This window comes from Desmodus rotundus, chromosome 4, assembly GCF_022682495.2.
Source record: "Desmodus rotundus isolate HL8 chromosome 4, HLdesRot8A.1, whole genome shotgun sequence".
Lineage (NCBI taxonomy): Eukaryota > Metazoa > Chordata > Mammalia > Chiroptera > Phyllostomidae > Desmodus > Desmodus rotundus.
The window spans coordinates 129,582-264,550 of NC_071390.1; the positions used below are offsets into that span (position 1 = coordinate 129,582).

Here is a 134,969-nt window from a genome sequence, read left to right on the forward strand (position 1 = left end):
CATTGCACTGGAATCAACCACTTTTCCTGAGGACCTGCACTAAGGTGTCATTTCCCCAAATCTCCACGAGATGGCAGCAGAGATGCACACTTGGAACATTTTTAACCTAATCATATTTAAAACCATAAAGCACATTTCAATAAACTTTAACAGCTTGAAACGGTATAAGGTACGTTTCTTGCTCTCATTGCAGTTAATCTAGAAACTAGTAACAAAAGGTAACTAGAAAGTTCTTATATGCAGAAGTCATTAAATATGCTTCTAACTAATCCCCAAATACATCACATCTAGAAAATACTCTGAACTGAATGATGATGAAAACGCTACCACAACCGACCGCAAGCTGCACAGGCTGAGAGAAAACCTGAGGGTTCACAAGGCTCGCACCCACCGGAAGGACCTGCCGCGGTAGATCCCGAGAAAGCTCCATAGAATAAAGGCGATGCTCCCTTACCAACACCACCTGAAGGGGCAGAGACTTATGACGAGAACAGTTTTTACTGCTTGGAGTAGGACTCTAAATCAACTGTATTGTTCTGCATTGTCCCACCCAGGCCGCTCAAGGTCACTGGGGGCAGGGACCTGCTCTGACAGCGGTGGAACTCAAGATCTGCCCTGGTCCACCCTGACCCAGCCCCTCTCTGATGAGAGCTGTGGAACTTCCCAGTACCTACTAGAAGGCAGTGCCAGGCTACCCCTGCTTATGAGCACATCTAGACTGCAGGGTTGATGTCAACAAGTTGTCCTCTGCCTTTTCAACTATGAGAAAAGGGACAGAAAAGCTTTCCCGTTGGGGCAGCTCATGCCAGGTGGCATCCCAGTGCCCGCTGAGGGGCCTCGAGCAGGGGCACCTTGTACCTGCAGGACGCTGGCCATGACGCGGTGTGCATCGTGAATGAGGACGAGGTTGCCCCTGCCCTGGGGTCTCCTTGAAGTCCACCCTGGAAACAGGCAGGGCCCGGCCAGGAAGGTCAGGTCGAGCCCCCAGCTGGAAGGGAGGACGATGTAGCTGCCCCCATCTGCCACGCCCACTCCCTAGGGCACAAGAAATTGGGTTCTCTGCCTTTCTCTAGGAAGTCCACCAAAAATCAGGAATCTGTTCACGTTTCAGTCCCCCCACCTCTGGCTGAACTAACAGCAGTTGCATCTAAAACGTGTCTGCCTTCAATCCTCTCTGAGACCTTTAAGATGTTCAGTATTGCCATTCCCATTCTGGTTTCCAGAAGTAGTTACTACTACGTTGTATTTACTTAGGTCCAGCCTGGTCATTCAGGCTGCACAGGGGCTCAGTGGTGGCTCAGGTGTGAGCTCAGCCGTGGGCTCAGGTGGGGGGCTCAGGTGTGGACTCTGGTGCAGGCTGTGCAGTGAGTCCCAGGCGTGCCCATGACCCTGTACGTCAGCAACATCACCGAGCTTACAAATGATGTTGGCACACTCCCCAGGGAAGGCAGCCTAGGAGGAGGGCAGGGGCCAGGTCTAGCCAGGGGCCTCTGAGCCTCGTCCCCATCCTGTGCAGTTACTCGCCCCCAAGATTTGGGGGCAGAGAGGGTGGAACCTCCTTTTCTCTGACCCGGATCCCCAGCCCCTCTCTCCTGGAGGACCAAACGCCTCTGCAAGAGAAACAAAAAAGGACTCGAGGTGCAAGTGCCACCAGGCAGCAGCCCCAGTGGCCACACGGGACACTTGTATTGATGTCCCTCAGAGACCCTAGGGGACAGGTTCAGGTGCAATTCTGCAGACAGGAACCCGGGGTCATGAGCACTGGGCCGTCCAAGGCCACAGTGACAGCACCACGTCACAGCCCAGGGGGCCAGGCCCAGGAAGGCCATGTGCCTCATCTGTGGTCCCCGCTCTTCAGAGAAGGGGGAGGGCTCCATGGCCAGGGTCTCTGGTCGACCAGAGGTCTCATCTAGAAAGTTCTTCTTTCTACAGGGACGTGAGCTCCCAGGGACCACAAGACCCGTGAGCGAACAAAGGTGGAGCTGCAGGGGGTGGGGCGGGAGCTGATGGCCCCCCGAGTGGGGCAGCCAGGTCATCTGTGTTCGCCAGCCCCATGGACCTCTGAGCAGAAGCCACGTGTGATGACCCAATGAAAGAACTCGGTGACGAGTGCCTGCACCGAAACCCGGGGTGAGGGGTCTGCCAGCAGCCGCACTCTGACCTGGTGCCTTGTGTGGGCGACAGGCAAGGATACTGCAGCTGGAGGCCAGGCTGTACGACGGGGACAGGCCGGGCTGATAGGCACAGCGGGGAGCACCACCCCACCCTGCCCCACCCCACCGCAGGTGTCCCACAGTTTAAGGCTCACAGGAGGCACCCCCTCCCAGGCCTGGGTCCCCAAACACAGTGGGCTGGCTCTGGAGGGAAGGATGTTCCCTGCTGTTCCCACAGTCGCTTCCCTGTCACCAAAGCCAGGTGGTGACTCCTGGGGGGACTGTGTGCAGGGACAGCTGCTGTCCCCAAGGAGGGCGGGGCACCTCAGGGAGGTTCGGGGTTGGGGGAAGGAGCCCTACTCTGTGCGCAGTTCCCCCCTCCCTGCAGGCTGGGAGCTTGCAGTCCCCCATGGCACTTCCAAAGGGAAGAAGCGGACGGCTCTGCCAGCCATTGTGCAGCTGGCATCTGTGTGTCTGAAGAGCCTGCCTGTGCCTCCTGACCTTCGGGAGAGACCCCCCACACCGCCGACGCCATTCCCAGGAGCCAGTGAGGGACCCTGAGGGACCCCCCCCCCCCCCCCCCCCGCCCACCACCGCCCACTACCGAAGCCCCTCATAGCAACGTTCCCGCCAGCTCCCAGGTGCCGAGAGCTGGGCACAGCCGGTGGCGAAGGGCAGCGTCTCTGCAAAGCCAGGGGCTCCGTCTCCCAGGTGCGAGGGGCAGGCCAGCCCTGGGCTGCGGCCGACACCCTCCTGTGGACGCCCCGTGTGCGCGGCGGGTGCTGGGGAAACGCTGCGCTCGGCCCTATGTCGGGTCTGCAGGTCTGGTGTGGCGCTGCGTTTCCCTGTGTCTCCATCTCCCCAGGAACAAGCCCCCCGACCCCCAGCCCCTGGTCAGACCGCACCTCCCCCTCCCCCACGACCCTAACCGTCTGGGCGCTGTCTCTATAGAACGCGGGGACCTCGTCCCAGGGGGGCAGGAAGACGCTGAGGTGGGGGCCCCAGGAGGCGTCCGCACGGGCGGACAGAGCACGGGACGGCGGGTCGCATGGGGTCCCAGCGGTCAGAGCGCTGGCGGCTGGAGCGGAGGGGCCGGTCTGCCGCTCTCCGCAGCCACGCGACCCTGGCCGCTGGCTCACTTTGGGGGCCGGAGCGGGAAAAGCCTGCTCGGAACGTCGCAGGCTAATTTCTCTGGCGCCGGTGGGTGGTCCTGGTCCGTGGGCAGGACTTGGCTCAGGAGTGGGAAGAGTTAAGGAGTCCACGGAGGGGCCGAACGTGTTCCCCCGAACCCCCTCCTCAGCGCTGGTTTTCAGGTGACACGAGGAACAGACGCTCAGTGTAAAAACTTCACGAAGCGCCAAACGATGAGAAAAGGGCCGCGGGCCACCTTGCCGCCTCCGGGGAGCGCAAGCGGCGCACCGTCGTTGGAGACCACCGCGCAGACGACCCCCACCAACGCGCCGAAGTCAAGGCGGGGGCGCGCGCGCTTTTTTCAAACCCAGCCTCGGGGGGTTCTCGGCATCAGCCCCCGAGAGGAGGCGTCCCTGCCCCGTCGGCGCCGCAGCCTCGCAGAGGGAGCCGAGCACCGGGGACCCGCCCAGCCGCCCTCCCCGCTTCGGGACGCGCGCCCGCGGGGACGGGGCTGCCGGGGCGGAGGCGGGTCTTCGCTCCCAGCACCGAACCACACGGGAGGCAGCGGCCGGAGTCACCGGGGCGCGCCCCGAGTCGCGCCGCAGGACGCCACCCCCAGAAGGTCCCCAACGTGGCTGAGAAGCGACTGAACAGTAAGCTCTGTGCGAGGGGATGTTAACTTTGTTTATAACTTTTTCCACTCAGACTTCAGATGAGAAGACCCCGGGGAGGAGCAGCCGGTGGTCGCCCGTCCACCGCACACCTGCCTTCAGGTGTCTTCTCGCTGGGCCCCCGCGGGCTCTCCACGCCCCTTACCTGCTGTTTCTCGCCGCGGAGGGGCGGGGGCTGCGCGGGGGCTGCGCCAGGAGCCGCTGGTCTCGGCTTCGTTTCCACTCGGTTTCAGTGAACCCGCTTCTCTCGGGAGGTTCCCGCCGAGACCCGGCCCGCGCGCCCCTCTCACCCGGGTCTTCGTTCCTTCAACTCGCCGGCAGCGCCCACGCGGCACGGACACCGACGTGCGCGGACCTCAGCGCCTCGTGGGAAACCGCGCGTGTGGAAGGGTCTGGAAGAGCCTGGCGGGAAGGCAGAGGGGCCCACGAGCGGTTCTTCTGCGACCCTCTGACCTCACCGTCTTCCGGGCCCCCGGGCCGGCGCACCTGCTCCCGCGGCGCGTGGGGAACATGCTCCGGGTCCCGGTTCCGCGCCGCTGGAGCCGGTTCCGGAACCTTCCTGTGCGTCCGGGCCGAGATTTCTCCCTCCCCGGGAACCGCCAGCGCGCTCCTCCCGTCCCGAGACCAGCAGGGGCGGACCCTGCGCGGGCCCGCGCCCCGAAGGGCAGAGCTCCCGCACCGCACAGCGCGGGGCTCAGGCCGCGGCAGACAGTGGGCACCGCCTTCATTCGGAGAACCCGGGGCCTCGCGCTCCGGACAGTGGCCCTGGGTCCTCCGGTCGCCTGGGGCCGGACCCGGCGGGCGCACTCGCCCGACCCGGAGAGGTGCGGACGGCTGCCCAAGGGCGCCCAACACGGCGTTACAGGGGCAAGTTCTCCGCCAAGGGGCGGTGGGAGCGGCCCCTTCGTCACAGCCCGCTTCGGCCCCAGGTCTGTGCCCTGAGACCGCGGGTGTCCGACCGCACGGCCCGTTCAGTGCCAGGGAGCTGAGTGGACGTGAACTTCCGTCCGCCTCGCTTCACCACGTTCTACCGAACGGCGCCGAGGGCTCCGGCCAGGCCAGGACCTCGCCGACCACCCCGGCTCCAGCAGTGACGCTCACATCTGCGCCCCAGCTCCACGGCCCAGGGACCCGCCGGCAGGCGCCCAGCTGTGGCCGCTGCGTCCGCCCGGTGATGTGGAGCGTGTGGTTTGGGGCTGGGGTTCAGCTGTGGCTCCTGCGGGGTCTCCCAGCGTCTCCAGGCTCCGCTGCTCGTCGGTTCGGGTTCCGCTTTGTTTAGACCCTCCGTTGAGTTGGCAAAGGCGCGGGAGGGCACACGGCTTTGCCCACAGCGGGGCCTCTCCAGAGAGTTACCTGGAGACAAGGCTCTGACCGCAGCAGCCAGGGACCCTGTGCCCGCCAGGTTCCGCAGACAGCATTTCCAGCGCTGCCCGCACGGCCCGGATGGGCGCGCGGAAAGTCCAGGGGGAACGAGCCGGGAGAGCGCCGCACGGGCCCCTTACGGCACAGCTCCCCCCGGACCCCGTCACCGTTCGCGACTCAGGGGAGCCCGCTGACAAGCACCCGGGGAACCTGGAGACTCGGAGCCCCAGAGCGGCCTGAGAATAGGAGTCGCTCGCTCCTACTCGCAAAGCCCCGGCTGCTGGAGTCACTGCGTCTGAGGAAACACTTAGAACGTGCTGCCGCCAGCGCCCACAAATGGAGGCGGCAGCCCAGCCCGTCCGCTGGAGGCGCACAGTCCTGCCTTCGGGAGGCCGCGCAGAACCCCCGCGGCAGCCACACCCTCCGCGCCGTCTGTCACAATCCTGGTGACACAGGCACCCTCCACTGATGCCAGCATCGCAGGAACACAGGCGTCCACCTGCCTCATCCTCACTCTGTGTCACTGGCCCTGTCCTCCCGCAAAGCGGAGCCGGACTCAGAGGCTTGGAGACGCTCGGTGAGGAGGGCGGGGAGGACCCAGCCCCCAGGCTCCTCGCGGGGCTCAGCTCAGAGCCCCGTCCTCGCTCGCGTCACGGACACGGGACAAGTGTGGAGGGGACCCTGAAACCCCAGCTCCGGGGGCTGAACTGCTGCAGAATCTCTTCTTTCTCCAGGGAGGAAGGAGGAGGAAACAGGGCCCTGCGGACGGGCTCCGGCCGCGCGGCCTGGAGGGAAGCGGGCGTTTGTTCTCTTCTGTAAGCAGCTGCAGTCCCGGGGGTCCACGGTCACTGAGGGGAGCCCAGCGGAGGAGGGCGGGGGGGACGGAGGACCCCGCGTCACCTGGGCCCGGCCTGGACCGGGAGGCAGCCCCGAGGGGAGGGGTGAACCCGAGGAAACAGACCCCGCTCGGGAAGACAAGGCTGCGCTGCGGTTTCTCAGCCACATAGATGTCAGAGAGACGCTGGCTGCCGGGCGGCCGGCCGTGGACGGTGGTCCCAGAGCAGCGTGGCTCTTAGGACTTGACCCTTAGTCCTAACACGGGCCCTGGGACTTTTTCATAACCTTGTCCCCATCGTGGGGGGTGTGGGTTTGGGAAAGGCATGTTAGCCTGGAAGCGACAACTCCAGTTTTGACCCTTTGCAAGGGTGCTCTTGGTGGACGTCGTGACAGCCTTTCTTTGTAAAGGCTCGAGGTGGGTCCAAGCCCCTTCGTTGCGAGGAGGAAGGCCGGCGGCTGGAGCGGGGTAGGTGAGGGGAGCCGGGTCAGGCAGGGTAAAAGCTTCGGGGAAGTCGCCCTGTGCCTGCTGAGTGCAGGCCCTGCACGGAGGCACGTGCACCCAGTGCTCGCTCCCGCTGCGGTCCCTGTTCCCGCCCGCAGAGCAGCGAAACTGAGAGCTGGCGCCCGGGGCGGGGCTCTGCACGCGCAGCGCTGGACCCTGCTGCTGGGGCGACTCGGAACAGACTGTACGCAGGGGACAGGCTGGGAAGCACCCGGGCCGCAGGCCTCGCCGCTCCCGAGAAACGGGCATCCGCGCGGCAGTGAGCGGCCAGGCTGGGTGGGCGGAGGCCCGTTCGAGGCCTCGCCTCCACCTGCACGACCCCAGGTGCCCACCTGCAGGGCAGGACCCTCTCGTGCCCGGCAGGCTGCCCGTTCCTGCGCCCCCTGCCGTCCCTGCAGACCCTGACACGGCTCACCCCTCGGGCCCCCCGGGGCCCTGCCCATCCACAGGGAGGCGCGGCCAGCCTCGGGACCAGCGGGGCCGAATGAGGGTCTCGCCCCAGCCTCGTGCTCACCTCTGCACCCACCCAAAAGGAGCAGCCGAGACCGCTCCTGTGGGGCCAGCGTGCCTGGCTCCAGACCGCCCGCACAGAGTCGGCGGTGCCGCCCTACAGCTGTGGCGTGTGTGGTGAGAGGAGCCGCAGACAAAGGCCAAAGCTCCGCGCGGGGCGGGAGCACGTGCTGCAGCCCAGGAGCACGTGCTGCAGCGCCAGCGACGCGCCGCGGCACACCCCCTGGGGATGCCTCTACACATGCGCAGATCAGACTCCTGCTATTCGCGGGTTGCCGGCCGGAAGTCTGCCAGCGGCTTCAAGGACGCTCACTGGCGCGGGTCCGGCTCCAGAACGTGCTGCGGGAAGGCGACTTGAGCACACTGCGCAGGCGTGCTTCACACGCCCCGCCCCCGCGCGCGCTTCATCCCACCCCAGTGGAGGCATCGAGCGCCTGGCGACTTCGAGCTGAGAGGAGATGGCGGCGAGGCCGGGGCCTTCCAGGGCGGAGCCCCAGGGAACCGCGGGCCGGGCTGGGCAGGAAGCAGGTACGGCTGGGCGGCGCGGGCCTCCGTGGGGAGCGCGGGCGGAGCGCAGGCGGCCTCCACCTCGGAATGCGGCGGTCGGGCGGACGGTTTGCGGGGAAAGCTGCGCTCAGCGCGGTGCGGGCAGCACTGGAGGAGTCTGACCGGTGACCGCAAGGAGGGGGATTGGATCCTGAGAGGCTCGCGGAAGCGAGGGGGCTTGTTTGATCTCGTGTGATGTTCTCCGGGGCCTGGTAGTCACGGCTCGGGCCCGTAACGGCCCCGGAGGGTCGGAGGTCACTCAGGTCTGGCCTCCGCGGCGGGCGAGTGTCCCTGCGGGCCTGGCGGTGCCCAAGTGTCCCGTCTGCCCTGGGTCTCCACAGACGGAGCACCTGCTAAATCGCAGGCAGGCGCTGTCGGTTCTGTTTTCGCAACTTTCAAGTGCATTTGAAACTGTTTCAAAATAAGTCCCAAGTAGGGGGACTCGCCCCGCACTGGCTGGCTTGCGAGGCGTTCGCTGACCCACTCCCCGGGGCTGCGCTGCGGCCCCGCGTGTGCTTCCCGCGACAGGCACTGGGCGTGGAGACCGGGCCGCCAGGCTGCCGGCCGCGTGTGCGCCCCGGGGAACTGATGAGCGTTTAGAACTGGGGCCGCGCGGGACGGGCGCGGTGCGCGGCCGTCTCAAGTCGCCTGGTGACGGGGGCCGTGCGGCTTTTCGGCCACCCGCCGGCCACCTGTGTAGTTGGGGTTGCCCGCGCCGCGCCCCTGTAGAAGGGATGGTTTAGCTTCTCCATGTGGAGTAGTCGGTTGGTGGGTTGATGTTTTAAAACTTTTTAAAAGATTGTACTTACTTCGAGTGAGCGGGAGCGCGGGCGGAAGAGGGAGACCAGCGGCGCTGTGGGCGCCTCGCGCGCGCCCCCTGCCGGGGAGCCTGCGGCTCACAGGCTCTCGGTGCGGGGAGCCGCACGCGCAGGCGCAGCCGCTTCGCGGGAAACTGCTCGGGGACCGGGTCGAGGACCAGTGCGATCGACTGATCGCCCCGCGACCCCGCCGTTCGGCCTCAGCGGGGATCGGCTTTGCTCTCAGTCCTCACCGCGCCACTCGTTCGTTCAGAGCGTTCCCGGCGTAGTCCCCAGATACTTCCGCGTGCCCCTCTGCAGGTTACCCGCAGGGCCGGCACTCCCCGGAAAACTGAGCCCAGTGCCGTTCGCTACAGAACTCCTTCGTTTCGCCGGGTGTCCGGTCGATTTTCACGTTTCCCTGATGGTGTCCATAGATTCAAAACTGCATTTGTTTGAATCAGGATCGATCTGTGGTCCATTTCCTGAGATTGGTTAACATGTCTCTTTGATGGGGCTCCCTGTTCCCCAAAATGTACTTGTTAGAGAAGCGGGGCTGCTTTTGCGGCGGAGCTTCCCCGTCTGAATGCTGGAGAGGCTTGGTAAGCACGTGTCATTCTTGGTCCGGAGCCCTACACGAGCACGGGCCGTCACGTGTCTCACACAGTCTGGTCACCTTTATCGTGACGGCAACGCCCTTAGTGACAGATCGACTTCATTAGGGGGAGCAGAGGAAGTGCCTATATTGATTACAAGCAAGTCAGTGTGAAATGCTTTACTGGGAAGCTTCAGAACAATGATCGATTGTCTATAGAGAAGCTATTTGTATTTACATGGCCTTAAATGAGACATCTTACTAAATTGTCTTACTATTCTTTGTAGGTTTTTTAAAATAAGATTCTCCAGCACTTTCCAGTTGATTGTGCTGTCTGCCAGTTACCGTGAGTTCTGATTCCTTGCTTCCAGGTTTTCATACCCCTCCCTTCCTTCCTTCACTGTTACATCAGGAGTTTGTTGACCAGACTTTGAACAGTACCAGCGGTGAGGGTGCACTCTGTCCTGCACCCCGAGTTTCCTGAAGGGGATGTCTGTGCGTCGTTCCACCCTTTAGGAAGAGCCGACCGTGAAGACTCAGTTTCCCTCTCGTGCAGTGTCCACCTCAGGACAAGGAGCAGGGGCACCACTCTGGCTGGAGACCTGCCATCCGCCCACCTCTGCCCAAGGTTATCAGACTCCCTCAAGCCTCTCTCTCCTGCAGGATTCTGAGGTGTCCCGTTTTATCTCCACAGTGCCGGCCAAGTCCTCACAGAAAATTGAAGACTTGATGGAAATGGTGAAGAAGTTGCAGAAAGGTCCTGTGTCTCCTTTATAACTCAGGCTCAGACAGAAATGGATTCAGTTCCACACCCCACAGTTCACAGCCTTGGGAAATTAACTCATTCACTCTTACTTTTAAAATTTAATTCCTTTAAATAAAAATACGGACCCATGATCCAAAATTAAAATATAAGCAGATAGGAAGCAAAACATTTTCTCAAAATGCAGTTGCAACCCCCTTGCTGACCACCCATTTGCTTCCCACTGCATTCGGTTAAACTCAGGTTTCCACCTCCGCGCCCCCAGCCTCACCCCTGCTACTCTCTGCTCCACCTCCCCACCCCCCGGTACCTCCCAGCCAGGTTGCCATCTCAGGGCGGACCTCTGCACTGACTGCCTCCCATTCCCACCCATGGAGTGCAGAGCCTGTCTTCTCCCTTGATTCGGGGCCCTGGAGCCTTTCCTGTATCTGAAGAAGCATGTCCCACTCCTTCCGTCTTTAATCCCTCCCCCTGTATTTCTCCTGGCTGCGGTTACCACAGCCTGAGTCTGTGTCTCGGTGTATCTGCTCCTTGTCTCCCCTACCTGCAGTGAGAGCCCCTGTGGGGTCCCCACCCGCCCCTGCCTGCCCTGCAGTCTTCACTCAGCCTTCTTTCCTCCTGCAGCCGGAAGCCTAGAGCCCCGCGTTGAGGTCCTGATTAACCGGATCAATGAGGTTCAGCAAGGTGAGCTCAGGGACCTTGGTTTGTGAGCCAGGCGCAGCCATGTGAGTTGCAGGACCCCTTGCCCAGAAATTACTGTTTCACATCAGTACCAGCGGGACCCCAGTGCAGTTGTTACAGTGCTGCGCCCAGTGACCGGGGCCTGCTGCCGGCAGAGCCCCACAGGAAGGCCTCTGGAAACCTTGTTTTCCTGCTTTGTAACATCCGGGCCCCTCTAGGTTTGCTTGAAGACAAATGTGAAATGTTACTCTTTGCAAGGAATGGTGCTGCTGGAGGCCGCACTTTCACAATGTCTGTCCTTCTGCTCTTTGGGACAGCAAAAAAGAAAGCTAGCGAGGAGCTGGGAGAGGCCCGGACTGTCTGGGAGGCCCTGCAGAAGGAGCTGGACTCACGTAAGTGCTCCGGGGCTCGCTCCGAGGTCCTCAGTGTCATGCCTCCCTGAACCCAGTATTCCAGACACTCAGCGTCTTTGCTGTGGCCATGGGCCCCTGTCCCCTCTCCAACCTCAGGTCCTACCATACTTCCACCTCAGGGCCTTTGCTGGGCTCTTTCCTCCAGAGAGTATAGGTCCCTGTTGCTTTACATCATCATTCAGCTCTCAGGTCACATGTTCTGTGGTCAGGAGAACCCACCCCAATCATCCCAACTACAGACAGCACCCTGTACCACCTGATTACATGCCCCCACTGCTGCAGCCTTACTCATGTGATGTGTTTACTTTGGCTCTCCGCTCTCTGTAAACACCTGTATTTTTCAGGGTCCTCACAGCCACCCATTACCAACATCGGGGCCCTTTGGCGCTCACCAGGAGTGTGGAGGGAGTTTGCCTTGAGGGGTCCACATTGGTGTTTTGGGGTAGGGCTGTACCAAACCGCCCGTGTGACCGTGGGCAAGCCCAGTCCCTGAGGGTGCATTGGGTGGTCCCTGAGGCCTGACCATGTGGCTGTGTTTTCCAGTGAGTGGAGAGAAAGTGCGCCTGAAAGAGACCTTGAGCAAAAAGCAAGGTAATTGTGGCTACACCATCCCCAGGCTTCTACCTTTGCTTCCCTTGGGAAGCTAACTGCCTGCAGAGCCACCCGCTGAAGCCTTTTGAGACTGGAGTCAGCTTGCATGCCTCCTGTGGCCCCCACCAGACTTGCAGTCAATGACAAAGTCCCATCAGGTGTCCAGGAGACACCACGTGATGGGACCCTTTTACCTCTCCACAAACCTGATGCCATGAGGGGCTCTCTCGGAGCCCCTGGTTCCTCTCCCTGCAGAGACCCTCCGGACCCTCCGGCTGCACTGCCAGGAGAAGGAGAGTGAGGCCCAGAGGTGAGAGCTCCTCGGGGCCTCCTCCGCCCCACCCTGCCCTCTGGTAAAGAAAGGAAGGGGAAGGCCACAGGCGTGTCTTCTCATCTTGCTCCTGCAGTCCTGTCACGGGTACTCTCACTGGAATGCTCGTGCTTCGGCTACAACACGAATTCAGTCCCTTTAGCTGGTTTTCATTCTGTGCCTTTTGCTCTGTCCACAGGCTCCTTGACTATCTGTCCTCTCACCTTCCCATCTGTCCCTTCATTTAGGGATTGAGCCAATCCTCTGTCCACTCAGCCTCTGGTCAACCAACCACTGTCCTCCCATCCACCCAGCTAATTGTGCGTCCACCTCTCCACCTCCTGAACACTTATGTAGCCCAGCTTGTAGCCAGAGGCACCAAGCCCTGGCGTGCTAAGACTGGACCTGTTTGGGGAAGTCAGAGGAGATTAATATGTGTGTGCTTCTGCACTTGACCACATCCATGTTGATCTCCCTGATCCTCACAAAGGTATTTCCAAGGGCCATGTGCTCATGTCCCCCCACAAAGTTAGAGAGAAGGACCACCATCTAGAAGGCTAGAGCAGACCTTGGGAGAGGGAGGCAGCAGCCCCACCCCAGCCGCCTCCTGGGGACACATTCGGAGAACATGTCTAAGGGCTGTCTCACCTCTGCACAGGAAGCAGACCCTGCTGCAGGAGTGCAAGGAGCGAATTTCTGCCCTGAACTCCCAGATTGAGGAAGAGAAGCACAAACAGAGGCAGCTGAGGTAAAGCCCAGTGCCTGGGGCGTGGGGCGGGGCGGGGCAGCGGTGGGGGGGTTGTGCTGGAAAGGGTTGTGGGTGTGGGTGATGTCAGGGATGGGGTCAGAAGAACTAGCTGAGCTGCGGGTCAGGCAGTAAAAGTGCTTCAGGCAAAGCACGGAACATGGGCAGCACCCCAGGGCTGTGAATGAAGATCCCTGGCCTGGGCCAGGTTGGGAGGGGTCTCACCCCATGACCCCTCATCCTGTGTGGTTGGCCCCCAGATTAGATTTCGAGGAGCAGCTGGAAGATCTGATGGGCCAGCACAAGGACCTCTGGGAATTCCATGTGAGTCACTCAAAGCCACCTTCCTCATCTTCCCGAGCAGAACCAGTTCCAAAATTCAGGGTCATCCTCCAGGCCTCCTTTCTGTCACCTGCCACACGCACTGCCCGAGCAAGCCCTGGTGGCTATACACGAGAATCGCCTCCAGTCAGAGCCTCAGCACACCCCTCGCTGCCACCCACTGTCCTCCTTGTCGCTGGTCCTGCCCGCCCATCCCCGCTGCCTTCCCAGGGCCCTTCCGTGGGCCTGGGGCGGGGGGGGGGGTCTTGATGACCAAAGGAGGGGTCATACATAAGGGAGACCCATGGACATGTTTGGGGACATCACCAGCACTGCAGGGGACAGGGACAGTGTTCACCACCAAGGATCCCAGCCTTCAAACCAGAAAGTTGGCAGGCAGAGTGAGTGTCAGATGGAAGGGCTCGGTGAGGGGTCACACAGAGGGAAGAGGAGGAGCTACAGTGCTGGGCCAGTAACTGATTCTCTGGAGGAGAGCTCTGATTTGTAGTGTTGGCAGCATCGACTATAGTAAACACTTGCCCTGGAGCTGCTCTCAAAGCTTAGAAAATTCCTGAACATTAGCCCTCTCCAGAGCCTCTCCAGCTTAGCCCCATGGGCTTCCGGGGAAAAACAGTTCCAAGTGGAGGCAGTGGCCGGTGCAGAGGCCCTGAAGCCGGACGGTGCCTGGCGTGCTTAGAGGGCAAGAGTAGTGGGAAGTACGTGCTCAGTGAGGACTAGATCCAGGTAGGCCTTTCTGAGATGAGTGGGGGAGGCAGGAGTGTGCATGGGCCTCCTTTCTACCCCCTCAGAGGCCAGAGCAGCTGGCGCGAGACATTGGCTCCCTGGACAGCAGCAAGGAGCAATTGCTCAAGGAAGGTGAGAATGGGGAGGCCCTGGTCGGCCCCAAGCCATCCTGCCCTGCCCAACTGTCCCTTCTGCTGCAGAGAAATTGGTGGAGGCAAAGCTGGAGGACGTGAAGAATCGTCTGTGCTCCCAGTTTGGGGCCAAGGGCTGCTCTGCCATCACTGAGGGGCTCTTCCTCCGCAGCAAGGAGGCAGCAGCTGCAGTGTAAGACAGGGACAGGGTGGGAAGGTGGGACAGAGGGAGGATGCTGCCAGCACTGATGCCCCCGACCCCCACCCCAGGCATCTATTCGAGGAGGAGAACAGGAAAGCCCAGGAGCTCCTGGATAACACTGCCCAGCGCCACGAAGAGCTGCAGGAGAAGTGCAAGCAGCTGCAGCAGCAGAAGCAGAGGTGGGCATGAAGCCCCTCCCCCAGCCTGTAAGGGGAGGGTGGTGGAGGGAGTCTCTGTCTTCTGCCTCTGCTTCCTAGTCTCTGCCTGCCTTCTTATCCCTCCTCCTGCCCTCCCCATCTCCACTCTCCTGCCCACCCCTTTCCGTCTAGGCTGAAGGAAGAGCTGGAAAGCCTCGGAGTCCAGGTCACTGCTCAAGCCCAGGGCAAGCAAGAGGACATGGCCAGCCCAGGAGAAGCTGTGAGCCCTGGAGTCAAGTGGCAGGGAACAGAAACAGCTCGTGAAAGGAACTGGGGGGCGGGAAGACAAGGAGGAGGCCGAGGGAATCCTCAGAGGATGGTCTTCAGGGAAGGGCATTCCCACATGGCACAGTCACAGCAAAGGTGCAGGAGCTGGCCGTGGTGGGGTGGGAAGGTGCAGGCCCTGGGCGGGTGTGGCTACAGGGATGTGTGGAGACTTCCATCTCAGACCCTGACCTCCCACAGGCCAATCCACAGCCCCTCAGAGCCAGCGAGGAGCAGCGCTGCACACCCAGCTGCCCAGAGCCACCCACTGAGCAGGGCCTGATACCATCCTAGGCAAGGAGGCCCCACCCTGCCCTGGAGCTTACACCACGGGCTTCAGGAAATAAAGGCACTATTTCTGCACAGCTGCCTCAGCCTCGTCTATGCCAGGGGCTTGGGGTTGGGCGGCTGAAGACCCCTGGCCCCAGAGAAAGGGGCATCTTTGGCCACACTCTGCCTGTTGGCCTCTGCGGGCACTCAGACGCGTCCTTAACCTCATAGCCTCTGGTCTGCTCATCTCTAGGACCTACCGGTCTGGGTGCCCAGGCACAAGATGCAGGCCTGAGACCCTCGCACAATAGGCGCAAGGGCTCTGAGAAGCCTCCCTGTGAGGGTCTCTTCTGTGCCTTGCTCAGGTTTGGACTCCACAGAATCCCAGAAACCCCAGCAGTGAGGACCCAGGTGCTGCAGACAGCCGGTCGGTGCATTACGTTCTTTTCCTCAGCCAGTCAGAGGCTGAGGAAAAGAACGTAATTGGAGGCTGTGTGCATTGTGCTTTCATGGGCACAGAACACATAACTGAGACACTTGTTACAAGAATATAACGTTAGAAAACTTCCGTGTGCTCACAGCCTGTCACGTGGGGCTGTTTGTGCCTCTGAGGCTCGTTTCAGGTCCGCCCCTCGCGTTGACCCAGTTGAGGGCAATGTCGGGAGTCAAGTCTGTGCGCCTGGGTCAGGGTACAGTGAGTTAAGTCCAAGGGGGTTCCTTGTCCTGAAAGGCTCCCACACTCAGGACAGTGGGTGTGGCGACAGACGGGGCTGGCGAGGGGCCCGCACTGGCCCCCGACCAAAGCACACTGGCTCCATGGAAGAGGAAGAGCACGTCTGGGGTACACTGTCCAGTCGGTCGGAGAGCTCAGGTGTCCAGCCGGAGATGCAGACTGCGTCGTCCAGCTCTGAGATGGGGTCGTCGTGTCCTGTCAAATGTGAGTCTCGCGAGATTAATATGCTCACCCGAGTGACATGGGAACATCTCTTTTAGAAAACTGTGATTGATCAAGTCCCTGAGTAGAACTAATTTTGTAGACTTAATTCACAACAAAAAGTAACAATTAGCTCAACTGATGAATAAAAGGCCTTTAACAATACGCAACACCTATTTATGTTAAAAAAAAAAAAACCCTCCGAAAGCTAGAGATAGGAGGTAACTTCGTTTATACTTACTGGTGGAGTATGCAAGGCATGTCAGGTGTGTTCAGACACTGGCTGTCTACTGGAAGTTCCAGACGGGGAGGCAGGAGACCAAGAGCAGAAGAACTGCTAATGTGCTTCAGAGGTGAGTCTACAGATACATTACAGAATGGCTGAATGAGTACAAAAGTTTGCTAAGTAGAGGTCAGTATTTTAAAAAATCTAATTGATGTGCCTATATCAGGGCGCAAGACCCAAAATGACAATGCTGAGGAGTCTACAGTTTATTGCAAGAAAATGGCACAATATTGCAATAGCTTCCAGGTAAGGGTACGCCTCTCAGCCAAATGCTGCTCACAGCAACTGCTCAGGAGACGCTGGGCACAGACTGCAGCTTTCCTCCCTGCAGGGTTCGCAGTCACACCCTCGTGTTGGGAACCAGCCATGCATGCGTGCACAGGACACCTCAGCACCAGGGAGCCGTGTTCTTGCCTCGGAAGAGCCGTCCCGTGCTCTCACCGAGACCAGGTGTGAGCCTGGTCAGTCCTTAGTTTCCCTTTTCTCACAGCGATGAGATGGCACGAGCGACACCCGAGCTCAGCTCACACTGGTGTTGAGCATGCTCCGTGCCTGGGTCGGAGGTCTGTGCGGGGCAGCGGAACAGCAGCCACCTGCGGGCATGTGGGGCTAAGCAGCAACAAGTGGCAAAATGAAGTTTTGAAAATGGTATTTACAGTAGCGTAAAACACCACGCATTTGGGAATTAATGTAATGACAGGTGTGCACGATCCCCCAAAACCATGCAGCTCCCAGAAATCTGAACAGCCCCACATAAATGGAGGCAGGTTGTGTTCGTGAGCTGGGAACTGTGAGCTGGGAACTGACTGCCATTTCTGCCCACAGTGACGCGTGCATCCTTTGTGGGCTCAATAAACGTGTCTTAGGTCTGTGTAAGTACACAGACAAATACAAAATGAATGTGTAAGTGCAAACGATTCAAAACCCCAACATTCAAAGGGCACCAGCAACACAGCGCACAGCCGCATGTCGGCTGCTTGAGGGTGCGCTGTGCCGAGTCTCACCCTGCTTCACGTGAGTGGGGGTGAGACAAGACTTCGGGCTTCGGGCTTCAGAGTGGATGTGCGACGGACTTGGACATGGGGCTGTTGGGATGAGGTAAATGTGTTTTGCATGTGAGGACACAGATTCCGGGGGTTAGGAGCATGTTGAAATCCTAATCCCAACATGACTGCATTAGGAGGTGGGGCCACTGGGAGGTCCTTAGTCGTGAGGGTGGAGCCCCCATTAATGGGATTGCTGCCCTTGTAAGAAGAAGCCAGAGAGCCAGCCAGCCCTGTGAACATGCAGGAGCCGGCCCCCTGCCACACAGAGGGGGCCTGGCACCTGAGCCCCACCAGGAGTCGGCCTGGACTCCAGCCGAATGCTCCTGCCTGGGTCAGTTGCTCATTTATGTTCAAAGGGCCCCCCCTACTCTCCCTCCCAACTGTTCCCATCACTTGGAGCACTTCCGAAGTTTCCCACGGCATTCTCAAACGAATTCCCAAAGCAAGTGAGACGGCATTTGCAGGAAGAGTTTATTAGGCGTGGTGTGATGAGACTGGCAGGCTCCTTTCAGAGCAGGGGTGGCGGGGCTTCTGCAGTTGACTGATTTGCCCGTTTGTCAAACTCGGGTTTTGGCCACACCCCGTGGTGGATGAGATGGCAGAACAGTGGGCCCAGTGGCATCCTTATTCTAATCCAAGAACTTGCGAATGTGGTACCTTACTCGGCAAAGGGACCTGGAATGTGTGATGAGGACCCTGAGATGGGGGGACTGTCCTGGGTCATCTGGGAGGATCCCTACGAGAGGGAGGCAGGGTGGCCAGTCAGAGAGAGACTGGGAGATGATGCAGCTGCTGGCTTTGAGTGGGACCTACTCTGTTAAGGCCGGTGTGCGTGCGGCCTGGGGGGGCTTGGACGGCCTCCCCACTCAGCCCACACCACTGACCAGCAGAGAGCAGCTTCCCTCGCGCCCATCTACCGTCTCCAGAGCGCCCGTGCCTCACACTTGCGAGCGGGGAAGGACACAGAGTTTGTAATGGGGTGGGATGCTGGTAAACCCATTGGCGATGGGGCTGAGGTCAATGTCCTCGGGCGCGACGAGAGACTTCAAGCGGAAGTGCTGCAAAATGGCGGTGAAGAGGAGAAACAACTCCATGCGAGCCAGGCCTTCTCCGACACACACCCGCTTTCCTGCAGTGGCAACGTATATACGAGAGACACTAAGGCAAGAGCCAGGCGGGGGCGTCAGGGAGAACTGCTGCCCGCAGCGGGAGGGACTCCCTTCTGCCCACGGACAGGGAGCGCAGAATGGATTTCAGGGTGACAGTGTCAGTGACACATATTTGGGGACCAGCCTCACACCTCAGCCACCAGGACTCAGCTGCGTGACCCCGGGTAGGTTGGAGAGTAGTCTCCGCCTGCCCTGCGGTCGTCCCCGTGCCCCACAGGAAAGAAGCCAGCGCTGTAGCCTGGGGTGCTGAAGTACCGAGGTGGTCACATGACCTTCCGTCACACTGACGTCTGAGGAGAGGCCCTGGGAAAGGGACCAAAGCCCACAGGCTGACAGCCCAAGAAAGGCTGCATGGGCCCGTGATGAGTCCAGGGAACCACATGTTATATTTGTTTAGTAGCCCTGCAGAGAATGTGGTGATACGGTTTTGAAATACTTTTTTTTTACCAAGTCCTAGCAAGTAAAGGGTTTTAGCTCCGAACGAAGTGAAATATCTACGTATGGAAAGATAATTCATCCCCAACACCTCGCTTCCAGGACTTCTGGTGGAAAGGTGCCACTGAGCGCTCTGAGCAGAGAGGAGCACGTGGGGGTCACGTGGCGAGCACAAGCATGGGGCGCGATGCAGGTCTGGGTGACAGCGGATTACACGTGGGGTGGAGGGCAGGAATCCCGGCAAACGCCTGGGGAGGCTGCTACACCCGAACTCCTTACCTGCAGAAAAGGGCTTGAAATAGTCACTGTACTTGAACTTCCCATTTTTATCCAAAAAGTGCTCTGGCTTAAACTTCTCTGGATCGGGGAATTCTTGGTCGTCAAACAGGAGGGAGTCCAGTGTTGGAACTATGAGTGTGCCCTGGAAGAATAAAGGCTGCCTCAGTCACGCTCGCAAAGCACGGGCTCTGATCTGCAGGCCCCCAGTGAGGAAGGGTGTTTCGATTTTACCTTACACAAAAGAGTGTGTTTTAGTCGAGGAAGTTGTTTGCTTAGGACCAGACAGAAAGCAGCCGGGGCAGGTGGAAAGGGTTAGTGGGCACCCTAAGCTTTTCAGAGGAGTAAAGGGCTGCGTGCTACTTGTGCTGTCTGTCTTCTCGTGTTAGAATATGCCACCGACCCCGGAGGCTATCGAAGGGGTCCCTTTTCCACGTTTCCTCGTTCCTGTGGTCACGAGGTCCACGTGGGGACTTCTGCGGAAACAGCACTTTGTGGGGTGGGGGTGTGGCCCAGCCACATCTACCAGAGGGACCTTCCATCCTGTCCCTGGGCAGGACAGCAGCTGAGCCGCTGGAACAGTACTTGGGGTGTGGACTCCAGCTCACACCTGACCTTGGGGATGACGTATCCTCTGAACAGTGTGTCCTGGGCTACTTCATGCAACAGGTTGGCGGGCACGAGGTTGACAAAGCGCTGGATCTCATGCACCACTGCGTCCACGTAGGGCATCTCCAGCCGGTCCTTGACAGCGGGGACTCGGCTTGGCCCAATCACCCTGTCGATTTCTTCATGAAGTTTCTCTGCAACATAGGGATGGACAGGTGTAAAAGACTGGCCTAGGCCGGCCCCACTCCCAGCCGGCCTGCCGGCCACCCAGTAAGTGTTTACGGAGCACTACCAGTGGTGGGAGCTTCAGCCCGCAGCCTTGCGTCGGATACCTGAGCCTCCCACAAGTCCGTTAGAGCTGAGCTCACCAGGGGACAGTCTACAACATGTTTTGGCATCCATCCTTTTTTAAGTTTTTGTCGAGGTGACATTGGTTTATACGCTTCAGCTGTGCAGCATTATAATTCCGCTTCTGTATGTATGACACTGTGCACACCACCCAGAGTGTCACCACCCACCACTCTACAGTTTCCCCCTTTACCGCTTCCCCTCCCTCTCGCCTCTGGCGGCCGCCCGTCTGCTGTCTGTGTCTGTGGGACCAGATTGGTCTGGTTTTTCACATTCCACATGTGGGTGAAATCGTAGGGTATTGTCCCTTTCTGTTTGTGACCTCAAGGTCCACACACGCTGTCACATGAGGAAAGGTCACACTTATCATTGCTACGTATATAGATTTGCTGTGAAAAACGCCTTCCTCCACTCATCCGTCGACGCTCATCCTAAAACACTCGGCTTGTTTCAATCTCTTGGCTGTAGTGAATGATGCTGCAGTGACTGTGGGGGGCTCATATTCTTTAAACGAGTGGCTCCAGAGTGTTTGGATGAATATTCAAAAGTTACATAGCTAGACCATATGGTTATTCTACTTTGACCTCTTTAAGGAGCCTCCACACTCACTGGTTTCCACCAACTACGTCCTCCCCAGTACTTACATACTTCCTGTCTTTCTGCTAGCACCACCCTAACAGGTGTGAGGCGGTCCCTCACTGTGGTGCGGACCTGCATTTCCCTGAGGGTTAGCGGTGTCGAACGGCATCTCACGTGCCTGTTCACCACTTGGAAGTTCCTTTGCAAAAATGTCTATTCAGGCGCTCTGTCCGTTTTTAAATTGGGTTGTTCGGTTGTTGTGGTTGTTGTTGTTGAGTTGTATGAGTTCTTTATATATTCTGGGTATTCACTCCTTATCACATATGTGATTTGCAAAGGCCTTTTCCCATTCTGTAGGTTGCCTTTCATCTTGTTGGCAGTTTCCCCTGATGTGCAGAAGCTTCTTAGTGTCACGTGGTCCTGTTTGTTTATTTTCACTGCTCTTTCCCTGGTTTTTGAGTCAAACCCATAAAAACTTCGCTAAGAGTGATGTCAAGGAGCGTAGTACGTAGTTTCTCCCCTACATTTTGTAGTTTCAGGTCTCACTTCCTGTCTTCAACCCACTTGGAGTTCATTTTCCTGCGCGGGGTAACGCTGTGTCTAGTTTCATTACTCTGCCCGCGGCTGTCCAGTTTTCCTAACACCATCCACACAGGTCTTGCCCTTTCCCTCCTCTCCTTTGATATTTTGTCCACAGAATAACCCTTTTTATGTTGTGAGCTTGTTACCAAATTAAAATAGTTATAGTTGTTTTTAATGCTTTTCCCTTTAACTTTTATGCTGTATTCTGAAACGGCTTTGCAATTTTCTGATTCTGTCCATCTGCCCATCACCTTACTCACAGTTTTGTGTAGTTTTGCCTTTTCATTTCAGGTAGAAGAGCTCCTTCCAACCTTTCCTGTACAGCAGGCCCAGCGACAGTGAACTCCCTCAGCTCTTGTCTGCCCAGGGAGGCCCTTGTCCCTCCCTCACGTCTGAAGAATAACTTTGTTGAATAGAATCTTCTTGGCTGGCAGGTTTTATTTTGCAAGATTTTTGAATCTATCACCTCTCTCTCCTGGGCTGTAGAGGTCTGCAGAGAGATCTGCCAACAGCCTGATGGGGGCACCTTTGTAGGTGGCTGTCTTCTCCCCTGACCTGCCTTTGAAGTCTTTCTGTATCACTGACTTCTGACAGTTTTAAAACGACGTGTTGGAGAAGGCCTTCCTGCACTGAGGCGATTGATTACTTGTCATATCAACCCCTGTGCTTGCGCGTCCAGCCCTCTCCCAGCTGTGGGAAGTTCTCGGGCATTATTTCTCTAACTCCTCCGTTCCCTTTCACTCTCTCCTCATTCGGGGATGCCCACCACCCTGGGTTGCCCTTTTTTAAAAAGAAGTCACACAGTTCTCCTAGAGCTTCTTCATTTTAAAAATCTCAGGGCTCTCTCCTCTCCCAGGTGACTCATTGCCAGACTCTGCCTTCCCTCCCCTGGGCTCTGCCCTGTGTCGCGTGCTCTCTGCTGCACCTTCATCTCGCGTACAGAGTTCCTCAGCTCCACACCTTCTGTCTGGTTCTGTCTTGGGGTTTCAGTCTCCTTGGCAAAGGACTGTTCCCGCTCATTAACTTTACTCCTGAGTGCACTGAACGGTCTTCCTGAGTTTTCTTGCAGCTCGCTGAGCTATTTTGTGTTTGCTCTCCGTCAGCTCGCACCCTTCTGGGGCTTCCAGTCTGTGTTCTGGACAACCGTCCGCCAGGTTGGCGTGATTCGTTGTGGTGTTCGATGAGTTCTTCCTCTGCCGTGGCGCTGGAAGTAGCAAACACTGTTCTTAGTCAGGAAAGGCCTTTCCTTTGACTAGGAGAGTTCAAAAGGTTGGCAACTGGAGGTCTTCCTCTTGTCTTCCAGTAGGTGGCGGGACAGCCCACATTTCTGGCTTCTCTAACCTGATTGCCTCAGTTCTGGCTGGGGCCAGCCCTCTCCACCCTCCACTGCCTCAGCCCAAAGTGTGGCCTGTGCCCTTGCTGACCCCTAATGCCTCTGAGGTCGCTGCTGCCAGGGTCACGGGCATCTCTGCGGCATCCAGGGCTGTCGGGTTTGAAGGCGCCCCCACAGCCACAGAACAGGGGGCTGAGGTCGCGGGCACCACCACGGCAGGGGGGCCAGGGGTGCAGACCCTAACCCCTGCTGCCCAGCTCTCTGTGGCTTCCGTTATCTCCGCTGACCGTGACTAATCCAGGTCTTGTCCTTATGACAGAAACAGAAAATATCAGCAGGGTCTCGCAATTTCCATTAGGAGAGACATCTCCGGACTGATGACTGCCTTGGGCTGCTTTACTGCATGTCTCCATGGAGCGGGAAGGCGAGTGGCAGGGTGGAAACAAACACGCGTGTCCGCTGCTCGAAGAAGTCCCCATCTCGCTGGCGGAGGTAACGGCAACCTTTGGCAAGTTGCTTGGCCTCTCTGGGCTTCTGGTTTCCTGTGGGCCTTTATAATACGTTGACTGAACTGCATAGTTATGTACAGTTTGGTAGCCGGGTAAAAATTTAAATCGCAGACAACAGGACAGATGGTATACCGATACTTAGTGAAAATGAAACAACAGCGTCCTGCTCAGGGGTGACCCCCGGCAGTTCCGGCGGGCGGGCCGGAGGCAGGAGCAGGGCCTTCAGCTGGCTCCGAACTTTCTTTTCAAGAGCCCTGAAGAAGTATGGACCGCAAAGTGAATACGTGTGAAATTTGGCAGTGGGCGTACGGGTGTCTCTCATTTATTTTCTTTTTCTTTATATTAGAAATTCCTCATAATTAATAACATAAAACACTTGAGAGTCTATGGCCCCTGGGGCAGCGAGGTGAGAAGTCCCTGAGGGCCGCCACGGGCCTGTGCGGGGTCCGGCTCCCCAGCTCTCGGGCTCCTTTGCCCCCACCTTTCCGTTAGAAAGAAAGAGTGCACACACTACGGTGTCGGCGGATCAGGTCTGACCCGGGACAGGTCGTGTATCCACGCACCTGGGGGAAGTTACTTCTTACCCTGTAATGGCTGCCCTCAGGAACACAGTGTCTTAAAGGGCTTGTGCCCGTGCCTGGCAAACAGCAGGAGCCACATTATTACCAGCAGCGGGGAGTGTGGCTGGGGGCAGTGGGGAGCTCCTTGGGACAAGGCCACCCCAGCTCGGCCTGGAAGGCGGCCGCGTACTCAGGGGCAGTGCAGAGATTACAGTCAGCATCCACTCCGGAGCAGAGCGCAGACGGCACTGCGACACTCCACTCCGGTGCTGGGCTTCCCTCCGCAGTGACCAGGGGTGCCAGTGGGGTGTGGGAGGGCTGCTGGTCAGGAGTGCCAGGTGGCTGTCAGGTACAAGGACACTTCCCCTCCAAGAAGTTGTCCAGTGACCCCACGCCAGCCCTGCAAGGGCTGACAAGCAATGTCACTTACAGAAGAAAGCTGACGCCTAAATGCTGTAGGCTGGCCGTCCAGGTGAGAGAGCCGCACAGCCCCGGGATCCTTGCCCATAACTGGACGTACCTTCAACCTCCGGGTATTTCAGGAGAATCAGGAGCCCGTATCTCAGAGTCATGCTGGTGGTCTCCGTCCCCGCAAATAACAGGTCGGCCGCAGTCACGGCGATGTTGTCCAAGATGTACCCAGGCTCTGCACTGTGTTGTTGCTATGGAAGTTACAGACAGACAGAGACTCAGTAAGGTGATGTCTTCAGGTGAACGAGAAAGAGACCCTTAAGTCCGTCCCTCCACCGCAGAGCAGCCCCAGCCCTGCCCTGCCAGCTCCACAGGGAGAAAGGGCAGACGTGAGCAAGGCTGTCCTGTGGAATCACAGCCAACTCCTCTGCACAGCTAGGGAAGCCGAGCCTCCCAGAAAGGTGAGGGCCTGTGCCTCATCTAGGCTGCGGGGCTCCGGCCGCTTCTGGGGCGCAGAGCCTGCTCCAGGCTAGGCTCTGCCTGGTCCTGCGCCATGACCTCCAGCAGCCTCAGTCTGGGCTGGGGGTCCTGAGGGGCGGTCAGGTAGACAGCACAGCCAACCATCTCAGAACTGCTGAGCACTCAAGGAACCCCTTAGCGTCATGCACAACTCCGAGTCCACATGCAGAGGAGGAATGCCGAGGGCCTCTCCCCAGATGAGGCACAGTCAGGGATAGGGGGCATGGCATGGAGGGAACCAGTGCGAGGGGTCCCACAACATGTTCCACAGCTTCTGTCCGCTTCCCCAGGGGTGGCGGTAGGGCACAGCTGTGTGGTGTTGAAGGAGCCAGGCAGGCTGGCTGTGTGGGAGCAGCGTGCGGGGGTCATGCTAAAGCCAGTGTGTTTGTGTAAAACCACAAGCATCAGAATGGGCCCACTGCAGGCAGTCCGGGCACCGGCGGTGCCGGGGGCAATATAAATCAGAGAAACACCCCTCCTCACAACCATCTCAGGCCAGCCGAGCACTCAGCTTCCCGGGGCACCTTGTCCATCTCTGCAAGCAGGCAGTCAGTGAAGTCTCGGGGGCAGCTGGGGTCCAGGGTCTTCTGGTGCTCCTTCACTCTGTCCAGGGCGTAGGCTTTTATTTCAGACACGTTTTTCAGTACTTTTCTGTGGCTTCCAGGCAGGTAGTGTAGATAGTTTGGGAAAATGTTATAAAGCTGGAGAGAGGAGAGCAAGAGAGAGTGTCTCACCACGTGTGTTTTTTCTTCTGGATGCAACCTAACGCTGTGTGCCGGCTGATGCGTTCCTCCAAAGCTAAATTCAGGGCTGCCGCTATGGTGCCCATGGGTCACGTGCACAGTGGGGACCGACTTGACAGAGTGAAGCCATAAGGGTCCCAAGCTTAGCAACGGGCTGCATCAGGCTCACCGAGTCTCCGGAAGGAATGTGCAGGCCTGTCTGTCCACACAATGCGAGTGTCCCTTCCCTTGCCCCCCAACCTAACTGATGTAGCTAGGGGGGTGCGGACTCAGGACAAAGGCGGAGAGTGGCTTCACCTGCGCCCAGGGAGAGCTGAACAGGTACATGTTCTCATTGAACAATTTCTGCAGCCTCAGGCTTGTGCTGTCCTTGTAGTCGAAGCGCTGGTGGAAGAGGATGTCCGAGATGACGTTGCAGGGGGCGCAGCCCAGGACAAAGGTGGGGTCAAAGGGCTTGCCTGGAACACAGGTGCGGTGAGCCCCAGGGGCGCTGCTTCGCCACTGGACTCCTGGGAGGACTAGCCCTAAAAAACTGCCGTTCACGAAAGGTAGGGGCGCTGGGACCTATCGGGGTCTCTCTACTGCTCAGTGATTCCGGTGTAGCAGCAGCACCGCGCTTGCCCCCCACCCCTGCCCCCGCATTGGAGGAAGGACCTGGAGTCGTGAAATGCGGCCTCCCTGTGAGCGCTTGTCGAGCCTCCCCCACCCCCCGCCCCCCCGCCCAGGCCCCCACGCGCACCCCCTGTCTGCCTGAGCGCCTCCATCAGGAAAGGGATCTCCCTCTGGATCCGGGCCTCGTTGCCCTCCTTCCCCATCCCGAAGTCACGGAGGACGGTCAGGGAAAACCGCCGGGTGTCCTTCCAGGTTGGGCTATTGTTGAAAATAATCCCTAGGGAGGAAGGACCACAGAGGAGTTACTGCCAACGCCCAGACCCCGATGGCGCGACTGGGCAGCCGGGGACGCACCCGCCCTGCAGACCCGCGGCTGGAGCGCAGCGCTGGCGCCGCTCGTGGGGACCCTGCCCGTCTCACCCGTGACTCCCGGCCCTGTCACACTTAAAACCTGTTCTGGGACAGAAAACCACACCTGCCACCCCTTTCCGGTCTAGGATGGAATCCCCCCCAAACCCACCCCGTTTTTGACTGTTGCCTTCACATCCCTGATGCCTCAACTCGCAAGTCTGCGCCCCGCAAAGTGTCCTGCTGAGTGTGGGGGCCACAGGCTCCCCAGCACGCAGACCAGCAGCTTGGGGACGACCTGCAGCACGGCTGCCCTCCACGTGGGCCCAGGTCAGGACAAAGTGGCACAGCCAGGGTGGGCAGCACCGGGCACCAAGTTGAGCACAGAGGTGGGGACCAGTTGGGGGCCCTGGGGCGGGTCTGCAGGTCTGAGCTTGAGGTTCCTGTGGGGCTTTGCGCAGCGAGGAGGGGGTGGGGGAGTCCATGCCTGGGGAAACGCTCCAGGCTCGGGTTTCCGTCAGAATCGCCAGCCTGGTGACCCAGCAGTTGGCATGGACGAGCAAAGGATGGGAGGGTCCAGAGTGTCTCCCAGGAAGCAGAGAACAGAGCCCTGGACCCAAGCCCAGAGATCAGGGAAATGGCAAGGGAGGGCACAGTGGGCCACAGCCAGGGGCAGGCAGGTGATTTAAAATGTCACAGGGACTTACAGCCAAGATGGAGGCACAGGTAGACACACTGTACCTCCTCGCACAACCAAAAGGACAACAACAAATTTAAAAACAAAAGACAACCAGAAGTGACAGAAAATTGAACTGTATGGAAGTCAGACAACAAAGGAGTTAAAGAAGAAACATTCATCCAGGCCTGTAGGAGGGGCAGATAAGGGCAGCCAGGTGGAGAGGACTCATGGCAAGCTGGCGGAGCAGGCGATCCCACATTTGTGTGCAGATAAACTGGGAGGAACAACTGGGGAGTGAGACAGACTGCACAACCCAGGGTTCCAGCACAGGGAAATAAAGCCTCAAGCCTCTGACTGTAAAAACCTGTGGGGGTTGAGGCGGCAGGAGAAACTCCCAGACTCACAGGAGAGTCCGTTGGAGAGACCCAAAGGGGCCTAAAATGTACACAAACCCACCCACCCGGGAATCAGCACCAGAAGGGCCCAATTTGATTGTGGGGAGCAGCGGAGGAAGTGACTGAAATCCGGCAGAGAGCAGAGCAAGTGTTTGTTCCCTCTCAGACCCCTTCCCCACCTATAGCATCACAATGTGGCCAGTGGGTTGCCCCACCCTGGTGAACACCCAAGGATCTACCCCTTATATGTAACAGGCCTGTGGAGACAAAAAAAAAAATGCCCCAAATGAAAGAACAGATCAAAGCTACAGAAAAAATACAACTAAGCGATGAAGAAATAGCCAACCTACCAGATGCACAGTTCAAAAAACACTGGTAATCAGGATGCTCACAGAATTGGTTGAATATGGTTGCAAATTAGATGAAAAAAATGAAGGCTATGCTAAGAGAAACAAAGGAAAATGTACAGGGAACCAACAGTGATGGGAAGAAAACTGGAACTCAGATCAACGGTGTGGACCAGAAGGAAGAAAGAAACATCCAACCAGAAAAGAATGAAGAAACAAGAATTCAAAAAAATGAGGAGAGGTTTAGGAACCTCCAGGACATCTTTAAACGTTCCAACATCCGAATTATAGGGGTGCCAGAAGGAGAAGAGGAAGAGCAAGAAATTGAAAAATTATTTGAAAAAAATAATGAAGGAGAACTTCCCTAATCTGGCAAAGGAAATAGACTTCCAGGAAGTCCAGGAAGCTCAGAGAGTCCCAAAGAAGCTGGACCCAAGGAGGAACACACCAAGGCACATCATAATTACATTACTCAAGATTGAAAATAAGGAGAGAATCTGAGAAGCCACAAGAGAAAAGGAGACAGTTACCTACAAAGGACTTCCCATAAGACTGTCAGCTGATTTCTCCAAAGAAACCTTGCAGGCAAGAAGGGGCTGGAAATAAATATTCCGAGTCATGAAAGGCAAGGATCTGCATCCAAGATTGCTCTATCCAGCAAAGATACCATTTAGAATGGAAGGGCAGATAAGGTGCTTCCCAGATAAGGTCAAGTTAAAGGAGTTCATCATCACCAAACTCTTATTATATGAAATGTTAAAGGGATTTATCTAAGAAATAGAAGATCAAAAAAATGAACAGTAAAATGACAACAAACTCACAGGTATTAACAATGAAACCTAAAAAAAAAAAAATTTAATAAAAAAATAAAAGAAAAAACCCCTAAGCAAACGACTAGAACAGGAACAGAACCACAGAAATGGAGATCACATGGAGGGTTATCAACAGGGGAGTGGGGGGGGGGAGGTACAGAGAATAAGTAGCATAAATGGTAGGTAGAAAATAGACAGGGGGAAGGGTAAGAATAGTATAGGAAACGTAGAAGCCAAAGAACTTATATGTACGACCCATGGACATGAACTATAGCAGGGGAATGTGAGTGGGAGGGGGTGTGAAGGGCAGAGGGGAATAAAGGGAAAATGGGACAATTATAATAGCATAATCAATGAAATATATTTTTTTAAAAAGAAATTAACATGAAGAAATAGTAAAGGCTTGGCTTAAAATGAATGTGGGTATATAATGACTGTTTTTAATGACATTCTTTACCTTGAAATCCACATATCTTCTGGTTAAAAAAAAAATGTCACAGGGAAGAGAGCTGTGGCGAGGGAGAGACAGACAGAGAGGCAGACACAGACGGAGACAGAAACAGACAGAAAGCCACAGACAGAGAGACAGAATGGGAGAGAGATGCAGACAGGGACAGATGCAGGCTGAGACACAGCAAGAAGAGATACGGAGAGGGCGGGGGGGGGGGGGGGGGGTGCGGCGCGGGGGGGAGACGGAGAGCTAGGAGCAGCCAGCCCTGTTTGCGATCAAATCAGCTGAAATCTGGATGGAAATGGCTTCTCCATGAGAGCTTTCTAAAGTGTGACTGGATGAGGCGTGCGGGTCCTTTGCACACGAGCACACAGCCTGTGCTCCCACTATTGCACTACCGACGAGCATTCATGGCACAGTCCGTGTCCACAGCCCAGCTAAAGACAGGGGTTTGCAGCCCCCAGTCAGGAGACAGTGAAGGCCCCTTGGTCCAGCCTGACTGCATTCTGGGCCCATGCCTGGGACCAGGGGCGGCAGAGGACTCTGGGGACCATGGGAAGCCCTCTAGTGTTAATGACATTGGCTGGGGTGGTCGTTTTGCTTTTGGCAAACCCTAAGAAGTGAAACAAACCCACAGTGTCCAAGAGAAAAATACCACCCACTGCAGAACCTTGGAAATGGAGAGGGGAAGGAGCCGGTGAGGGCACCGTGTCCAACTGCACATGCGTCCATTTGAAAATTCTATGTGAGAAGATGAAGGTTTTCTAGACACTTGTTACCCAAGTTGACTCAGGAAAAGCAGAGGCTGCCCCACGTCGCGGGGTAGATGGGGGCACTGTCTATTTCTGATCTGCTCCGGACTCTCACTGAAGCCTCACCCACAGGGAGTACAAGGAGCACAAGCAGGAAGGTCAAGGTCAGGACAGAGAGCAGCAGGCAGGGCAGCCAGTGTTTGGGCGGCAGCTGAGGAAGGGAGCCCCACCCGGCAGGTGTCCCCCACAGCTCCAGGGCAATCCAGGAGACAGAGAAGGCAGGGTCTGGGGTCAGGAGTCTGGAAAACACTCAGCTACAGACTGCTCATGACCCCAGGCCCAGCCCCTCCACTGGCTGTAGGTGGTGACCGGCATGTTTTCTGGAAAAGGGAAACTTGGGGCTGTGGAGACATGAGGTGCACAGGACAGACACCTGAGGCTGGGGGATGGCCCCGTGGGAGACTCATTCTGAGCTGGGCTGCACTCAGCACCCCGTCCCGCTGTAGGCACAGCCCCCAGTGGGGCACCCGAGGCCCCTCATTGGAGAACAGAGACTGCAGCTGAGCAAAGCCCTGCAGAGCCTCAGGTTTCAGGGCCCGTCAGGCTGAGGGGCCCTCAGAGGCTGGAGCCGCCACACCCAGCAGCAGCTGAAGCTGTGAGTGGGGACAGCATGGAGAAGACTGGGGGCCCCGGAGGCTGGAGGTGTGCTCGCCTGTCAGGACCTCCCCTGCTGTCACACTGCTCTATGACAATCGCTGTCTGCTGACAGGGTGCGATTGCTGCAGGTCCTGGTCCTTTGGGGTCCAAGTGTCACAGTGGCTTTCGTGAAAATGCAGGTTGCATGGTGACTGGGTGAATGGGTACACCAGCCATCCCCCGAGTTGTCTGAGCACCTGTCCACCTCTCTGCCCTCTCTAGGACCCTTTTGCCATGGGCAGCCCCCGCCAGGCCCTGAGAGCCCACCACCTGCAACGTGCAGAACGGGAGGTACCTCTGTCCTTATGCTCCCGGAGCAGGAAGAATTCTCCTCTGCCGGCAAAGTCGTTCCTGCGCTGCAGCAGGGCCTCCTTGACAGCCTGGTAGCCATGCAGGACCACAACGCAGCGGGAGCCCAGGTACAGAGTGAACACCGGCCCAAAGCGCTCTGCCAGCTGGAGACCAGCAAGGACAGAGTGAGGTCACAGGAGCTTGGGGAACAGGAGGGTCATGCTTCAAACTGACCCCCAAAGTCATTGCTGTTGACCAAGAGAACCCAGAGGGACCTGGGGACTGTCCAAGTCCAGCCTCACTTGGGGAGACCCTGCAGGGACCCAGGTTCCAGTGCACCTGTGCCCCTAAGCCGTACCCACCTGGCTGTGGCCATCTCCCCAACCCGTGGGTCTGCTTCTCATGTCCCTCCCCTGAAGCCACTTTGCCCACCTCTGCCATGGCACCTGCGCTGTTTGCTGTTCCCAGTCGAGGTCATGGACCCCAGGGCACTGCAGGGAGACCCAGAGCTGGGCACCATCTCAACCCCTGGGAGCCCACCTCCCATGGCACATGAAGCCGTGCCAGTGCCTCCCTGAGTGAAAACCCTTTCCACGCCTCCCCTGTGCTCTGTAGTGTGGCTCACTGAGTAGATTTATCAACTCATTTACTTATTTTTGTACTTCTTATCCTCACCTGAGGACATTTCCTTCATTGCTTTTTAGAGAGGGTCAGGGGACAGAGAGAGAAGCATTGACTGGCTGCCTCCTTGTACTGGCTGGGGATCGAACCTGCAACCTGGCCGTGTGCCCTGACTGGTGATTAAACCCGTGTCGTTTTGGTCCGTGGCATGACGCTCCAGCCAATGAGCCACACCGGCCAAGGCTCGACTCGTTTAGTGTTCAGATGTGTTAGCTCGTTCACTGCTCACAATAATCGTCGGAGAAGGTACCAGGCCGACTGGTCACATACTTCACTTTTCCCTCTGTTCTTTGGCATCTACAGAGAACTCCAGGTTGACGCCACGCACCGCAGTGGCCTCGCCCAGCCAGCCACCAATGAGGCGGTGAACACGCAGCTCAAGCAGGGGCCTCTCGGGCCCTCTCCAGCCAGTGCCCGTCAAGGGCCCCACGGCCAAGCAGTCCCATTAGCTGGATGTTTTGAATATCACCCTTGGACACTGCTGTGGGTTCAGATCATCCAGAACAGTCTGTCTACAATATGTTGAGTGCACAGATATTGCATCTAATGCCCAAATTCTCCTTCCCCAAATCCACCACACTTCTCTTACCTTGGTGAAGGATTTTGGTATATTGTTGAGCTCCAGCTGAAAAATATTCCCAAAGAAGGGCAGTGGGAAAGGGCCTGGGGGCAGTTTCCAGCTGCTGTGCACCTGCTTGCAGAGGGACAGGAACAGCAGAGTGGCCATCCATACCAGCAGGGCAGCTGTGACGCCTAGGACAGCCATGCCACCTGTGTGTGTGGCCGTGGGTGTCTCTGCCAACCCCAGGAAAGGCCAAGCTTTTATAGCACATCCTGGAGAAGGAGGGTGACCGGCACCCAATGCCAACTTCCTTCTCCTCTGGCCCGAGATAGTAGTTTATGATTAGCTGCTGTTTGCCACCCTCCCAGGGCTGCTTCCTCAGTGGGTGCCTCTGGAAAGCCCCGCCCGGGCTCTGGCAGCATCTGGGGCCTGTCAACACTGACTGCTGACATCAGCATAATGTCACTGTTGACTTAGAGGTGTCCAAACCAGTAGAGAGCTTTTATGTAAGTTCATTTGAGCCAAACAGAGGCTACACCTGGAAGCAAGATCTCAACAGACTGCAGAAAATACTTTCAAGGATGACAGTGCGCAGCTTCTTTTAAGCATTTGGACTTAAGGTGGAACAGAAGGGAGACTGAATGAAGGCGGGATAGAGCAAGGGGGGCCTAGGATCACAGGAGAGTCAACAAGACCAGGTGCTCCTTGGAGACGTCTGGGAAGACGATCGATCACTCTGGTGTTTCAAAGGTGTGGTGACAAAATGCACAGGAACAGTGGACAGGGTTGCTTAGCAAAGATGACCTTTCACTAGAGAAGCTGTAGGCCTGAGGAGTGACTACCCACATGACCTGCCTAGCTAGGAGTTCGTGACCAGGTCGCCCTGGGAGCTTCCTCTTGGTTAGATTTGCCGGGAGCCCCTTTTCCATACACATCAGTAAACCCAGCATCCAGAGTCACCAACCCACAGGTCATCGGGACCTGGGGTTGTTACTGGCTCCCCGGGATCTCCCAGAAGAGACGTTTAAAGAGATTAGACACTTAGAGAGAGCCAGGTGCATGGGCCAGGAATCCGACCAGGGTCTCCACGGCAGGTGAGAACCCCATCATGGAATTATGCCGGGTTCTTGGGGACTCCAGACATAGAAACCAAAAGAGACTGATAGGAGAACTCGAGAGTTAAAGATGCCAGCTTCAGCTGTAGTGGAGAGCTGCTGTTCTAGGAACTGGAGTGCATGACCCCGTGACTCCAGGAGGGGGGCAAGCAATTCAGACTTTGTGCCCCAGTGTGTCTGCCAGCAATGGAGATGGTACCTGAGCTACTGTGTTCCAGGGAGGGATTAAAGAATTTTTAAAAATATTTTATTTATTTATTTTTAGAGAGAGGGGAAGGAATAGAGAAAGAGAGGGAGAGAAGCATCCATGTGTGGTTGCCTCCTGCATGCCCCCTACTGAGGGCCTGGCCTGCAGCCCAGGCACGTGCTCTGTCTGGGAATTGAAAACATGACCCTTTGGTTCATAGGTCACGCTCAGTCCACTGAGCCACACAAGCCAGGGCAAGAATTGTTGATCAACAGATGAAGAAGTGCCATATTTTGCCGTGTATAATGCACACTTTTTACCCAAATTTTTGAGGGAAAAATAAGGATGTGCATTATACGTGGGTAGTACTAATTCTGTATCTATATAACTGTTTTTAATTCTTTTATGTATGCTTGTGCATTAAAGGTGTAATTGTAGAAAGCAATAACAATATTCATATGCAAAATAATACCCTGCAACACAAAATTCAGTTCTGTTGAACTTAGGATGAACTTGCAACGAAAGCAGTTTCAGCCAACAATTCAACAAAATGAAACGGAGAGTGACATGTTGTCCTCAGAGCAAAATATGATGCCGGTTCCCATCCCCTCGATACATGGGTGATGCCGACTTCACTACCAAACGGTGAGCAGCACGACACTTCTCTTCGTACACAGTAGGGGGGAGAAATTGTTGGAAAATGTTGAAACACTGCAAGCTTTAAGCCAAAAGTTATTAGATAAGCTAAAAGGTGTGGTGACAGAGCTGCTGAGAGACCCTTCGGACCTCCCCCCACAGAGAGTGCCATCAGACTGTGGGGCAACAGGAGGAAAAGCTTCTCCAGATGCCCAGACAGAAGGAGGCAACACGCGGGAAACCTCCAAAGTGGCGGGAGGTGCAGCAGGAGGCGAAGACCTGGATGCAGGTGCAGACTGGGACCCCATTTCAACCGAGGCAACACAAGAAGGTGGAAGGGTTGCACGAGAAAGAACTGATGACTCCTCAGGGACACCTGAGTGGGGCTTTGGCTTTATGCAGAGAGAAGGTTTGAGCGTGAGGACAGGAGCAAAACTTGCCCCAAAACTCGCAGCAGCCCATGAGAGTCAAGTTTTAGAGTTTTATTCTCATGTTTTCCGTCTTTGAAGGACCGACAGCTCTGAGCTGTCCCAGATCGCCAGTGTGGATGAGGCCCCACTCACACCTATGTGCCATCCGGCAGAACCGCGAACGTCAAAGGAGCAAAGACGTGGCTGTCAGAACCAGTGGTCGTGAGAAAACACATTTCACTGCTGTTCAAGCCTGTCGTGCAGACGGGACCAAGCTCCACTTATAGTCATCTTTAAAAGAAACACGCTTCCAGAGAAAGAGGTTCCAAGTGGAGCTATTGTCCATGTGCGTGAAGAAGGATGGGGGAATGAAGGAGGCATGAAAGTCTGTTTTAACAGAGTCTGGTCACGAAGGCCTGGAGGGTTACTTAAAAACCAGCTTTGCTTTCTGATCGCTCGAAGCCCACGCACACGAAGTGCAAAAGCAATCGCGGCAGACTTGAAAACCCAACTTGCCGTGACGCTTGGTGGCTAAGCAGCCACCTGCCACCTTAATGTGTCGGTCAAGAAGCCCTTCGAGGCCCTAAAGGAGAGAGAGTGGACGTCATGGATGCAGTCAGCTTCACAGTTACCTACAGGCGGGGTCAAGGAAGCATCCACTGCCCAGGTTTGTGACTGGATCCTAAGAACATGGAATGGCGTCAAGAAGGAAGTGGCTTTGAAATCATTTACAAAATGGGGCATCAGCAATGCTGTGAATGGAACTGGAGATGGGGAAGTTTACAAGGATGAGGAAAGGACTCTTCAGAAGACACCGGTAATGCAGAAATTGAAGAAGACGATACTTCTGATAGTGACAGTGGTGAAGACTTCTTGGCCTTCCATGACGTGTAAATTTCTTAAATTTGTTACCAGTACATAAATTTTTTGTACCTAGTAACTGTTCTTCTGTTTTGTAATTCCTTATTTTAAAAAAAAAAGATTTTATTTGTTTATTTTTAGAGAGAGGGGAAGGCAGGGAGAAAGAGAGGGCAAGAGACATCAATGTGTGGTTGCCTCTCGTGTGCCCCCACTGGGGACCAGGCCCGCAGCCCAGGCCTGTGCCCTGACTGGGAATGGAACTGGCAACCCTTTGGTTCACAGGCCAGCACTCAACCACTGAGCCACACCAGCCAGGGCTGTAATTATTTGTTACATAAAAGTTCTTGTACCATAATATGTTCAAAAATAAATGCTAAAATGCCTTTATAACACAAAAAACAGGTATCTAAATGTAAGTAAATTGATAATTGAATTAAAAATTAAAACGAAAGACTTTTTCCCTGACAGCCAGAAACATGGGTATGCCTTACACACGGCGACACGCGGTGCCGTGAAGTCACCTGTGGGACCGCAGCTCTTGTCCAGCTAACCTTCTCCCCAGCCCCTCACCTGCCCTTTCTCCTCCTTACGAAAAGGTCGGCTTGAGGTGAGATGCTAATGGTCTGTCCGGATCCGTAACCTGCGGTCTTCCCGGGTCGCCGGCCATCTGAACAAAGCGCCTGCAACGATTCCACCCCGTCTCCACTTATTGGGTCTGGTGGTGACAGGCAGCAGGAACGCCAGCTGCTCTGGTTTCGAGTCCACCGCAAAGAAGTCCTCAGGCAAGAGGTTCCTTAGCCACAGCTCCCGTGCTGAGGGGGACAACATTTGAAGGGACGAAGAGAACTGCTGCTCCCCCAACAGATGCAGGGGGACAGTTTCAAAGAAATGAGGCCAGAGAGACATCTGCGTGTGACGCTACGTAAGCGGAGGCGGCAGCTCGGGTGCCCGCACAGTGGAACTACACGCCTCTCCGTGCACTGCACGCCTCCTCAGCATGTTAACTGCCCACCCAGGGGTGGGTTTCTAGCCTTCAAATGAGGAGGGGTCACAGAACAGACAGGCTTTCTTGCTAGTGAGCATGTGTGAGTGGAAGGCACAAAATGTAAGTGCCCCACAGTAAATCTTGCAGACGGCAGTGTCCTACAGTCTAGCTGGTCATTGGCTGTAGAAGGGAAAGCATTTGGAGGTTGATGGGATCCTGCCAGCTGGGGCCCCAAGGGGACTGCCCCGTCCTCACACACGAGCTGAACAGAGAAGGTTTGGGTGTGTGCACATGTGTTTGTCTGGGGTGGCAGTTGCAGAGAGCAGCATCATCTTCGTGCTGGCTGTCTCCACGGCAGAGCGTCCACTCGCAGGTTCGATTCCCTGCACATCTGATCAAAGGGGTGTCTGGCAGCCCCAATAGTGCCTGACTTACCGGCAGCAAACTCACGGGCCACGGATGGAAACTCACCATCTGAACTCTATTCCACTTTGTCAAATCAACTGGTACAATCAGTGGAGGCAAACAAGGGAGGGAACTGTTGAGCAATTTTGAAATAGTTAACCTCTGATTATTAAAAAAGGTATTATTTTACTGTAGAAACTTAGGGGATAATTATTCTTTAGAATCATTTAATCAAGTTCTTTAAAAATTACATTAGAATTTTCATTAGATTTGCTGTAAATCAATAAGGTAATTTGGACGGACCTTGTGTGTTTGACATCTTACCTGTACTTACCTGAGAACAGGTAATCTTAGACTCCAGGTTATTTACACCTTCTATCTCTAATCATGTCCTTTGCCCAGGCCCGGCCCACATTTCTGACAGCTTTGTGTGGGTGCGGAGAGGTTGTCCACCTAAAAAACAAAAGGCTGAAGTGAGAGGCTGTGGGGAACCGTTCCAAGTGTGGGAAATGTGGCCCAGCCCCCCTCGGAAAAAGCGAGGTAGGCGGGCAGGACCCACGCCCACGGACAGGTTCTCCTGTAAGAAATCAGGCCCTCATTGTACCTAGACTGCTATGAGACTTGCTCTTGCTAAAACTCCCCCACCCTGAATTGAGGCAGCAAATGTTTACTGAGTATCTTTATCTTCCTAAAATCTGAGCTAGACCTTCCAGGTATGGAGCATAACCGGTTTCGACCATTTCTCCCTTTACATTGCAAATGTCCTTCTTTGACACACCCTCTCCTTTGTTGTCTGCCAAAGATAACCACCCCAAACAAACCTGTGCATAGTAAGTGAGGACCATCTTTGATGTAAGGGGCCTAGAAAAACAACAAAAGCCTGTCCAGGCAGGGCGGGTTGCTCTCCGCTTGAGAGAGTGGCCGTGCCGTCCCTTTTCCTCCACAGGACTCGGTAGTCCATGTGAATTTGTCTATTGCCGCCACAACCCAGGATCCTGCCGGCCGGGATCCGCGTCAAGAGGCAGCACACCCCTATTTAAGGTCCCAAAGAACAGGTTCTCAGGGAGGCCTGACCCAGGCAGAAGCCCCAGCAGCGTCGCCATTAGGAGGTTCAGAGGTGATGGCCAGGGGCAGCTCGAAGAAGCGGGAGGGGACCGTCGTGTGACAGAGCTCTGCAGGCCAGGGCTCATTCTGTCTTCAAGCCGGTGACAGAGGGAAGATCTTCATTTCTGCGTCACATTTTGCACTTTTACATGAGCAGTACAAGCTTCTGTGCCGTGGACGTGTCGGCACGTGTCGGCACTGAAGAGGACCACCTGGTGTGCTTCTGTTCACAGAAAAGCGAGGCCGCGCCCACATACTGAATTCTAACCCATTTTCCTTCTCTCATCCCGGTGGCAAGCCCTTCGTCACCCCGCATCTAAAAGTGCCGTAGGCTCCTGGTGTTGCCTTAATTCTCCTGTGTTAGGAAGGGGCGTTGAGCCCCAGCAGGACTGGCGGTCTCGGCGCCCCTTCGGTGTTCTGTGCCCTGGAGCTGGGAACTGACTCGGCTGGCCTGGGGGTCCTGCCTCTGTGGCACCTGCTCCTGTCTTTCCGGTGGCCAGTGGGCAGGAGGAAAGGGCTGTTCCCAGAGTGGAGACTGAGCCTTCTGACCCTCTGCTCTCTTCTCCGTCCGCTAGGCCTGCCAGGGGCCGATGCCTGCAAGGTCCACACGGCCTTTCTCCTTTTTGCTGGTTTCTGCTGTGGCTCTGATGGGTGGGAGTGAGACAGAAAGAATGTGGGCGAGGGGGGGGCAGCAGGGCTTGTGCCTCCCACTGGCCAAGAACAGCTGCACCTGCACAGCCCCCAGGATGTCTGTGTCCTGGGAGGGGCCCAAAGGCGGGTGCTGGTGCAGCGCCAGTCAGAGGCCAGGCCCTCGGCTCTCGGTCCGCTGTCCGCCATGTTTCTGATTTAAGCACAGGATTTAAGCACAGGAACACGTCTGTGGAAAACGAGTGACACTTTTGAGTGGTGCTTCTTTTAGAAGCAAGGCCTTCGGTCGTGCATCTTGTTTAATGGCTATTAGAGTCCTCTGTGGTCCTTTACTCCCCTATTATTTGTGTGTGTGTGTGTGCCAAATAGATATCTTCACTACTTTGTTTCATAGTTTTGAAAAAACTATACATTCATGTAGATCCCATTGTAATATAATATAATGCAATACAATATAATGGAATGGAGTATAATGTAATGTCATATAATATAATGTAATGTAATATAACATCAATATAAAACCTAACTTTTTATGCAATATACCATTCATTTCAACTACCAGGAATTTTAGTTTCAGAATATTGGCTTTAAATTTGTTAATAGATATTTTATGTCTCATAAATCAATTTCAGCTTCCGGTAGCCGCCTCATCAATGATCTGCCTGAAATATTCACTTTGCAGTGTCTTCGCCTGTCACCTCCATGTGACATCTTGTGTTCCTGGGGTTTTCACCCTGAGCCGTGCACAGCCTACTCAGCCAGGCATTGTGGGGACAGCATGAGGGGCACGCAGCTCCCATCCCCCTACACAGTGGCTGGGCCGGAGGGTCCCTCGGGCTCCTTGGCTCCTCCCCATGCTGAGCTCTCCTCAGGGGTCCAGGTATCTTCTGTCACGGACAGGTTTCCCTTCCTTCATACACACAACACAGCAGCATCACTATCCCAGAAGTTCCTGAGACGCAGCTCAGCAGCCCTGAGCCCTCCAACCGCACAGGTGTGCGGGGCGGCAACAACCTCCCCGAGCACCTGGAGGCTGTGGCAGCAGGCAGGGCTGGGAGTGGGGAAGGGGTGGGAAGTGTGTCAGAAGAACTAGCCTAGGGCGCCTCTCCTGGAAATGGGCTCTGCTCCATGTGGTAAGAGGGCTGAGACCCCAAACAGCAAGGAGGCAAACAAGCATGCAGGGTCAAAACACTCTTGGATAAAACAGTGACTTGACAAAAGCCAAAAGCCTTTTCCAAGTAAACAGGAGCAGGGAACACACACTCCAATGTCCAAAGGGCACGGCAGCCTGGGCCAAGAGCAAAGTCCCCACTTCAAAGGGAGCGGGGATCACGTGCATGTCCTCCTGCCAGGCACGTGGCGCTGCCTGGGTCTCAGCCGGGGCTAGACTGGCAGGCGGCCGAGCCTCCCTGCCGATCCGGTCTGTGCTGTTCGTTGGATAAATATACACTTAGGCCCCCAGGAGGGGCCTCCTGACACGGTGTGCTGGCCAGCTCCCCAGGACTCCAAAGGAGACACCAGCTGACAGCCTGGAGGTGACCAGCCTTTCAAAGTGCGAGGCAAACACATTTATCTGAGGCAGAGAAGCAGCTCCTGGTTCAGGCAGGAGCCGGAGGAGTGTCCCGACGAGGACTGCCAGCCAAGATGGAGGCACAGGCAGACACTCTCGGGGCGTAGCGGGCTGCCAGGCTGATGCAGGAGCACTGCCAAGCTAAGCGGTGCGAGCCGATGACCAGGAGGCGGGAGGAGCAGGTGGAGAAGGGACCTGGCAGCTGCTAGAAACCAAGGTTAGCAGGAAGCCGGCGACTCCAAAACAAACATCGCAAAGTCAAGCACAAGGCCACTCAGGTTGCAGGACTGGGGTCACCCCTGTGTACAGAGTGCTGCCGTGGTGATGCCCGTCCACTCTCCGGGGTGTGGGGTCTGCAGCTGGGTGCAGCACCGGTGGGCCCCGCACTGAGCAGCAGCATCTAGGCCACAAGGAGACGCTGGAGCCCAGGGCCCTGTGTGGCCGCCCTGCAACCAGTGGCCCAGCAGACGCCCCTCCCATGACGGTCTGTGGTCGGGCCCCTAAGGGACTCAGAAGGCACAGAGTGAGCCTTCCCTCACTTTGACCGTGAACGTTCCCTGCATTTGCAGAGACGTGGAAGCTCATTGTGGCGGCAGCAGCAAGCCAGGCCCAGGACTCCAGATTCCCAGAAGGAAAACGCAATGGCTGGGACTGAGCCAAAGCACAGGATGGGATTTTCACCATGGGGGCTTCAAGGCGGGCCCTAGGGGGGAGGACAGGGTCTGGGGAGGGGCTGTGAACAGCTGGGGGCACAGCCTGGACATGCCTGGGCATTGGGGGCTCTGGCGCTTTGGGGTCACAAGTCCCCAGGCACAGCTACCCAGCCCAGCCTGGCCCACTCCAGGCCACTCCCTCAGGGAGGGCAGGCTCCCAAGAGGCAGGAAGAGTGTGAATCACCCTGGCTCCAGCCCCATCCTCTGCTCCAGGCCAAGGCGGGAAGCTCGTCCCCTCCACAAGAGTCAGGCTGGGTCAGGGGCTGCGTTCCAGAGAACAAAGGCACAGACTCAGCTCCGTGCAGTCCCGTGACACTGACTGACACCCCCACCCCCCTCCCAGGCCAGTACAACACCCCCTATGGCCTTGCACACCCCTCCCGGATCCATCTCAGACCACCCAGGCCTCCAGGGCAGGACAGGGCCTGGCTCAGGTGCACACTCCCTGCAGGGCCAGCATCTCTTAAAGAACCTGACCTACTTGGGGACCAAACCACACTGCCGAGTTCCCCCTACTGATCTGTGGCTCAGATAGGTCACAGACAAGCCAACGCTCCACCGTTTCAAACTGAAGCAAAAGACAGCACAGCAATTTTGGTGTCATTTTTCCACAGTAAAATAGGTCAGGGCAGAGACAAGTCTGTCTTTTCAGGAACATCAAGAACAAAATTCAGGAAGGTTGTCCAAAAGGCAGGGCTGGGAACGGCGCCCCCTGTGAGCGCGGGCGCGCCCCAGTGTCTCCGTCTGAATATTAGACTCTCACATGTTCATGAGAAGACAGGAACCACTTGCTCGGGCAGAAAGTGAGATGTGGTGTGAACCGTCTTCCCCAGGTTAGCGACCTGCGTTTGCTGCTGGCCTTTAAGCCCAGTCGGCGTCCTTGGCAGGACTCTGGGTGCAGGGAGCAGCAGCACCCACCCAGAGGTGAGCCGGACCTCTGAGGGCACAGGCCCCAGGCTGAAGACAGCCAGCACGCTGGAGGCACAGAGAAGGGCCGGCACCTGGGGCCTCAGGGACAGTGTGAGCTGACGGACGGCTGGTCTGCCGAGGTCTCTCCCCAGAAGGACCTCAGACAAGAGCTCTGCACACCCCACCCTGCAGGGAAGATGGGGTTATTTAAACTATCTTCTAGAGTGTTTCTAAATGTGCATAAAAATTGAAGAGACCATCCACACTGAGAATTCCTGTGAGGTCACACCCAGGTTCCCTTATCACTGACACCTGATAACAATGTGGGGTATTCGTCGTTATTGATGAACAAATATTGATATGTTATTATTAACTGCAGTCCATGGTTTATTCAGATGGCCTCAGATTTGCCCACTGCCCTTTTTCTGCCTCATGGTCCCATCTAGGAGGACAGCACACGACACTCTGGGGCCTGCTGGCCGATAGTTTCTCAGACTTTCCTAGGTTCTGACGACCTTGTTACCAAACATAGGTCCGGCTGCCTGTGCTACAAAAGCCAATTCTCAGCAGGAGGAGACGTAAGAGGCCTGCAACCGGACAGGAAGAAGTGAAACTCCCTGCAGTCAGAGACGCGGTCTGTGCAAAAGACACCACAGAATCCACGCAGGGCTATTAAAGCTAGTAAGTGCAGGAAAGTCGAGGTCAACACACAAAAGTTACTTGTATTTCTACATACTGGCAATAAACAATCCCAAAGGAAATCAAGAGAACAGGACTTCCGGTCAAGATGGAGGGGTAGGTGAACACACCTTGCCTCCACACAGTTATAGCCAAAACAAGCTAGACTGCAAATTTCACCCAGATTTGTCAGAAAATCGTGCTGTGTGGAAGTCTGACAACCAAGGATTTAAAAAAGCCACACTCATTCAGACGGGCAGGAGGGGCAGAGACAGGAACGGGTGGTCCCACACCCACATGTGTGGGATAAAAATCAGGACAGATCCCAGCCCCAGGCCAGAGCACCCCACCCAGGGTCCCAGAGCCGGGAAGATAAGTCCCCCTAACTTCTGGCTGTAAAAACCAGTGGGGGTTGGGGGCGGTGGAAGAAAGTGTGTCCTCTTAAAGGGCCCACAACAGACTTAGGACTCATGCAGACCCACCCCCTCTGTGCCTCAGCACCAGTGGCATATGGGGAGAAAGTGAAGCCCTCAGCACAGCAGCACTCACCTGCAAAGAGGGTCCAACAGGCCAAGAGGGGGGCCACAGTCTCTAAGGGGCAACAGCACCCCTGGTCACCTGTGCCACTGTGCTCCCAGGCAACTGTGTCCGCCAAATGTGGGAAACAGACTCCAGCTCAGTGCTGAGCCTTCTGAGAAGGAAGCGGGGAGCCCCATCCCCTCCCCAGTATATCAGAGTTGTCATCTGCCACTCGGAGTGGGGAGTCTCCCACCCCCACCCTGGCCTGAGCCCGCACAGCACCCACAGCCTGTGGTGCAGCCCAGGCTGGGCTTCCTACAGACCCAGGTGGGAGACTCGTGGACAAGTGACCACAGCAGCCAGGGACAGGCCCCATGTGGGACACAGCTTTCTCTGCCTCGCACAGAAGGTGTGTGACGAACAAGGACGGCTCCAGTGTGTCATGAAAGAACACAGCTGTTTGATCAAGAACGTTGAAAACGTGCATGGACTTGGAGAGCTGTGCCTGAGAAGGTGGCTTCTGCAGTCCGGGGACTGACTCAGCACAGGGATCCTGGTGGCTGTTCCCGCGGTTCTCTCCCCGGAGCCACCAACCCCAGACTCTCCTCAAGTATCCCTAGTCTAGTCTGTTTCCCCTCTGCAGGAGCCCATTTGGGACTTCCGGCCAATATGGAGGCCCAGGGAGACACACTGTGCCTCCTCGCACAACCAAAAGAAGGACAACAACAATTTGAAAACAAAAAACAACCAGAACTGAGGGAAAATCGAACTGTATGGAAGTCCGACAACCAAGGAGACAAAGAAGACACACTCACCCAGACCGGTAGGAGGGGCGGAGACGGGCAGCCGGACAGAGAGGACTCGCGGCAAGGTGGTGGCTGGTGGACCCAGCGAGGCGGTGGATTATGGAGCAGGGTGGGCAAAACTGCAGCTGGCCATCAAGGTAGCAGCTGGTGGACCGGGTGACAGACGGCACGACCCAGGGCTCCAGCACGGGGAAATAAAGCCTCGAACCTCTGAGTGAAAACACCTGTGGGAGTTGAGGTGGCAGTAGGAGAAACTCCCAGCCTCACAGGAGAGTTCGTTGGAGAGACCCACAGGGACCTAGAGCATGCACAAGCCTACCCACTCAGGAATCAGCACCGGAGGGGCCCAGTTTGATTGTGGGTAGGGGAGGGAGTGACTGAAATCCGGCAGAGTGGAGCAGGTGCCATTGCTCCCTCTCAGCCCCTCCCCCACGTACAGCGTCACAGCACAGTGACCAGCCCAGCATCACCCCGCCCTGGTGAACACCTAAGGCTCCGCCCCTTTACATAACAGGCATACCAAGACCAAAAAAAAAAAAAATGGAGGAAATGAAAGAACAGATCAAAGCTCCAGAAAAAATACAACTAAGCGACGAAGAGATAGCCAACCTATCAGATGCACAGTTCAAAACACTGGTAATCAGGAAGCTTACAGGATTGGTTGAATTTGGTCACAAATTAGATGAAAAAATGAAGGCTATGCTAAGAGAAACAAAGGAAAATGCACAGGGAACCAACAGTGATGCGAAGGAAACCGGGACTCAAATCAACGGTGTGGACCAGAAGGAAGAAAGAAACATTCAACCAGAAAAGAATGAAGAAACAAGAATTCAAAAAAATGAGGAGAGGCTTAGGAACCTCCAGGACAACTTTTTTTAAACGTTCCAACATCTGAATCATAGGGTTGCAGAAGGAGAAGAGGAAGAACAAAAAATTGAAAACTTACTTGAACAAATAATGAAGGAGAACTTCCCTAATCTGGCAAAGGAAATAGACTTCCAGGAAGTCCAGGAAGCTCAGAGAGTCCCAAAGAAGCTGGACCCAAGGAGGAACACACCAAGGCACATCATAATCACATTACCCAAGATTAAAGAGGAGAGAATCGGAGAAGCCACAAGAGAAAAGGAGACAGTTACCTACAAAGGACTTCCCATAAGACTGTCAGCTGATTTCTCACAAGAGACCTTACAGGCAAGAAGGGGCTGGCAAGAAGAATTCCAAGTCATGAAAGGCAAGGACCTCCATCCAAGATGACTCTATCCAGCAAAGCTATCATTTAGAATGGAAGGGAAGATAAAGTGCTTCTCAGATAAGATCAACTTAAAGGAGTTCATCATCACCAAGCCCTTATTCTATGAAATGTTAAAGGGACTTATCTAAGAAAAAGAAGATAAAAATATGAACAGTAAAATGACAGCAAGCACACAGTTATTAACAACCACACCTAAAACAAAATCAAAAGCAAACTAAGAACAACTAGAACAGGAACAGAACCACAGAAATGGAGATCACATGGAGGGTTATCAACAGTGGAGTGGGAGGGGGAGAGAGGGGGAAATGTACAGAGAATAAGTAGCATAGATGATAGGTGGAAAATAGACAGGGGGAGGGTAAGAATAGTGTAGGAAATGTAGAAGCCAAAGAACTTGTAAGTACGACCCATGGACATGAACTATAGGGGGGGAATGTGGGAGGGAGGGGGTGTGCAGGATGGAGTGGAGTGCAGAGGGTGGAATGGGACAACTGTAATAGAATAATCAATAAACATATTTAAAAATAAAATACAAACGCGCGTGGCCCATGACTTGCAATAGTAAAGGTGGCAAATGCTTCTCTCTGTGAGCGGCCTGATGCCCGCCAGGAGGGGACAAGTAACTGGTGGAAGACCTTCGAATCGACAACCTGGACCAGGGCGTGCCCGCTGCAGGTTCTTGGTGGGAAACATGCCGGGCGCATGGAGCCTGGGATACCGCTGGGACACAGGCCTGCGTCTGTGCATCTGCTCACCGGGAAGGCCTCCGTGGGCACAACTGCGACGGTCAGCTGTCTGTTTCTGAGAGGCAGAAGTGTTTTTCATTTGCTTTTTTGGTCTCATGAGTTTCGAACTCTACAGTAACGTGTATTTTTTCTAATCAGAATCATGCCCGTGAAGCTCATTTTCTAAAAGGTTTGGCAGCTCGGGTCTCCCGACTGGCATGGATTCCCAGAGAGGGCCCTGCTGGCCAGCCTGTGTGCCGAGGCTCCAGGCCCTCCTGAACCGCAGCCGTGCACCTTGCCAAGCCCCCAGCGTGGGCCTCAGGGACGTCCAGCGTTATCCACGAGCCACCAGGGCCACCTCTTGAGGCCACAAGGGTCCACTGTGTGTGCTCAATGGTCCAGGACACCCCTTCTCATCCCCCAAGGCCCTGTTGGGAGCTAACGTCCAGCCTCTCTGGATGCCACCGCGTCTCTTTCATCAGGGTTCCCATCGCTCCCTCCACTGCACCAGAATCATTCTCAACACCGCCAGCTAGGCCTCTCTTACGCGCAGGGGTGGCACAGGGAAAGGGCGGGGGGAGGAGGCAGTGCTCAGAGAGCCCCCAGCAGGCCGGCAAGACCAGGAAGGGTGCACGGAGAGGTGGGTGGCAGTCACTGCATCACTGGGAGACCGTCGACGAGGGGCTCGCAGGACTGTTAGGTCTGGTGCCCCCCAGACGCTGACTTGGATGAGTGGACGTCAAGGGAGACTTACTCGTGTGTGGGTGTGGCCATGCGCAGAGCTGCCCCAGAGCCACCCAGCGAAGAGGATACAGAAAAACCTTTCCCAGAGAGGCTGCAGTCAGGGAGGGGCAGGCACAAAGGGCTTGGTGGGGTCATCTGCTCAGGGCAGCCTGAATGCTGGGGATTTGAGCTAAAGACCTGAGCCGGGGGAGGGCCGTCTGCCCATGATGGGAGGGTAGCCGGGGACTGGTTCATAGGGAGCCCCACCCCACACCCGGGCAAGAGACTGTGGGAGAGGACAGCTGAAACACTCAGCACCCACATCAGACCAGAGTGGGGCAGAAAGGGGCCCAGAAACAGGACCTGGGCCACAATGGGCATCTGAGAAATGTTCTGAGATGAATTAACGGATGCACGAAGGAGCTCACAGGGAGTTTAATGACATCCTGTTTAGATATGAGGAAAGTGAAAGTCCCTGGGAGTCTCGCTGGCACCCCCCATGGCCAGCTCACGGTCGCCACGTCCTGGGACAGGGGCCGTTGCGGTCTTCCGCCCCAGCAGGAGCTCTGGGGCCCAGGCTGCAAGGAGCCCACCTGTGTTCAAGGAGAGAGACGAGCGTTGGGCTCCCAGCAGTTCCTCAGACCCCCCAGGACTTCTGGGCTCTGGACTGTCCACACACCCCAAAGCCAGAGGGCCAGACCAGGGATGGACAGTCAGCTGAGGTGAGAGTGAATCGGGGTCACACCTCGCCCCCTCCCACCACCTGCCCAGGCCCCCGTGAAGCTGACTGGGCTCTGCGCCAATGACAGAAACCCAAATAACAGCTACAGTGCCCCTGAACTGCACGCCTGACCATGGGACCACTCCGAAGGGGTAGCAAGGGTCAACGCCCATGCCAGGGACGGGAGTGAGGGTTCCAGACACACACAGAGGGGCTCTCGGGGTCTTTAAATGTAGGTGCTGCTCGGAGCAGAGCCCCGGACATAGGCGCAGTACAGCAGGGCCAGCGCAAAGGACAGCACAGCGCACAGGGGCGCACCCGCCACGCTCCAGGGCGCCCCCTCCTCCTGCTCCTGCTCCTCCTCCTCCTCCTCGAGGCCATGCTGCAGCTCCCAGGCGTCATCATAGTCCTCCTCCAGCACCAGGTCCCGGGGCACACTGGGCCCCTCAACCTTCTCCCCCATGGGGACAGCTCCGATGTCCTCATAAACACCTTCCGAGGGCAGGTTCTCCAACATTCCAGAACCTGTAAAGGCCACACCAGAACCTCTAGTCCTGAAGCTCCCTCTGTCTAAGCGCAGGCTGCCAGGCCCCTGTGGGGTCTCTTAGGCCAGGAGCCTCTGTTCCCCACCGAGACCCACGTCCCCCACACAGAGGCACACTTCCCCGAGCACCCAGGACCAGGTGTGCTGGCCCCAGAGCACGGCTCGCAGAGCTCCTCGGCTACACAGGTGATACAGGAACAGGCACCCTCGAGGCTGTCCCGCCACCACGGCAACCCCAAAACTACGAATCCTCTCATCCAGACCCTCTCAGAAGCAAAGCAGGGCCCAGGGTCCCCTGTCCCCCACAAGTCGTGAGTCTGGGGGGGACTGAGCATGCAGGGCAGGGACCAGGACAGAGAAGGCCTGCAAAGGGCCAGGGTCTCCGAGTGCATCTCTCCCCATCCCCAGGGCCCGGGCCACCCTCACAGGTCTCGCCCACCACCTACCCCTGCAGGCTGCCCTGCGGCACCACCGTGCCCCCAGCAGCAGGGAGACGATGCCCAGGAGGGTACCCAGGATGATGCAGAAGGTCATGGGCAGCATCCCAGCCTTGAAGGCAGGTAGTGAGGTCAGGGGAGGGCCTGGAGGGACAGTGAGGTGGGTCCTTCTTCAGTGCCTGCCTACCCACCGGGGGGATTGTGACCTGGGGCCTGGACCCCTGAGCCTCTAGGGAGGGGGAGGGGCCTTGTGCTGCACCCCCAGAGCTGGCCCAAAGGTCAGATGGCCGAGGGTGAAGGTGAGAGGCACAGCAGGGAGGGGGCAGGAGAGAGCCCACTGGCCTCACTCTGCCTTGGACACAGTGTCCAAGAGGCCACAGTGTCCTGAGGCCAAACCCCCCGTTGCCCAGGGAAAGGCCCCAGAGAAGCAACTGGGCGGCGCCCGGGCCTGCTGTCCCTCCCTCAGCTCTGCACCCAGCTGGCACAAGGATGGAGGGCAGGGTCCCTCTGAGAATGGGTGTCCCTGCACGGTTCTCGCTGGCCTTGACCCCCACCCCTGCACTGGGCTCCAGGGGCCCCTCCATACCACCCCCTTGCAGGGCTCCTCTGGGTCAGAGCCAGACAGGAACACGTGGACCGAGACCTGAGGAGGAGCCCACCTACCCGACACTGGTGGCTGGACCGTGGTCCCCCTGTCACCTGCAGGACAAAGGGGTCGAATCTTGGGGTGAGGAAAAGAGGCAGCCATCGCCCAGAGCAGCCCAGACCGTCCGAGCAGCATCCCAGTCCCATCAGCCCGAGCCTGTCCCATCATCGGACCCCCACCCAGAGGGACCCCGGCAGGGGCAGCCTCAGGGCTGGGCCTGGGGGCGCTCCAGAGGAACCCTCCTGATCCCCTGTCCCCAGCCCCCAACAACCCCCTCGCCTCCAGCCCACTCACGGGAGCAGCGCACGCCCGCATCCTCCTTGTGCCCGCAGTCCACGTGTCCCCAGGGCTCTGCCGGGCAGTCCCGCAGGGACGCCTCGCTGCCCCGGCAGCCCACCTCGTCCAGCCACACAGGCCCTGAGCCTGGACCGAAGGCGGCCCCTGCCAGGGCGCTGATGGCCCTGCCGCAGCCCAGCTGGCGGCACACGACCTCCGCGTCCGCCAGGTCCCAGGAGTCATCGCACACGGTGCCCCAGGAGCCCGAGAGCCAGAGCTCCACGCGGCCGGAGCAGTGGTCCTCGCCCCCTCGCACACGCACCAAGCCCTCCTCTGGAAAGGGGGGCGTGGTCAGCGCAGAGCGGGATTGGGATGCAGAGCCGAAGATAGACAGCGGTGTACCTGGGCAGCTGCCGCTGGGTGGACAGTTGAGAGTCTCCCTGGAGTCCTGCGTCGTTTTCTCGGATGATCCTAGTGGGTTAAAGAGCAGCCGCCTGGAGCGAATGCCCTGAAAAGCTTCAGAAGGAAGCTTGTGGAGCCCAAGGGGCCCCAGGCCCTGCCATGGGTCGCCCCTGAGCACACAGGACAGGGACTGGGGTGTGCCAGCCCCTCCAGCCCCCGCCCCAGGACCACTGGCCCCACCTGAACAGGTGACCCAGGCCTCCTCTCCGCGGGTGCAGGAGTGCGGGTCCCACGGGGCGGAGGGGCACTGCCACAGCATCGAGCTCCGCAGCCTGCGGCACTCAATGCCATCCACCCAGGAGATGCCCAGGTCAGCACGCACAGGCCTGTTCTCCAGCCAGCCCTGGTCCCCACAGCCCAGCTGCCGGCAGACCACGGACAAGGAGGCGTCCCTCAGGGCGTTGCTGCACACTGCACCCCACGAGCCGTTGTAGAGCACGTCCAGCCACCCCGCGCAGAGATGGGGGCCGCCCCGCAGCCTCAGGGCCACTGACTCTAGAAGACGAGCGGAGTTGGGTGGGGGACGTGTCTGCAGGAGGGGGCCCCAGCTGAGATGGAGGCACTCATGGCCAGAACCCTGGAGGCCCAGCATCGGCCCTGCATCCCCACCGGGGTTCACCACAGTGGCAACATCTGAGCAGCATGCCAGCTGCTTGTCTGGAAAACCATCCTTGGAAATTACTTGAAATACAAAAGAATCTATTTGCCTAAGATGATCAGTTTAGCAGTGATTATAATTTTTTTTTTAATTTTTATGAAGGAATCAGCCCACAGCACCACGTTCAGACACAGCACCAGTCCAGGCTGGCCAGTGTCCCCTGACTGTCCCGCCCCGTGACCAGCAGGGTTCCAACCGGGGACGCAGTGCAGAAACGAAAACGCAGCCACCTGTCAGAGTGTCAGCCGGCCCTTCAGACCTGTGCTCTGCGGGCCTGTGAGACCTGGAGACCGCCTGGACCAGCGTCCACGGAGACAGCTGGGTGTGCACCGCGTGTGACGGGGTCCCCGATAATTAAGATGAGCCTAGAGAACCCACGGGCAGGTATGGCTTGTCCTGAAGCATCACCAGGCCCAGAGGACAGGGACGGGCTCTGTCGTGGGCTCTCCACCCCTGGAAGAGTGGGGCCCCCAGAAAAGTGAGTGCTGTGGTGTCACCCTCAGAGACAGCACGACCATGGACACCCAGCCGCCCCTCGAAGGGACCCAGCTACCGGACCGACCTGAGCAGAAGGCGCCGGCATCCTCCTTGTGCGCACAGTCGTGCTGACCCCAGCCCCGCGACGGGCACTGCCACAGCGCTGCCTCGTGGCCCCCGCAGCCAAGCTCATCCATCCAGATGCTCCCGGCGCCCGCCCCGAAGTGAGCGGCCCCCAGGGCACGGAGAGCGTGGCCACAGCCCAGCTGCCGGCAGACCACGTGCGCGTCCTGCAGGTCCCAGCCGTCGTCACACACCGTGCCCCACACACCGGCGTGGAGCACCTCCACACGCCCAGCACAGCGGCCCGGCCCTGCGACCAGCCGCACCCGGTGGCTCCCTGCAGAGAGACGGAGTAAGGGCAGACCCCGCCCCCCAGCAGATGGGGAGACCCCGGGTCCTCACTCACTGGAGCACACGACGCCCACGTCCCGCGAGGCCCCCGAGGACACCAGCAGGGACGCAGACACGTTGCACTGGGTCAGGCGGGTCTCGGTGCCCAAGCAGCGCACACGGCTCAGCCCCACCCTGCCGGCCCCGCGGCCTGGCGCAGGCGCATCATAGGCTCGCTGGGCCTCTCCGCACCCCAGCTGCTGGCACACGACACCTGCACCCTGCAGGTCCCACGCATCGTCCAGGACGCGGCCCCACACGCCGTCCAGAGCCACCTCCACGCGGCCCTCACAGCGGCTCTGGCCGTCCCTCAGCCGCAGGGCATGGAGGAGATCTAGGGCGAGGCAGGACGTGGGGTCAGCGCCAGGGACCGCAGGACTGTAACAGGGAGAGGACCACCACCTCCCACTAAGCGCCCCCCCCCCCCCGCCCCTCTATCTACCCTTCCTCCTGACCCACCTTCGCAGACCACGGTGGCCGCATTTCCTGGGGCACAGGCCGGGGCCCCCAGGGTGCTCACTGGGCAATTCCACAGATAGGGCTCTGTCCCAACACAGTGGAATCTGTCGGGCCAGACGGGAGCGCCCCCATGCCCAAAATGGCCTCCTCGAGGTGTGGCCACCACACCACCGCAGTTGAGCTGGTGGCAGAGGACAGTGGCATCTGCCAAATCCCAGTGGGTGGCACAGAGGGGCGCCCAGACCCCCTCCACCTGAAGCTCCACACGCCCCTCACAGCGGCTGCTGCCGTTGACCAGCCGGAACTCTGAGGTGGGGGGAGAGGGGCGTCAGGCCACCTTTGACCTGAAGACCCAGCAGGGGGCGATTTCCTCCTCTGCCCTGGTGTGGTGGCCACAGAGCTGCAGCCTGGCCCTCACAGCTTGCCCCCCACCGCGGCTCAGCGCTGGCCCACACGGCGCAGGCGCAGCGGAGCCCACACTGCACAGCCCTCCAGGGCCAGACTCCGGCCTCCAGTTCTGTGTCCCTTCTTCTCTCAACCCTCAGAAGGAACGCCCCCTCACAGAACACGACCCCCGACTGCTGGAGGCACCTTTGTGAGCCAGGCTCCAGCCCCCGGGATGAGCCCCAGAGCTCCCCTCCAGCCTCACCTGAGCACCTGAGCCCAGCATCCTGGCTGTGCCCGCACTGGTGCCCGGGCCCCCAAAGGCAGTGGAACAACAGGGACTCGTTGCCCATGCAATGGAAGGCCTCCGTCCACACGGCCCCAGAACCCTGGCCAAAGTGGGCACCCCGGGGCATGGACACAGCCCAGCCACACTGCAGCTCCCGGCACACCACGTGGGCCATGGCCTGGTCCAAGTCGTCATCACAGACGGTGCCCCAGGTCAGGCCACGCCGCACCTCCAGACGCCCAGCACAGGGGTGCTCGCCGCCCACCAGCCGGGCCTCGGTGTGTCCTGGGGGAGGAGACATGTTCTCAGTGAGGGGCAGCTGCTCTCAGGTCAGTGGCTCGTGCTGGAGCCGCTGCCACCCTGTCCCACAGGAGGCTCTGCGTCCAGGCAGCTGGTCTGCCGAGCCCTGGACGGAACTGACAGCCGGAGGCCATCTGCCCTACGTACAGGACAGAGCAGGGGTCCCTGGCTGCTTCCCCAGGGTCAGAGGTTAGGGCCACCTGCTGCATTTCCTCTGAAGCAGAAAGTGGCACCGGTGTCCCATCCGGTACCGGCGAGGAGGAGGGAGCGGGCGGGGAGGCAGCCTCACCTGAGCACACCACCTCCCTGTCCTGCTGGAAGTCACAGCCACTGCGCAGCCGGTTGTTGAGCCTGCAGTTTCGGATGGTCGGTTCGGTGCCCACGCACGTCATGTACTTCTTGCCGCCACCCGCATCTTGGCGGGAAGCCTGCAGCACAGGGCCACAGCCCAGCTCCCGGCAGAACACCGTGGCCTCCTCCTCGTGCAGGCCGCAGAGGCGGTCCACGCCATTCACGTTCCTAATCTCAGGGAGCCCTGAGCAGGGGCTCCGGCCCTTCACCAGCCGGATCTCCCGAAAAGTTCCGTCTGCAAAGCACAGGCCACACTCAAAGGGTGCCCCCCTGCTGGCCCCTCGGTCACCCGGAGGCTGCAGCCTGCCTCCACAGCTGGACACTTCCACACAGGCCTGGTAGCTCCCTCCAAGCCCCCTCCCGGGACCAGGGCTCACAGCCCCAGGGGCGGGCGCTGCCTCTTCTGAGGGTGGGGTGGCTTTCTGACCCAGTGTAACAAAGGGCCTCTTGCTCAGAGGCCTGGGGTGCTGTCAGGCTCTTGACAACTTCAACTGTTTTCGAAGAGGGCGCCTGCCCCTCCACAACCCAAGCAGAGGGCCAGCTTCAGAGGCAGGTGCCATGAGGGGCCTCGGGAGCTCTCAGTCACCTAAGGGACCACAGAGAGCTGAAGACCCTCAAGACAGACCTCCCTGTCATTTGAGTATGAAATCCTGATTGGATACCCACAATGGCCCCTCAAGCCGCCTCAAGTGTCCAAGAGACCAGGCGGTGCCCACCCCAGCCCCCTGTCTGCTTTCCGCTCCTCCTCACTCCGGCGGCTGTTCCGCTGGTGTGTTGGTCACTCCGTCTGTTCCTGGGGAACCTGGCTCTGCACAGCAGGAGTTTGCCGGGCTGTTCACAGTTGCCTCCCCAGCCCCTACATGGTGCCTTGCAAGGACACCCGTGCTGGACAAAGGAAGGGCCCCCAGCACAGGAGGAAGGAACAGCGACGAGAGACTGGACTGTCCTAGGGGGCCAGGCTGGCTCCTGTGCCCGAAAGGAGCCCACTCAGAGAGCCCACAGGCCTGCCGGCCCCCTTGCCCCCCACCCCTGAGCTGACTTACTCGAGCACAGCACAACCACCATCCACTCGTGGGGGCACGGGCTGTGTGTCCATGCCCCAAGGCTGCACTCCCAGAGCGAGGACTCACTGCCCCTGCAGGACACGTTGTGGAGCAAGGCTGGCACCTTCTCTGCGGGCAACGGGACGTACTTGGGGGCGCCCACAGCCCGGCCGCAGCCCAGCTGCCTGCAGACCACAGACGCCTCCGCCAGCGTCCACTCCCGGTTGCACACGTGTCCCCACTGGCCCTCATGGAGGACCTGCACCACTCCATCACATGGGCTGTGCCTGTTCGCCAGCCTCAGGGCACCTGGCCCGCCTGCAGAAGGACCACCAGCCTCAGAGGGGCCGCACCGTCCAGTGCCGGTGGGGGGAGGTAGGGCACTAGCTGAGTGGTGATGGCCTCTGCATTTGTCTGGGGCCACCTCCAAGGCCATGGGAGCTCCCCCCAGCCCCGCCCTGTCCAGGCCTCTGATCCCCATTGTCCCCTCAGCCCCTTGACCCTCCCGCCTTGAGCCCTGGTCCTAAGCTGGTTCAGGAAAATAAAACAGCCGTCCGGGGATGGCCACGTGGGTGGGCCAGGTCATCCCAGGCTGCGCACCTCAGCCTGTCCCCAGGGCTGCCCTCCACACACCTGCCCGGTGTCTGCACCCCTCACCCAGCCAGGGACCCTCTGTGGCCAGCCCACCCCCCACGTCCTGTGGCTTGGGGTCACTGGGACAGATGCAACCACATCCCCTCAGTGCACGCAGGCTCTCGCCCAGTGCACCCCCAGGCTCCGCACCCTGGGGCGGGGGCCCTGCTCAGGGTTGGGACAGGAGTCTCCTGCCCCAGGACACCCCACCCACCTCTGGGCTGAGCAAGGCCCAGACAGCGGGTCACACCTCAGGGTCTGGGCATCTACAGAGCCACTGCTTCCAGAAGGTTCAGTGGATGAAGGAAGAAACTTACCGATGGGGTCTGCCCAGAGAGTGAGGAGAAAGGGCCCGACTCCCAAGGCCCAGAAAGCCACCCTCATGGCCTCAGCCGGCACCTGCTACTCAGCTGGGGCAACGGTGGAGGTGGTGGGCCAGAGTCAAACCCTCAGAAGCAGGAGCTGCCCACAGCCTCCTGGAACCAAAGGAGACTCGAGAGCCTCTGCAGAGCACACCAGGGGCCCCACTCTCGTCCGTCTGCGAGCACAGCAGCCAACGGGCTCCCCAGTGCCGCCCCAGTGCTGCCCCACATGTGCAGGGGCTCCAGGCTGGGGCTTCCGCTCACGCTGACAAACTGCTGACGGGGCTGCTGCCTCAGAGCCACGAGCAGGCAGGTGGGCTGACCTGCCCTCCTGAGGCAGCCCTGAAACCCAGCCCAGCCCGGCCGGCCCACCCACGGGGGTGAGGGCTTGATCCCTGGTCAGGGCGCGTTCAGGAATCAAACACCAAGCACACGAACACGAGGAAGACGAGTCGGTTTCTCTCCTCTCCCCCTTCCTGTCTCTCACAAAAAGTAAAAATAACACCAAGCCTAGTGGCTTCCCCCCCCCCCCCCCCCGCCCCACAGACAGTGACAGAGTGACACCAGACATCCTGCGGACCAGCGGGGACTGAGCAGGAGTCCTGCAGCTCTGGAGGAGTGAGACAGGCCAGGACAGTATTGCGAGGGCTTCGAAAACTAAACTGTCACTGGACCCAAAGTCCACAAAGAAGGCCACAACCTCTACCCTAAGCGGCCGAAATGGGGGGCCGCCTGCTGAAACAGAACATGTTAGAAGAACTGAGAGTCCCCTGACATCATGACCATCCAGGGTCCAAGGGGAATCTCCCATCAGACGGAGCTGGTTCATCCATGTGGACCATCAGCTCGATGGTCAGACAACAACGCCGACGCCGGGCTGAACGAGCCGCCGGGACTCGTGCACGGCTTTCAGCGCGGCGTTCACTGACTCCACACGGGCCTTCTGAAGCAAATGGAAGAAACAGAGAATTGCAGCAAATACACAGAAGTTGCACCGCGAGCCTATGGCGGGCATGCGGAGAACCCGGGGTCCCCACACACTGCCAGTGGGGCTGGAGGTGCCCTGCACCCACACTCCTCCTCCCGGGCTCACAGTGAAGAAGCGAAAGGTCGTGTCCACACAAGACCTGCTCGTGGCAGCCTCATCCGTAACAACCAGAGCAATCGACAGACAAGTACGCCCTGTCCACCCGTGCCACGGGGTGCCGTCCGCCCACCGAGAGGGACGGGGTCTGGACCCAGGTCGCCACGGTGCAAACCTTGAGGGCGTGACGCTGAGTGAGAGAAGCGAGACACAAAAGACCAGAAGCACGACCCCATTTATGTGAAGCGTCCTGAACAGGCAAATCCAAGACACAGGCCGCGGGTTTGCGGTTGCCGGGGCTGGAAGGAGGCAGGTGTGGACAGGGACCGCGAACAAGCACAGAGGGTCCTCTGGGGGCGCTGAAATATTCTGAAGTGAGCCAGTGGTGGTTGCTGCGTAATTCTGAATACGCTAAAAACCACTGGATCAAACAACCGTGAAGGATGCATTTGTGGTACAGGAAGCAGCCCAATAAAGCTGTTACTATTTTTTAAAGAACCAAATGGATATTACAGAGCTGAACACACAAAACCTGAAAATGGCTTTAATTCACAGGACAGACTCAGTGGTACAGTGGAAATGCCAAAAACGGCGAACTTGAATTTACTTACTGTGAACACAGGAAATTTTAAAAACTGACAGAGCAGCAGAGGCCTCGGGGACAGCCGTGGAAGATCTTGTGGTCTCACTGGGCAGGAGAAGACAGTGTGGAGCAGAAAAACAATTTGGGGGGGAAAAAAGATGCCTCCCAACTTCCCGAATTTGGTGGAAGATGTAAACTTACAGATTCAGGAAGTTGAGCAGACCCCACCCAGAAGAAACCCAAAGAGATTCACATTGAAACCATCATAATTAAACTTTTGAAAACTAGAAACAAAGGGGGAAAATCCTAAAAACAGCCAGAGAAAAATGACGCATCGTCTACACAGGAGAACCAATGTGCGTGGCTATGCATTTCTCATCGGTGTGCAGGCCGGAGGCCGGAACGCGGGCTCAAGGGACAAAGGATGTCGGAGCCCTCGTCCTGAGTCAGGACACTGCCCACCGACAGGGAGGGGAACAAAGACACCCTCCCCCTACTGAAGGAGAACTGGGAGAATTGGTCGCTGACAGACACACCGTAAAGTAAAGTAACGTAATGGTGGAAGAAAATGCTAGCAGGGAGGTAGGGCTCCCAGAAAGGAAGGGAGGGGCGCTGGCGAGGAGAAAGGGGGACCCTCGAGCACTGCTGGTGGGAACGCAGACAGGTGCAGCCCCTGTGGAAAGCAGTGTGGAGACACCTCAAACAATTACGAATGGAAACGCTGCCTTAGGACCCAGCGGCTACACTTGTGGGGATTTATCCTAAGATTCCCGAAACACTGAATCAAAAGGACACCGCGCCCGTGTTCACGGCAGTGTTACCTCCAACCGCCAAGCGATGGGCACAGCCCAAGTGCCCATCGACGAGGACGAGATGTACTTACACTCGGCTGTAAAAAGGGATGAAATCTTACCATTTGCAACGGCATGGATGGAACTAGAGGGCATTGTGCTCACTGACATATGCCAGCCAGGGAAACACAGACACCACCTGCAAGTGACAGTGACCCCTCCTGCCCCGGGAACCCCGGCCCAGGGCCTGCAGAGCCGGCACCGTGCACAAAGCACACCAATGCCACCCAGGCTGGCTTTTCTCCAGTGCAAAGTCGGCTTCACATTAACGTCTAACATTAATTTGTGACATTAAAATACCAAGGGAGAAAAATCATGTTATCATCTTAAGAGATGCAAAGGATTTATATAAATGTCAATACTCACTTATGATAATAGTCTTTGCAAAGTAGAAATGGCAGAGAACTTCCTTAATCTGATAACAAATATCATCAAAACCTCACCCACAGCAAACGTCCTACTTTCTGAAATCGGAAACAGCCCGGGGCCCACTCTCACTGGGACGAAGCCCTGCGGTCTTCACCAGGACGGCAAGCCAGGAGTGGCGAGGTCAGAGGGCCCCATAACCCATGGACAATGCCCCTGGGAGTGAAAAAATCCGGAAGAATCTACACAGAAGTTAGTGAAAATTCAAAAGGAAGTTTAGCAAGCTTACTGGACACAGTCAATAAATGAGAGTCACTTGTTTTTCTACACACAGGCAATAAATAGAAAATGAATTCTTTTAAACAGCTAGCTATTTAAAAAGCAACAAAAATATTACGTATCTAGGAATAACGTAACAAAAGCTGTGGAAGACCTTCATGCGGAAAACAGAGGCATTGGCAGGAGGTTCGGGAAACAGGAATGCGCTGCAGTGTGTGGGCTGGAAGGCTCCTTGGGCAGAGCTGGAACGCTCCTTGGGCAGAGCTGGGAGCCGTTGGAGCCGGGGCCTGGGACTGACGAGGTGACTCCTAGGTTCACACGGCAGTGGGCGGGACAGCCATCCACGTCTATACAACAGGACCGGAAGCCCCACGGGGGTTAACGCGTGTGGTTGAAGCGTCTTGGCTGGGAGTGTGGAATGGAAGGATGGCAGGGACCACGTCACAGGCCACAGGAGATTGGGGGTGCCCTGCCCAGCAGGTGCGAGCAGGGGTCAAGGGGTGGGGATGCGCCCATGGGGCAGAGCGCGTGGGGCTCCTTCCCTCTCGTTTATAGGACAGGCGGCGAGAGCCTGTTTCCAGGCTGCTGTTAGAAGCCAGGAGCAGGAGATGGGGAACGGGAAGGGTCCTCAGGGGGTGGGCAGGAGGGCCCCTGGAGGAGGGCACAGAAAGATAAGGTCCCTGCAGAAAAGGCAGGAAGTGGTGCCCCCGCCCTGGCTCATGGTCAGAGAAGGGATGCAGCTCAGAGAGCCTGTGGTGGGGCCGACCAGCGGGGGGTCCTGCTGCAGGGCAGGGGGGTGTGCCCTGCAGGTTCTGGGGGACACCGTCACTGGGGGTGGGGGCAGGGTGGCAGTCCCAGGTCTTGGGTGCTCACAGAGGAGACGAGGGGTCCTGTGGGGGTGACTTGGGAAATGGCAGGACCTTTATCTCTGCACCTGGACCTGGAAGGGAAGCTGAGGCAATGGGGGCCAGGTCCGTGGGGGGAGGCTGAGGTGGTTGGGGGAGCAGGACCTCCAGAAACAGGAGGCCAGGGAGCCAGCACCTCCGTCAGCAGGACTGTCCAGGAAGCTGGGTTCCCAGGAGGAACATTGACCACCAACCACGTGACAAAGTCGGCAACATAAGCAGAGAAGCCCCAGCAGCCTGAGACACGGTGCCCAGGCACAGCCTGGGGAGGGCCACCACCCGCACACAGGGCCAGTGCCGGGCTCCTGGGGGCCGCAGGGGTGAGGAGACTTGCCGAGAGCGGCGTCCCCTCGAAGGCTCTGGTTACCCCTCTGTAAGCTGCCTGGTGGGCACAGCCAAGTGTGGCCATGGCTGTGGACAGAGGCCCGGGCCAGCCTTGTAGAGCCTGCAGGCACCATCAGCACTGAGTGAGGCAGCCCTGCCCTTTGCAGGGAAACACCAGACGCCAGGACATCAGGTGGCTGCACCTCCTTTAGCCCCTGCCCAGGTCAGATTTGGTAGGAGGACAGGAGAGAGACTGCTTCAGCCTCTCTCCCTGCCCACCTGCCCAGCTGCCTCGGCCCAGCTCTGGGAGGGTGGACACCTAGCCCCCAATACACTACTGTGTGTTTGAAATTAATGGTCTCCCTTGAGCTGAACCCTGCAGTGAATTTGTCACCCTCACTAATCGGGGTCCTCCTCACCACCCCCGCCAAGAGGTTGCTCAGCCTCTGCAGCTCTCCACCCCCCCTTCTGTTTGATGGGGCCCCAGGGAAGGCGCACTTGTATCTCCCACACTTCAGACTCCTCCCGTCGAGCTGGCTGGAGTCTCTGTAAACTGCACCTGACTCTGGGCACCACGAGGCTTATGAACGACTCCCAGTTGCCTGAAACACAAACTCTCTCTCAGAAACAGGGCTCAGAATAGAAGACATTCCCTCCGGTGGAGCCGTTCAGGGTTCAGGGATGAGGCAGAAGCAGATGCTTGGCCGTAGCGGGCAGCGTGGGCAGCTGGGCTGGGTGGAGACTGGCAGCGGAGCAGACCTGCCATTAGACCTCAGCCCCTCGAAGGTGGAAGCTACTGCCCAGAGGCTCCTTCAGGACCCCCGGTGACACGCATCCAGACTGAGTTTCCCAGGCAGGAAGATGGGTCACGGGGCAGAAGCCCAGGGTGCTCAGCACCATGGCTGCGGGTGAAGGGCTGCTGCCTCCCGCCCCATACCTGCCCGGGGAGGCTGCACCGAGCTGCAGCCTGTGGGCCTGGAGCTGCTCCCTCCGAGTCCCCCTGGGTGAGCACGGGAGTGTTGCGTCTGCTGACGAGAGGGACAGCCCCACCTTTCCCCCGGCTGACAAGGAATGACTGAAAAAGTCCAAAAGTCCCAGACATCTCACCCTCCAGGACTCCCCACAGACGGCCACATCGATGGCCGCTGTCACCAGACATGAGGTCACCCCGGCATTACCTCCTCGTGCTCCCACAGAGCCGAGCGCGCCCTCCTTCCTGGGCCTTCCCACCAAACTTGAGACTCCCTGCAGGTTCACCACACGCATTTCCTGGCTCCTGGGCGAGGTGTCCGTGCCACTCACCTTCTGGGAAGGGGCTCCCAGCAGCCCCCCAGCCTCCTTGGTGGCTGCTCGGCGGGTCTCCCGGGCTGGTGCCCAAGCTCCCCATCCCTCAACACCAGACAGCGGACCCAGGCTTGCCACCCAGGCCTGCGACCTCCACGATGACCTCCTCTGATGGGTGCCGCCATCCAGGCTCCCCCTGCAGTCCAGCCCTCATCCTGCTGCCTGCTCGCAGTCTCCACACGGATATCTCCTCCCCTCACCCTCGCCCTCGCCCTCGCCCACGACAGGAGCCCAGGGCCAAACTCTGAAACCCCCACACACCTGCTCTGCCCACAGCTTTCCCACCCTGCGAGTGGTACCTGCCCTTCCACGGCAACTCCCTGGACCACCTTCGTCCAACCGCATGCCACCCCCGCCTGCCACTGGGGTGAGAGTGAGGGCCGTCCTTCGAGCCCCCTGCAGGATCTTGTCTGCACAGCTGCCCGACCCGTCCTTCCAGATACAGCTGGACCCCACCACCCTCCACCCCTCACCCCCGAGGCGCACATCCCACCCCGAGTACAGCCGGGGCTCATCCTCACCTGCAAGGCCCTGCACACCCGGGTCCCATCCATACTGCCATCACCCCCTCTGACTCCCCAGCCACCTCACTTCCGACATGCAGGCTCCCAGCTGTTCCTCAAACACCCTGGAAATGCCCCCGCCCCGTGGGGAGAAGCACATCGGGGAGAGTAAGAAGTTGTAAAAGTTGGAAGAAAAAGAGGAGTGGGTGGGTGGATGTCTGGGCAGATGGGTGGGTGGGTAATCAGGCTGGTGAGCGAGCGATGAGACCTTAGGCTATAAAACCTCTAGAAGAAAATATAAGGAGAAAGCCTTTGTGACCTCGAGACAGCAAAGTCTTCTCAGATACAACTCCAAGTGCACAGCCCAGAAGGGAAACAAGGACAGAACGGACTCTGTCAAATGAAGATTATCTGATCCTCAAAAGACACTGTTAATAAAATAAAACACAAGTCATGACTGAGAAAAAACACAAGTCCAATACCTGATGTAAGATTCGTATTCAGAATTTTAAAAATTCTCAAAATTCAATAAGAAAAATCAACCAAAAAAGCAAACGCATGAAAGACTTGAACAGCCATTTCACCAAAGAGTGGGTAGTGAGCACGAGAAAAGATGTTCGACATCACCGGTCAGCAGGAGATGCAAATTCTGTCTCCCCACCGAGGGCAAGCTACCGACTTCGGAGAGAGGGGAAGGGAAGGAGAGAAAGGGAGAGAAACACCGACACAAGAGAGAAGGGACAATCGGCTGCCCCTCACGTGCCTGCAGCTGGGACCGAACTCCCACCCTAGACACCTGCCCTGACCCACGCGTGACCTTTCGGTTTACAGGACGATGCCCAGCCCCCTTAGCCACACCGGCCAGGGCAGAAAATGCAAATTTAAGCCACAAAAAGATGCCACTACACACACTTCAAATACCATTTTTAACAACTGTCAACACCCAGTGCCAACTGGAACAGCAGCTTTGGGAAATATGTAACAGCTTCTTATAAAGTTAAACATACACGTACCACGTAACCCAGGGCTCACATTCCACAATAAAACTCCAGGCGAGTGTTTAGAGTGACTCAATGCATAATCGACAAACCCTGGAAACAACCCAAAGGTCCCTCAGCGGGGGTGGGGGTAACCCGTGGTCTCTCCATGCAGTGGAGTGCTGTTGTGCCAGCCTTGGGGGAGGGGAGGGGCCGGCCAATCCGACACGTTCGAACCCCAAACGCTAAGTGAAGGGGGCCAGGCTCCAACGACACATCCTGTTTTCAAACTGTGCATAAGCTGTTCTGGGAAAGTCAACTCTACAAGGACTTTGACGGGGAGAAGGTTTACCGTGGGGAGTAATAACGCAGCTCTTCGTTTTCACCGTGGTGGCCCGGCGGGGAGGGCCAGGAGCCACTCTGCCAAGAGCCTGGCGATGGAGTTCGTCCTGCTGGGCTTCCTGGAGCTGCGCCACTCTTGAGGGCTGCTGCTCGAGTCACTGCTCCCTGTCCACATGGTGACCATCCTGGAGAACCGGGTCATCGTGGTGGCCACCCCAGCCTGCTTCTTCCCAGCCAATGTGTGGTTCTGGGGACTCTGGACCTCAGTCACCATCCGCAAGCCACTTGCTGACCTCCTGGCACCGGCCAGGACTGGCCCCTTCTCCAAAATCCTCACCCAGGTGTTCCTCTTTGTCTGGCTTGACTCCTCCAAGCACTTCCCCTGGCGTCCCCCTTCCCCACTGGCCACCATGGCCTGTGACCAGTACCTGGCCACCTGTGGCCCCGCATTACCGGGCCATCATGGACTCAAGGCTCCGCCTGCACCTGGCTCTTGGTGCCTGGGTGGGTGACTTCCTGGCCTCCTTCGTGCCCACGGCTCTCATCTCCTGCCTCAGGTTCCTGCTACACTGCCCCAGTCCCCATGATGGGGGCTGCCCCCTCCATTCAGGTGGGTGCCCTCCTCCCACCTCCTAGCCCAGAAACGGATGATCATCTCCCGTGGGCCCCCTCCGCTCTCCTTGCTAACTTCCTTCCTGTGATTCCCATCAGGTCTCAGAAGAGAAAGGAGCTGGAGATGCCTACAGCCAGCAGCCCTTACTGACCAGGGGTTCAAAGCACATTGTCGTCCCACCTCCCCAAGGCAGGCTGAGATGCAAGCAGCATCCTTGCCCATCCTTAACAGTAGTTACAACGTAACAGAGTAAGTGTGGTCTTATTCCAGCAGCGTTTCCTTCTGAATTATCCAGGAAGTTAGAAGACATTTATTATAGGTGAGAACTGATTCACCTATTCATCACATACTGGCCGGGCGCTCCCATGTAGCCGGCTGAGCTCTGGAAAGGTCTCAAAGGTAGGCAGGAGCCACAGCAGAGGCGTCTGGCCAGGAGATGCCTCCAGCCCAGGTGGCATTTGAAACCAGAGGTAGTGAGACTGCCCAGGGGCTTGTGTGGAGAGGCGGTTCTGAACCTTTGGGGCCAGGAGGAGGGAGGAACCTCCGCCCACTCCTGAAGCCCCAGGCCCAGCAGCTGGGCTGAAACCCTGCTGTCCAAGGTGGGACTGGAAGGGGGCCAGGCATCAAGACAGCACAGTCCTGGGAAGGGTCCTGGGTCCCCCCAGGTGGTGGTGGGGAAGGCCTGCTGGCTTGGGCAGCTGGTTACAGGTGGCCTTGCCACCGAGAGGCCACAACCCCTTTGCCAGACCTGGGCAGCGGTGGCGGCCTTGCGGCCACTGTTGGAGCTGCACAGCAGGACCTGGAGCTGGGGGTGTGCAGGCTTGTGTGGCCCCTGCACCTGGGATGCCCCCCACACCCACAGAGAGGAAGATGAGGAATGTGGGGACAGGTGAAGTAAGGACAGAATCGGGCACAGTGCCCAGCAGGGACTGGAGACGGAGATGTGTGGAGATGCCGGACACCTGGGGGCTGCTGAGGGAAGTGGGGGGTGGGTAAGTGGGCGGCGGGAGTGCAGCGAGGGTGGCGGTGCTGGAAAGAGAACGGGCCACACCACGAGCTCCTGCAACTGCCTTTATCCCCCTCCCTTCCCGGCTCCCGAGGGACGAGCCTCAGAGTCTGCCCGCCCCCAATTCTAGGGCGGAGGCCTCGCGCAGGATCCGGGCTGCGCGGCTCCGCGCTCGGGCAGAGGGTCTCACCACAGCCGGCGTCTTTCCCCTCGGCTGCAGCCCTTGGAGCGGCCACTCAGGCCTGTGGTTCTGACCAAGGCCGGTGGAGGGTAAGGCAGGGCGGCAGGATCCAGGCGCGGGCCTGGGGCGGGGGATGGAGGCTCCACGAGGGGCTCGGAGGGACCGGGAGGGTCAAGCAGCCACCCGGATGCTCGCTGCTCCCGAAACCGGGCCTGCGTCCTGGCGGGGTCCCTCTCTCCCGTCCCAGCAGGGGGCAGGTGGGTCCGTCCCCTAGGTCCCTGCCTGCGAGGGTGGAGTCTGCACCGAGTCCCCAGCCACGCGTTCCCCCCCATTCTGGCCCCCCGCGCCTGATGCGTGCCGCCCGGAAGGGTCTGGGAGGGCTGGGCAAAGGAACGCCGCGGTCCTTTCTCTGGATCTGGGCCTTCGGGAGCCCTCGTCCACTGAGACTACACGGCCTCCAAACGCAACCCCCACCCCAGCGCGTGGGTCCTTCCAGAGCCACCCAGGACAGGGAGCCCACTCTGGCCTCACACGCAGGGCGCTCACCACCCCCGGCTCTGCCCCCCTCCAGCCCCGGGCACAAGGAACTCCCCTCTCGGGTGAATCTCTCGGGCCCCACCCGCCCCCACCCGCCCCTTCCCAGTCACTGAACGAGACCCCAGTCACTGAACGAGACCCCCGCCCCGGGCCCGAGTCCCCAGTCCGCAGGCCTTCACATCCCTCATGCAGCCTGCCCAGGCGCGGGGGAGGGCGGGGGTCCTCTCACGGACCAAGCCCCAGCCCCGGGCCCTCAGCCCTGTCCCCAGGCGCAGCGCCCCGGGTCCTCGGAAGCTCAGGCCCTTTCCTCTGTCCTCCCCCAGGTTTTGCCCCGTGAACATGAACTGGATGGCAGCGACCTGCTGGGCTCTGCTGCTAGCAGCCACCTTCCTGTGCGACAGCGGCGAGACCAAGGGCGGCCGCGGAGGGGCTCGCGGTAGCGCCCGGGGAGGGCTGCGCGGGGGCGCGCGCGGGGTCCCCAGGGCGCGTGTGAGGCCAGCGCCCCGCTACTCGGGCTCCTCCCTGCGCATGGGGGCGGCGGGGGCAGCGGCTGGGGCCGCTGCGGGCCTGGCTGCGGGCTCGGCCGGGAGGAGGGTCCTGGGTCCCTGGGAGAGCGGCCTGGAGGACGAGGACGCGGCACCCGAAGGCAACAGGACAGGCGTCTACAGCTACAGGGCCTGGACGTCGGGCGCGGGGCCCACGTGTGGCCTGCGCCTCTGCCTGCTGCTGGGAGGCGCTCTCAGCGCCCTAGGGCTGCTGCAGCCCTAGGTCCGGCCGGGCTCGGGGCGGATCGGCCCCCGGCCCACGCGGTCCCCGAGCCCGCAGAGGCTGCCTGAGTGGTTCTGCCAGGACCAGCAGGCGCGGCTGCTACTTACCGTGACCCGGGCACCACCTCCTGCTCACTGTCCTGCCCAAGTCCCTCCCCCAGCCTCCCCACTCCCACCTGACCCAGGGCCCAAGAGCCCATCAGGTCCAGGATGCCCACTCCACACTCACCGGTTAGGGTCCCCCCAGCCAAGCAGGCAGTGCCCTGTGCTCCCTGTACCACCCAGGGAGGGCTCCAGGGCTGCCCCAGAGACAGGTGCCAAGACCAGATGGTTCAGGCCACTCCATCTCCTCTGAACACACCCTGGACACTTGGGTGTGGGCGGTGCTGACCACTGGGCAGAGGCACAGGCTGCCAGAATGGACCAGAGGCATCAAGGGTGTGGGGGAGGGAGGTTTTGCTCACAGCTGCCATGTGGAGAGTGTCTGGTGCCGATGGCGTCTGTGGACCTCGGAGCCCAGAAACGCAGCCCAGCTGTGGTTCTGCGGACCGTTTCCCAGGAACGCACCCCTGCCCCAGGCCCTGGCTGTGTCCCCACTTGGTGCAGACACTCCGTGGGACCCACTGCCAGCGACTGCCGTGGAGCCACAATGCTCTGGCTTGAAACAAGTCACTTAACTCTTCTTGGGACCTACTTGGGAAAAACCAACATTCTGTCTGAACTTGGAGTTTCCATTTCCAGCGTCCTGGCCTGTGCTCCACACTGCAACTGCCGCTCCCACTTGGGGGCCCCCACCCCAGCCCAGCGGCCGCAGTCCTGGCAGACAGGCAGCAGCACCCCAGTGGGACGTGCCCCGCAGGAGGCAAGGCTGTGGTGTGAATGGAGGAGGCTGGGGGCCTGGCCAGACCCAGGACCCACAGGACTGCAGGCAGGTGGCTGGAGGAAGGCGCAGGCGGCGGGCCCAGCACCCAGCACAGGGCCAGGAGGGCATCGCCTGGCAGGAGGAAGCACCAGGAACGGAGCCCCTCCAACTCCCCCTGGGGTGTCTGAACACCACGGGGTTTGCCTATGACACCCAACACCCCTACGTACAGGGCCAGCCCTCAGCCTACTGGGCGGCCAACAGCCCATCTCCCTTCGCCTGTTAGGGGCTCAGCTCTTCACCACACCCTCTGGCTCTCATTCCACCTTACCCTGTGACAGGGCAGCTTCCCAGGCCTGGCTCCTTGGGACTTCGCCTCCTTGGTGCTCCGCAGGAACCTCCGAGAATGCACCCTCGCTCCCCGGACCACAGGGCCCTTGGACTCGGCTGATGGACAGCAGGGCTGAGACCAGCTCCTGACAGGAGCCTGCCCTCTGCTCTCCCTCTGGGGGTGCTGGTCAGGGGAGGGTCTCTCCAGGCTCTCCAAGGCCTCGGGACCAGGCGCTTTCCTCCTAAGACAGGAGTGCGAAGCCGCAGGATGAAGCTCCCGCAGCCTCCTGTATCCACACTGCCATATTCTTGGGTGCACAGAGCCCAGCTGCCTCTCCTGTTCCAGGTGAAGGTTGATGTTACCGAGGACAGTGAGCGTGGCCAAACCTGCCCGGGAGCTGCAGAGGCAGTGTGACCCCCTGCCGCTCTATTTGCAGGTGGCAGGGGGGTCAAGTCCTGCACAGGGAGGCCTGCGGGCGCGAGCACGTGGGCCCCGCCTGGCTGCACTTGGCCACTCGGGTGCCCCCCCCACCCCATGACTGGCTGTGTGGCTCAACCATTGGCCTGCTCTAGGAGCAAGGGGACACCACCTCCAAGTCAAGAGTTCATGTCACCCGATACTGGGTGTGCGGCTGGCATGTAGCACAGCCCTGAACCTTTGAGTCCCCATGCCCCGCCACCCCCCACTGGTGCTCACAGTTCAGACAGGAGGCAGGGATGCTCAGGGCAGGTCACCTCAGGGTGGTCAGTTCACGGGGGGTGGGGAAGCCACACGGCAGCCGGACCTAGAGGGATGCCTGCAGGAAGGAGGTCACTGGCAGCTCTGGGAAGGTCAGGCCACCTCCAGACAGAGCAGCCAGGCTACTGGCCAGGGGAGGCCCCCACCCCACCCTTCCCCTGCCCCCTGGGCCCCCTCAGGAGCAATGACAAGTGCCAGGAAGGGGCTCTGGGGAGTGTCACTGTCCCATTAGCTAGAAGGTGCTCAGAAGCAGTGGGAGCCCCAGGTCCTGGCTGACCACACCAGAGGCCCTCCCGGCCAGTATGGAGGAGACAGGCCACTCGGGCCCCCGTCCACGTGTGTGTGTGTGTGTGTGTGTGTGTGTGCGCGCGCGCACGCTCCAGTGGTGCCAGGAAATAAATGCTCTGCTGGCAACAGCGGCTCCTCGTTCTGGGACCTGGGGCACCACAGCCCTTGGCTGCCGACCCGGTCCCATGCCGCCCCCTCCCTGGTGACAGGGCCCTGCACAGCGGCCCAGGGGCTGTGGGTACACATCGGACGGGGCAACAACAGAGACGGGGCTTTTAGTCTCACTTTAATTTACACATCACACATCTCCCAGGACAGCGCCCACTTCTCCCTGTGAGACGGTGAGCTCGAGTTGAGCACCCTTGCTGGGCAGGCTCACGGGGCTGACACACGTGCCCCAGGCACCATCCCCTTGAAGCAGGAGCTGGTCTGGCTATGCAGCGGTGGGAGGGCAGCTCGCTCCTGCAGCGGAGACCTGAGTGCACAGTGAGTGGCATGCAGCTTCTGCAAAGGGGGCCCTGGAGGTCCAGGACGCCACGCGTCTTGGGGCTGAGGGCCAGGCAGGGTCTAGGGAGGGGTGCTCTGCAGGGCGTCCCGGTCTAGCATCACAGGGCCCAGCAGCCCTCTTCGGAAGGTCCGCAGGAAGTCATGGGCAGCTGCGGAGTAGTCGGGCTGGACGACATTTACATTCCCTGGGGAGGATGGGGGCTCTGGTGAGGAAGGAGCCCCCACCCACCCCACCCTCTGGGACAGGGGCCCTAGGGTGGGCATCTGTGGAGCCTGGGCCCCAGGGTCTTTTCAGAAGGAAGATGGAACAAGCCCCCTGTGGCTACAGGGGAGGGTGAACACCCAGGACGTCCAGCACTGCCCGGGCCCAGGGAGGCTGAACAAGAGCCCCGCCCTGTGCAGAACCCTATGCGTGTCCCCATGGCGTCCTCCCCCGACAGCCAGGCGAGCAGGGCTAGTCCGCAGCCTCGCGTCTCACCTGTGCCCGTCAGCACCTTCACCTTCTGCGTCTTCCCCAGCCGCACGGCCACGCGTTTCAGCACGCTCGCCACGTCGTCGCAGGCCTCACCCAAGCCGTAGTGCTGCACGTACCTGCGTGGGGAGCCATCAGCCAGCAGGAGCCAGGGCCGGCCTGCAAGGTCACACCCGGCCCCACAGTGGCTCTCGTGGGTGCGAGTGACCCCGGTGTGGGGTGGGGACTGGACCTCCCAAGGGCCGGCTGTGGAGTTGCTGACGTCTGACCTCCTGTGTGACCGTGGCCAGCTCCCCCACGGGAGCCCTTGGCTACAAAGAAATTGCTGTTCACAGCTGTCGTCCACCCCACGCAGAGCAGCCCAGGGTCGGCGCAGCAGGCCACTCCACACTCAGGCCACACTGGGGGCTCCAGCAGCCACGACGGCCAGGACAGCCACAGTAAAGCTCAAAACGCCACCGTGTGGGCAAGAAAACGCTTGGACACCCAGACTGGAATGCAGACCCGTGAGGAGCCCCGTCAGACGTCAGGGTCAGCAGCGAAGACACTGGACCAGCCACTCTGACCACAGCGCACACGCTTGCCAAGTGGGGACACCAGAGGCACAGAAGGTGACGCCCGTCGGACTCGCAGGGGTGGCTCTACGGAACGCTGGACGGGACTGACCGACATGCGGCGACTGCTGTCCTGAGTGGACAGAACTCAACTCGGTGAAAACAATGGCTGCAAACTTGACGGGAACCAAACAGACAGAGACAAAGCCAAGAACGCGGGACTGAAGAAAAGCGCACCAGGACCCTCCGTCCTGACTGCTCAGGAGGGTGATGGGGGGGAGGCTAACAGTGGACACACACACGGCAGCAGACTGACCCGAGCTGGGGAGGCAAACGCCTCCCCAGGACGAAAGGAACCGTCAGACAGAGCTCCACACATAGTGCAAAGTCCTTCAGGAACAAAGGTGAGAGAAAGTCCCCTTCAGACAACTCAGAAAGAATCGGCAGCGTCACACCAAACGCCAAAGGAGACCCCTGCCGGAAGCAGCACCCACCAAGGGACAGGCCCACAGTTCATCTCCTCCTCGCCCTTCACATCTCTATGTGAGCCAAAGCGGCCACCGTGCGCCTGGGGTTTGCAGCCACACAGAGCGAGGCCCAGGACAACGACCGCCCGAAGGTCAGGATGAAAACAGAAGCAGAACCGTGAGACAGGCACGCTGCACACTACATCACTCAGCAGGTCTGAGACCCACAAGGCACCTGCTCCAAATAAAGTGAAACCATAAAATGTGGCCAATGAGTCTTAAAAAAAAACAGCCAAAGAGAGACAGACAGAGACATAGAGAGAGGGGGCGAGAGAGAGAGACACAGATGAGCTCACAGGGAAGGCCCCAGCCCGGGCCTCGGCTGCGTGGCGAAGCTGGTACCGGACAAGCAGCTGTCAGGTCAGAGAACTCTCTGAAGGGTAAACAAGGTCACTTCCACGACACAGGTGTCGTATCGGCAAGAGGACATCACCACGGGAGCGTCTCTGCACCTGACAGCGGAGCAGAAGCTGACACGCTGCACGGAACAGACACGCCAGGGACTGCAGGGCCCTCTCTCAGGAACTGGTGACGACACAGGACGCCAGCACAGCAGAAGTAAGGAAAGGACGAAGGAACAGTGCTCAGGGAGACTCAGAAACACAGAAGACAAGACGTGAAGTCACCGAGACCAAACGCTGGCTCTTTGGGGAAAGCTGGTAAAAGTGACTGCTGCCCTCAGGGGACGGAGAAGGGCATGCGTCCCTCTCAGAAGTGACACAAGCCACCGTGTCTGCGCAGGGCACTGCCGCACGGCCGTGGCCCGGGCTGCCCCCACGGACACGTCACCGCCCACGTCTGAAACAACCAACAGGCTGTGCGACCTTTCCCAGGAAACTCCTGGGAAGGACAGAGGCAGACGGGCCGGGGCGCGGGGGGGCAGGAGGGGGCGCAAAGCAGCTTCACAGATGCATTCGCTTGTGAAAGCAAGTCACACTTTGAATGACACGCACACTGTTGTGTGTCTGCCACACCCCGACTGTGCCCCTTCTTGAACTACATTCGGAGAGGAGGGAGGGCCCTCGCCACACTCACCCAAACAGCTGGTGCCTGTTGAGGGTGTAGAGAAGGTAGTCAGCCAGGGTCTCCTCCCCAACCAGGTGGTCCAGCACAGTCCCTGGAAGCAGGCCAAGGGTGAGCGCACGCCCTCGGTCTCAGCTGGAGGCGACAAGGGGGTGGCCATGCCCCAAACCTGACCGCTCTGCCCATCTGTACAGGGACGGCGCTAAGGGTCACCGTGCCAGGGCCGAGGTAGGGCCCTGAGGGCAGCTCACCACACAGGGCCAACTTTAGGCCGGTCTCCACACTCTCGATCCGAGGAGCCAGCACCCCAGGAGTGTCCAGCAGGAACATCAGCGGCCGTTCACACACCTGCAGGCAGAGGGCAGGGGGCTCACCCTCAAGAAGCCTCCGGCAGCCCCTCCTACCAGGCCTCCTGCCTGGGGGCCCCTCCTACAGGCAACACCCAGGAGGGCTTCCCCACAGCCCCTTCTTCCCCTCCCAGGAGGAAGGGGATGCGAGGTGACGCTGAGCTGTGGTTGAGATGAGGAACGCCACTCGGCCCTGGCCTGACTGCTGTGTGACCTTGGGCAGGTGACACTGCTCCCGTGTGCCTGTTTGCTCAACTGAAAACAGGGACAAGTGTGCCCTCCCCACAGGTCTGTTGAGGCTGGTGCAGGGCCTGGCATGTGGCAAGCACTCAGCAGGAACAGAGACAGGGAAAGGACGGGGGTGGGTGAGGCCCATCTGTGTGTGCAGAGCCCTGGGCCCAACAGCCGAGGCCCTACCTGAATTCTGGACATGACAGCTCTCGTGACCCCAGGCTCACCGCCCACCCTGGTGGCTTTTCCTGCAGGACAGAAAGGGGCTGTCAAATATGCATCAAACACACCTAGCAGTCAGGCACAGGATAAGCAGCGAGGCAGGTGGAACACTGCGAAGACCCAAACGGGCTTGCATGCAGGGTCCAGCCCCAGACCAGCTCACTGCAACGACCTTTCCAAGCAGGGCCCCGCGTCCACCTCCCCACCGCCTGGGAAGGCACTCCGACACCCACTGAGGGAGACAGGGGGGGCCTGACTGTGAAGGTCAGGCCACAGCTGCCCCTCCTAGCAGCCCCACGCCTCCCTGCTGGACCATACCCTGTACACCCTGGCCAAGCCTGCAGCCTACGCATCTGCCCCATGGCTCTGCCCAGGGCAGGCCCATCCGGGGGCTGCCCAGACCCAGGGGTCAGCCTGTGTTCTGAACACCAGCTGCCCAGGGTGTGCCCCAAGCAGACTCTGCACCGTGTAACCAACTGGAACGCAAAGGGACTCGTGCCCACTCGGGGACAGATGGGGGCACATGTGGCCATCCACACAACGCAACGCACTCAGCCATAAAAGGGGTGAGACTCTGACCCCTGCCACAACGTGGGTGGAGCCAGAGGACTCTGTGCTCAGTGACACAGCCAGTCACAGAGGGACACACACGTGCGACCCCACTCACAGGAGCTGCTACACTCACAGGTACAGACAGGAAGGACATTCCGGGTCCCCAGGGCTGGGGAAGAGGGGCTGCTGAGACACACGATTTAACACCACTGGCCTTTCTAAGCCACAGTGAAGCAAAAATAAAGTTTAAAAAGTAGATGACAGTGACCACGTCCCAGCGAGCGTGGGTCACGGTTCAGCGCAGCTCAGCTCAGAGCCTGTGGGCTGTGCCCGGGGAACAGTGTCAATGACAACCATAGGCAGGCGAGGAGTGACACCTATGCAGACACGCTTTAAACTTTTAAAATATTTTACAAAAAAGGGAAAGGCACAAGTAGAGGACTGTGGACGCTCCGATGTGCCTCGAAATCAGAGAACCAGTGTGAGCCACAGACACACATGGGGCTCCTGCAGGTGACCCCGGCGCAGGCTGCCAACCCAGGGGCACTCCCGCCTGCCACCACACCCCTCGGCTGCAAGGCTTTGGGTACCAGGGATGAACAACTTAAGTAAGCGAAAAGGCAAAACCGCTGAGGTTTAGAAAGGCCATCTGCGTAAGAAATAGGGAGAGGACAGACTCGGAGCAAAGTGCCACCAGGAGGACTGTCTCGGGGCAGCCCTGCCTCGGGCTGCCAGCTGAGCCCGTGGCAGGAAGACACCAGCCCGAGGACCGAGGGCCAAGAACTGAGCCCGAGGACCGAGGACCGAGCCCGAGGACTGAGGAGGCCGGGTTAGGCCCCGCGAACCGCACCTTTCCGGAGGTGCTGCCTCCGGAGCGAGTTGATGAGCGAGGACTTGCCCACGTTGGGGACGCCGATCACCATGGTACAGAGCTCCACGTTCTGCAGAGGCAGAAGAGCCGCTGTCGGGGCACCAGACCCCCACCAGGACCCCACCGGCCCACACCACGGGACCTGGAGCAGGGGCCGGCCGCGGGGAAAGCAGGGTCCCTGCCTGCCCGAGCTCTGCCCTCCCTGCTGGCAGCAGAGCTCCCAGGTGCCACGGGCCAGCTGGGCCCAGGGGTGGAGCCTCAGGCTCCTGAGCAGCAGGGACTGTCCCAGGGCCAGCACCAGCCCCCAACCAACCTCTCCTCGGTGATAGCGGTAGCTGTTCCGAACCAGCTCCGTGACCGCCGGGATGACCTGCAACAGACACCCACACTGGCGCTCAACTGGGGACACCAGTGCCTGTCCCTCCGGTCCCCCAGCCCCCGGGCTCTGTCCACATCACAGACTTGGACTGCACTATGGTGGGGGGACCACCCGTGCCGGCCTCCACCAGGAACAAGCAGGAGAGCCTTCTCTAACAAAGACGCGTGTCACCAATGAAATTCTCCAAACCCCACCAGCAAAAACAAGGTCCTAGACTCTCGGAAGGCCGTTCCTCCTTACAACCCAGAATGCAGTCTGCAGCCTGGCTCTGCTCTCTCACACCTCCGGGCTGTCCAGGCCCGTCGGCTCTGGGCGCCGGGAAATGAGTGAGCCTGGGAACGCCAGCGAGTCCGCGGACTGTCGCCGAAGCTCTGCCTCTGACCACAGCGTGCAGTGCCTTGCAGTGGCTCTGAATCCCTCCGCTGAAGTGTCTGACTGTCAAACAGAAACGCCTACCTGCTTGATGTTTTCATCCTTGACACAGTTGGTAAAAATGACATTTTTTAGGCCTTGTCCTTCCAAGTGTTGTATAATTGTCTGAAAGAGATATTTACATTGCTTTTTACTTTTCATTTTTATTTTTTTTAGATTTTATTTTGAGACATTATTTTTATTTATTAAAGGAGGGAGATAGAGAGGGAGAGAAACATCAGTGTGTGACAGATACGTCGATCGATTGCCTCTCACACACTCCCAGCTGGGGACCCAGCCCTGACTGGGAATAGAACCGGAGACCCATTGGTTCACAGGTCGGCACTCAGACCACTGAGCCACACCAGCCAGGGCTCCACTTTAAATATCAAATAAAACCAGGGATGGTGCAACACCAAAGTCTGAGGACCTGAGACTGCCGGCGTGTGCTTGGGCTCAGAGCCACCGTGGTTGGGGACACAGGGAGAGTCGGGCTCAGGCTGGGTGGACTGGGTACCATGGGCAGCACACACTGAGTGAGGGGCCTGGAGAGGGTAACCTGGTCCACACCGTGGCCCAGGGCAGCTGGCTGTGCGAGGACAGGAGGGAAGGGCCCCATCTCAGTCTGAGGGCCGGGCTCCGGGGGAGGAGCCTCAGCAGACAAGGCCCACCGTCTGGGGACTGCAGGCCTCCTTATAAAGTGAGGCTGAACCAAGTTACTCTGAAGCCACATGCAGCGCTGACGTGCACGGCCTCCGCTCCATTTGGTACTCTCCCCACTCGCTCCTGGGTGTCCTGAAGGCACAGGACGAGCTCCGCCCTGAGGCGGAGCCCAGTCCGACTGCAAAGGACATGCATGCGCTCAAAGCCCAGAGTGAACCGAGGGCAACAGGAGTTCACTGGTCTTAGCACTCAGCGAGCCTGGCACACGTGGCACTTCTGTTAAAACCGGCCCTGCACTGTGCAGCCAGCTGCTGACCTGGACGTGGCTGCTGCTTAGATGAACGATAGGCCAGGCTCAGTCAGTCAGTTTCAGTCCTGTGTTTCAATGACGCAGATGAAGATGTAACTGAAGCCATGCTCGGAAGTACAGAAACACACACGGATGCCCCGCTCGGGGCACGGAGAGCCACACTGGGCACCGGCCCTCCCCTCCAAGGCCTTGTGCAGCAGCGCTGGGGGTAAACGCACTGCGTCCCAGGCTGGGCGACCTCACTGTGGCCAGCAGGATACAAGAGTGAGCGCCCAAGGGCAGAAGCAATCGCTGATGACAGCTCACGTCTCCCCAGACGCAGCCACGGAGAGCCTTCACTCAGAGGGGCGCAGCAGAAGCGTAGGATTCTCAATGCACAAACACCTCTTGTGTTTGGCACGTGACATTCAGCCCGTGACGTTTCCCTGGAAACCTGTGGTAGAGGCTGGGGCTGGGGCTTAAGCAACTCAAATGTGCCAAGGAACCCGAAGTGCATTCTCACTGCTGCAGTGAAAGGAAAGTCTCTGCATCACGACTGGGGAAAAAGGACTTCAAAGACTCTAACACGACTCTTTGCAAAGGATCTGCCCACAGAGCAGGAAGTGGAGACACACACTCACAGCAGTGTTCCAGAGCCCTGTCTCGCCCCTGGGACCCTCGGGAAATGGCCTGCACCCGTCACCTGTGTCCCTAGCCCTGCCTGGCTCTGGAGAAGCCCACTCACTCCTCAGGGCCTCCCCCACCTTCTGATCACACAGTGGGCAGAAGGCCACCCACAGGCCAGGCCGGGGGTCTGGGAGCCCATGAAATGGGTGAGTGTGGACACCAGAGGGAAGCAGCCATCACAGGAGACCTGCAGCCTTAGGCAGCCACTGCAACGCAAACTAAAATGAAATAAAATGTGACAGCTCCGCAGCCGCAGGAGCCATGTTCCAAGTGCTCAGCCTCACACGGAGCCAGAGGCCACCAGGGGGAGGTGGGCCTCAGCAGCAGCACATCCTGGCACTGCCCCGGGGGATGCAGGCTAAGGGACCGGAACGCCAATCAAACGTCAGCGGAGCAGGCAGACCGAGAGCGCAGCGCGAGAGCGCGCCTGCCGGGCAGCGGGTCTGTCTCAGCGCTGACGCCAAGGGAGCGCAGCGAGCCGGCGCCAACGCGGTGGGCGGGGCCTCACCTGCTGGTCCTTCAGGTCAGCCAAGTCCATCTTGTTAAGGATGAGCAAGTGAGGCTTGATCCCGAGGGTTTCCTTAAACAGAGGGTTTCGGCCTGAAAGTGGGATGTGGCAAAATTAAGGCAGAAATTCCTTCAGAGCTTGTACCAGCCCATCAGTTCAGGTGGTCCTCTTGCCCCCTCGCTCCCTCAGGAGGGAGCCTTCAGAAGGAGCCGACGCCCAGTCTGAGTGAGCGCAGGGAGCACACACGGAGCCTCGCATCCCTGAGCCGCACTCCACCCAGTGCTGCCCTCCCTGGGCAGCCAGAGCCCCTGAGGCCGCTTCCTCTGGACAAGAGGCCACCAGCAGGGCCATGGCTCTACATGGCTTCTCACACGGGAATGAGGGTGACAGAAGCAAAAGACAAAGCTCCATGGAAGGTTTTGTACTCAGACCACTGTTTGGTTGCCAGTCCACAAAAGTTCAAAACGAATGACCTGGTAACTTGAAAAAGAGCCGCCACAAAGTCCTCACTAGTGCATCTCTTCTCCCACCACCACTGCCACGGAGGAGCCAAGTCCCCCACGGAGACCCCCACTGAAGCTTCCACCTCTTCACTCCCATCACCAGGCTGTTCGTCCTCTCAGCCAGGGACCCTGGGGCTCACTGCAAGGTCCCCCTCATGTGACACTGACAGGAGGCCTTGCCCTTTACCTTCTGAGCACTCCGTCTCCTCCTGGTGCCTCATCTCTGACCGAGTCTGGCAGGCCTGGGCCACAGGCACCAGGTACCTGCTGTGTCCTCACCCAACACACAATGTCCTACACAGCAAAGGGACCTTCCCTCGGGGGTTAAGCAACTCTGCGCTAACTCGAAGCACCAAGAGCCTCCAGGCCACATCACAGGTCCACGAAAGTCAGGGCTTCCTGCCACGTCCTAGGTAAGAAGGGCAGAAGGTCTGGAGACCAAAGGAGATGACTTCCCATCACAGTACTGAACAATACCCACAGGTTTTGCTATAATCAGGCATACAATTGCCAGTAAACACTTCTGACCAGCAAGAGATAGCACATGAATTGCTACGTTTGCCTACAGTAATGAAACTTGATACTTTATTACAGACATTCCCAAAAGCCTTTGAAATGCTGAAAGCTGTCCCTCACCCTCCAATTTAGAGCTGGTGTCCTAACAACGCTCAAACCAAAACCATCACATAAAAAGAATCAAAATGTAGCTCAACAAAACAAAACCAAGGTCTGAAAAGTAAACTCCTTAATGAACCCAAGCATCACTTCTTGCTGATCCGTGCCTCAGGCACGGGTGGACACCTGGCTCCCTTTCCCACCTGGGGAGCCCCAGGCTTGAGCCTGACAGACAGAGGCCTGGGACAAATGACGCCACCCACACGTCCAGAGGGAGCTTCCGAAAGCAAGGGCCTGACCCCATGCCAGAGAATCTGATTAAGTGGTCTGGAAAGGGGCCCAGGCCAGTCTTCTTAAGAAGCCTCCTGGGGAAATTTCAACATGTAAAGAGGGACAAGAACCACTGCTTAAGACGCCTGTAACCACAGCAGGTGAGGCTGCTGGCTGCCATGGTGGCTGAGGACCCCAGCAGGGGCCAGGCCAGGGAAGCAGGTGGAAACAGAGCCAGGAATGCTCCTGCGGCCTCGAGCAGGGCCTCCCCTGAGCCACTGCAGCTGTGCACCCAATTCCAACGGGGTCCCCCCACCACAAGCAAGCCTCCAGCAGCAGCTGCCTGTCCTACCATCCAATTCAACTCCACCTGGACGCGGCGTCAGGCCCCACGGAGTCAGGGCTCATGCCCCCAAGACGGCCCCCCAGACCCACCTCAGACTCCAGTCACAAGTCCAGGTTGTCACCTGGTCCCATGACGCCCTCCTCGGGTTCGACTAAGAGCGATCACAGAACTCAGAGGCACGTCTGCCCCGATGGATCGCCGGGTCACTACACAAGGACACACAGGCAAACAGGTGGAAGAGACGTGGGGGACCTGGTCTGGGGAAGGGGCGGGGCTTCACGTCATCTTGGGGAGCGCCACCCCCCAAACCTCCATGCGCTAACCAGCTCTGCCAGCCCCGTCCCCTCGGGGGTTTGTGGAGGCTTCGTTCCACAGGCGAGATGGACGAACTCCTTGGCCACGGTGACTGATTCACCTCCAGCCCCCTCCCTCCCTGGGGGCCAGGAAGTGGGGATTGTCAGGTGGGGTCCCGGCACCAGCCCCATCCTGAGGGGCTTTCCGAAGTTGCCTCCTTAGCATGAAAGGCACTTTTATCTCTCTCATCACTTCGGAAATTCCAAAGGTTTTAGGAGCTCTGGGCCAGGAGTGGGGACAGAGGCCAAAAATGTATTTCTTATTATACGTCACAGTATCACAACCAGCAAAGGATATCCGGGCATCGTGGACCTCGATGACGCAGTCCACCAGCTTCAGACTGCTCTGCATCTTCTTCAGCCCTGGAAAACAGAACACCTAAGGCCAGGTGTCTATAGCCTTTGAGAGCGCTAGAGCATTTCAGCTGATCTGTCAGGAATGACACACCATCACAAGCACCCTAAAAACAGTGCACCTGAGTGACGTGCTCTGTGTAAACACAACCATAATCATCCCCTGGGCCCCTCATCAGGTTCAACACGAGTGCCCTGCCTGTAGGGGGGCCAGACCTGTCTCCACCACCTGAGGCTTTGGTGCCTCCAGGTGGGAGATTTAACCTCTGTGGGCCTTCGTCTGGGCCATAAAACAGATGATGCTGTGAGGACCGACCTGAGCTGCACTCACACCTGACCAGGAACAACAGACGCTGCAAAAGTAACAAAGCTCTTCTGCCCCCAGCCCCGCCCCTCCCCACCCTCGGTAGCCTTCTGCCGGGCAGCGACACTGCTGCTCGGCCTCCCCTCCCACGGCAATCCTGACACTCGCGCACACCCTCAAACATCTCGCCCCTTCTTCCCACCCCACCCGTGTCACCCCGCGGAACACGCGTGCACAACATTGGGCAGCAGCCTGGAGTGGTTCTGAGCGACCCCGGGGGCTGGGGCAGGACAGTGGCAACCACGACACGGAAAGGGATGGTCCGGTCCTAGACGTGCTCTTTGGACCAAACTCTTAGAAACTCCCAGACAGGTTCAGGCAGAAGATTAGAAGTGACTCTACGTTTTAAGGTGCTGCAGGGATAAAAACTGAACAACTTGCGAAGTGCTTTCCTATCCAGAGTTCCTTTGGTCCTCAAAATACTACGCAGAAATATTACTTCTTCTTAAAAACCGATGTGGAATCTGAGGCTTCGGGGAATAAAATGGCAAAAGGGGCTTGCTGGGATCAGGGATCAGGTCAACCCGGGTTACCCTGGGTCACCACCGCCACCAAACCCCAGCAACCCGACGCGCTCGAGAGCGACCAGAGAGGAGCCGGACGCCGGGAAGCCGCCCCCTCCCGCCAGGACTTCACCTTTAGCCATGTGGCCCGGGAACCAGCGCGCCACATCGCGACCGCCCAAGGGGAAGCTCTCCCGCCAGACCGCCCGGGCGGCGGTGCACAGCGCGCGCGGAATCAGCCTCATGGCGCCGGCACCCCCAGCGTCCGTCGCACTCTGAGCCACTTCCGCTGCGGACCAGGTCCGGCTGTAGACCCTCTGTCTACGGACCTCTCCGCCCAGCCCGCGACCCAGCTCAAAGGTTCCGGCACTCCAAGGTTCCGCGCACTGCCCGCGCGTGCGCACAACGCTGCCTCGGATATCCAATGGCACTCAGGGGATAGGGCCCGGGGCTGGGGGCGGGGCGGGACGGGACTGCCGCCGTCCAGTTCCTTTTTACAAACTTGGTTAAACTTTTCAAATATTTTAAGTTTACGACATAAATGTATTATCCTGCTTTTCTTTCTCAAGTACTACAGGCTTTAGTGTAACAGACAAGCCCTCTGCAAGTACTGGGTGCTGTTATTACACGAAGAGCCCGAAGCTGACAGCGTGGAACCTAGTCCGGACGCTCAGCAGCTGCTCAGCCGCACAGTGGGTTACAAGACTGCTACTCTAATAGAACTGTTGAAGCGAGCTCTTAAAGACCCAGCATGCTCAGATTGTCAACACGAAGACATCATTACTGTGGTCTGGATGGCCTTAAACCTCATAACACTCAGCGCTACATGTTCTTGGGGTCGAGACAAGAGCACCCACCACCGGAAACCAAGCCCTGTGGGGTGGCTTCTGGGCTCCTGGTGAGTCAGACACTGTGGAGGGCCCAGCCACAGCCCTCAGCCCCCAACCTCCGGGCCCTACCTTTGCCTCCTGGGATACAGAATTGTCTCCCTGAGGCACGTGGTTTGATGAAACTGTGGGTGTCCACAATACAGACCTGTGCACCTGACGGAAGCTGCATTGTTTCATAGCCCTCGGACCGTAAAATTAATCCTGGGTTCTGCTCACAGATCTCTGACTGGCAGCTGTCCAACAAAACTACTCTAGTGACACACAGCCGCGGACACACAACTCCGGGGTGGCAAGACCCTTTCTTAGAGGAGCCACTTGAGCCAAGACAAGAAAGACAAGGCTCTGTGCCAACACTCACCCCGACACTGCCCAGTGCACCCCCAACATGCTCCCCACACTCACCCTGAAGCACGCAGCTACCCTGTCCCTCTGCACTCGAGGTCTCACTGTTTGTTCTCTTCTTCCAGAGATCAAGACATGGCACCTCCTGGGCCCTCCCGTCTTCCCACTCACTGGCCCCTGTCCAGCCCACCGAGCAGCTGTGGGTGAACAATGGGAGGTCTGTTGACTATGCTGTGGTCCCAGTCACCAGTGAGAACTCGGATACATCTGAATTCAGGAACACCCGGACAAGGGGCAACCACAGCACCCAGAGTCCAGGGGACACAGGGGCAGGCAGGCCACGTACCAAGGGCACAGAGCCCTGCAATGACCTGGGCCTGGGGCAAGTCAGACAGAAGCCACAGATGCTGCGGCCCTGGGTGCAAGGACGACTCTGGACACAGAGGCTTTAACGTGCTTTATGTGCAGCAGCAGTATCCACAGCCAGCGCACCTGTGTCTCACTTCTCCAGGAACACCTCCCACTCAGCTCCAGTTCAGCCCTGGCCAGACCCAGCGACAGTTGTAAAAAATGAGAGCGCTGACCCTGTCTACAATATATCCCAGTGTCCAGCCAGGCTGAGCAGAGGAAAGGATGGTGAGAGCCTCCCCCAGCACTGAATGAGCAGGCAGACTCAGAGCCTGGGCCTGGGCAGCTGCACCTGGGGATCCCGAAGAGCGATGAGCCGGTCGGCCTCCCTCCAGCCAGACAGCAGAGCCCCGTGTGTGGTGGAGTAAAAGGTTCGATGTGTGGCTTCTCCTGCGAAAAGGACCTGGAGCTGCAGAGAAGGGGGTTAGAACAGGGTGCCAGGGATGTCAAGCTGTTCCACTTGGGGCTCCAGAGCCGACGGGGAGTGTGTGGATTTCCTCTTCACCAAATCCCACACCCTGACGTGGCCACGGAACAGCAGCAGGTGCTGCTCATGGAAGGTGGCCTCAGACAGCAAGCACTTGGGACTAAACACGACCGCAAAACGGAAGACACAGCAGAGGGTCTGGGAGGCAATGTTGAGAACACCCCCCAACACAAAGGCAGAAAAAACAGAGATGGAAATTAGGAGAGAAAAAGATAAGAACACTGGAGGACCAGGCCAGAAGTCCACCACCCAAACGACAGACATCTCAGAAGATAAAAGAAAACAGCAGAGAGAAGATGACATAATTCACAAGAACTTCCCAGCTTACTGAGGGGCTCAAGGTGGGCCATGTGTGAGGAGACACCTGCCAAGGATGGCGAGCCCCAAGACTCAGTGGGAGTGGGAGCCTCGTGTGCTTTCAAGCTTCCTAAGGGTTTGGCACATGGGACACAGGGAAGAAAGAACTCCAAGTGGCCCTGGACTTCCCCACAGCAACACTGGAGCAGGTTCCAAACCCCAGGGGGAGTGATTCTCACCTCACACTAGGATTTTATGTGCAAAGTGAGGCTGTATGTTCTTGGAGACTCCTCCCACATAAAGGGAGGTCTGTGTCCTGCCCCTGGAATCTGGGCAGAGTGGCGCCTTCTGACCCCCACGCTTGGTCATAGGAGGCCATGCAGGTGCCCTGGGGCCAGCCTGATGCAAGGAAGACCAAGCCACACAGAGCAGCCACAGAAAGGAGCTCTGGCAGTATCCCAGGCAAGCTCAGCCTTCATGCCATCCCAGCCTGGGCACCCTCCACCAGCCTCCTACACTGTGAGACCATGTTGGACGGCTCTAGAAGTCTTTGACACCTTCAGCTACATGTATGTATGATTCTGGTGAAAATGATGCATTTTTAAATCATTCTTAATTTCATAAAGGGATTCTGAGTTTCAGGGGTCCCAGCTCCACCCACACTTCCCTTGGGTGCCAGCAGCTCCTGGGGACATGGACCACCCAGGGCTCACATCATACCTGGGCCGTCTCTCTGTCCGCAGGGAGGGGCTCAGCCAGCAAGTCAATGTCATCCCCGGTGCTGCCCACGGCCACATAGCTATAGGAGCCCCTGGTGTATGGGGCGCTGTGCCAGCGAGTCCTCAGCATGCTCTTGGGGGCAGGAAGCTGCGGATTCCCTGAACCACAGAGATGCCACACGTGAACCCGGGACTCCCGCCCACACGTCTGCATTGGGGCCTTCATTTTCAAGGCTGAACAGTTTAAAATGAAAGAAACTACCCGGGAAGAAAACCAAGCCTCGGAGGGTAAGAATGAGAGGCTCTCCCTATCTTATTCGCCCTGCCCCACTCAGGACACCACCACGTGCAGCGGCTGCGTCCTCCCCAAGTGACCACAGAGGCCTCATCTGTACGGCCCTGACCAAGGATAGCTGTAGTTGCTTTGGTGGCATTTTAGAGGAAGGAAGCGGAAAGTGTTTGCAAAGCCATTTCAGTTCCTCAGAAACTAGAACCCAGGTAAGTGACCCCACTGACATGAGGAATGGTTGCCCCTGGAAGACTGTGGAGGCAAACCCAGTTCTTCCCTGCTAGGAAGCTCGGTTCCCATCTAGAGATCAGCCAACACGGAGTGCAGGCAAAGCCACGGCCGTGCATGGTGAGTACCTGTCACCCTGCAAAGCAGGTGGGTCAGAGACAGAAGCACCTCCTCATCCGACAGCGTCTCCATGAACTCAGATTCGAGTCCAGCGATGAACCCACAGAGCACGTGGGCAGACCTGTGTGGAGAACACCCACTGAGACGACCCACGAGGGGCCCAGCCCTCTGCTGTCACGGGGGCTCTCAGCCAGGACCCAGCCACTGTGCAGGGAGCCAACGGCCCCCACACACAGTGTCCCCTGAGGGCTTTCCCCGGGTCAGGGTGCTGCAGGTGTGGGCCAAACTCCTGGGGGTCTTTTCGTCACACTGGATGGCAGCAGTATGCATGTAAGAGCCGGGGTGGGGACAGGGCTGACTCTGAGCAGCACTGAGGCCACGACAGCCGGAACGAGCAGCGTGCCCCACCACACACGTGCAGTAAAGGAAGGCCCGAGTCGCTGGAGAGTGTCCTGGATGAGGCAGTAAAAGTTACTTATTGTATTAAATCTTGACTCCGTAGTACTTGTCTAAGCACTTTTCCTAAGGTTCCACGTGACGAAATGGGAAGTGGCACGAAGCGTTTCTACTGCACGGGGACCTGCCCCAGGCCACCAGCCAGCGCTATGAGCCTCGTCCTGCACGGACACCATTTTCAAACCACGACTGACAAGCTGTGTTCAGGCTTAGGTACGAGACAGGCGTTTTCTCGAAACCGGGCAAAGTATGTTTGTCACCAGGAGACCAACTGCAAGCATCTTCCATGGATGAAAAAATCTAAGCTTTCAAGCAAACGTGAGAGTTTTAGAAAACCCACACCTGCCACCAACAGCTGGCCAGGGCCTCAATACGGAGAGACTTTTCCGAGATCAGCGGTGGCATTACATCGGTGTTTGATACCACACCAAGAAATGCATCAACAGGTAGAAGACGGCTCGGCTGTCATTTCAGAACAGCCCGAAGCGCGGGCAGGGGAGACCCACAACGTGAGAGACCAGCGGCTGGATTTCAGTGGAACAGAGTAAAAATCTCAGACCCCACACTGCAGCCAACCTTCGAGAGTCGACTGCGGAGTTTCGGCGGCTCGTCCAAGAAGACCCACAATTATCAGAGGGCATTCAGAAGTCGCTCCTTCCCCACGGGCCTGCGGGGACCCAGACCCTCCTCCTGCTCGCCCAGAGGGGACTGCGCCAGAGACATGACGCCATCTGCAGGCAGAGCTGTGGGCCTCTTCTTACTGCTCCACGTCAGAAATGGTTGTTTTTCATGAAAAAGTACTAATTATGCTCATATGACATAGGTTTACCATCTTTGTAAAAAGAAAGCATTTTGAAATTTCTCAGTTTTAAGCTGTAACATGGTACATGGGTAGATACACCCACAGAAATAAGCGCTCTTGGGATCCTTGACAATTTTTAGGGGCATAAAAGGGGGTCCCGAAGCCACAAAGCATGAGAGCCGCTGTCCTGGGCCACGTGTCCCACGAAGACCCCCGGGGTCACCGGGACCGTCAGCCGCACGACGGCCTGACCGCAGAGCACAGCTGTGGAGCCAGGCCTGAAGCCAGTGGCCGAGCACACCAGTGACCGAGCCACTGCTCACCCTCAGCCCCGGACATAGGGCCAAACCCCGGGTGTCAGCTTGATCTTCAGCGCAAAGGAAACGCGCAGGGCCCCTCACAGGAACGGAGCGTCGCTGCGCTCTCATGCCCTTGGGGACGCACCTGCACTTCCCTCTTACCGAGTCCCCCCGACGGGGGTCCCCAGGCCCCCCCACGTTTCTGCATGGAAGCCTGCATGGGGTCCTATCTGCCAACTGACCACACGGGCTACCTGAGCCTTTTAATCTTGCCAGAAAAAGCAGTCCCTTCCTCCCACCAACAATTCACATTTTTATCTCTGGGTGGGCACCCAGCCCACCGACGCCGCGTGTCTGGGCCACACAACTCAGCCCGTGACTTATGAGGATGGTTTGTTCAGTTTCTGCATGGGGTTTCAGTCCTGCCTCCCAGTTACAGTCGCGTCCAGGTTTCAGGCTTCCGTAAGCACAAGCCCCAGCTTCAGAACACGTCAGCAAACACTTCCTCGCTCACAGAGCATGCCTCCATCCACCACACGCTCTGGGCCCCAGCGATGCTGACAAGCTGCACACAGTGGGGCCCTTCTGTCCCCCCGGGGTTAGGCCCAGGGTGTCTGTCTACCACCAGTGCTCTAGGGTGCCCTCGGGATCCCCACCATTAAATCCTGCAGGCCCCTTGCACTGAATCAACACACTGCTGGATCCTCAACGAAACTGTGGCCGACGAGCCAGCCCCTGTCAGCACACACTCACGCCTGAGACTGCCTCAGAGAAATGAGGAGCGTACGTACCCGAAGGCAGGCAGGACCCAAAAGCCAACCAGCTTCTTGACCCAGGCATCCTGCAGCGCGAGGGTGACGTCCTCCAGAGGCGACATGTCCTCCCACACCACCTGGATGTGCTGGCAGCCCGGCTCCCAGAAGGGCTCCTCAAACTCCAGGTAGATCTTATTGTTGGTGCCAAAGCCTATTTTCCTGATGACCTCTGCCTTCTCGGGGGGCAGAGGTGGCTCGAAGAAAGTGTCCAGATGTTCTTTAAGAAAACCTGGAATTCATAATTGGACTCGACTTACACCACATCATTCTCCTAACCTGGGATCAGCAACCACAGGAACCCACCCTGACGCCATCCAAGGACTCAGCACACGCTGCCTGCTCGGGACCAGGAGAGGCTGGCTGCGGGGCTCAAGACCGCGGGGGGCAGGCCTGCAGCGCACGGGCACAAAAGGCCCTGTGGCCACCTGGACAGGCCCCACCCCAAAGGCTCTGCAGGGACGGACTCTCACGTCCGATGCTTCTGCCTCTCAAGCCCTGCAAACACGTGACTCGGGATCTGTGGGGAGAAGCTGTGAGAGGCACACGCCGTGAGAGGCTACATAAAAACGGCTCTGCCTGGAGAAAAAATTAATTTAGCCCCAAGTCAAACAAAAACACGATGAAACATTCACAGCAGAAACCAATCTCTTAAGATGCACGAGACCTGCAAGTCAATGAGAGAAGGGTGGCCAGCCCACAGGAAGCGAGGCGGGCAGCGGAGAGGACCCAGGAGGGCTGCCACACCAGCCACAGCCACACCCGCCCACCCCTGTCCAGACCCTCCACGCAGGTCCTGCTCCTGGATTCACCCCACAAGTACATCCGCACAAGCGTTCTTACACACACGTGGGAAACATCGTGTGGAGCAGAAAAGGTAAAAACAGCCCACAACCCGTCCATGTTAAGCAATGACACTCACATACAAGGACATTCAGTGTGGCTGTGAAGACCAACTGTGACAAGACGGTCACTACAATGTACCTACTGATCGCAGCAGGGGCTCAGGGCAACTCTGAAGGGACAAAGCCATTGGGGGCGGGGCTCTGTGATGGACCTGAGTGCGCTGGTGTGGAAACAACGGCAAAAAGACTAAGTCAGCCCTGGCCAGTGGGGCGCGGCAGGTTGGGTACCGTCCTGCAACGCGAAAAGTCACCAGTAGATTCCCGTTCAGGGCACAGGCCTAGGCGTGGGCCAGGTCCCCTGCTTGGGGCACAGGCAACAGGCAACTGATTTTCTCTCACATCCATGCTTCTCTCCCTCTTTCTCCTTCCCTTCCCCTCTCTCTACAAATAAGTAAATTAAATCTTAAAAAAAAAAGATTAAGAGAAAGAAAGGAAGGAAGGAGGGAAGAAAGAAAGGAAGGAAAGAGAAAAGGCAAACAGAATAGCAGAACAGCATGTTAATGTGTCTGGATGATTCGACTGGTGGGACGTGGGGGAGACTCTTCATCTTGCGTCAGCTCTGGCACCTGCTAGCTTTGTGAACTCAGGCAATTAGGTGACGTATCTGGGTTGACTTTTGTCAAACAGGATGGGGCCCGATAAGTCCTCAGGCTGGCAAACCTGGATTTCAACGTCTCCACCTTCCATCAAATTCCCACCTCCTACTCAAAGCCTCTGTCTGAGGCATCAGCTCTAGACTCCCACAGATCACGTACTTGACCCTTCCTTGGTGACTGCCGGGGTCTAACCTCCAGGTGTGGCTTTCACCCTGTCTCTCAGGTGGACCTCCTTCCTTCCCTTCCGCAGGCTCCCAAACTTTCAATAAATTACCCCCAAAGGAGACAACAGCTGACTTCTCTTCTCAGTGAAACTCCGGTTTCCAAAGCATGTGACTGCGCCAAAGCACAAGAGAGTAACTGCCCAAAACTGAGAATGAAAAAGGTGAGCTTAGTAGACAAGGAAGCCCCGGAGCCAGCTGAGGTGGTAGAAAGCCAGAGGCAAGGTGCGGGAGGGGGAGACCTGGCTCAGAAAGGGGCCTTACCCAAGGGCACCGTGAGGACCACATGATGTGCTGGGAAGCGGCCTCCATCCTCACACTCCACCAACACTGGAAACGTCTCCCCGGGGGACTCGGCTTCCTGGAAGGACCCGTTCCAGTGAATAGTCTTCACAGGCTTGTTAAAAACCATCACGTCCTGGGGCAAAGAGGCCACCAAGCAGTTTGTGAGTCCTTGGTAGCCCCTGGGAGAGACAGTGTCGTTGATTAGAGGACCGGCCTGGAGGCAGGACCTGGAACAGCCCTCCCAGGAGCTGCAGCGGCTCTGGTGCCCACTTAGGGCACCGAACAGGAGGAGGCTAGGCAGGGGGCAGGGAGGGCCTGCGGCAGGGCTCATGCCAGGCTCCACCCAGTGGTTTCTGAGCCACGACAGGAATGTTAGTAGCAGCCTCCTGGCTAATGGGAGGGTTAAATAGGCAACGGAGGCAGAGAACAAGTGACCCTGCGACCTGCCCAGTGCCCTGGTCCTGAGCACCCAGACTCACAACGGCCTGTGCAGGAACCTGGGGGGCACCAGGGCGAGTCCCGCAGGACAGTCCCAGGAGTGTCTTCCAAGGGCCCGGTATGGGGACAGCTACCCTACTGCGGGGAAGGGCCCCTCACACTGTGCTGAGCACCTAAGGGGCCTTCTGGACGCGGGCGGGGGGGGGGGGGGGGGGGGGAAGCATTATAAGATGCATTTCTTTTCATCACTTTTTCTTGAAAATAATTATTTCCTTTTTCTTAAATGAGCAAAGCCTGGAAAACAAATGACCGACTCTCTAAAAAGGGGAGACAAAGGTCCCCTTGTCCCTCCCACAGCTCCCCTGCCTCCCAAAACTCCATCTGAGGTGGATAAAGGGGGCCTGGGGAGCGGGTAGAGGGCCTGGGGAGTGGGGAGGGGACCAAGGATGCATGGAGGGGGCCTGGGGTGCATGGAGGAGGTCTGGAGAGCAGGGAGGGCCAGCATACCCAGGAATGGTGCAGTCCAGCCCTGGAAGCACGGCGTACTCCCCAAAGGGCCGGAGGGCCACCAGGTCCATGCTGTGGGTGCCACTCACACAGCACTCCACGTTGAAGAAGTTATTCAGAATAGCCAGCTTGAGCTTTTTGGCTTCCTCACCCTCTGGCCAGCCGGCCACATGCCGACGGATCTCCTTCTTGAGGTACTCCCCGACACTGGGCACGGGAGCCTCGGCTGTGTGCGGGAACTCCCGGGACTGGTCTATGAGGCTGTAGAACAGACTGCCCATCTCTGCCACCAGCTCAAGGCTCACCCTTGTCCCGGAACTGGCATAAGACACGGAGGGCAGGCCCACGTGACCTCCAGTCTCTATCTGCTGGTTCTCCTCCGACAGCTCCTTGTCCCCCAGAAGCCTGTACTTGGCGGCCAGCTGGAAGACGGGGTTGCCCTGGGAGGGCCCGTGAATCCAGTGAGCACCTATCTCCACCACACCACCTGGGAGGGGACAGAGATGCCACCTTAGGTTCTGTTCCCACAAAGGAGACCCCTGAGCCCTTCTCCTGGAGCACGCCCAGCTCTGCCTTTCCCAAATATGCTCTGAAAACCAGCCCAAGGGCCACAGGTCCCTGAGGACCACAGTCCCTAACCGAAGGGCCTAGTTTAAGGGGAACACCTGAGGGGGGAGGGGAGGATGGGCTGGCCTGTACCTGCTGGGGAGGACTCTGGAAGGGTCCCCAGGTGCGGAAGCCCGGCCTGGGAGCTCGTGCAGGATGCAGTGGGTACCGGCCTAGGCTACCTTCCCGCAGGGCCAGCCCTGCTAGCAATGGACAGCTGAGTTTGGGGGAACCAGTGAACTTTGGGTGATTAACGAGCGCCGCGGGGATTCACTCGAGCAGGTAAGGCTTCCGGGTTGGTTAGCCCCGGGCGCAGGCGGGGCCAGAAGGAGGCAGAGGTCGGGCGGCACAGGTAGGGATCCGGGAAGGAGTTAAGGAGAGGCCGTTACCAAAGCAGCGTTCCGAGCGGATGCGGCCTCCGGCGCGGCCCGTGGCCTCCAGGACCCGCACGTGTGGGAAGGCCGGGTGGCGGCAGAGCCTCTGCGCGGCGCCCAGCCCCGCGATGCCGCCGCCCACCACCAGCACTCGCCGGCCGCGATCGGTACTCAACTTCATCGCGCCGTCCCGGGAAGTCCCCGCGGGTCCCCGCCGCTACGAGGTTCAGATCGCGCGATGACTCGAGGGAGGCTGAGAAGGGGGCGGGCCGGGCCGGGGCGTGGTGGAGACGGGGGCTGGGGGCGGGGCCAGGGCTGGCGGGGAGGTGGTCGCGGGAAGGGGACGGGGCCGGATGGGAGCCTGGAACAGGATGTGGGCCTGTGACTAAGGTACCTATTCAGATAATTCACGGGGCTGCAGACTCAGTCCTGAGTGCTGGACAAAAACCCAGGCTTCATGGAGGTCAGTGGGAGGAGGCAGAAAACCGACATATAAACATAGGACAGTTTTCTCCAGCGAAATGTGCGTGCAAGGGATGTGTGCGCTTTCAGAGAAGGATGTGGGGAGACGTGTTGCCGTGTGCCCGAAGCTGTCTGAAAATTCCTGCGGAATGCCCAGCCTCAGGCTGACGCCGCTCCTGACACCTAGCAGTTTCTGTAGCTGGTCATACAGGCCACCAAACCGGTCAAGGTGCCCTGGCGGAGGGGGTGGGGAGACGGTGGCTTGTGCTCTGCTCGCGGGGCCGGGGGCCCTGGGCTCCTCACTCCCCACCCCGCACTCCGCCCTCCTCTGCGGGAGCTCCCTGACCAACCGGAGTTCGCGGGTCTCTCGGGTCTTGCGCTCAAGGCGGCCAGAGCTTCCATGGTGGCGCGTGCGGGTCCCGCGAGGCTCACCGCGCGTCCGGAGGCACTCACCGGACCACTGCATGTCACCAGGCGGAGGCAAAAGTAGCACAAAGTCCCGGGAGGAGCCCCGGTGGCCGCGGAGACCCTGAGGTGGGTCCTGGGTGAGCCGCACCACCTCCCAGCGAAAGCTCTGGGCCTAGGGCCAGCTCTCCAAAAAGCTGACCGCCTGAACCCTGGCTTTCCCACGCAGGCTGACATCCCACAGATGAGGAGGAAGGGCCTGCGGGGCATCCGGTGAAACAGCGAGTCTGGACTGCAGCCACCCCAGCCCCACTTTGCAAGGGGGGCAGTCCTCCTTTTGCGAGGAACTTCGTCTCTCACTGTCTGAAGCGACCAGGCTGGGAGGGTGTCCTTCCTCAGAGGTTCCCTATAAGCCTGGGCCGTGTTCCCCCAAGGTTTAGCTAAGCCCAGGGGGTCACTGGGCTGCTGCCAATGTTCCAGGTGTCTGGTCTACCACTGGGGACACTTTCCTGAGCTTAGCAAACTGGCTGCTGGTCTCTGGGTTTCTCCCAGGTACTCCCAGGGTAAGTGCCCCCTGAAATCAGCAGGCCCCTCTGCAGGGTTTCCTGCGGGGAAGGGGCCTCCTTGCATGGGCCTTGGCTGCTCCATGTAGACTGGCTGCATAGGACCTCCGCCCTCCCTCCACGTGGCTGGTGGTTGCCCCCACTCCCTTCACGGGCAGTGTTGCTGTCCTCGGGCAGGCTCTGTCGCCTCTGAAGCTCCCCTGTGTCATTATTTAGGCCCTCCTGTCCTTTACAGTCGGCCAGTGCCCACCCTGCAATGAGCCCTAGACAAGGTACCGCATGACACTCTGCCGCAGGCACTTGGTATCACTGCGAGTCGGCAACCTAGGCACATGCCCTGACCAGAACAGAACCGCCAGCCTTTTGACTCAATCCACTGAGCCACGCCAGCCGGGGCTCTCGTCAAGTGACACTCTCCTACTCTAGGAAGGCAGGGACCACTTGGCTGAGTGTCTGCTCCACAGTCTCCCCATGGTGGTAAAAATGGGCCAAAGGGTAAAAATGCCCCATCCCACTCACACCTGACCACACCTGGATTGGAGGCTTGGGTGTGGGAAGAGGGTGACTGGAGAAAAAGCAGTTACACAACTGAAACTGACATGTTAATTTTATGGCCAGAGAGAGAGTGACAGCTCTGACGCCTGTGGAGGGAGCACCTGAGGCCCCAGGAGGTGCGAGGGGATCATCAGGCCCCGCGGCCCACCGGCTGCCACACCACTGCCTGGACCAGACAGCTGCAACCGGCACTCTGACCGGCAGCTGGGCCTGTTACCCTCAGCCACATGCTCTGAAACAGGAGGCTCGCGTGGCCATGGTCAGTGCGGGGCCATTTTTCCATGTCTGAGGCCTCCAGCAGCAGCTTCGACACACCGAGGACACACCTGGTTTCAATCCAACTGGCACAGTCACGACTCTCCTGATGCCAAGGGCCACCTGTGCTGATGAGGCTGCAGTACTCGGTGACACTGCCCAGGTGGCTCGGCCAAATCAGGCTGTTCACTGTTTGTCAACAGGTTTAGGGATTAGAATTCCCATACCACACACCTCACCCGTTTAAAGTGTACAGTTCACCATTTCACAGTGTACGTACCACCGTTGAGCTCAGAACATTTCTATCCCCCAGGAGAAGCCGCCTCCCCTTGAACAGTGCTCCATGGCCCGTCTGTGGCCCCTGGCAGCCACTACCCCCTTTCTCTCTGTGGAGCTGTCTGTCCTGGACACTTCGTACACATGGCGTCATACTCTCGGTGGCTTCTTTCCCTCAGCATGTTTCCGAGGTACGTCCACATAATAACATGTAGCGTGCATGTATCCGTGTGCTTAACTTCTTTCTACTACCGAACGGTATTCCATCGTTTACTCTCCGGTGTATGGATATCTCACGTCCTGTTCATCCTCTCATGAGAGATGGGCAGTTTCTCCCCACTTTGGCTATCACGAGTGATGCTGCTGGGAACACTCACGTAAAACCTTCGGGTAGACACGTGTTTCCAAAGTGCCTGCTTCCTTTTACATCCCCGCTGGTGGCGTCCGGGGCTCCGGTTTCTCCACTCCCTCACCAGCCCTTAGCATTGTCTGTCTTTTCGATTGCAGCCACGCTGGTCGCTGTGAAGTGGTACCTCGTTGCGGTTTTGATTGACACTTGCCTAAGGACTAACGATGTCGAGCATCTTTTCATGTGCTTATTAGCCACTCGTATGCCTGTCTTTATTTAGGGAAATGTTTGTTCAATCCTTTGCCCATTTTTAACTGGTTTGGGTTTTTTTATGGAGTTGGAAGTGTAATTTATATATTCCAGACACAAGAGCCTTATCAGATATATGATTTGCAGAAATTTTCTCATTATGTGGGTTGTCTTCACTTTCTTTTTTTAAGTCTTTTATTGTATTTTCTTCCATCACCACTTACCACCCTTAGGGCCTCTTCCCCCAACGCACCGCCTTCTCTCTGCACTCACACTTCACTCTCCCATTTTGTCCTTTGAAACGCAGAAGTTTTTAATTTTGGTGAAGTCCAATTTAACTGTTTTTGCTTCATCACCTGTGTTTTTGTCCCTACATTCCTTCAGGGAGGACAGCATACGAGTGGCCATACGAGATGGCTACAGCAGCCATCTGACCTCAACACCAGCCCTGGGGTGTTGGAAAAAACTTCCTTCACATCGGGGCCACCTCCCTTTGGCTGCCTGCCGCGCTAACAGAGGCCCCGTTAGTAAGGGTTGTTGGTAATGTCCTTCTTCGCACGAAAATGTCTTTAGATTCTATCCTCTGCTTTGTAACGAGTTTTGCTGAACATTAAATTCTGGTTTGTATTCATTACTTACTTAAGAATATCAGTTTTGCTTCCCGTCTGCAGGGGGCGTCTGTCATCTCCAGCCCAGCACGGGCAGAGCCTGGGCAAGAATGCGAATGGGGGGCCTGATACTACATGTCCAAACACTTCAGTTATAAATGACAATCATTTAAATAAATACAATTTTTCATTGTTAAAATTTAATAAAATCTGTTTCGTAAAAAACGAAACTTCACAATCTAGTATTAATAGCTATCCAGTTGCCAATGTAAAGAATCAGTATTTACTTCACGCCCGTTCCGTTAAGACTTGATAAATACATTTCAGAGTGATATGAACTGTTTAATGTTCCTCAGTCACCGTGTGCCTCTGGACCACGAGACAGGAAAAAGAATAAAATTCCCTTTTCTTTGTCGAAGCACTCAACCCTCCGCACCGCACATTTTCCTGGTTTCTACCGACAGGGTAAGGGAAGGGAAATGCTGGGGCTGAGCTGTGGATCCTGAGCGCGGATCCCAGGGTCGCAGGTTGTGTCCCGCCTGCACTGAGCGCTGTGTTTGCATTTGTGGGCCCGGCGGCCGGAGTGAGCGCCGAGTCCGGGCCTCCGGGAAACCGAGGTCGTCACCTGGGGAGTGGCGGCCACGTGCCTGTCCCGCAGACACCCGGGAAAAAGATGGGGCCAGGGCCGAAGGCCGGGCGAGCGCCCACCACTGGTCAGGAGAGGAAACGGGGCGGCGGCGCTGGCCGGAAGCCGCGGACCCGCGCGCGCGGTTTGTGTTCTCCTGGGGGCTCCTCCGGCCACGCCGGACGTCCCAGACCCGGGCCCGCCCAAGTTGCCGAGGATTGCCCGTGGGCGCTGAAGCCCAGGCTCGGGGGCGTGGGCAGGTAGCGCCCGGTCCACGCGCGGACCAACCCCTACTGTACGGCGGGGTCGGCCGGGTCGGCCGGGTCTGCGCTCACAAGTCTCAGGATTACTTCCTAGTACTGAGGGTCAGCCAGCAGCTGGCCCGGTGGGGGTCCGATACCACAGACCCACCTTCAACCCCAGCACCGCGTCCCCACCTAGCAGCCCCTTCCCCTGCCCTTTCCCTTCGGCTCGTGGCCCCGCCCAGTCTCGCACGTCCCTTCCGCTTCCCGGGCGCGATCTCGCGATACGTGCCTGCGAAGGGGACGGGCCGTGTCCGGCGCGGCAGGGTGGCTCCGCGGGCCGCGGGCGGGGCCAGTTGTCCCTGAGCGCCATGGCCGCCCTGCGTGTCCTGCTGTCCCGGGCCCGCGGCCCGCTGCTCCCCGCGCTCAGCTGCGCGGCGCGGCGCCCCTTCGCCTCGGGTGAGTGCGGGTGGGGCCGCCGCAGCACCGCGCTCGCCGAGCCCTGGGGACTCGGTTGGGGCCGCGCGGCGCAGGTGGCGCCTCTGGAATTACAGGTGGTCGCCGTCCGGTCCTGCCAGCCCGCGCCCCTCTCTTCCCGCCTGCGGCGTCTCCGAGCCCTGCCGGGCTCTCTCTCACCCCTGTGCCCGGCTGACAACCAAGTACCAAGTCCTGTCGGTTTGACCCCAAGCTCGCTTTGACCCTCCCCCACCCCACGTCGGTGCCCTGCTGTCACCAGCAATCATGCGCTGGTCTCGTGATAAGGCGCGCTGCCGCCCAACACTTTACCTGTTAAACCAGATGCTTCCCAGCACGCCCTCGGGGCAGGCAGTGTGAGCCCTGCGTTCCCCGTCCCAGAAAGCAGCCACTCTGACAGGCAAGCACTCATCTCTTGGCCTCGCTGGTTTTCATTACTGACCCCACGTTCTACCGGGCGGTGCAAGCCCCCTGCGCCTGTGCGTGCCCCCAGTAAGGCCAAAGCTCCGTTTTGTTCACAGCTAATTCCCTTCTCGAAGGCATTTGTTAAAAGAACGAATCCCGCTCAGTTTCTGCCGAATCAAAGACGCGTCTCTGCTGACAGAGGCGTTCAGAAGGAAGGCTGCTGTGAGCTGCTGTTCACTGCTACGGTTTTTTTCTTCTGTTTAACTTAAGAAAAGGTTCAAACATTGGTAGAGCAGAGTGGTGTAAAGTCCACCCACGTGGCAGAGAGCTGCGTGCTGCAGCCACCATGGACTGGTCAGGATCACTCTGTGCACTGATGGAGATATGTCCCCCTAGTTCGGTGCCTAAATAAATAAGAAAATCTCCTCTTCTTTTCCCGCCCCAGGTGCTCACTTTGAGTACATCGTCACAGAAAAGAAGGGGAAGGACGGCAATGTGGGGTTGATCCAACTGAACCGCCCCAAAGCACTCAATGCACTCTGCAACGGCCTGTTCAAGGAGCTCAACCAGGCGCTGGAGGCCTTCGAGGAGGACCCGGCCGTGGGGGCCATTGTCCTCACGGGCGGGGACAAGGCATTCGCAGGTGTGGTGGGCGGCATGGTGGCAGGTCACCCAGGTCTGACTGGCCGCACTCGGGGTGTGTGGTGTTGCAGACTTCACGAGTGAGATGGTGTCAGAAAAGCTCCCACAACTTGGGGTTTACATGACGTGGGAAGGGCTAGGGATCTGCTCGGATGAGCTGCTCTGCCAGCAAAGTAAGTTTACTCGGAGCGGCCCAGGGCCTGCACAGTCAGGTGCTGCATCTTGAGGGCTCATATGACTGATGGAGAAGCCCAGCCTTCTCTGAGTCCACCTCGAGTCCATTTCTGGCCCCGTGGTGTCTCCTGGCACCTCTGTGAGCACAGGTCACAGAGTATTGCCATGTGCAGGGATCCGCCCGAGCCCCGGGGTCTCAGAGCTGCCGTGGAGTCTCTGCGTTCTGGTGACAGGGCTCGTCTCCCCAGCTGGAGCCGACATCAAGGAGATGCAGGGCCAGAGTTTCCAGGACTGTTACTCCAGCGGGTTCCTGAGCCACTGGGACCGAGTTGCCCGGGTCAAGAAGCCGGTCATAGCTGCTGTCAATGGTTACGCAGTAAGTCAGCCAAGCTCCCCTCACTCGGAGATCCTCATGGAACCGTACTGGTGAGGGCGACGTCCAACCGGGTTTCGCTTGGAAAAGGCCTAAGTCTAGTTCCCAGGCCAGCAGGTCTTTCCCACTCGGTGCTGGGGAGCCAGGGACTGTAAAGAGAGGAGGTGTTTCGGCGTCTGTACTTGTCAGCGGACCCCCGTGATCACGAAGAGCACCGTGACTCCCGGAACGTCCCTCCCCTCGCCTGCGTGGAGGGTGCACGTGCTGGCTTTTGTGCAGCTTTAACAACGTTCCATCCTGCGCCGCACCTTGAACCTCTCCAGCTACCGTTGAGAGCTCTGTGTCCTCTGCGTGGTGCTTCGGGGTCCCCTGTGGGTGTGCAGACCGCTCAGAGGTGCAGGGCTGGCCGAAGCCTGGAGAGAGGTCACAGTTCAGTCTGTGACTACTTAATAAAGCTCCCCTGGGGTAAGCCAGGGTCAGCGAGTGAAGTTTATTGGGACGACCACGCCCGCTGGTCTGCTGAAGCCCCACATGAGGAACCTGAGGGCCCATGAAGCCGAAGGGCTTGTTGTCTGGCCCTTTGCACAGGGCTGGGCGGCACTGGCCTGCTGGGGGTTGTTCGCGGGAACGCTGAAGTAACCTCGCACGGCGGTGTTAGTGTGCGCTGTGCCCCGGACCGTGTTTCAGTTTAGCAGGATACTTAAATAAGCAAGTAGGGTGATTTTATGGGGGGTCCCCTGCTGACGCCTCCTGTTCTGCAGCTTGGTGGCGGCTGTGAACTTGCTATGATGTGCGACATCATTTACGCTGGAGAGAAAGCCCAGTTTGCGCAGCCAGAAATCCTCCTGGGGACCATCCCAGGTAAAGAGGGGGGCGCCTCTGGCATAGGGTCTCCGGGCCACTCCCCAGAATCTGCCCACTGCATAGGGGCTGAGGGCTTTTCCGTGTGGCAAGGGGCTGGGGGTTGTCATCTTGGCACTGGACGGGCAGTGCTCCCTTTGCCCCCAAGACACTCGGTGTAAATGGTCACAACACTCTCAGAGATGGCCAGGGAGGTCTCAGACCACCAGATCCCATGTCAGGCGCTGGTAGGAGGGCTGACCACACACTGGCTTAGGGTCCATGTAGGTTACAAGCTTGGAACAGGGTGACCAAGGGCCAGCCCTGAGAGCTTGTGCCCAGAGGTGACACATGTCACATCTGCTCATGTTACAGTGACCAGAGCCAGTTTATGGCCTCACCCAAGTTCAGCAGCGCAGGGAAGCAGACCCCCACACACAGAGGTCAATGGGAGCAATGGACCAGCAGTGGGCCTCTGCCCCTGGGGCCCACCTGACCAGGGCTCCAGGTTTATATCCCCATGAGGTCTCTGCACTGCAGGTAGAGCCTGGAGCACAGGGCGTCTTCCAGGCTGGCCATGCTAGGCAGCACAGCGTGCCCTGTTGGCTGTGGGCAAGGGCAGCCCCCACGAGCTGCACTGACCACTGGGCCCTTCTCGTTCCAGTGCCCAGGTCTTCATGTCAGCGAGGCAGTGCCTGAGCTTGCTGCACTGTGGGTGTCTCCCTCAGTGGTCCTCTCATGCCTGGGGTTCACCATGGGGCAGGTGGCTGGGCAAACTGCTCCCCTTCCAGCCGGGGGGCTGGTATGTGGGCACACGGCAGGGAGCGTCATGGGCTGGCACCGGCAGAGCGCTGGGACAGAGGGGCACATTCAGAGTGTCCCAGGAGGCAGGGCCCTGCCCTCAGCCCAGACCCTGAGGGCAGTGGGTCGGATTAGAGGCAATCCCCCAGCCAGGCCTGAGGCCGGAAGCGGAGAGCTCTGTGTATCCATTTGGATTCTGACTCCCGAGTGAGAGGTGCTGACGCAGGGGACTAAGGTGCCAGGTGGGGGGACTGGATGTGGAATGGAGACCCCAGGGTTTCTAGGGTCTCCTGCCTCCCCAGCTGCTGGCTGCCTCACCCCACCTGAGAGGCCCGTCATTGGCCACTCAGAACTGGCTGCAGAGCCCGTGACCCACAGCCTCCCACCCCTGCAGGTGCGGGGGGCACCCAGAGGCTCACCCGCGCTGTGGGAAAGTCTCTGGCCATGGAGATGGTCCTCACTGGAGACCGGATCTCAGCCCAGGACGCCAAGGAAGCAGGTATGTCCAGGGGTGCCCCTTGGAGCCCCTCATGGGGGGGGGAGGGGTCACCTCCAGGGCTCCTGCAGGCAGTCAGCACAGTGCTTTCGGGGGTCCTGACAGCCCAGGGGACTGCCGCCTTTGTTGACATCCCACGTGTAAAAAGAGTAGCTAAAACATACAGGTTACAAAATGACATTAAACCGTGTCGTATCGCAAAGCTCATTGTACATGGTAGGGATTGGATTCTCTGAGACCCGGCAGGCCCACTCTGTCCCTGCCACTTGGCGACCTGCATCTGTCAGAGTCGAGTGTGCACGGCGTACAGCTGAGAGCACCGCCCCACCTTGGGGACGGGTGGAACCGCCCCTGTGCTGCTGCGGCCCCTTGTGGGCGCAGAGAGTGCCCTGCTCTCGCAGTGTGGCCGTCACCCAGAGGGAAGTGTAACCAGTGCCGCGTGCTCGTGTCTTTCACTGTGTCGTGTTCAGGTCTCGTAAGCAAAGTCTTTCCTGTTGAGAAACTGGTCGAAGAAGCCATCCGGTGTGCAGAAAAAATTGCCAGCAATTCTAAAATCGTAGCAGCGATGGCCAAAGAGTCCGTGAATGCAGGTAGGGTTGTGCCAGGGGCACAGAGAGGCCGGGACCTGTGGGCTCCCGGGCTCGGGCTCTGAGTGAGGCGCCCGTCCTGGACAAAAACTGTTGGGGCTCTCAGTGTTTCGAATGCGGCTCTTTTAAGAGCTCTAGTTTCTAGCTCCTTGCTCACAAATTCTGTTGAAATGTTCTGAGCTCCCGCTAGTGCTGGGACCAAGCATATGTCATCCTGAGGGACAGACAGGGACAGGTGCTAGTGTGCAGGGACAAGGCCCAGGCAGCCTCTGACCTGAAACAAGTCAGCTCCTGAGAAGCCGAGTGCCCCTCGGAGCCTGGGTGCAGAGACGACTCCTCAGCTGGTCGGTCGGGGGCCGTGTGAATAGCCAGCAGCGTGGCCCAAGGGGCGCAGGCACCCTGGCCCCCGGGGGAGCCGAGACAGGGGCCAGGCACTCGCTGTCGCCCTGCTCTCCATTCTCTCTGCCGGCGCAGCAGCTCCGTCAAAACTCCCAGAGTTTCAATGTGGCCATTCGCTCTCAGCGTGGGGGTAAGATTGTCCATTTGCTCGGTGTTGCCTGTTGAGAAGCCGAGAGCCTGGGACTGGCGTGTGCCCTTGAGCCTGTCCGTCTGCAGGAAAGTAGCTGCCTCAGGGCTCTGCCCGCCTGGGTTGGGTGAACTGGTACTTGCGGGGCATCAGACAGGTACGCACAGAGCACACACTTAAGAGGAGATGCTGCTGCTGGGTGTAGGTGAGGCCTGGTCACCACACCTGCTCTCCCTTCCCGAGGACACCTAGCTCCCGCTGCTGCCAGGAAGAGAGCCCCGGGCCACCGAGGCTCTTCTGCTTCTTGTCCTTCATCATTGTTCGTTATTTTTTTAAAGATTTTGTTTGTTTGTTTTTAGAGAGAGGGGAAGGAAGGGAGAAAGAGAGCGGAAGAAACATTGATGTGAGAGAGATACATTGATGTGTGAGACAAATCGATCAGGTGCCCTTGCACGCCCCCAACTGGGGAGCCGGCCCACAACCCAGGCATGTGCCCTGACTGGGAATCGAACTGGCAACCTTTTGGTTTGCAGGCAAGCGCTCAGTCCACTGAGCCACGCCAGCCAGGGCCCTTATTGTTTTTAATACTGTTAAAGCATAGTTTCATAGGCTGCCTCAGATGATCTGTGATTGGACAGAGTTTGCATTTCACTTTTCACCCGGGTTCTCACCACCCTGCTCCGGGAGGGAGCTGAGCTGGGGTCTGGGCCACATCGGGGCACATGCCTGGGGCTGCGAGACTGTCCCGTCCCCACGGGAAAGGGCTCCTGGCTCCAGCCTCTCAGTTCCTAACGTCAGGGCTCTCTGCTTCAGCTTTTGAAATGACACTAACGGAGGGAAATAAGTTGGAGAAGAAACTCTTCTATTCGACCTTTGCCACCGTGAGTAAACACGTGCATGTGAAGGGTCACACGGGGTGCAGCCGTGGCAGCTGTGGGATTTCCTGCTCGGCGTCCCCATCAGACCCCACGCCCCTTGGGCAGGGCTGCTGGCGCCCTTGGCTGGGCTCGGGGAGTGGAGGTTCAGGAGGACGGACGGAGCGGGAGAGGCCTTCCGAGGTGGCCCTGAAACGCAGTCCATTTTACCCATGGTTTCCTGTCACTCAGTCACTTGGAACAGAGTTTACACTGGTGCCGTCTAGGGTTCTGCCAGTGGCTTAAAGGACACCATTCTTCTGACAGTCATTCAAGAGAAGGTGACGCTAGGTGTTTTAGAAAGCAAAGATAAACAATGGCTCTGGCTCCTGAGGAAGTGAAGGTGTGTGTGCACACGGGGAAGGGTGCAGAGGTAGAGTCTGGATCCCTGCCTCGTGAGGCCCTCGGTGCTATTGAGTTCAGGTGACCCTTCAGCCGACGACCCAGTGCGGGCACCTGAGGGTCTGTGGGTGGGAGAGGATTGGACACACCCGGTTGTGGTTCTGTCCCCAGGCCAGCCCTGCTCGGGCAGGGAACCCAGGCTGTTGCCAGGGTTCCAGGTGGTCGCGCCGCAGAGCCCTCCCCATCCCCCCTCCCCACACCTGACCCACTGGGACATGTGACGTGCAGCTGTCCAGCTCTGCTTTGTCCCCTTTCCCACCAGGAAGACCGGAGGGAAGGGATGACGGCATTTGTGGAGAAGAGAAAGGCGAACTTCAAAGACCGGTGAGAGCTGCCACCTTGGCCTCGAGCCTCCGTGGAGGAGGGGACACAGTTTCAGGGGCCAATAAACCCTCTGTCTTAAAGGGCAGTGCGGGTGCTGTGCACTTCTTCCTCGGCCACCACGTTCCCACCCGCGCCACCTCTTCTCAGTCAGGAAGGGCACTCGCGAGCACGCGGCGTGTTGGAGCTTTTACTTGATTTCAGGAACTGAGGGGTGTGTCAGGGCCACTGTCCCTTCAAGCAGCACATCTGTTCGGGCAGAGCACGTCCCTGGCTGGGCCGCATGCATTTGAGAGCCGGCGGAAGTGGCTCGGGGAAGGCTTGGCCGATGGCCCTTTAGAGAGACGTGCTGATCGCTCAATGACAGGCTTCAAGTCACATCACGCCTCCCCACTGATGCGCTGGAGTCGGATGTTCTATCGGTTCTTCCAACTTTTGTTTTGTCCTTGTAGGTGACAGCATTCACGCAGGACAGAAGTCCTTAAAGTCGGCCGACCCTGGCACATCCAGGGAAACCACTGTTAACAGGCATGTGGCTTTCTGGAGACACTTCTGTGCTCACACGTGCTCAGGTCCACACATGCTCACACACGCTCACACACTGCACAGGTGTGTAGAGCCCAGTTTTCTTTCTACAGAAAGGGGGTTCCACGTTCACCCTTCTGCAACACACTGGTGTCTTCCTCAGCCTGTCACACCGTGCGTCTGCCTCTCCTGTTCAACTAGAATTGTTCTTATTGTGGTAAAATACGTGCAACATGAAACCGACATTTGACCCATTTTTAAATGTTCGCTTCAGCGGCATTAGGCACGTCCACAGAGCGCCGCATCACCACATCCCCTTCCCAGCTGCTCCATCGCCCCGAGTGAGCGGCATCCCCCTCAGCCCCAGCTCCCAGCCCCCCAGCCCCGGCCCCCTCTGCACACTTCCTTCCAGCCTGTGAGCTCAGGGTGATGTTTGCATGGTTGTCACCTGTGACTGTCTGTTCCACTGCCACCCAGCATTCCTGCTGGCATTCCTCTAAGTGGCCCTGGAATGCTTCGTGGTATCAGTACACTGCCATGTACGTTTTCCAGGGTGCTGGGCGTTTGCACTGCATGCGGTTCCTTGTTACCGGAACTGTGAGGGGTAACCCTGCCCGTGAGTGGAGCGTGTCTGAGGCCAAGCAGGACCTGGGCAGTAGGTCAGCAGGGCCTCTTCTCAGAGCTGTGCCAGCTGCATCTCCCAGGCAGGTATCCGGGCAGCCTGTGGCCCGGGCCTGGGTTCCAGCTGCACAGAGGCCCCTCGACCCGCAGCCTGGGGCGAAGGAGGTGCTCAAACGGAACTGAGACTGGCAGTTGTCACACTGAGTGCTGTTTGCTGTAGCACACGGAGTTTACACACCAAGGTCCTGGTGGCTTCAGGCTCGGGAGAGAGACAGTGCATCACACAGGACACTAGGTGGCCAAGTGACCTAGTTGTAGGAAAGCCCCTCTGCCCCCACTGGACGGCTTCCGTTTAATTCCCACATCCCAGTGCAGCTCACAGCTCTGGACCCTCCATCCTACGCCATGCTCTCCAGTGAATTTCCGGGGGGGTGGGGGTCACAACCGTGCTGGGATGAGCCCCACGTCCTCCTCCTTCTGGGGAGGGCTTCATGGGTGAAGGGGCAGCTACTTCCCAGGTCAGAGCCCCCAAGTCAGCACGTCCTCAGACCCTCCAAGGGGAGGTGCCCTTGGAGCCCCATGGGCTTCCCATGCTGGCGCACGGAGCAGAGCAACTTCTCCGATGGGCCCTGGTGGGACCCTGCTGGCTGCCACATGCCCCCCAGTCCCACCCCTCAGACTTGCTCTGTGGAGATGGCCCCACCTGTCAGGGCAAGAGTGGGAGCCGCTTACAAAGCCGGGGCAGAGCTCTGCGAGAGCAAGGGCTCCACAGTAAGACGTGCACCTGGCCTGTCCCCAGAGCTGAGCCTCAGAGCCCTCCCTGGGAGCCCACGGTCCCTGCAGCTCCGCAGAGCCCGAGAGCACCTGTTCCAGGCATTTCCTCCACCCTTCCTGAAGCTAGGTGGGCCAGAAGTCCAGAGGCCCAGTGCTCTGCATGGCGGTGGACGTGGGAATACTTACTGAAGCTGAATGTGTGCCCAGGGGTCAGCTGCCTAAAGGGCCACCTGTCCTGGATTCAAGTGCCCAGGGAGGAAAGCACCCACTGCTTTGCTTTCCACAAGCACCGGGTGCTGGGCCCCATACTCAGACAGTGAGCGGCGGGTTCCCAGACTCCAGTGGGGCAAGTCCTGGGGGTCCTGCTGTGACTTCAAGCCCTCGTCCCAGTTGTGCTCAGCCAGGGGTCAAGAAAGGCTCACACTGGACCCGGCATGAGACCTCTACATCTCAGAGGCTGTGACCACAGAGTACTCGGGGTCCAGCATGTGTGGGACAGGAGCCCACCCCCTAGGCCTGGTGAAATTGGACCCCCTGTCAGGCTGGCCCAGGGCCTGGGGGAGTATGGGGACCTCGCGCTGTGCTGTGACTGACGCCCTTGCTGACAAACCCCAGGCAGACCTGTCCCGGACACAGACCGGAGTGATCTTGCACTCCTTGGGCTAATGGACTGCAGGCCCATGTTGCTTGGGGGTTCGATTTTTTTTTGAAGCTGAAATCATCCCTTCTCACCTGTACAAAACCAGCTTCCCCCTCACATGTTTGTGCTGAGAAGATGAAGCATCGGGGAAGTTAGCTGTTAGTCTCTCCACTTACGTCCTGGAGTAGAAACTGCTCAGGCACAACCCCCAACCGTGGTGGATTCGGCTGCTTCAGGCGGCCCAGGTGCTGGCCCCACTGACCGGCCTCCCCTGGGCAGTTCCCAAGTCTGCTCTGCCCAGCACGGCGGGGCCGGAGCCGCATGTTCAGGGCAGGCTGGGCGCCAGGCTGGGTTTCCGACATGGCCCCCCGCCGACCAGCTGAGGCTCCCAGGGCCAAGCTGGAAAATGTGGAGATTTTGTTTTCCTCAGGTTTTCCGATGTGTCGTCTTTCACGTACAGGACTTGCCAGGAGCCGCTGGGCCTCAGAGCATGGCATGTCACCACAGGCCGAGGGCTCTGGCCACAGCACTGGCCACACAGTCTGGTGCCTATTTGGGAACGAAGTGGACGATGGTGGGTTCCGAGGGTGACAGCCGGGCCCAGGTGGGCCTGTCTGGGCTCTGGGTCAGGCTGTCTCCTGCCAGGCAGGCAGCAGTGCGCACTCAGGTGGCAGCTGGGCAGGTAAAGCAGGGCCACCTGCAGACTGACACTTGAGGAGCCCAAGGTCAGAGGGCAGGGGCCGAGGGGGAGCCTGTCCGCAGTCTGGGCAGTGAGGTTGGGGTGAGCTTTTCAACAACAGTCTGACCAGGCCAGCACGCCCATGGGCACCTGGCCCAGGTGTGGGCACCTGGCCTGAGTCGGCGGGGGAGGCTGGGAAAGCAGAGGCAGGGCTGCAGGCCAAGGACAGTGTCCGCGGGGCCGGGGAGCCACACGCACCGGTCCACTATTGCTGTGTCAGAAATGATACCGAAATTCAGGGCTCACACAGCCATCACAGCTCCTCTCTCAGACAGCCTGAGTCAGGAGTCCAGCCAGACCACAGTGAGTCTCAGTGGACACTCCTGACGCCCCACCCACACGTCTGGGGGCTGCTGCTGGAGAGAGCCCCATCCAGGTGCTCCCAGCTCCCAACCGGGTGCTGAGCCTGGCAGCCCTCTGGGTCCGCTCCAGCCAGGCAGGGGTGAGCCCACCACCTGGTCTCCCAGAACACAAGGGGTCCGGGTGGGAGAGCCCTGACCAGAAACGCAGTGGGTGTGGGGGCCTTGAACCTGGTGAAGGACAAAGGCACTGAAAGGTGCCTTTAGGGCTGGACTGGGTGTCATCCCACCTCCCCCACCACAGCCTGGCCCCACCTACCCTTCCACAAGCCCCTCCCCTTCCTCAGCAATGGCAGTGCCGAAGGGTACCCCTTGCTGCTCTCCCCAGAGCTGCTTTATGCCCTGGCATGCTTGGGGCATGGAGACGTGATTGATGAGCCAGTGGAGGGCAGACCCTGGGGAACCTCTACCCTCAGGGCAGAAGTCGGGAGAGGAACTAGAGGTGTGGTGGGGGCTCCCTGCAGGAGCTCCTGGCCCAGACTGTCCCCAGCAGGGCCAGGAGGGGGGTTGTGGCCACCACTCCCCATGCCCCAAAAAGCCAGGTCCTCAGGTGGGGCCTTGCTTCAGGCTCCCCATCCCTCTTCAAGGTAGGACTCCACCCCCTCCCGTGAGGCCCTGCAGGCCCTGGGCCAGCACCAGGCTGTTGGGAGGACCAGTGGCCCTTGGCCTGGGCCAGGCTATGTTAGGGCAGGTCTAGACCCTCCCCAGCCCCAGTGTAGGGGAGGGGGGGATACCTGGTGGCCAAGGTCCCCTCTCCAGCCTCAGGCTCTGTGTGCTGCCCATACTCCAGCCCCTCCCCAGGTGTGTCCCCAGAGGTCACTTCTGCCCATGTCTGGGGCTGTTTCTTTTCCTGGGGCCATGGGTGGGATTCAAGATCATGGTTGGGGAGGGGGGTCCCAGCTCCACCCTCATCCTGGTAGAAGCTGCACGGTTTCTTCTGCACCTGGTAACTCCCCCTCCTCCCAGGCAGATCTCCCACCCCTCCCCCTCTCCCTTTCGGGGTGGGTGGGGAGGGCAGAGGGCTATGTCTAATGTGCCCCGTGGCTGACCCACACAGAACCCCTGGATATCTAACCCAACTGGCCACTCAGCTCTTGCAGACATGAACTTCCCCACCTCCTCCATCTTCAAGTGTGGCCCCGAGGAGACCCCTGCAGACAGGGAGCCTGCGGCCTCCTGCGGGCCACACGGGGTTGGGGAGGGTGGCCGGTGGTCCGGGCTCTGGCTCCCCAAGTGCTGTAGCTCTGCCCCACCCCCACCCATCCCCCGAGGCCCCGCCAGTGCCCCATGTGCCAGGACCTTCAAGAGGCTCCTTGCAGCCCCCGAGGTGACCTGGGCCTCCTGCGCCGTGTCAGACACCCCTTGGTGACTTCTTGAAAATGGGGGCGCAGAGGCCAGGTACCTTTTGGGCTGACTGAGTGGCGATGCCCCTCCTCCCCCAGGTGGGGTCAGGTCAGGTCAGGCGTTCAACCTTCACCCTGATGTAAAGATCCCAGGGCTGGGCGCCTGGCCTCACAGGCTCCGAGTGCTCAGAGGCCCTCTGGCCCTCGGGGTGGCTGGGAGGCGAGGCTGGGAGGGGCGGTGAGCCAGGGCCTCACTGAGAGTGATGGGGCCCTGGGGTGAGGGCCCCATCCTGCCCTGTGAGTGGGCTGGCGTGAGGCTCTGGCCAGGCCGGCCTCCCTCACCACCCCCACCCCCACCTTGAGATGCTGTGAGGCAGGAACTCGACTCTCCCTGCAGAGCTGAGGTCACCGAGGCCCAAAGATGTGAACTTTGGGGTAAACCCGTCCTTCTGGACAGAGGAGGCCAATGGCTGCTCACTCCTGCCCCAGCGGCCTGGGCTGCCACCCTCTGCTCAGGGAGCCAAACCAGTCGTGGGCTGCCTGGGCCTGGTGAGCCCAGGTGCTGCCCTCCCCACGGAGGGCGGGACAGGGTGGGCCATGGGAAAGGTCGAGTGCTGGAAGGAGTGTTCTTGGAAACTCCAGTGTGATGTGTGGAGTGGGGGCTTCTGTATCAATCCATTGGACTGCAGACACTGAGATGGCCCTGGACGAGGGGCTGAGGCAGCCCCAAAGGCAGGCGGGCTGGTGGCAGGGCTGGTCTGGAGGCTCTGGGAGGGTGACCTGCGTCAGGGGCTGCAGAGATGGGAGTGGAGGGCTTGAGCTGCCTGGGGTGCCGGCTGGGCCCCATGCCCGTGCTCCCTCAGCCCAGCAGTTGAGTGCCTGCTGAATACGCAGGAGCCTGAGCTGTCCTGAGAAATCATGGTGGGCGTGGGGAGGATGGGGGGACTCAGGCTGCCCAGGCAGAGGGCTGGCCTGCAGGGGGTGCCTGTGAAGCGCAATGGCTTCCCGTGAGGGGCTCAGACTGGGCCTCTGGGTAGAACTTCCAGCCCCTGTCCTGGACTCCAGGGTCTCCCTGAGATCCCTCCTCCTCCAGATCTCCCTACAGCCACATGAGCATGGCAGCTGGAGTCACTGGAGCTCCTGGGGCTCCCCCGTCCCTCAGGGCCTGGGCGCGGCTCCCGTGTGGGGGCTGGTGTCCACCGTCTCAGAGAGCCTGGAGGCTGGCAAGCCTGCTGGTGGAGACCCGGGGCCCAGCCTGGGGAAGGGACACAGTTCTGGGCCCATCGCCTCCAGGACTTAACCACAGACCCGATGGCCACTGCTAGCTACACAGCTATACACATTTCGAGTGTACAGTTAAATACCTTTGAACATCATCTACATTCCAGGGAGCCATTCGGCACCGCCGTTGCCCACGGCCGTCCCCCACCTGGTCCTTCTGTCAGGACGGGTCAGTTTGCACGTTCTGGAAGGTCACGTGCATGGGGCGTGTGCACTGCTGGCGACTTCTGGCCCTTGGTGGTTGTCTCGGGACTCTGTGTGTGTGTATCAATGACCCCCTTCTGCTGCCAAGCAGTGGGTTTCCCATCGAGTGGATGCATGAGCTGGGCCGTGTGGCGGTTATAGATGTGTTTGCGGTGAAGTGCACTCCCGTCCGTGGACAGAGGGCCCTGGAGTGGAATGGCTGGGTCACATGGTAGGTGCGTGTGTAACTTTTTAGGAAACTCCCAAACTGTTTTCCAGAGTTGCTGTCCTAGTCGGCATCACCAGCACAGGGAGTGGGGGTCCGGATCCCTGGCCCTGGCAGCTCTCGGTGCGGGTCTTTCCTGTCCGCTGTGCGGGCAGGTGGTGATGTGCCACCCGATCCGATTTTGTTCCTGGAGGTTACTGATGTTGAGCATCTTCTCATGGGCATTTCTGCTTTCCATCTACTTTCCTTGGTGACATGCATAGTCACTCCCTTGCCCACTTTGTGTTGGCACCAGGGCCTTTAAGGAATCTGGCACCAGTAACAATGGGGGGCAGTCCCCACACCACAGGCAAGTCTCCAACACCACAGCATGAGCTGGGTGTCCCGCCGGTCAACTCAGCTCCGACACCATCTACCTGGATGCAGCATCAGGCCCCACAGGGTCAGGGCTCCGGCCCCCAAGTCGGCCCCGCAGCCCCACCTCAGCCCCACTCACAGGTCCAGGTTGTCACCTGTGCTTTCTGACTGACCTGCTATAAATTGGAGGGTCCGGCGGACCCTCCCTAGAGTCGATTAATTTGCTACAGCGCATCACAGAACTCAGAGGCACGTCTGCCTCGCTGGATCACCGGGTCACTACAGAAGGACACACAGACGAGCAGGTGGAAGAGATGCGAGGGACCGGGTCTGGGGAAGGGGCGGAGCTTCCACGTCATCTCTGGGGGTGCCAGCCCCCCAAACCTCCACATGCTCACCAGCCCAGAAACTCTCTGAACCCTGTCCTCTTAGGGTTTTGTGGAGGCTTTGTTCTGTGGGCAAGATGGATAAAAACCTTGACCATGGTGACTGATTCACCCTGCAGCCCCCCTCCCGGGGGCCAGGCAGGCGGTGGGACCAGCCAGCTCACGGAGGCGACCACAGGAACAGAAATTAAAGTGACAAGTGCCGACGAGGGTGTAGAGAAACAAGCTTCTGCATTGCTGGTGGGAATGTACCACGGTGCAGCCACTTTGGGGGGAAGTTTAGCATTTTCCTAAAGAGTGAAATGTGAGCTACTGTCCCACCTTGCCACTCCACTCCTAGGCCCCTACCCGGGCGACGTGAGAGGCCATGTCCACACAGGGCATGCCGGCACACCGAACCAGCAGCGGCCCCCAGGCCTGTGTGGGTGGGTGGATGGGTAAAAGGGGGCCCAGCCGAACACGGGACACTATTCAACAGCAAAAGGGAGCACTGATACAGCTGCTGCCATCGATGTCCTCCAGCTGGGGGGGGGGGGACGGCTGCCATAACACCAAACATCTGCTGAGCCCCTTCCCTGCCACGCTGAGCAGGCGCTGGGGCACCAGAGTGACCAAGAGTGACAGGCTCGCCCCAGGGAAGCTGACAGCCTAGGAGCTTTAGATACTGAGCCGTGAGAAGGAGGCCCCTCTGAGCGGGAGGGGGCCAAACCCAGTGGTACCTCAACCCAGTTGACCAAGGGAGGCGGGGAGGGGGAGGGGGAGGTAGCCAGGTCTGGTGCCTCGGCCATACCTGAGAGCCGATAGATGCCCGAGCCAAGGGGCAGCCAGGCCTCAGTTGGCCAGGGCGCCTGAGCCCTGCAGTGAGTTGTGCGCGCGCGCAAGCGCGGACATATCTGAGTGGGTGTGAGGCTGCAGAGCCCGGGTATAGCTCCGGTGGGGGGCAAGCGCCGGGCTCCCCTCCCCCAGCCTGCGTCTCCCCAGCAACAGTAGCCTCGGTCTGGGGCTCAGCCCCTCCCCCGCCCCGCCCCAGCTGCGGCTGCGAAGCGTCTGGAGCAGCATCTTCGCCAGGAGACCGCATCCCGCTGCAGCAGCCCATCGGAATCACCCGTGAGCCATCTCCACATTTCTCCCTGCGGAGCGAAGAGGAGGGCGGGGGGTGTGTGCAGGGGTAGCAATGTAGGGGTGGGGGGCACCGCGGCTGACCCGCTGGCAGGCAGGCGGAGCCGGGGTCCTTGCTCAGGGACTCCGCTGACCTGAGCTGGTCTGTGGTCCCCAGGCCTCCCTTGACGACCAGGCCCCCACGGGGTGAGCTGCTGTCTGGACCTTCCAGAAGGGCCGCAGTGTCCGGCCGCACACACATCCCCCGTCCTCAGCAGAGTGGGGAAGCTTGGGTGGGTTAGGGCTGCTGGAAATCATCCTCGTCTCTCCGTGGTGACTGCAGCCCCCTCCCCGGGAGCCGGATCCATCCCTGCAGATCTGAGACAGCCAGCGAGAGCTAGGCGTCCTGAGATGGGGGGGGGGGGGGGAGGCGCCAGTTCTGGGCCCCCAGCTCTGGGTGGGGGAAATAGGGTGGGGGAAATAGGGTGAGGGAAGAAGAGGTTTGTCGGGAGGGGCTTCGAAGGTGCCACAGCACCGAGAAACGTTGGGGGCATGGGGGTGGGGGTGCTGTGTGGCTGCTGGAGGTGGCCTGGGGCAGGGAGGGGCGTTTCTCAGAACCACCTGCGGCTCGCGGGCAGGCGCTGGATGCAGGGCCACAGGTGGCTGGTGCGTGGGAAGCCAAAGCCGTTTGAAGCCCTGGGCCTCCCCTACCTGGCCTCCTCTTCTGGGCCTCTGAGGGCTGGACTGCTAGCCCGCAGTCCACCTGTACTTGAAATAGGAGCCAAACGCACTCCCGGACTGTCGGCCGGGGGGTGGGAGGGCACCAGGGTGGGGGCTGGGGGGTCTGCTGGGTTTCAGCCAAGCTAGCCCGCCCCCTGCGCTCTGCAGTCACACGCACGCCTGTGCGCGCTAGTGCCCGTGCGCCGCTGGCGCGCACCTCTCCTGACGCAGCATCCCGAGTGGGGGGCGGTGCGAAAGCGAGTCTGTGACGTGACCTGCAGGCGAGCTTCGTGGGCTTTCACCTAAGGGTCTGTATCCCTCCATCCATCCATCCATCCATCCATCCATCAGCACTGACTTGCCGCTCATCCTGTGCCCCCTCCTCAAGCCTCAGAGAAGAGGCCTGCACCGCCCCTCGCCCCAGGAGCGGTCAGGAGGTGGGGAACGGGTAAGCCGCTGGAGAAGACACAATTACAGGGTGGTGGCGGTGTGGCAGGGAGGGGCCGGTGGGAGGAGTAGGGATGACCCCTCCCCCTTTCTATGGAGTTCTGTCTGTCACATGAATGAGCTCCGCCAGCCTTCCCAGTGGGTCCCATGACTCAGCAAAGGAAAGACATGTTGGCGGGGGGGTGTCCCCACATGCGGCCTAACCCCTTCCCCAGGATTCTGCCTGGGGCATGGGGCCTGGAACCAGATTCTGAGGGTCCAGAGGGCCCCCAATAGCTACTTTTCTTTATGGAGAGGAATCATCGCTGGCCCATCTCCGTTGCCATGGAAACCTACCACGATGTAATGTGGATGTCATGCTGCGTCAGAGGAGTTGGACCTTAGGTTTGGCTCAAAGGAGACCGAGCCTTATGGGGGTGGGGGGAGACCCTCCGCCTTCCAGTTCATGGCCAGAATCCCTTCTGTAAACCACAGGCCGGGTGTTTGAACCACGGGGGCATCAGCTCCGTGAAGGCCACCCAGGGGAAGGGGGATGGAGTCCCCCCAACCTCCCCTCAATCTCTGGGTACTTGCTGTCCCCGCAATCCACGGCCCCTTCCCCTGCAGTGTTGCATGTCGGTCCTCATCCCTGGCCCCTTCTAGGCGGGACCTTTCCTTTCTCGCACCGGATGGCCCGACCTCTCTGTTTCTATTCTGATCGCCTCCGTGACCACCTCTGCCTCACCAAACACGGCTGCACGTGATATCGGCTGCACGACTCTAACGCCTGCCCGCAGGCCAGCCTGGGCCAGGGGCCGGGGCGTCCCCAGCCCTTCTAGGTGGAGCCCTGGCCAGGCCCCGCCCACCCTGGGGAGAGCCCCGCCCCCAGCCTGGGGGTGGGACTGTGGGGCACCTTCCGGGTCTGTAAGGGCCCCAGGCCGGTCGCGCGGGGTCCCTACTCAGGGCCTTAGAAGAACCTTCCTCCTGCAGCCCCTCTCTCCGCACTGCAGTGGCGGACCTGTACAATGTTCCTCTCGGCCCCCCACCCCACCCCACCCCACCGGCCCTGCACAGCCCTGACCTCCCTGACCTGTGCCTGCGCCTCTTGGTTCTCTCCTGGGCGCGCCTCCTCTTCCCACCCAGCTGGCCCACCCCTGGAACTGCTGGGGGGAGAGAAAGAGGCCACCTGAGGGCCTGGTGGGTGCAGGTGCTGGTGGCACTGTCACAGGAGGAGCGTTTGTGGAACGTGAGGTCGCCCTGGAACCGGACTCCAGGGGTGGAGAGGCACAGCAGTCTGCTGGGGGTGCAGACAGGGGCAAAGGAGGCCTGTGTTCAGAGGCCATTGACTTCCTTGGGCCACAGTAGCAAATGGACGCCACTGGGTGGCTTGAAACCACAGACATTTATTCTTTCAGGCCTCTGGAGGCCAGAAGCTGGAAACCGAGGTGTCCGCAGAGCTGTGCTTTCCTGGGGGCTCCTTCCTGCCTCTTCCAGCGTCTGGGGCCCCAGTGTCACTGGGCCTGTGGCTGCCTCCCTCCATTTCTGTCCCCGTCTTCGCGTGGCCGCCACCCTGTATGCCTGTGGCCAAGCTTCCCCCTTCTCGCAGGGCCCCCGTCATGGGAGCAGGGCCCCCGTCACCCAGGGTGACCCCGTTCCACTTCAGCACATCGTATTTCTGAGCGAGGCCACACTTCCAGGTGCCGGGGGTCAGGAGGCAGGCAGAGCTTGTCGAACCCGCGACAGCCCTTGGTCCCTTTGAGGTTGCAGACACCTTCCTGTTCTCTGTTCCCATTCTTTGAAGGCTGTGTTGTGATGCGCAGAAGTTCATAATTTTAATGCAGTCCTTTTATCAATATTTCCTTTATTATGGTTAGTGCTTTGTTATCCTACTGAAGAACTCATTCTCTCCCTGAGACTGAGAAAATATTCTATATCATCTTCAAGACACTCTTCCCACTCAGGTGGACTTACCGAGAACAGGCTTTCCCCTGTTCTGTGTGCGGTGTGAGGTGGGGATCAGGCCCAGTGTTGCCACCTGAACATGCATTCACCGATAGGTGGCCGTCCCCCTTGCTTTGCAGCCCCATCTCTGTCACGAACCCACGGGCTGTGTGTGCAGGGTGTCACCTGGGTCTTTGCCACGTCACCACCTCACGGCTTAATCCCCCTGCTGCCTGACGAGCTGGGCGCCTGGCAGGAGACCCCCTGGTCCTTCTCAAGATGTTAGGTTTGTCCTTCCTCTGACTTCCGCAGAGAATGACAGTGCTTGTCAAGTGCTCGCCGAAAAGGCCCGCTGGGATTTCGACTGAAATTTATTGAGTCTGCAGATACATTTCAAGGGGAGTTGATATTTTAAAACATGAAACCTTCCAAAAGCCATGACCATACCTTTCCCCACTTACTTAAGGAATTCAGGTCTCGTGTGGTCTCGGTCAGTGATGTTCTGAGTGAGTTTTCCGTGGCTTCCCACATGGAGGGCCTTCTTGTCTCTTTACTAGGACTGCTCCTCAGCATTTGCTATTCTGATACTGTTTAAATAAAATGCCCCTAAAGTTCTTCTAATTTTTTTGTCACTGATATAAATAGAATTGATTTCTGAATACCTTAAGTCCATCAACGTACTGAACTTTTCGATCTTCAGAAGCTACCTGTAGATTCTTTCAGATTTTCTACACGCAGGAGGTGTTTTACCTGTGAATAATGAGCGTAGGACCAGGCCTCTTCCTTCTCTTCCCCGCCCCTCGGCGTGGCCGAGGCCTCCAGCGCCACAATCTGCGGAACTCATAGTAAAGGGCCCTCTGTCTCCACCCCAATCTTAAAGGCAAAGCGTTTACCATTCCCATTCAGTGGGGGTTGGTGCAGGGACCTCTGTGGGTGACCCTCACTGCCTGCTGTGCTGACAGATTTTAACACAGTCAACAGCCCTGGCTGGTGTGGCTCAGCGGATCAAGCGCCGGCCTGTGGACCGAAAGGTCGCTGGTTTGACTCCTGGTCAGGGCACAGGCCTGGGTCGCCAGGCTGTGTCTCTCCTCTTTCTCCCTCCTTTCCCCTCTCTCTAAAAAACAAATAAGCAAAACCAGTAAACACTACGACTGAGGAAATCGATGAGATGATTTGTCTTTTTTATTCTGTTCACATGGTGAAAAATAGAGATAGTTTCTCAGATATTAAACTAAATTCCATTTCCAGAATACCCCCCACCTTTTTGGATATGTCTTCTGTATCTTGCTGGGTTCCATTCGCTCACATGTCCGCTGGGGCCTTTGCGTAGGTCTTCGTGGGAGGGGCTGTAGCCAGGGTTTGAGACCCATGTGATCTCGGCCTCACGAGCGGTTCCTTCGTTCTCTTCTCTGGAAGAGTTTTGTGTGGAATTCGCGTCATTTCCTCTTGATGTGATTGGTAGGTGTCAGCGGTGACGCCGTCTGGTCCTGGCGTTCTTTGTTGGAAGGTTTCACAACCGAGCTTGCTTTTCTCCTTTTTCAGTGTGGAGGTCCTTTGCTGTGTTTCCCTGCAGGTGGAATTGCCATGCCCCCCCGCCACCCCCAGTATCAGGGGCCTTCACCCTCCTCCAGTCCCTGCAGGCCCCTCTGCCTCCCAGACCCGGCCTCCGGCCTCTCCGCTCCTGTCAGGGTCACTCGGCCCTGTGTGCTCCGTTGCTGCTGGGCCTGTCGAGCGAGCCTTGGGCTTACTCACCAATGTCCTCTTCTGTGACTCGTGTTCCTTCCTGTATCTCAGGAGCGTTGCCAGATAGGACACAGGACACCCAGTTAAATTTGAATTTCAAGTAGAAAACAAGTAACTTTTCATTTTTAAAAAAAGATTTTATTTATTTATTTTAGAGAGAGGGGAAGGGAGGGAGAAAGAGAGAGACAAAAACATCAATGTGTGGTTGCCTCTCAAGTGCCCCCTACTGGGGACCTGGCCCGCAACCCAGGCATGTGTCCTGACTTGGAATCGAACCAGTGACCTTTTGGTTCCCAGGCCCATGCTCAATCCACTGAGCCACATTAGCCAGGGGAACAATGAGTGACTTTTTAGAAACAATATGTCCTAGACTGCAAATCTCATGGCATGTACTTACACTAACAGGCGGCAGCAGCACCCTTCTTATCTGCGATTCAGCTTTGACTGGGTGTTGCTGTATTTTTATTTGCTAAGTCTGGCCACCGTACCCTCAGGCTTCCATCGGGCATCGTTTTCTGTTGACTGGAATCGTCGCCCCTAGAGTGTCCTCTAGCAGGTTGGCTGGTGGAAAACGCTGTCGCTGCTGTGTGCCTGGGCAGTGGCTGGTCCGAGGCGGCACCCCTGCATGGCTCTGGGACCCGCAGAGAGCCCAGGGACCAGGAAGGGACCAGAAGCCTGCGGCTGGGCCCGACTGGCTTGTCCTAGGGAGTTTGGCCTGACCCCTCACAGCCCGTCCAGCTCTGGTGTGAGGCACATTGGGGCCAGCCCTCCCTGGACCCTCTCTGTCCGGAGGCAGCAGACATGGACATCTGCTAGGTGGCCTTGGGCAGCGACTCTGTGTCTGTTTCTGGACAGGACAAGGACAACCTTCCACCATGGTGAAGTTGGGATGGAGCTTCTCCGGGAAGCTAGGCAAAGACGCAGGGGCCCAGGACGGGGCCGCCATGGACAGTGTCCCTCTGATCAGCCCGCTGGACGTCAGCCAGCTGCAGCCGTCATTCTCTGACCAGGTAGGGTCCTGGGCCGGTGGGGGGCCCTTCTCAGCCCATGTGGGAACAAAGGTGTGGGGAGTATGGCTTATATACAAGTGGCCCCCTTTGAGGTGCTGGACAGCTGGGCAGAAACCCCAGAGCCACATGCAATCTGCTACCTCGTCACCCAGAGCCTCCCTCGGCTCATCTGTAAACGGGGTGACCTGGCCACAGGTGACTGAGAGTTCGCATACTACCTCGAAGAAGGCACCCGGCACGTGGCGCTGCCCAGCAGGGGCTCAGCAAACACAATTCCCACCCTCCCCTGCTGGGCACACTGTGTCTTGGGTCAAGCCTGAGACAGGGTCCTGGGGCAAGTGGCTGGGGGAGGGGAGCTTTCAGCAGGAACCCTGGGGAGTAGAGCTCAGCATAGCCCCGCCTGGTCCCACGTGAGCTCCGGAACATGAGTGGCATCAAGACGTTCCTGGCTGGGGGACCAGAGGGTGGCCATCTTTACCTAGGTCTGTCAGCTGTTGGCTGGGGACTGTGAGGACAGGCCCCCCCGACTCCCAGGCATTGGCTGAGGGCAGTTCTCCAGCAATCTGGGTTTCTGCTGCACCTACAACAGTTCTGGTCCTGGTTCCCAGTGGGAAAGCTCCGCCCTTGTCCCCAGGGAGCACACAGAGCACCTGCCTCTGCCCCCTGTGGAAGGGCCCTCAAGACTGGGAGCCAGAAGAGAAGTCAGGGCCAACTTCCTGGAGGAGGGAGCCAAGCTGTGGGGCCGAAGAAGGGGAAGCTCTGGGCGGGGAGAGCTGGCACCCTCAGAGCTGAGGGCAGTCCAAAGATGAAGGGGCTCCACCCATGGCTTGGCCTGGCGCCGTGGCTGCCGTGGACCCAGCAGACTTGCAGCATCCCCCTTCCCTTGGCCTCAGCCACAGGAGCCTGGCCGTGGGACAGTCCAGGCAGCTGAGCCCCGGCCCCCACCCTTCCCAGCCCTCCCAACTCGGTGTCCCCTGGGCCATCTCTTTGCACAGGTGGTCATCAAGACCCAGACGGAATACGGACTGCCCTCCACGGGCCAGCTGAAGAAGTTCCCGGACCTGGAGGCCCAGAAGTCAGCTGGCACCAGCTCAGAGGAAAGACATGGGGTAACCAAACCATCCCTCCCAGCGCTGCCTGGGCCAGGCCCCTGGGGAGTTGATCAGGGCCAAGGTGCCGGGGCAGCCGAGGGCCGTGAGCGCCCCGCGCTGAGCCCCTCGCTCAGGTGCCTGCTGTCAGAGAAGCTGGACAAGGACTCAGAGGCAGGGTGGTGTGGGGGCCGGGGTCGGGGGTGCTGAGGGACTGGGGGCTGGGTGGCCCCAGGCTGACCTGCGGTACAGGGGTGGCAGCTGCCGTGGGCAGTGCTGTGCGTCGTTCTCCCAGAGGGCTTTTGTCTCTCCCTTGGTGACTGGTTGGTTTTCGACACACTGGGCAGTCACTTTCCTGCAATATACTCTGGCAAATATTTTCTCCGACCCTCTTTTTTTTATTTTAAATTGAGAGGGGGAAAGGAGGGAGAGAAAGGGGGAAACATCAATGTATGGTTCCCTCTCACACACCCCCTGCAACCCAGGCATGTGCCCTGACTGGGAATCGAACCGGAGACCCTTTGGTTCCCAGGGCAGTGTTCAATCCACTGAACCACATCAGCCAGGGCTCTCCCATCCTTTTTTAGCTCTTCACTTTACCTATGGTGACTGTTCTCATTTTTCCTGTACTGTTTCTAAAGCCTTTCATTTTTCAGCAGTAAAACCTATTGCTTCTGAGATGGCAGCGCCCCTGCCCCCAGACCAGCGGGGTGGGGGGGCTCAGTGGTATGTGCAGCCCCACCCTGAGGGCTGCCCCAGCAGCCCAGGCTAGGTTCAGTGACCCCCCACCCCCAGCCCCACCCTCTCCTTGCCTGCCGGCAGATGCCCGCAGCGCGGATGATCGCCTTCGCCATGGCGCTGCTGGGCTGCGTGCTGATCATGTACAAGGCCATCTGGTACGACCAGCTTGCCTGCCCCGACGGCTTCCTGCTGCGGGTAAGGGGGCCGGTGGCCCCAGGCTAGGGTGGGGGCCCCAGAGGGAGTGCCAGGCAGGAGCCCCAGGCGGTCTCCTGTGGCAGCAGGGGAGGGTGCCCCAGGTGAGCCCGAGCGTCCCACTCCCCTGGGAACCTGATGTCCAAAGCTCCTTCACCGCCCCCGATGCACTCAAACCCTCTTTTGAAGGAGTAAAGGAAAAGGTGTGGGGAGTTACCTTCCTGTACTTTAGAAGTAAAACCTGGGCCAGGGGTGCAGCGGCTGGGGGTGCGGTGAGGGGGCGGTCAGCCCCTCCGCTCAGCACCTGCCTTGGCCCAGAGGCGGTCTCTTCCTCACGGACCTGGGCGGGGCCCGTCTGGAATGGGACATTAGCGTTTGCTCCATAGTTGGTGAACAGTGTCCCCTTCTCTTTTGTCCCTCTTCAGTAATAAGGATTTTCATCATTTTTAGTGTCTTTTTCTAAAGCCTCTGACCTGTCGGCAGTGAACTAGGCTCCTTTCTCCCTAACCCCCGCGTTTCTGAGACCCCCCCACTGGGGCCGGGGCGGCCTTGCTGCACTTCCTTCCCCAGGGGGTCCCTGTCTGCGGTGCAGGCCCCCACACTGGGGTTCCCTCGGACTCACGGCCCCCTCCCTCTCTGTCCTGAGGGGGAGTGACCACCCTGGTTCTGAGAAGGGCTGACTCCCCGTGGGGCCTGCCCTTCCGAATGGGAGGCCCACCTTTGGGGGCTTGAAATTTGGGCAGAAACGAATGTATTTAGGACAGTTGTGTGAAGTGTCACTGAGCTGCACAAAGACAGCGGGGCAGCAAGGCCTTGGCCCACGAACGTGGCTCCCACGTCTGGCCAGTTCCCTGCGCCCGCGCGCACCTGGGCCCCGGCCCCAGCGCCCAGGCCCCGCCCCCACCCCGCCGTCCCCCTGCAGCACAGGATGTGCACCCCGCTGACCTTGGAGATGTACTACTCGGAGCTGGACCCCGAGCGCCACCGCCGCATCATGGCTGCCCTGGGCGCCTACCAGCCCAGCGGCAAGCCGGGCGCCGAGCTGCCCGCGCCCTGGAGGCCCAGCCGCCGCGCCAACAAGGAGGCTCCCAAGGAGGCGCCCAAGGAGGCGCCCAAGGCGGCCGCCCAGGCGGGCGCAGCCACGGCCACCGCGCTCCCCGGGAAGCCTGGGCCGGGTGGAGAGAAGGACCCTGTGGTGCCAGCGGAGGGGAGTGCGCCGCCCCCTGCACCCGCCCCGCAGTGATGGCCCGCTCACAGCCCGGCAGGTGAGTCCCGGACGGCGGGTGACCCCGACCACCGCCCAGACCCGGAGACCCTCCTTCCTTCTGCCCAACCACCGCGCACCCCCAACCCACCCCACCCGCCAACCGTACCTGGGGGTGCTGTCCCCCCACCTGGCCCCTGGGACCTGGGGCGGGGCAGAGGGGACGTCAGGTGAACAGGGGGCAGGACCCTTCGCCCCTCTCACCCCTCCGTCGCCCTGCAGCACCCGGACCGCCGCACCTGTGACCACCCCTCTGACGCCGCCCCACCTCGTGGTTGTGCCCCATCCCCAGGACCCCGCTGACGCCCGCCGCCAGGTGCCCCACGCTCTGTTGCTTTTCTCTAAGTAAAGATTCACATCCACACCCACCTGACCTCCGTTTCTCCTGAGCATGCTTGTCCCGCCGACCTTTCCCTGCCCTCCCACCCCACCTGGGTGATCCTGCCTCAAGTCCCCACGGTCGAGGGACCCTTGAACTATGGGGCAGGGCCATGAGCTGGGCCCTGGGCACCCGGTTCACGCGGGGAGGCGGAGAGGGACCCCTGCGTGTCTGCCTAGGGGGCCAGAGCCACCGGTGTCCAGGGCCTGTCACTTCTCAGAGGCTACAGTGCAGTCACCTCACCTGCACCCATGGGAGCCCGGGGTCTGCCCTGGCTCCAGGCAGCACCCACAGCTTCCTGCCCCCAGCCGTTCCCCCAGATTGGAGGGGCACATGGGGCCTGGAGGAGGGGTGGGGGTGAGGCCATCCCTGGGGCCTGGGAGGGCCATGCTGCCCCAGCACATCCCCCTCCCTTGGCCTTGGAGGGGAGGTGGGAGGTCTGAAGAGCCATGGGCCCCAGAGCTATCAAATGTTCTCCCCCGTGCTGGCAGCTGGAATCCAGCAGCTCCAGAAACGGCCCCCACTGTGGCAGCCCCCCCACCGCCCCTGTGCTTCTGGCCGTGGGGCTCCCTGGGTACACCCTAGCCTGGGCTGGCCACACCTGTGTCCCCCTCCCCCCCAGCACCTGTCCTCCTGTAGTGGCTTTGACGCTGGGCCCAGATCCTCCACCTGGTGGGAGGTGAGCGCGGCCTCGGGACTGAGGGCACGCGGGTTGGAGGTGGAGGTGACAGAGGCTGGGGAGCTCTCGCAGCCAGAGGAGCCGGCTGCCGTGCCCAAGGGTGCAGGCGCGCAGAGCACACAGGGGTCAGGGTTCTGGGGGAGCCCCCTCAGCCCCAGCGTGGAGCCCTGTGACTTGGACGAGAGCCCAGAGTGGTCTGTGTGTCCGGGGACCCCTCCAGAGCCAGTGTCAGGGAGTCCGACCTGGAGCTGGGCACTGGAGCCAGGCTGTTCCCAGGGCCTGGCCGTTCCCTGCCAGGGGCACAGCCTCCAGGCATGGGTGGCAAGGTGGGGGGTGTAGGCAGCATAGGACCGGGGGCAGTGCCCAGGTGGGTGTGTGAGGGAGACCATGGGCACACTGGGGGCGAGGTGGGCAATGGGGTGGGAGCAACCTCGGGGCTGTGAGGAGGGTGGGGCTGGGGCGTCAGGGAAGGCTTGGCCAGGCCCAGTGACCTTCATTGCTGGGCTCATATCCATCCTTCCATCCATCTGTCCATCCCTCCGTCTACCCATCACTACCACCTATTTATTCCTGTATCATTACATATCAACTCATTCATGTCCATTTATTACCTGTATGTCCCTCTGTATCTGTCTGTCTTTCTTGCTGGCCTGTATCATCTCTCTCTCATTGACGTAAAGTTTCTTCTGAGCCCTTTGAGAGGTGGTTGCCTCTTTACCCTTAAATACCTCTGTGTGGATTTCCTAAAAACAAGGGTGTTTTCTGTTATCACCCCATACAGTTACCCACATCAGAGATTGAACTTTCATGCCGCTATTATCTAATCCACCCACCTTACTAACAACTTGCTAGTTGTCCCAATAATGGCCTCCGTGGCGGGGAAAATCCGACCCAGGATCTAACCGAGGACCCGCGTCGCAGGGTCTTACCCCATCCATCTGGGATGGCGCAGGCTGTCCTGGCCGGGCAGTTCTGGGGCATCACCATCAGCTGGAGAGGGTGTGTTTTAGGGTTTGTATCCCCGGAAGTGGGCTATGTGCTCCTCGGTGTCACCGGGACACACAAGAGGTCTGGTGTCCATCCCCGGAGAGGTCAGCCTGGGTCACTGGGCCTAGGCAGCTTCTGGCAGGACTTTTCCCTGGAAAGCGCCGACTTTGCCTTTCTGAATCAGTGCACTTCTCGTGGGGAGGTGCTTTGAGACTGTGTAAGGGTCTCATCCCGCAGCACCGCACCTGGCCCCGCACCTGGCCCCGCACCCACTGCCGATCGTGGGAATCACTGGCGCTGTTTCCAGGGGCCAGCGCTGCACTCGCCGTTTCCTCTGCAGTCGCTGCTGGGCACTGTTCCCGGACTGCAGAGAAAAGCTTTCCTTTCTCCCCTCTGTTTACTTCCTCATTTACTTCCATCCGCGTGGCCTGTGGCTTCCTGTCTGCTCAGTAGTTGACGCCTGTGGCTGTCAACGTTTATCTTTACGCTCACTGTGTTGCACACCTGATGGGCCCTGCCCTCCAAGGACTCCGCATGTCTCCCGCGCAGACGGTGCGGGCATCTCGTGCTGCCCACAGCCGGGTGCGGTTGTGCCTGCTGCTTCCAGGCACGCTCAGCGGGCAGGGCTGGGCGGTGGACACACACACACACACCCGATCTGTATCTCCCTCCACTCTGAAGAATGTGTGTGTGTGTGCGTGTGTGTGAGGCCATGTACATATGTAGACACGATGCACGAATCCACACAGTGTGTCCACACAATGCACACTGTGTGCATGTACAGTATACACGGGTTTCCACCAGTTCACAGTGAAGCCCCAGTCCCAGCCCCACACCTCGGGGCCTGTCCTTGCCCCCGCCCTGTGTTGATGACACCCTCTCCCACTGGAGAGTCCTGGTCCCGCTCGTCCTGGGCATGCTCACTGGCTCAGCCTGAGGATGTACCAGAGCTCCTTTCAGAATGGGCGCAAGCCCACAGCCCAGCTGGAGTCTGCGTGGCCGTCTGTAATCTGAGCCTCTGCAGCCTCATGCCGTCCTGAGTCCTCTGGGTCCCTGTGGCCGTGCCACTCCTTGGAAACGGTGCGGTCACTTTGCTCCACCTGAGGGTCTCTCCTCCATTCCTGTCGGTCTTACTCGGTCGTTTTTAGAACGTAAACACCCTGACAACCAGTTCTCCGACGCCCCAGCACTGGCTGAGCGTCCTACAATCCCAGGCTGACACTGACCGCCCAGAGGGGAGGGCTCACCACACCTGAGCCCCCGTTCATACTGGCGGGTTCCAGCCCACTGCACTCCTGCCTGACTGAGCTACAGATGTGGTGGTCCCTTCGAATCCAACAGCTCCCTCAGGTGACTCAGAACTCAGGAAAGCACCACTTCGTAGATGACCAGCCAGTTATAAAGGATACAGCTTGGGGACAGCCAGATGGGAGAGATGCAAGGGTGGGGGCGGGGCGTCCACTGCCAGTGCCCAGGTGTCCCCAGGCAAGAAGTGCTCCAGTCTCCTTGACCCAGAGAGAGGCGCCCACATTCTCAGGCCTTTGGTCCCCGTCAGAGGCTGTGGGCCCGCTGCTGAGTCATCTCATCAGCATCAGCTTGGGTGTGACTATGAGTGACCAGAGGCACCCGCCCCGTCACTCAGGAAATTCCAGGGGTTTAGGGGTGCTGCACCAGGAACCAGGGGAAAGGCCCAGTCCGCATCTCGCTACGTAGAGTTCACTTAGCAGCCTGCTCGGGAGAGGGTCCCACGCTGGGGCCCAGAGGCCCCCCTCCGGTCCAGGGCCGCCCGGCGCCTGCGGGCAGCAGATGCAGCTCAGTTTCACCGCCGCCCTCCTACCCGTGGCCGTGGGCTTGCACCAGGTAGTGCCACTTCGCAGCATGTGCACTGCCGCCAGGAGAAACTTACGCTCACCTGTTTTCTCTTGTTGCGGATCTACCTTCAGGGCCAAGTCCCTAGAAGGAGTGTGGCCCGCTAGTTTTTAAATTTACAAAGTTATAAAATTCTGTAATTATAAATTTAAAACCAGCTTTTCTCAAGCTGTAGAGCTCTACATAAAAGCTTATTTTATAAGTAAATCCAGTAACCCTGGTGTCAGCGGTGCCTTCGCTGGTTCTTTAGTGAACATGCTCTAGAGTTAAGACGTTTCACACATGCAATGAACCTGATTAATTCGATTCCCTAGGTATTTCGTGTGCAACCATAAACGGACCGATCTGATTTTCCTCACTGCTCTGAACGGGCAGGACTGCAGACCTCCAAACCTAGCGTACGAAACCTCTGTGAGCAGTGAGATCTCCAACGGAAATTCATACATTCCAAAACTAAACCCAAGGTTATTGAGATAAAATTTAAACCATTTCAAATTAAAACACGTCCCAGATGCCACATCCTCCTAAGAGTTTCACAGGCTTCGGGGGGGAACAATATGAATTTGTGAGGCTCCCACAACCTCTGGGCGAACCTCAGGGAGGCCGAGAGAGCAGAGCTCCACGCCCTCACACCCTCCCAAGGGTGAAGTCCAGAGTCCCTCCGGGCAGGCAGTGTCCCTGCCGGTGCTCTGGCCAACCTGAGTGTGAAGAAGCTGTGGGTATGACCAGGGTCGGGGTGTGGGGTGGCCCCGGCCAGGCGCCTGCAGTAAGAGTCAGGCTCGTTTTGCAGCCTCTGGGCGTCCTTTATTTTGTTTACACCCGAACTGGACAGAAGCCCTTGTAAAAACTCGCAAGTTAGATGCTCTGGAGTAGAACCCCGTGCAGCTTCATCAGGTAGCCTGCAAGGGTGACAGGGATGACACGTCAGCAGAGGACGCACGCCAGGCCAGCCACCTGGGAGGTGTGTGGCGTGGTACTCTTGCCGGTGGGAGTGGGGCATGTTCATGGACTGTGAGGAAAGTGTTCCATGGACCCACGTATGGGAGACTGTGACGTGTTCAGGCTGTCTCTGTGTCCCACCTCTGTCCGTCCTGCATGGAAAGTCCAGCTGGACAGCGAGGACAAAGGAAAGAGTTTCTGTTTGTCATATTGAAGCTTAGCCCTTGGGCGCCCACGAGCGGCTGCCGAGGGGTTGTGGTCTCAGTCCTCAGGTCGCCTAAGCCTGGAGCCTTGTGAGGTGGTCGCTGTGGTCACTTCACCATGGTCACTACAGAGCGCACTGAGCAAGAGCTGGGTTAAGATTTTATTTTTAGACAAAGGGGAAGGGACGGAGGAAGAGAAGGAGAGGAACTTCAATGTGTGGTAGCCTCACGTGCCCCAAGGGGCCTGGCCCGCAACACAGGCCTATGCCTGGGAATCGAACCGGCAACCCTTTGGTTCCTAGGCCACGCTCAACCCAGTGAGCCACAAGCTTTTTCAAAACAACCAATCAACTTCCCAAGCTTTCCCAGGCTTCTTCTGATGGGTCCACCCCCCGTAGCCAATTGATGGTTTGCCCAGGCTAGACTGACAGGCTTCTATGGGCTAGCACCTCCCCCTGTGCCATTTTGACTTCTATTGTGCACATCCTCACCTCCCCTGTTCCCTGTTCTCCCCAACAACCCCATACCCACGGGGAGGGAGGGGTGCTGACCCCTAGCGGGCAACGCCGTGGTCCCCTGGGGTGTGAAGCCGAGGCTTCCTGGCGAAGCCAACAGGCTCCTGCTGCCCAGCCCGTTAGGCTCAGCAACGGGCGGCTCGCTTTGCCCCTTCCAGGCGCCAGCTAGCTAACCACCCACGCTGCTGAGGCTTCAACGGTGCCGGAGAAAACGCTCGCGGTGGAAAACATGACTCTCGCACAGTGTGCCCGGATCCACAGTCTCCCTGATGGGGGACCCAACGGCGCGGATGGTGGGTTCAGGTCGAACAAGAGAAATTCTGTGTGCTCATCGGACACCCTGGACCCTCGGAGGCCCAGCGGGGACAGTGGCACAGAGGGCCTGTGGCCTTGGGGGCTGGCCTTTCACTGGTGAGACCACATGCAACCTGTTGGTCCTTCAGGAGCCAGCCTTGCCCTGCACCTCCTGCTGCCTTCCTCACTTCCCCTCACATCCTCTACTATTCACCAACAGCCGCAGTCACAGGCCCCAGAGCCCTTGTCCTCAAGGCCCAAGGTTAACACTTGAAAGTCAGGCAAGCACTCACTAAGGGCCAAGCCCAGAGACACAGGGGCGGGATCCAGGAGGTGGAGACCCCTGCTCAGGATGGTCACCATAGCCCCTCACCCAGATCACCGTCCCAGAGATAGGTGCTCAGCTCCTCAGGCCGGTCCCCGGCGGCACAGGCGCCTGGGAAGGAGCTGCAGGAAGAAAGGGGGCCCTGGGACATGGGGGTCAGAAGGAGGCCAGTTCCCGTGTGACTGCACGCCTGTGCCACGGTGCCCAGAACCTCCAGAACCACAGGTCCCTGTAGGACTGGGCGGGTCACATGGAGGGTCACAGGTCAGGAAGGTCACACCAGGAAGACACAGGCCCAACCTCATGGGAGGGTCAGCCATGAGGGCGAGGGTAGCTGGGAAGGTGTAGGAGGGGCCCCTGTTGGTTTGCGTCTCTACAGCTACTGGAGGCCTTTGCCTTGGGCCCAGGACGGTGAGGCTCGGTTTAGGGCCCTGCCAGCCAAACAGTGGATGGAAGCAGCAGAACCACAAGGCAGCTGAGCCAGTCTTGCCAGCACCATGCCTGGCCACAGCCCAAGGGTCCCAAGGGAGACAGGGACACCTGCCCAGCGCTGGACTTCAAGTCTACCAGGATATCACATGCCAACTGCTCATTCACTGATGGGTAAGCTGAGGCCCAGGCCAGAGCCCTAGGGCCACCCCTCACCTCCCAGGTCCTGCCTCTGCTTGAGCTGGAGCTGCGGGGTTCTCTGGGGAGAGGTGTAAGGCGGTGGGGGGGGAGCCCTGCTCCCTGCTGGTGCAGAGCAATGAAGGACATGCAGCTCAGAGACAGCACAGCCCGCAGCTGCTCCCTGGTCTGTCCCCAGTGTCCAGAATCAGTTCTCGGTCACCTTTTGGGGGTGCCACCCATTCCTGTGGGACAATCGGAGTAGTCAGGGGTGAGGACAAGGATGCTGCGCTCAGCTGCGACTCCAGGAGGCGGTGTTGATCCCCAGGCACACTCTCCCCAGGAGGGGGGATGGAGACAGGCTGCGTGCACTGGTCTGGGGTCAACAGTCAGAGACACCGGTCTCTCGGGGTGTCCACACTGAGCACTGCACAGGACCTCCCCGGTTTCTGGACGAGGACCGATCTGCTTGGCAACCCACAGGCTCTGGCCCTGAAGGCGGGAGCTTGGGGTGGGGATGTGTCTGTGCCCCAGTCTCTAGAGGTGAGCTTGTCCCCAACTCCATGTCCAAGAATGAGGGGCAGGTGCTTGGACGAACTGCTCAGAGAGGGGGCCCAGGGGTGGTGCCTCTGGCCCCTGGACACTCACTGGCCATCCAGACAGGGGCAGTGATTGTGTCCTCTGAGGGGCAGGCCAGTTCTACCGGCACCCAAGGGCTCCTAAGTGAGCCCACTCCTTCCTTGGTCTCTTCTCAGGGAGTCTAACCAAAGTCCCCCTCCCTAACCTGTCAGGCCAGAGCGGGACACCAGGTCTGATAGGCTGACGGCAGTCACCCCTGCCCTAGAACAGGCCATACGGTGGCCACCGGCTGCCCCACTCCCCTCACCTAAGCAGAGGTGAGAGGCTGTGCGCCAGCCAGGCCTCCCAGTGGCATGTCCACAGCACGGCCGAGGGACGGCTGCACGTCTGACACGAGGCACTGCCCCGGACCCTCCTATGGTCCCCTGGGGCTAGCCGCCAGTTCCCTGCAGCTGCACAGAGACATACTGGCAGAAACACAGGCCGGGCTGCAGGTGGCTCCGAGCTGCTGCGGCATCCCCACAGCGGGGGAAGTGCGCCTGGACCAGGCAGCAGGTGTAGGCGCAGGAGAACCGAAGTAGGGCCTCCTGGAACAGGGCCTCGCCCTCGGGGGCCTCAAGGAAGGCCTGCCGGCAGTCCTCCAGCCGCACAAACACGAAGGACAGCTGGTTCAGGGCCTCGCAGCCCATCAGCACGCAGTGTGGTGCCAGCAGCTGGTTGGCCTCCCCCACCCGGAGGACCAGTTCCTGCATCTTCTTTCTAGAAAACCTCCTGAACCAGCACAGGGTATTAACTGCTAAGATGATGAGAAGGAGGCTTAAAAACACACAGGTGGTGGCCGCCAGGAACCGCATACCTGGGCTAATGGACAGGATACAGGAAACCACAGTGAGCATGATGGAAGGCACGCAGAGAAGAAGGAGGAAGATGCCGAGTGGGACCCTGCAGCCCAGGTACCGGAGGCAGGACCTGGGGGACTTTGCCCCATTCAGGATGCCCACGGCATGCTTGTACACCTCGGGGTCCTGCAACACCTCCTTCAAGGGGTCTGGGACGCTCAGGGTGCTGAAGGTCCCCACCTTCCAAGAGGGCATGCTGGTCCTGTTGATGCAGTTCATGGTCAGGAGGGTCTTCCCACTGTAGAGAGCAGGGACGGGGTGCCGGCCAGGCAGGGAGTGCACCATGCGGTGGCTGGGTGTGCACAGGAGCCGCGCCACCTTGCTGTAGAAGCTGCTGTCCGTGGCCTCCAGGTAGGTCAGGTGGCTGAGGTGCAGCGGGACCTGGCAGGGCCGCAGCAGGACGGGGATGACCGGCTTCCTCTCCAGGCAGTAGCCGAAGAGTGACAGGTCAGCCTCGAGGAGGCACCACCGGCTCTGCACGAAGTCCTGGCTCAGCACCAGCAGCACCTTCTGGCTCTGATGGATGCACTCGGCCATGTTCTCCAGGACATTCCTGCCCGGGGTGAAGTCCCTCTCATGCAGGCAGACCCTCAGCCCTGCGTGGTCGGCTTCCAGGCGGCCGATGAGCCCGTGGGTCCACGTGGCGTCCATGCTGCTGTAGCTGACAAACAGGTGGAACCTCTCACTGGGCCCCAGTGGGGGGATGGCCAGGGCCAGGGCTTCCTCCTCAGAGCTGGAACCCATGGGGGCTGCCCCTGAGCTGCTTCTGGTCTCCCACAGAGAAAACCACCCTCAGGCTGCAAGAGATCAGGACAGACAAACTGACTACACAGACGGACAAGGCAGGCCATCCATAAAGGTGGAAGAGGGTCCAGAACCGGCAGGTCTAAAGCCAGAGCTCGTCCTGACTCCTGTCGAGGTTCCCTGGCCCAGGCTCCACGGGCCCTGCCTCCCTCGGGGCGCACCTGGAGCCCCTTGTCCCCTGCCAGCATTTGGGTCTCTCTGCCAGAGCCGCCCTGCTGTGTGCCCCTGGGGTCCTCAAGACATTTGATGCTGAAAGGGCCATTTGGAGCCACACCTTCAGGCCTTTCTTTTCCTTCGATGTCGTCATGGGAGGCTGCTGTGCCCTGACCTTTGTGCCCCAGCCCCGAGTGTGCATGTGGAAACCCTAATCCCTAATGTGATGGTGGTAGGAGGGGGGCCTTTGGGGGTGATGCAGTCGTGGAGCGGGGCCCCCACGATGGGATTAGTGTCCCTGTAATAGGGGCCCCAGGGAGCCCCCCGTGCCTGTTCCCCATGAGGACACAGCCAGCCAGGACCAGGAGGCAGGTCTCCCCAGACGCTGACCATGCAGCACACCCTGCTCAGGCCTGCAGCCTGAAGAGCTGTGAGGGATGACGCATCTGCGGAAACTGCCCGGTCCATGGTTGTTGGGAGCCCAAGTGCACCCAGGCGGGGCCCTTCGGCAGCCCCTGCACCTGCCAGAGAGCACTCAAACTTTCTCCACTTGGCTCAAGACCCTCGAGCAGAGAGCCTGCTGCTCCAACCCGTGAGTGAAAGGTAGAACTTGAACGGCAGGGACTCGAGGCGGGGGCTTGCTCGTGTGCCAGCTTCAGTGGACCCAGGAAGCGGTCCTGGCCTCAGGGCTAGCCCCGCAGGCACAAAGCGGGCTGTGACCTCACTCTGCTGGGTGGTGCCCAGCTGAGAACCCTCCCCACGTGGGTGAGCAGCAGTGGGGTCAGAGGAGGGGTGGCCAGCCCTGCAAGGCCCCCGTTCCCTCTGGCCAGCTGCTCTGGGAATAAAGGAAGAGGGAGTCCACTTCCACAGGGTCCCCCACCCCCACCTGCTCTGCCTGGCACCTGCACAGGTTGGGGTGAGGGGGGGCAAGGAGGAGGCTTGCCCCCTTAGCCCACCCAGCATGGCCCAGCAGCAGCCTTTGCGAGAGTCCACCATGCTCACCCTTCCTGCCCAGCGCACCTGTCTACCTGGGGCACCACTCGCCTGACCCCCCTGCCCTTTCCGGGAGGTGGCAGATGAGCAAGGCTCTGAGGGATGGGGTCTCCCTGCGCCCTCTGAGTGGGTGAGGGTGGGTGAGAGTGGGTGCCCTCCCCTGCAGCAGGAGCCGGCTGCCCCCCCCGCCCGCCCCCCCCCCCAGTCTTCTTACCTGCTCAGGCGCGGTCTGGCACCAAGCCCCGAAGGACGTCACAGGCTCCCAGGCAGCAGCACTGGCAGTCCTTGAGGGGCTGGGGGCAGCCAGGGACCCTCCCCCAGAGAGAAGGAAGCTGGCGAGCCACACTCTCCAAAGTCGTCTCTACTGAGACTAAGGAGCAGGAAATGAAACCAAAAGTGGAAGCTGGAAGCCGGGAGGGGGTGGGGGTGAGGGGCGGAGCCTGACTGGGAAAAGAGGCAGAAAGGCAGGCAGCCTGGAAATCTGTCTGCTGCTGACGCTAGGCACTCGCAGGGCACTGGAGCTGGGGTCTCTCCTGTGGGAGGCCCGGACAGGAAGGGCCACGGGGACGGGGGGGGGGGGGGGGGGGGGGGGGGGCGGGATCCTGGCTGGGTGCAGGCCGGGCCAGGATTGGGGTGGGAGGGACGATTCCAGCCAATGGGTGACCCTCTCCATGTGGCCACACTGGGCCAAAGGCAGGCAGCAGCCTGGGGCCCAAACCCACTCACAGCCAGTGACTGGCGCCGTCACCAGTAACCCAAGGGACCGACAGTCTGTCCCTCTGGGCCCTGCCTCAGCGTCCTCCTCAGTTCAGCTGGGGCTGATGGGGGCCTGGGGTGGTTCGTGCCTGCAGGAAGGGAGGGAAGCCAGCCAGGTGGGTGGGGGCAGGAGTGGGTTCAGGGGAAGGCGTCTCTGCCCGTCACTCCGGTTACCTGTGCCCAAGAGCAGGGTGACCGCTGGGCAACGCACAGGCCCAGGGCGGGCAGTATTGATGGCTCAGAAAGTTGCAAAGCCAACAATGCTAATTCCAGAATTGATTTTAAAAACTGATCTGTCTTTTCAAAAAACGCAACACGTTCCAAACAGAAATAAACAATAGAAATAGTGCCCAACTTCCAAAATACAGGTAGGGAAATCATTATTGTTTTCAAATAAGACTGAAGAAAATCAGGGTAGGAGGAAAAAGAAGCAAAGACAAAGGAGTAAATAGAAAGCACAGAAAAGATCATGCAACTAAATCCAAATGTTTGGGGATTATATTACATGTAAAACGTGTTTGATATCTCAGTGAAAACACGGAGATTCTCACATTGGCTGACAAGTAAAATTAAACTACATGCTGTTTACAAGAGACCTGCCTTAAACACAGATGACAGAAAGGTCCTGGCACTGGGTCGCTGGGGTGGCTGCACTGTGTCGAGGACGTGGGGGGGCAGTTGGACAGGTGTGAGCAGGTACAGGTCACCCGGTAGGAAAGCCCTGCAAAACTGGGAAAACAAGGACCTCACCCCAGGGCGGCCTTTCCTCCCCTAGCGTAGGGGCTGACTGCCTTCGAGGGGGAACGAAGAAGGGACCAGAGAAGAGCCCGTAAGCACGAAGCCCCCAGGACGAGGAGGTTCTGACCCACATCGACCACATCTAGGCCTCAGCTGTGTCTCAGCTCCAGGCCCAGAGAAGCAGCAAAACCAGACAAGTGACTCCACCGCTGACATGCGGCTCAGCTGCGATGACCAACGAGCCCTGGTGCCAACTAGTTAGTGGAAGGGCCCTGGAAGGGCACGCCTGGACAGCTGATGACCACTGTTGAGATCCTCCCCTGGGGTTGCCCCTAAAATACCCACCCTTAGGCCAGAGGGCCGGCCCAGAGTGGCCTCTCTCCTGCGACCGGGCAGAAGCCTTTCCCTCTCCCCCCATCCCATGGGCACGTCCGTCACCTTGCCCTTCTCTCTCCCAAGCTCCGAGGGCCCGCCCCTGGCCTCTGTGACTTGTTGTCTGAGCCCATTTCTTCTCCTCTGTTACTTTTTAAATAAACTTTCTCTTACAGTTTGAGTCTCGACTCTGAATTCTCTCTTAGCCAGGGCTCCAGTGCCAAGGCTGCGGGATGGAGGTCAGTCCTGACCCCCCACCCCCGGTCTGACTCCTGGTGCCATACTTGCCTCACCAATAGATGCACTAAAATCCGCTAAAATGTTTACTGTGAAATGGTTAATTTTATGTGTATTACATCTCAACTGAAGATAAAAACAAGATGGCACATGAGAGAGAAGTTAGCAGAGCCCACTGGTAACCAGAAGCTAAGGGCCACCCCTGGCCCTGCACCCTGACCGGGAGATGCTGACCCTGCAGATGCTGCTGGAGTGTGGGGAGAGGAAGCGCCACCTGCTGGAGCTTAGCAGACCTGTCCCTCCACGGCTTCCTGTGTTTTGTTAGCACAGGGCCAAGAGGGCCCCTCCTGGGCTGGCCCCGGGCTCTCCTCCTCCTCTTCCCCAGGCTCTCCTCCTCCTCTTCCCCGGACCCTCTGGGCCTGGAAACACACCCCCAGGCTTGGCCCCTCACCTACCAGCCTGTCTGTCCTGCTCCATCCTGGCCTTGAATCCTGTTTGACCACTCCCTCCCGAGGTTGGTGGTCTCCCTCCTTGTCATTAAGGCTGGACTGAATGACCTCAGCCGGCTGCTCCCAGAGCCTCTTTGACCAGGGTCTGGACAGCCATAGGCACTGCAAGGGGTGGGTAGTGGACTGCTGCTTGCAGGACCCAGAACTGGCTCCTCCTGGGCTCCCAGGTCTGTGGCCCCTCCTCCTCCACACCCCTCACGCCCAGGGCTGCGGGCACACCAAGTGCTATGCCCCCAGGTCCCCCGCTCTGCCAAGCCTTGGTTCCCTCTGCTGGCGCCCTTTCTCGCTCCACTTCCAGATCACGGGTTCAGCCTCCACGTGAGGCCCCCCGCAACATCTCACCCTCTCCCCAGCAGGGGTGCTGCATCCCAGCTCACTGGCCCTGCCTGGCAGGGCTCCATGGGGTGGACACGGTGTCTGTGCATCTGGCCCAGCGTGCACCCCCCACCCACCCACCGCACCAGGCGCTCTCTCACCTGTGGTGCCCGAGGAGCCCTGGCTGTGGGAGCCAGGCACTCACTTCCTCCCTGTTCTCAAGGCCGCAGCAGGATGGGCCTGGCACTTCCTGGTGGGCAGCACAGTCAGCTTTCTGCCAAGCAGGGACGCTGGGCATCGGGCTCTCCTCCAGTGGCAGGTACAGAGTGTACTGCCCACAGCCCAGGCCTGCATGGCTGAGGTCATCAGGGTTGTTCAGGGGCTGGATGTCCTCACCGCCATAGCCTGGGGGACAGAGGGGGGTTGGCCATGACTGGAGTGTCCCTCTCAGCACTGCCTCCTTGTCTTTCCTCCTGAGGAAGTCTCTCCAAGGATTCGCCCCAAGAACTCAAGTGTGTCTACAGCCCTACTAAGGTGCCACATGGACAGCTGTGGCCCATGTCTGAGTGTGGGACCGGCAGGGGGATGGGCCAGGGCTGGCCTTGAGGTCAGAGGGCAGGAGCAAAGGTGAGGGGTTCCTTGTCAGTGGGCCTCGGCACTGTCCTGGCACAGCCCTGGGCAGGCTGGCACCAGCCAGGTTAGTGGCAAGGCGGGGCCCCACGAGTCTCAGCCCGACTTTAGAAACGCTGAAGAGCAAAGGCTGGTCCTGGGAGCCAGCCTGGCACAGTGGCTGGAGGGGACTCCGGCACTGCAGGTCCCGGGCAGGAATCCCAGCCGTTCCTGACGTGGCTTCACCTTAGCAGGGGTGGGGGTGTCAGCTGCAAAGAGCGTGCAGAGCCCCAAGGGGAGCCTGGCTGGTCAGTGCCGTCTGTGAGGCCCAGTGCCCACCGCCCCATGGTGTTTCTGGGTCTTCCCCAATGCTTGCAATTCAAAACACGCCTACCTCCTGTGATGTGGGCTCTGTGGGACACGAAGGTGGGGCCGGTTCTGCAGACACCCCCCACCCAGGGACTGCCTCTGCCCGGTGCCCGGTGGAGTACAACACCACCAGGCCTCCTGCCTTGCACCCCAGCCCAGATTTGGTTGCTGATGTGCTCTCGGGAAGTCAAAGGCCCAAAGGCCAGGTGTGTGTCCAAGGCTGGCGCCTCCTTGCTGGCCCCGCTTGCCGCAGCCACCAGCTCTCAGGTCTCCCCTCCCAGAGCGGGAAATGGGTGAGACATGAACCCCAGCATGGGCTGTGACCCCCCCACATCTGCTCTTCATCTATCACGATGTTCCTTTTGCCTTCTTCTAAACCAAGACAGCAGCTCACACAGAAGAGAGAAACCCTGGTGGGGACTGCGGGGCTGTGAGAAGCTGTGTGTCGAGGTGCACTGACCCCAACTGCGGCTGCAGGTGGGGCTCCCCGGGAACAATTTCCCTGCGGTCCGAGTTTAATTCACTAATTTGCTGGGGGCTTGGGTGTCCCCGTCATCCCGTTTGTCCCTACAATGGGTTTGGAAGCAAGCCCAGCTTTCGGCCACCCCACTGGGCCAGGAGTGGGGTTTGTGGGCTGTGGCTGGCAGGGTGGAACAGGGGCTGCGCCCTGGCCCTGACTGCTTGGCAGCCCAGGACTGGCGGGTGCTGAGCCTGGCTCCACTGGCTCTAACTGCCAGGCACAGGTGCCCAGCCCAGCCAGGCGTGCAGCTGGACACTCAGGTGAGCAGTAGTAGCGGCCCTCCCCACACAGCTGCTCAGGGCGGCGGGGTTACTGCCCCCAATCAGGCTGTGAGGCCCCACTGGAGCCAGAGCCAAGCCGTGCCCACCTGGCTCCACGGAGAACGGGCTCTGGGGCTCAGTGGACCTACTAGCTCGGGGTGCTGGGGCTGCCAGCGATGTGCCTCTGTCCAGCGTCCACAACGGGGGACTGGCTCTTGCTCCCACTCAAAGGAAATCAGCAGTCGTGGCCCATGAGCCTCATGTGGGATCAGAGGTGACCCCGTGTGGGCTGCACCCTCTCTGGTCATCAGGGGAAACAGGCCCTCAGCCACATGCCCCCACCTGGTGAGGAAGGGCTCAAGTTGGGTGGCCCTTGGGCGTCCTGGAGCAGGATGCATTTACTGATTTAACAAATATATCCTCGGGTGAGGATTTAAAAAACATTTAAAACTACTGTAAATATGAATTTTTTATTAAAATTGTTTCTGACAAGTGGCCACTGGCTTGCAACATCACCATCTGAGCTGCTTGTCAGCGGTGGTCTTCACCACAAGACCCAGTCCTTGGACAGTGGCCAAGGACTCCCAGAGCGCCTGAGACTAGCACCCAACCCAAAACCCCGGACAGGAAACCCCACGCAGAGCTGGGGCTGGGGCAGAGCTTGTCCGCTAATGAATGAACAAGTGAACAGAAGTGAGATTCTATGCCACACACACTGGGTGCCCTTCCGGGAAGAGCTGATTTGTTCCAGGTGAACAAGCGTCCAAGAAACAGGTGTGCAGACAGCAAGTGCTGCCTCTCCGACCTCCCCTCACCCATGTCCACTGACCAGGCCTCACCCCAGGGACAGAGCTGGCTGATGGGAGGAGCCAAATGCCCCTTCCTTGAGTCCCAGGTGCAGGAAATGTGGGGTCTTTCACACCCCCTCCAGAGGAGCCCAGCACAACCTCTGAGGCCTGAGATCCCATCCAGGGCAATTGGGCTGGGGCACTTGGTGGCACTGTCCCCAGAAACTCTGGGAACTTTCTCCCACCTTCCCCTTTCATTCTTTCAATAAACACTGAAACAAGAACGACACAACCAAGAGGATCAGAGCACTGAGATCTCGCGCTGTTTTCCACATAGTGAGTCCTGGGAGGGTTGTCTGGTCCCATTGTGGCCCGTGGATTACGCCCCAATTCGCGGGGCTGGGGTTGGGGGTTGGGGAGGGGCGGGCCTTTCCCGGAGAGTTTAGGCCGCAGCTCGCCCCAGCCCCGCCCCTACGAGACCCGCGGTCCCGCCCCGCCCCCAGCACTGGCCCCGCCCCACCCCGATCGGCTCTCCCGCCCTGCTGTGGCCCCGCCCCGGGCCCGCCCCCCGCCGGGCCCGCCCCTCCAGCGAGGGGCCCAGCTGCACCGAGTTGAGGCCGCGGACGCCGGGCTGGATTTAATAAAGTTGAAAAGAAAAGGATGAAAAGGACCTGAAACCGAGCGGCCGGACGGCAGCCCCGCGCGCGGGGTGGGGGCGCTCCGGGCGCCGCGACGCGGGCCAGGACTTCAAAGAAGCAATTACCGGGGGCGGGCGGCGGGAGGCCGGGGAGGCGGGGCAGCGAGATCGGGAGGGGCGCGGAGGGCGAGGCTGGCAGCGGGAGGAGAGGCCGATGGCGCACGGGGAGGCCCGGCGCCCTCCGCCGGGACTGCCGGCCCTCCCCACGGAAGCACGCGCGGGCGGGGCGCGCCGGGTCGCCCGTTGAGTGGCGCGGCCATTGTGCCGGCGCTGTGAGCGGCGACACGCTCAGAGACCGCTTCCCGGTGACGTCTCAAAGGGCCTTTGACGGGGAGCGCCTGGCGGGAGGGCTCACCTGCAGAGAGGCTCTATTGAGCCTTTGAAAGCGCAGCAGCTGCCAGGGGCTGTCGGCGGGGCAC

The 134,969-nt window shown here is 59.1% G+C and overlaps 8 protein-coding genes and 2 long non-coding RNA genes across 30 annotated transcripts; 4 read left to right on the top strand and 6 right to left on the bottom strand.

Moving 5' to 3' along the window:
• Positions 1-17,461: 17,461 nt before the first annotated feature.
• Positions 17,462-31,944, bottom strand: CYP2E1 (cytochrome P450 family 2 subfamily E member 1). Its single transcript, XM_053922283.2, has 9 exons — positions 31,729-31,944; positions 30,463-30,622; positions 25,815-25,964; positions 25,373-25,533; positions 24,857-25,033; positions 23,923-24,064; positions 19,498-19,685; positions 18,886-19,027; positions 17,462-18,131 (listed from the first exon to the last, which is right to left on the bottom strand). Exons 1-9 carry the CDS (start codon positions 31,903-31,905, stop codon positions 17,941-17,943), a joined length of 1,488 nt encoding a protein of 495 aa, XP_053778258.1. The 5' UTR covers positions 31,906-31,944; the 3' UTR covers positions 17,462-17,940.
• A 2,076-nt stretch (positions 31,945-34,020) lies between these two features.
• Positions 34,021-37,029, bottom strand: LOC123479292 (uncharacterized). Its single transcript, XR_008426608.1, has 3 exons — positions 36,635-37,029; positions 36,367-36,433; positions 34,021-35,722 (listed from the first exon to the last, which is right to left on the bottom strand). It is a non-coding gene; the product is annotated as an uncharacterized lncRNA (long non-coding RNA).
• A 9,321-nt stretch (positions 37,030-46,350) lies between these two features.
• SCART1 (scavenger receptor family member expressed on T cells 1) lies at positions 46,351-66,387 on the bottom strand. Of its 4 annotated transcripts, none has more exons than XM_071221126.1 (13): positions 66,298-66,387; positions 53,448-54,556; positions 52,343-52,639; positions 51,730-52,038; positions 51,081-51,386; positions 50,638-50,955; positions 50,254-50,568; positions 49,214-49,528; positions 48,590-49,042; positions 48,313-48,348; positions 47,659-47,793; positions 46,987-47,193; positions 46,351-46,540 (listed from the first exon to the last, which is right to left on the bottom strand). In XM_071221126.1, exons 2-13 carry the CDS (start codon positions 53,926-53,928, stop codon positions 46,398-46,400), a joined length of 3,315 nt encoding a protein of 1,104 aa, XP_071077227.1. In that variant the 5' UTR covers positions 53,929-54,556; positions 66,298-66,387; the 3' UTR covers positions 46,351-46,397. The 4 variants fall into 4 exon arrangements, with proteins under 4 accessions (XP_071077227.1, XP_071077228.1, XP_045047532.2 ...); XM_071221127.1 differs by lacking the exon at positions 66,298-66,387 and having other exon boundaries at positions 53,448-53,765; positions 54,398-54,929; XM_045191597.3 differs by lacking the exon at positions 66,298-66,387 and having other exon boundaries at positions 48,590-48,904; positions 48,974-49,042; positions 53,448-54,929.
• SPRN (shadow of prion protein) lies at positions 63,811-66,308 on the top strand. The gene is made up of 2 exons (XM_053923263.2): positions 63,811-63,889; positions 64,661-66,308. The coding sequence occupies exon 2, from the start codon at positions 64,677-64,679 to the stop codon at positions 65,103-65,105; it is 429 nt and encodes a 142-aa protein (XP_053779238.1). The 5' UTR covers positions 63,811-63,889; positions 64,661-64,676; the 3' UTR covers positions 65,106-66,308.
• Positions 66,388-67,588: 1,201 nt separating the features above from the next.
• On the bottom strand, positions 67,589-79,220 carry MTG1 (mitochondrial ribosome associated GTPase 1). 2 transcript variants are annotated; one of them, XM_045191603.3, is made up of 11 exons: positions 79,008-79,220; positions 77,939-78,016; positions 75,567-75,658; positions 73,465-73,545; positions 72,943-72,999; positions 72,609-72,699; positions 71,171-71,232; positions 70,658-70,754; positions 70,419-70,500; positions 68,309-68,421; positions 67,589-68,015 (listed from the first exon to the last, which is right to left on the bottom strand). In XM_045191603.3, exons 1-11 carry the CDS (start codon positions 79,117-79,119, stop codon positions 67,891-67,893), a joined length of 990 nt encoding a protein of 329 aa, XP_045047538.1. In that variant the 5' UTR covers positions 79,120-79,220; the 3' UTR covers positions 67,589-67,890. The 2 variants fall into 2 exon arrangements, with proteins under 2 accessions (XP_045047538.1, XP_053779237.1); XM_053923262.2 differs by having other exon boundaries at positions 75,567-75,669; positions 77,950-78,016; positions 79,008-79,213.
• PAOX (polyamine oxidase) lies at positions 77,950-89,245 on the bottom strand. 3 transcript variants are annotated; one of them, XR_008426740.2, is made up of 9 exons: positions 88,971-89,245; positions 87,976-88,462; positions 87,010-87,209; positions 85,003-85,255; positions 82,663-82,775; positions 82,019-82,176; positions 80,807-80,923; positions 80,167-80,303; positions 77,950-78,016 (listed from the first exon to the last, which is right to left on the bottom strand). XR_008426740.2 is itself a non-coding variant. In XM_024555442.4 (7 exons), the coding sequence occupies exons 1-7, from the start codon at positions 89,134-89,136 to the stop codon at positions 80,780-80,782; spliced, it is 1,521 nt and encodes a 506-aa protein (XP_024411210.2). In that variant the 5' UTR covers positions 89,137-89,244; the 3' UTR covers positions 80,648-80,779. The 3 variants fall into 3 exon arrangements, 2 of the variants coding, with proteins under 2 accessions (XP_045047536.2, XP_024411210.2); XM_024555442.4 differs by lacking the exons at positions 77,950-78,016; positions 80,167-80,303 and having other exon boundaries at positions 80,648-80,923; positions 88,971-89,244; XM_045191601.3 differs by lacking the exons at positions 77,950-78,016; positions 80,167-80,303; positions 82,019-82,176 and having other exon boundaries at positions 80,326-80,923.
• On the top strand, positions 89,047-93,293 carry LOC112300175 (uncharacterized). 9 transcript variants are annotated; one of them, XR_006654852.2, is made up of 4 exons: positions 89,047-89,179; positions 89,508-89,951; positions 90,052-91,662; positions 91,979-93,292. It is a non-coding gene; the product is annotated as an uncharacterized lncRNA (long non-coding RNA). The 9 variants fall into 9 exon arrangements; XR_006654849.2 differs by lacking the exon at positions 89,047-89,179 and having other exon boundaries at positions 89,281-89,951; positions 91,979-92,080; positions 92,454-93,293; XR_006654850.2 differs by lacking the exon at positions 89,047-89,179 and having other exon boundaries at positions 89,281-89,951; positions 91,979-92,063; positions 92,454-93,293.
• A 554-nt stretch (positions 93,294-93,847) lies between these two features.
• Positions 93,848-101,278, top strand: ECHS1 (enoyl-CoA hydratase, short chain 1). 4 transcript variants are annotated; one of them, XM_045191607.3, is made up of 9 exons: positions 93,848-94,003; positions 94,869-95,066; positions 95,413-95,615; positions 96,374-96,473; positions 97,648-97,752; positions 98,220-98,339; positions 99,676-99,743; positions 100,441-100,502; positions 100,952-101,278. In XM_045191607.3, the coding sequence occupies exons 1-9, from the start codon at positions 93,916-93,918 to the stop codon at positions 100,953-100,955; spliced, it is 948 nt and encodes a 315-aa protein (XP_045047542.2). In that variant the 5' UTR covers positions 93,848-93,915; the 3' UTR covers positions 100,956-101,278. The 4 variants fall into 4 exon arrangements, with proteins under 4 accessions (XP_045047542.2, XP_045047541.2, XP_053779239.1 ...); XM_045191606.3 differs by lacking the exon at positions 100,952-101,278 and having other exon boundaries at positions 100,441-100,587; XM_053923264.2 differs by lacking the exon at positions 100,952-101,278 and having other exon boundaries at positions 95,473-95,615; positions 100,441-100,587.
• A 7,574-nt stretch (positions 101,279-108,852) lies between these two features.
• CALY (calcyon neuron specific vesicular protein) lies at positions 108,853-118,529 on the top strand. Of its 4 annotated transcripts, none has more exons than XM_053923265.2 (6): positions 108,853-109,040; positions 114,717-114,871; positions 115,867-115,980; positions 116,782-116,895; positions 117,815-118,157; positions 118,379-118,529. In XM_053923265.2, exons 2-5 carry the CDS (start codon positions 114,737-114,739, stop codon positions 118,133-118,135), a joined length of 684 nt encoding a protein of 227 aa, XP_053779240.1. In that variant the 5' UTR covers positions 108,853-109,040; positions 114,717-114,736; the 3' UTR covers positions 118,136-118,157; positions 118,379-118,529. The 4 variants fall into 4 exon arrangements, with proteins under 4 accessions (XP_053779240.1, XP_053779243.1, XP_071077229.1 ...); XM_053923268.2 differs by lacking the exon at positions 108,853-109,040 and adding an exon at positions 110,033-110,059; XM_071221128.1 differs by lacking the exon at positions 108,853-109,040 and adding an exon at positions 110,066-110,199.
• Positions 118,530-123,348: 4,819 nt separating this feature from the next.
• Positions 123,349-128,937, bottom strand: LOC123479267 (uncharacterized). The gene is made up of 2 exons (XM_045191562.3): positions 128,595-128,937; positions 123,349-127,227 (listed from the first exon to the last, which is right to left on the bottom strand). Exon 2 carries the CDS (start codon positions 127,172-127,174, stop codon positions 125,963-125,965), a length of 1,212 nt encoding a protein of 403 aa, XP_045047497.1. The 5' UTR covers positions 127,175-127,227; positions 128,595-128,937; the 3' UTR covers positions 123,349-125,962.
• Between the last annotated feature and the right edge of the window lie 6,032 nt (positions 128,938-134,969).

Coding starts and splice junctions, on each gene's coding strand:
- SPRN (XM_053923263.2), top strand. CDS start 64,677: ATGAACTGGATGGCAGCGACCTGCTGGGCTCTGCTGCTAGCAGCCACC.
- LOC123479267 (XM_045191562.3), bottom strand. CDS start 127,174: ATGGGTTCCAGCTCTGAGGAGGAAGCCCTGGCCCTGGCCATCCCCCCA.
- PAOX (XM_024555442.4), bottom strand. CDS start 89,136: ATGAAGTTGAGTACCGATCGCGGCCGGCGAGTGCTGGTGGTGGGCGGC. Junction 85,256..87,009: donor GGTCCTCACGGTGCCCTTGG/GTAAGGCCCCTT, acceptor TATGAATTCCAG/GTTTTCTTAAAGAACATCTG. Junction 82,177..82,662: donor CCTGCTTTGCAGGGTGACAG/GTACTCACCATG, acceptor TCTGTGGTTCAG/GGAATCCGCAGCTTCCTGCC.
- CYP2E1 (XM_053922283.2), bottom strand. CDS start 31,905: ATGGCTGTCCTAGGCGTCACAGCTGCCCTGCTGGTATGGATGGCCACT. Junction 25,965..30,462: donor CCGGGAGCATAAGGACAGAG/GTACCTCCCGTT, acceptor CTTCCTCCCTAG/GGATTATTTTCAACAATAGC. Junction 25,534..25,814: donor GGCGCTCAGGCAGACAGGGG/GTGCGCGTGGGG, acceptor CCTGTGTTCCAG/GCAAGCCCTTTGACCCCACC.
- SCART1 (XM_071221126.1), bottom strand. CDS start 53,928: ATGGGGATCAGAGGCCTGGACAGGGCGGGGCTGGGGGGAGCTCCCATG. Junction 51,387..51,729: donor TGCTGGGCTCAGGTGCTCAG/GTGAGGCTGGAG, acceptor CCCCCACCTCAG/AGTTCCGGCTGGTCAACGGC. Junction 47,794..48,312: donor GGTCCAGCCACCAGTGTCGG/GTAGGTGGGCTC, acceptor CTGTCCCTCCAG/GCCCTCCCCTGACCTCACTA.
- MTG1 (XM_045191603.3), bottom strand. CDS start 79,119: ATGAGGCTGATTCCGCGCGCGCTGTGCACCGCCGCCCGGGCGGTCTGG. Junction 70,501..70,657: donor CCTAAAGTTGGCCCTGTGTG/GTGAGCTGCCCT, acceptor GCCTGCTTCCAG/GGACTGTGCTGGACCACCTG. Junction 68,016..68,308: donor GAAGGTGCTGACGGGCACAG/GTGAGACGCGAG, acceptor CATCCTCCCCAG/GGAATGTAAATGTCGTCCAG.
- CALY (XM_053923265.2), top strand. CDS start 114,737: ATGGTGAAGTTGGGATGGAGCTTCTCCGGGAAGCTAGGCAAAGACGCA. Junction 115,981..116,781: donor GCTCAGAGGAAAGACATGGG/GTAACCAAACCA, acceptor GCCTGCCGGCAG/ATGCCCGCAGCGCGGATGAT. Junction 116,896..117,814: donor CCGACGGCTTCCTGCTGCGG/GTAAGGGGGCCG, acceptor GTCCCCCTGCAG/CACAGGATGTGCACCCCGCT.
- ECHS1 (XM_045191607.3), top strand. CDS start 93,916: ATGGCCGCCCTGCGTGTCCTGCTGTCCCGGGCCCGCGGCCCGCTGCTC. Junction 95,616..96,373: donor CTGCTGTCAATGGTTACGCA/GTAAGTCAGCCA, acceptor CCTGTTCTGCAG/CTTGGTGGCGGCTGTGAACT. Junction 97,753..98,219: donor CCAGGACGCCAAGGAAGCAG/GTATGTCCAGGG, acceptor TGTCGTGTTCAG/GTCTCGTAAGCAAAGTCTTT.